This window comes from Camelus bactrianus, chromosome 5 (assembly GCF_048773025.1).
Source record: "Camelus bactrianus isolate YW-2024 breed Bactrian camel chromosome 5, ASM4877302v1, whole genome shotgun sequence".
NCBI classification, from domain to species: Eukaryota; Metazoa; Chordata; class Mammalia; order Artiodactyla; family Camelidae; genus Camelus; species Camelus bactrianus.
The window spans coordinates 47,452,874-47,597,052 of record NC_133543.1 but is presented as its reverse complement, the minus strand read 5'-3'; the positions used below and the strand labels follow the sequence as shown (position 1 = coordinate 47,597,052).

At 37.1% G+C, this 144,179-nt stretch overlaps 1 protein-coding gene across 4 annotated transcripts; it reads left to right on the top strand.

The window, feature by feature from the left end:
• The first annotated feature begins 29,727 nt into the window (after positions 1–29,727).
• GRB14 (growth factor receptor bound protein 14) lies at positions 29,728–134,599 on the top strand. 4 transcript variants are annotated; one of them, XM_010971391.3, is made up of 14 exons: positions 29,728–29,918; positions 31,172–31,304; positions 96,216–96,372; positions 110,615–110,736; positions 112,662–112,736; positions 115,497–115,634; positions 120,101–120,211; positions 120,403–120,498; positions 125,440–125,520; positions 130,242–130,358; positions 130,450–130,522; positions 130,666–130,753; positions 132,881–132,974; positions 134,217–134,599. In XM_010971391.3, the coding sequence occupies exons 1-14, from the start codon at positions 29,728–29,730 to the stop codon at positions 134,361–134,363; spliced, it is 1,623 nt and encodes a 540-aa protein (XP_010969693.1). In that variant the 3' UTR covers positions 134,364–134,599. The 4 variants fall into 4 exon arrangements, with proteins under 4 accessions (XP_010969693.1, XP_074219899.1, XP_074219900.1 ...); XM_074363798.1 differs by lacking the exon at positions 112,662–112,736; XM_074363799.1 differs by lacking the exon at positions 120,403–120,498.
• Positions 134,600–144,179: the final 9,580 nt, after the last annotated feature.

Here is a 144,179-nt window from a genome sequence, read left to right as displayed (position 1 = left end):
TGGGTTCTTGGTACAGAAATCTTCTCATTAAAAACTTGGTTCCAAGGTTCTCCAGGAGGAAATTTGGGGACTTTCCACTTAATTCACCTCATCTGAGTCATTCCTTCAGTGGCTGAGATGTCACCTCTGAGGATGATCCAACCTTTTCAAGACAACACAGAATCTTTTCTCCCTCCTTTGGGAAAGATCCCAAATAGGGTTTGGAGGAAAAGATGATGGCACTCCAGAGTATCTGGCTTCCTCTTTTCATGGTGACTCTATTAGGGAGTTTCTCAAGCTTACAGGGAATCCCCCAGGATCTATATTTTGGCAGCCAATACTGAAGCAAGACCAAATCTTCAGAAAAGATTTCACTCACGGTGGCTCCCACAGTCCTATGTGAATGAAGTGAACTTTTACAAGTGGGCAATGTTTTGTGAATTCAGAGAAGCATGTTGCCCTTTGAGCAAAAATATAATTAGCCAAAATTCTGCACATTTTGTTATAGGACAGGATGGATTCAAATTTCCAAACAGAGTTACAACAGCAAAATCAGACCATTGGAATAGGCATTCAGAAATGGCTGTTCATCTAGCAACCTGAAATTCCCATACTTTCGGTTTTATTTACTCGACCTGAGTCATGCCTGTGAAAGGGAAATTCCTAGTGAGGTCCTGGATGTGACCACTGGGTGTGCTCCTCAAGCCAACACCAGATCAAAACAGGACCTCATTCAGTGAAGCTTACAGTCAGACTGGCTCCCACAGTCTTGCTGTGGGACTGGCTCCATGGTTACAGGGAGGTTCACACAGCAAGAATATGCATTCAAAAGCTGCTTTCCAACCAGCTCCATTAAATCCCACATTATGGCCGACAACACTCAGTGTATTTTATCACATAGATGCAACTGAAGATTACTGGTTAGTTGAAGATTTAATAGGAACACATGAAGGATAAATTTCATAAGTGACATAGTGTTGTTTGGAACATGTCCATTTTCTCACCAACATTACAAAAAAAAAAAATCACAGCTGAAGAGACCAGTAATAATGGTCTACTTCATGAACTGACAGAATCAAGAAGATAGTAAGTGTTCACACTTGTATTAAAATTCTTCACACAGGGCTTGGCATAAAATGATCATAACAATGAACTAGCATTTATGTTAGTTAACTTTATGACATGGACATATTATTACATCTATTTCTAGGGAGAGACATTGAGGTGACAAAAAAAATTAGTAACATTGCCTAAGTACACCCTGCTAGTTAGAGACGGGCTGAGGTTTGAACTCAGGTCTTTTCCTACCACAGCCCATGGGTTTAGCCACACCACTGCCTATGGCAGATGCAGGGTGGAAAAAAATATAAATTTTTTAAGAAATAAATACATTAAACACATAAATTACAGAACACATAATTTTTTGTTGGATTATGAGTTTTTAAACGTCTTCTTCATTCCTATAGAATTTTATATATTTATTTTATTAGTGTCTCAAATTCATTTCAGCAAAAAGATATTCTTCCTAAACTAATAAAATGTGTTGGTTAATACAGACACAGCCTGCTTTGTGTTAACTTTTTATACATGAAGTTGTATTACGATGTATAGTTGTCTTAATTCCCAAGTTTTATTATATTTTAACAAAAGCAAAAGCTCTTGTATTTTTTGAAAGGTTAAATGAAGTTATTGAGTGCATTGATGACCTATGTAAATACAAAAGATTTGCTGAAGGGACTGTTTCGGTGGCCTTTATATACCGGGGTCAAGTTCTATCTAGCATGGTAAACTTGTTCCAAAAATACATGTCATTTTTTAGGGGTCACATTTATTGCTGAAAGGACATTCTTAGGTGCTGTAAAAATGACAGTTATTTTATATAGTCTCCTTTATTCACTTGCCACTTTTCTCTTCCTTTTCAGGATTTCTGAGGATTTTTATTTCCTACTGGATATCCAAACCAACCTCATTGTGTCTTTTTAAAAGGAATTTTCCAGAGAAGCATCCAGGAATCAATAAACAAGCAACAGAATAGTTTAGATAAGTTTTCTAGAGTGTCCAACTATCACATATGCCAAAAAAATAAAGCCACTGTTTTTCTATAGACTTGTAATTGACTTGCGATTGTACAGGAAATGAGCTGCTTTATTCACTTACAAATTATAATGGATATTTATAGGCATCCATTGCTTTAGGGAATAAATATTTACGAAATATGTTGGTTAAAAGGTCTTTGTCAAAAAAGATGAAACTTATTTTAGTCGTAAAATCAAGGGTTGTCAAACTTTTCCCGTAAAGCGTAGCTATTAAGTATTGCAGGCTTTCTTGGCCACATGGTCTCCACTGCAACTCCTCAACGCTGTTACACAGAAGCAGCCACAGAAAGTACATGAGCAAATACTGTGGCTGTGCTCCCATAAAACTTTGTGGACACTGAATTTCAAATTTCATTTAATTTTTATGTATCATGAAACGTTACTCTTCTTTTGATTTTTTTCAACCATTTATAAATGGGAAAAGCATTTTCAGCTGGCGGGTGCCGGCGGTCGTTTGCTGACTCTTGCAGTAAACTGTGAAATCAGATGCAGGTGAAAAACAACAACAAAAATCTGCCAATTAAATTATTTTTTAAATGTTAATGATAAAAATATAAAGACAGTGGCATTTTAATCAGTATACTTATACTTTTGCCTTTAATTTCTGCTGGGAATTTTCATCTTCTTTTGTTACTCCTTTTGAATTTATAATGTTTTCCAAATCCACTATTTTTTTTTTTTTACTGTCAACCAACCATTTTACCCTTGATCCTATATTCTTCAAAATTTGCACTGACTTGCTATATTCTTATTATTTATGATAAGATTATTGAGATAATTGATAATGATTATTGAGATAATTGATAACAAAGAATATATTAGCTTCTTCTTTATCCTTGCCCTGATGAAAGGTGTCATTTTATAAGTTTTAGATTTTCATAAATGCAATAAGTGTTCCTCAGTCTTCTTATTAATGTAACATTTTCTTCCCTCACCTTTCTCTTTCCTGATAGTTTATCTTTAAAATATGCCTATGTACTATGATAATTTTGGCTATTCTAATAATAATGTAATCTAAAATGGGGATTAATAACAATTTATAACATCGATCCTGAACTTTGGCCCTTGTGGAATTGGTCAGAATACAAAAAGCAGAACCAAAGTACAGGCAGGATTAAAAGTTGGGTGAAGACTTGAAATATAAACACACAAGGATAATTGTTTAAATGATAAGGAGGTGAAGATATGATATTGAAAGAGAGATCAAAGCTCGGCATACATCCAAGGAAAAAAGATAGGCACATCATTAGAATAAGTGACAAAAATTCTAAAAGTGCAAAGGCGTCTTTTCAGAGATGGACTGGGCCAATGAGCAAAACTAAATAATACTGATTAGTGGACGTTTTAATACAGATTATGAGTAAGATTCATAAACAACATAGTGCTTGAAAAATGTTAGTTTTTCTCATAACATTATTGAAGTTACAAAAAAAAAAAAAATCAGAGCAGAAGAGAAAAGAACACTAAGTGTGAACAAGTTGATGAGCTGATGGATTGGTTTGGCAGCTGACAGGTCCTGAGCTAGAGAGGCCAAGGTTCAAAGGTACGTGGAAGTCTGTAACCATTATATACCACGCATTTTAAAAATGTGCTGGAAAAAATACACTTAATGTTACAAATTATTGAACCAGACAGAAAAAATGGCAAGCATTGCAGGGGAAAAGCCCAAGTGTAGAAACTGGCGCTCAAGGTAGGATAACTAGAGACAAGGTAGAAAGAGGAATGGCATAAAGGAAGATATTCACAACCTGGAAGCTGAGTTATCTATCAAGGATAGACTGAAACTTGCAGGGAACCACCTGAATTTTGAGTTCCTGCCAGCATTGGGAGAATAGTCACAGATGAGGTTCTTCTGCTGGGGAATTAGAATAGGCAGCAAAAAAAAAAAAAAAAAAAAAAAAAGAGAGAGAGAGAGGGAGCTGTATTATGTACAACAGAAGATATGAATGAAGTAACCCCACAGTTTGATTACAAATTTTTTATAAAGTGAAACCCAGGTCTTTCGATTTATTCATTTAAATGACACCACTATTCAAATTAATGTGTCACCAATTAGAGATCAATTGATATTTATTTTACCCATTTTAATGAAAAATATGATCATTGAAAATGTGTATTCAATTGTATATGTCCTAAAATCTGGCACTCAGTCCTGTTTGGAGAGGTCCATCTGGTCACATGCTTGGCCTCACACCTTATCGACCCATCACTGAGTCCTGCCTACCCTAGCCCCAAACATCTCTCTGCTCATCTACTTCTTTCCTTCCCCATGGCCTCAACTTAGTTCAGGTCTTCAGCTTATTTCACTTGGATTACAGAAATGTCTTCTCAAATTCTCTCTTCATTCTCGAGCCAGAATGATCTTTACAAAACAAAAATTACATCATGCACCTTCCCATCACCTTTAAGAGCCAGCTCCATTAATGCCCAGCTGTGCAACTTTGATAAAGTACTTTTAGTCTCTCTGTCTCAGTTTCATTATCTATAAAATCAGCAGTAGTAACAGTATCTAGAGCATACACCAGCTATGAAGAGGAAATGAGCTAAGTTTAGAACAATGCAGAGCCCACAGTAAGTGCTAGAAATGCGTTACAAATTACTCTTATTATTTAGAATGACATCCAAATTCCTTTGTCAGGCACTCAGCACCCCTCATGATTGTGCCCTGGCTCTCCTGTCTGGCGTTAGCCCTTTTCACTCTCCATACCATTCCCCGCTTGCACCAGCAAAGTTCTTCTCTAGCTATACTGAACTACTTGCAGTTATTTTGAACCTTCCACTCTTCTTCTTGGATTAGGGTCTCTGCACATGCAGCTGTTCCCTCTGGAAAGTCTCACTTCACATAATTTGCCTAATTAAATTCTATTCTTCTTTAGGACATAGCTTCATAGTCTCCTCTGCAAAGGCTGTTTGGTCTCCCACTCCTGGACCAGCTGCTCTGTCTGCCTAGATGCCCTGTAGTACCTGTGTTTTCACCTGCCTTCATAAAACCTCATTGTAACTGCTTGCTTCTTTGGCTCTCTCCCTCATTAATCTATAAGATTCTTGGAAGCAAAATTTTCTGGGGGCAGAGCCTGTGACAGTGCCTGGCACATAGGGCACTTGTAATAAATATCTGCTGCCTTCATGAATGAATAGGATAGCATAATATGGTTGTTATTTCAAAAGTGAAAACAAAGCAAAGCATACTGGTGGCAATTACATAAATGTCCTATTTGTTTTTTTCCCAAAATAGTCAAGTACACTGGAAATACATAAGTAAATGTGGCATTTGGAATATAAATACACCTTAAATGAAAGTCTGTATCCATTATTACTCATTTTAAAAATGTACTGGAAAAAATACACTTAATGTTACAAATTATTGAACCAGATAGAAAAAATCAGATTGGCAAACTGATTATGTTTCTATTTATAATTATTTCTTACCTTTTTTGTCTGGTTTTTCAGTTAGGGCCTCTTCCTTTAACTTTGAGATAAGCATGTTCACTGAGCTTGGCTTACTGGACTGTAATGCAGGACCAAATGAATGGAAGCACACTGGGGAAATACAAATATATTTTTATTCATCACGGCAGATGCTCTTTGAAATTTGACTTGTGAGAACAGAAGTTCCATTAGTGTGTTTTTCATTTGTTTTTCTGACAGATAAGAGGCCAAATGACACAGTGGAAAGATCCTCAAGTAAGTGTCAAGAGAGAAACTTGTATCCTAGCATCCTCTTTGCCACTTAAAATAGCCTTGTGACTGTAAGCGTGTCATCCAACATCTCTGAGGCTTAGAAATGGGAAAGAAAGACACTTTGTAAGTGGCACAGCATGGATGGATGGTAGAAAGGCTCTGATATATAGGTGTCTGGGGAGTCCTGGTTTTGCCACTACTACTCGGGTGACCACTGCACAATCTTGTTTCCATTTTCTGTTTCACTCATTTACGTACTGTAAGTGCTCAATATATACTGACACTTTATTAGGGGTCTCAGAAATGAAACACGTGGCTCTCCTCTAGAGGAGCTCAGAGTTCAGTGTAAAAGACAGAAATCTAAATCTCTGATAATATTATCTCTAGTCACACATCCCAAACATTTATGTGCATAAGGATCACTGGGGGATTTTCTTAAAATGCAGATTGCACTTGAGTAGGTCTGGGTAGAGTCTGAGATTCTACTTTTTTCAGAAGCTCCCAGGCTGTGGAGCTCCAGAGGGAGATGGAGTTAAGGAATGAGTAATAGAAGGTGCAACGGGAGGTATTATATGCATTTGAGTAGAGGGGATATTTTATATAGGACACAGAAGTGTGAATGGCCATGGTGTGGGTATGGAAAAACAGCCAGCAGATTAGGGGACATGGCCCCACCTAACTGCAAGGAGTCTGGGAGTAGTCTTCCAAGTATCCAGGACAGGTAAAAGAGCCAGGTACTGGCGGGCACTAGTAAGGTCTGCCGAGACTAGGCATCGGCCAATGTACTTCTTCAGTTTTATCTAATCTTCACAAAAGCTTTACGGAGTAATATTATCCTCATTTTTGCAAATGAAAAAACCCAAAGTGGTGTGGTGAGGCAGAAAGATATGTGGGTCAGAGGTCCTGGGCTGGGATCTCAGCTCTGTTAAGTATTTAGTTGTAAGACAGATCAGCTGACTTGTCACTAGTTCTGGCCAACATGTCGAGGCACATAAGAGCCAGGGTGCAATTTGACTTGCTCTCTTCACCTGATGCTAGGACCAAGGAGACCATGAGTCCTAGATGGTAGAGCTTCAGATGGTGATGCTTCTGTCCGCTGGGATCTCTGAGTAACTGTTAGAAGAGGACCTCTGCCATCCTATCACGGGGATAAATCTTTGTTTTGTTAAACTCCTGGGATTTGAGAGTAAATTTTTTTTTTACAGCAATTTATCTTAGTCTATCCTAATACACTGGTCCATAATAAATCCTCCACAAATTTTCTTTTTTCTTTTGACAATAATTTAGGGCACAGGGTAATAGAAATAAGCTTTAAATTAAAAAAAAAATTAAAATTTAGGGCATGCATTACCCAGCTGCATATAATGTATTCTTATTCCAGGTCCTGAGACAAACCAAAAGCAGCTTATAATAGTTGAGAAAGTAACTGTGTCCTAAGACCAGCTGAAATGAAAAATCCATTCGCTGTCAGAAAAGTCACCTCTTATTAAAGATCATTTCTCTCATTCCTCCAAACCAAATTATTTAATGTTAAAAATAGCAAAAGAACCTTATGAAAAACATATAAATGCTAAAAATCTCAGCTTGAGGTTTCAGCAACTATTCTTAACATACCTTCAGAGGGTTTTGACTGTCATTACTACAAATAGAAGACTTCCAGGAAGGAATTATTCAACAAAAAGAAGTCTTTTATTTTCTCTACAAATTTGGGACATGAGGAGAAAGATGAGAGTAAATATAATTTCAAGTTTTCCGCTCAAACAAATCTAAATGCTTCTGCCTAGCATTCAACGTCTTGATGATACGTTCTCATTTGCTAACTAACCGCATTTCCCACTTTTTTCCCAACATAGACTCCATTTTAATCAAGTCTTCTCAAAGTCCACAAACAAGCCATATTCATGCTTTCTTTATGCCTTTATCCATTTGCCTGAAATGCCCTTCTCTCTTACTTAGAGAATGGTCTGCTTCCTGCAGTTGTATTTTGTCCTTTAAGATTCAGTGCCTTTTTCAAAACTGTAGAATAGATAAACAAGATTATACTGTATAGCACAGGGAAATATATACAAGATCTTATGGTAGGTCACAGGGAAATGAATGTGACAATGAATATATATATGTGCATGTATAATTGAAAAATTGTGCTCTACACTGGAATTTGACACAACACTGTAAAATGATTATAAATCAATAAAAAATGTTAGAAAAAATTTAAAAAAAGATTCAATGCCTTTTTAAAAATTTGTTGATTTGATTGGATTTTACCTTTTTAAAAAAACTGGGGATATAATTGAAATATAACATATTAGTTCCAGGTATATAACACAATATATGTATATATTGCAAAATGATCACCACAATAAGTGTAGGTAACACCTATCAATACTTTTTTTATGCCAAGCAATTTTGTCTCTTATCTGGACTGTAAGTTCTCAAGAACAGAAATGATTTTTTACAGTTCACCTCCATCTCCTCAAAGCTCTGGCATAGTACTGAGCACACCATCAGCAGTAAGTAAATACTTCTTGGTTGATTGGTTTGTGAGTGCACGTGGGGATGGTTGGGTAATGCAATTTGAGCAAGAATAATAGAAAACAAACTCTGGTTGCCAAAGGGGAAAGGAGAGGTGGGATAAATTAGGAGTTTGGGATTAATAGACATATGTTGCTATATATAAAATAGATAAACAACAAAGACCTACTATATAGCACAGGGAACTATATTCAGGTTCTCATAATAAGTTATAACGGAAAAGAATCTGAAAATATATGTATATATCTGTATATGTATAACTGAATCACTTTGCTGTACACCTGAAACTAACAATGTAAATCAACTACACGTCAATTAAAAAAAACTAAATAAATAAACAAATAAATACTTAAAAAAAAAGAAGAAGAATGGAAAATTGAAGAGGTTCCAGCAGAAGGACTCATGACTGAAGCCAGAATCAGTGTCTGGGGGTGTGTGTGGGGGGCTTGAATGTCATTCTCTGCAGTTTCTAAAGGCTGAATATTAACAATTACTGACCATTGGACAGTAGTCTTACCACAACTGCCTCACTGAGAATGAAAGCAGGCAGTGAAGCACTTCAAAAACTTTCCTGCTTGGGAATAGCTCTGGTGGCTAGAGAAAGAGGCCCTAAAAATGATACCGTTCACATTTTAACATTGGACATTGCATTCTGTGCTACTGTCTCCACTTTTGAGAAGCAGATATATGATCAGTGGGCATACTGTACGTGCTATGTCATTTTACCCAAGCTGTCATCTAAGTCATAGATGCAGCACAAAGATGTTTCATGTAGCAATGGAATGTCAGTTGGTTCATAATGTGATACATACTCATGTGAAGTGTTTTAGCATCAATAGATATAAATAAATATTTAAGATGTTTGGGCAGGTTTTTCTCAGCTGCCTCGTTGTACTGCACTCTCCTGTATCCTATTATGAAAATAGTGTTCAGATATATTATGTTAAACTAGGTGCTGAGCTAGATTTGACATTCCTAAAAAGGAAAGGTCACAGTAGACAGCCATGAACTGCAGGGCTTGAGCAAAAGCAGAGGAAGGAGGGATTGATGTAGCTGTTACACTGAGTTCAGTTGATTCATTTGATAAATATCTCTTGGATGCCAGGCATGGTTCCAGGCACTGAGGAGCAGCAGGTGAACAAGACAGATACCCTCTGCAACTATGGGGCTTAGGTTCCATACGGGGTGATAGACAATCAACAAATGAACGAATGCTCAAGACAGACTGAGACAGTGACCAGTGCTATGAAGAAAATAAAACAGGATGTTGCAACAGAGTAGTGAGAGAAGGAAAAGACTATCTGGGGAGGTGACATGTAAGCAGAGGCCTAAGTGACACAGGGGAGTAGCTTTGCCCTAATGTGGGGAAAGAGTATCCCAGGACAGGCCTTCAGGCAGCAGTGAGCTTGTGTCTGAGGAACAGCAGGGAGGCCAGTGCCACAGAAGCCTGGAGAAGGCGACAGGAGTGAAAGGGATGAGTCAGTCTTGCAGGCTGTAGGGAGCAGTTGGGTTTTAACTTAATTAAAGATTGGATCCCCCACCACCGTTTTACTGATCCTGGTATGACCTACAGGTATTCCACCTGCTCCTAGGGTGTAGCTCCAGGTCCAGGTTCTCTCTTTTCTCCTGTCCCAGGTGCCATTCTGAGGACTGCACCATCTTTCAAACAGGAAGATGTAGTGTCTTTGGGGGATTTTTTGGAGAAAACACATACCCTGTGGTGCATTAGCCCTTCTTTATAAAGTATACCTGGTCCTCATGTGTGGCTATTTTGCAACGAAGGTGTACTAGTTATGGCACTGAAATCTGAACATGAGAAGCTGTATTTCACGTCTTATGGTGTTGATGACAGGGCCAGCTTATCCATGTGGCACAGTGCCCATGGCCCACGATCCTTTATTTAAAACATACAAGTGTTTTAATTTATCTTAAAATTCAGAAGAAAAAGTGAACTTTCAGGTTAGAGAAAACAAGGAGTATCATTTTTAAGCCAATGCAGTCATAAACTATAATTTTAAATATTTTTACAGAAGAAGAGGCCCAGAAAAGCAAAGTGTGTAGGGCCCATGAAAGTCATAATGCAGCCCTTGTTGGTGCTTATGCGATAATAGATACTAAAGTACTGCTTACTCTTCAATGCAATTATTGTCCTCACAGAAAAATATTTTATCAGGTTCATTCTAGTTTATTACTTTAGTAGACTCCAAAGTATTTGAATAGTAAATCTCTTAACAGTGGAAATAATTCTGTGTATCCTATAGGTGTATTTTTACTTACAAAGTGTGTGTGTGTGTGTGTATATATATATACTACAGTTTGATTATATGATATGAAATATAATATATACATAGTTATAAGCATATAAATAGAAGATTTTAAAGTCTAGATTAAAGATGAAATGTTTAAATAATTTTTAAAGTTACTAATGATATATAAAATCTTTGCTTTTAAAGTTATTGATTATCTTCAGTGAAAAAAATATAATTGAATATGCTGAATTTCTATGAAAGTCTTATTTTAACATTTAGTGATCTGAAAGTCAAGTTAAAGATTTAACTTTTTAAACTGGTCTCAAAGGCTAACACAGTTGAAGAAGATACTTTATCAAACATGTTATATTCCAATGAAATGAGCACATCAAAATAGTTAGGAAATCATGATACTTGCTTTTCAATCTTGTCTACCAATTACATAAACATTTTTTGAAATTCAGTAACTTGGTGTCTTCTTGGGTAAAAATCACTTGTTTCTGACACCTAATCAGAAGTTGTAGCATTGTTATATTTTTAGCAATGAGTTCAAGATCCACTGAAATATTCATTAAGGAGATTTTTAAACAGATTATAAAATGTTAGTTATTTTAAAAAAATAAGATAAATTAGGATTTGGGGATTAACAGCTACACACTACTATATATAAAATAGATAAATAACAAAGACTTACTGTACAGCACAGGGAACTATATTCAGTATCTTGTAATAACCTATAATGGAAAAGAATCTGAAAAAGAATATATATAACATGCATAACTAAATCATTTTGCTGTACACCTGAAACTAACACAACATTGTAAATCAACTATTCTTCAATAAAACATTTTAAAAATAAGGAGTAGTTATGAGAGTATTTATAGATGTCATATTTACAACTGTTGTTGAAATGCAGCAAAATCACATGACAGAAACATCTCCGAAGATCCTTTTTCAAAATGCTTTCTCTGTATGAATGGTGAGTTTCTCTCAAGAACAGTTAGTGAGTCACTCATTGTTGAAGCATCCACTTCATCTTGATGGGCTGGATAAAAATATGTCTTTTTTCAAAAAAATATCTACAAGGTAGCATTCTACTGAGACTCACCTACCAGTGCAGCAAAGGACAGCAAATTTGAAGCACTCATCTAATTTGTAAAAGAAAAATGTATAACTCAATTTTTACTTCGACAACCACTTCAAATACTTCAATGAGATAACTAGAGAATATCTTTGTAGGACAAAATTTGTGGTCACTGTCTTTCTCGTTACAAAATATTTGAAAGTTATAATACTTACAACAATAAATTTTAAAATTTATTTTTAAAATAATTGTAAATAATTTAAAAATTTTTAAATTTATTGTTTTAAGTATTACAACTTTTAAAGGAAATTGCAATACCTGGCAAAATGCTGAAAGGGAACCCAAGAATGGTGGAGTGATGCTGGTTATCATAGTGTGCACCTCGCACTCATAGTATGACCCATGACCTCCCAATACTCAGGGGGGGAGGTACCAGTGTAAATATCTATATTAACAATTAATACAACTGAATTTCTTTTCTATTTTTCTAAGACAAGAAATAATTATAAATAGAAGGCTTGATATTTTCTTCTTGTACTATAATGGATTATTTGACTCTGATTAACACTCTGCCAACTTGCCATTGGGTGTTTCTCATCTTTAAAAAAATTTTTATTCTAGTTGTCTTCTCCTAACATATTCACAATGACATCAATTCTTCTTTTAATTTTTGCCAATCAAAATGTTCTTTAAAAATAGATTACCGACACTTTTTAACAGTCTGTGTATTTACAAGGATTCTTTTCAGGGCATCTCATATCAGTTGAAATTAATAATAGAGATTAATTGAAGAAAAAAATCCTTTCTGCAATTAAAAAGCGATTTTCCAAAGCCTCTATTCATTATTCAAAAAAAAAAACAAGCCTAGATTAGCAAAAAAAATTCAGAAAGCTATGAAATATGTATATTCTTATTAAGACTGAGCAAACACAGGGAATATAGCCAATACTTTATAATAACTTTGGTGTGTAATTTATAAAAATATAGAATTACTATGTTGTACACATGAAACTAGTATAATATTATAAATCAAGTATACTTCAAAAGAAAAAAAGATTGAGCAAATTTTGATCTTGAACAAGATATTTTTTCACTTTTTGTTTGCTTTCTGTAAAAGCATCATATACTGATACAATAGAAATATGCTATGTGTTTATCAATCAAAAATTTCTAATATAGAATAATTTTTCAAAACAAAAAAAATTACTTAACTTACTAAAGACTGGAAACCAGAGGGCAAAGAAGGATTAGTATTTCAGAGACAAAATATTAGAAATAGAAAAGGGAACATTAATAACTGAGATAAAGTAACTCCATTAGTTTACTACTTTCAATTCAAAGTCTACTATAGCATCAATTGCTAGCAATTCAACTCATATTTGAATTAAGTCTAACACTTGGCTTAGAAGAACATTCCTGAATGTTTTAAGAATTTACCAGGAGTCCTTTGTGCATTAGCATTGCCTATTACTTTTATTCAGAATGGGGTTGGGGGATGCCTGGGAAAATAAGCCAGTTATGAAGTAGCATTGTAAAAAAAAGTTTTAAAAGTAAATGGCCACAAAAAAATTCTATTCAGCTCATCAAATTTGCCTTGGCCTAATCCATATTTACCAACTTACTTCCTCCTAGCTATTTTCATCATTTTCTATCATTAAACTAAGACAGTAGTTCTCAGTCTTGAAACTAGCAGAAATAACCCCCTGAGGGAAGTAATAACTACCTACCTCTTTGACCGCGCCTTCTCTGTCTACTTTGAGGCTTCTTCTTCCTCCTTCTGTCCCCTAAATGTTCCTACTTCAGATTTGTTCAAGTCTTTACTTTTTACTTTTAATACCCTTGCCTCTGATAATCTCATTCATTCTATGATTTCAATCACTGCCTGTCTACAGAGGAATTCCAAATAAGTGACTCTAGCTGAGATTTTTCAAGCTATTGTCTCATCCCACCCAGGAAGCTGGTCACCAACATTTGACTACACTATGAGCAATACAAACTTAATGTCTACAAAACCAAAAGCATGATCCTTCTACATTGTCAATTTAATGTCTCCGTTTCTATACTGCTACATTCCCCTACCTATGTTGTCTTGAGATTTGGAGCTCTTTGAATTATCTGCCTCCTCCCTTACTGTCCCATCTTTACTATCATAACATGCACTATTTTCAATAACATGTTAACTAGTCTCCTTATTTCCAATTGAGGAACATGTCAATTTGTATCATCATTCTAAAGCATGGCTTTAATCATGTTTCATATTTTCTTTAAAAACGTTTGCTTGCTTCCTATTTACTTATAAAAGAATGTTCAGATTCCTCAGTCTCCCATTCAAGAATTTAATGAGATCATTAAATCATCGTAAGTCATACTTTTCTAGATTCATTGCCCATCATCCTATAACTTATAGCTTATACACTAAAGTTGAGCTTTATTACTTAATATTACCCCAATATAACATGGAATATCCTACCCCTTCATTTTTGCTGATATTGTGTTGCTGCACAACCTTCAAAACCTAGTTCAAATTAAACCTTTTCCGAGAAATTTTACCTGATGACTCTAGCTTAGCTGTGGTCTCTGTTGATATATTCCCATGGGCACCATGAGGCGATGGAAAGGTAATTTGGGATTCTCTACATCTAGGTTCCAAAGTCATTCTGTTAGCTTTGTTACAGAGGAAACATTTAACTAAGTCTTGGTTTTTTACATCTAGAAAATGAAATAACATAGCTTACCAAGAAGTTCAAAAGAAATCCTGTGTGGTGTGATTAATGTCACCAGGAGAGAGTCTAGTTGAGTAGCTACCAATAAGTCTGTGAAGGTAAAATTTTTATTTATTCAGATGTATCAAATACCAACTAAGGACCAGGCACTTTAAAATAAAGACTGATGAGCAAGATAAACACAGTCCCTGCCTCTTCTGAGTCTTAGAGTCTAAAGTCACCTCAGCCCAGAGTCTAGTTCTCCACTTTTCAGACTCAGAAATGACCTGGATTGATTGGATTAATGCATATGATACTTGCTAACAACACCCTTAACAATGATACATGAAACCAGAATAAACAATTGCATATTTATACTGAAAATGTAACTGTCAAACAAACAGACTCCTCAACATGGTCTAACCAGGTAGCTATATGGAATTAGAATCAGAAGGGAAAACGTTCAAATATCTGATGGACTTGGGTTCTGACAGCCAGATGGGCCAATCTCTAAAACAGGAAGACAGACTTTCTTTCTTAATACACGTGTATAAAGACAAGACATCTGGAATATCAAGTCCAGGAGAGACTACAGAATGATACGTCTCTCCTATTTTCTTCAATTTCCTAAAGATTCTGTAGAAGAGGTTCCCAAATATTCCTATGGATCTTAAAGGCAGAGATGGAAACGCTTGCCTTAAATCTCTGTACAAGGTGTTAGCTCATGGTGAGGCTGGGCGTTATGCTGAGAGAAGTGGATAGAACTCTGAACTAAATTCTGAGCAGATCTTATGAATCCTCACGAGGCAAAGAGAAATCACTGAATAAAAAAGGATGAACTCAACTAAGTATCTGCCATTAGGTAAAACAGCAGCCCAGGGTCAAAGATGAGATTTCATTAACAAGCCAAAAAAAGGTCATTATTTCCACACCTATTTTTAAGTTGTGGATTGAACTCCTATAAAATTATGTATTTGCTGATATAGTATCTAAACTTCTTGAAGGCTGAGATGAAGCTTGGCTTGGCTTTCTGTTAGAACACCATACCCACTAGACAATACTCTTGGCATCAATGCTTAAGAAAGGAAGGGATGGCCTATCTTATCCTTAAACAAAGAGAATACATATTATCTAGACATCATCTCCACATTGGTAAACCCGGTGATAAGAGAGATGTTTGAGGACCGGAAAAGGCTTTAGATGGAAGCCTGAGAAGTAGGCTTGAGATGGCATGAGACTTAAGTAGTTCTAGGTTGGCACCAGAAGGGAGGTTGAAATCTTATCTCTGGCTTCCTCCTATCCCTTTGATAATCTAGGGTCTCTTAAAAGAGAGATTCCTAAGAGACGTTGGCTGGGCAGGACTGAAGGGAAAAGATAGACTCAAAATAGCCTTGACAAAATAACATTTCTCTAGCTTTGTTCACATTCACTCTGTAGTCCTTTCAGCCCCTCACAAAATGTGTGAGTGCAGTGTAATCATAATAAGCTGTTAACTATTACTGTTATATATCCAGCTACCTATCACTAGGTTCATTCCAAAAATTATCTGAGGTGGCTAGCACACATACAGCAAGATAACAATAAAAATAAAAACAACCACCAAAATATAGAAAAGGAAGTCAAAGTCGACGCTAAGCATAAGGAAAGGAAAATAAGCTACAACCAGGAGTATCATTCATACACAGAATGCAGGCTTTTGGGATCTGTATACTTGCTATAATAGTGACACTGAGCTTTCTTATACAAGCATTTGAACTTTGCAGGTATATTCTGATTTCCTTGGAAAATCCAAGTTCCTTAGAACATGAGCAAAAAGAGGATCTTTAGGGAAAGAAGAGTATATTAGCATTTATTTAGAGTATACTGTCAGATTTCCTTAGGCCTAAACTTATGGTGTACGGCTGGTTTAAAACCTGTTACCCGAGATTTCAATTCCTGCAGAATGCTCCTTAAGAGAACTTTCGTTTCTATTTTATTTTGCCACTACCTCAACTTTTTGCCTTTTCTTCCTTCCCTCCCTCCCTTCTTTCCTTCCTTTCTTTAAAACTCTAATACTGATGCTTGCTTAAGACTTTCATTCAAAGGCTAGTCTTTGGCTTTGCTGCCATTGCTATTTAAATAGGAGATACCTGATTTGTTTATATATTTTTTCAAAGCAAATTAATGAGAAGGAAACTACATCGAGCCACTGAAAGTAATAAAAGTTGAAACATAAAATATTTTATACTTTCATGTAAGAAGTCGGTGGCAGAATCTCTAGAAGCCACCTGGAGCTCAGGAGTCTGAGAGAGTGAAGCTTTTTGGTCTAATAAAGGCAGGCCTGCACAGGTGTGCTGGTAGGCAGGTAGGCAGCAAACGTCACGCTCCAGGGCTGGAGAATAACGCATGCTCCCTGGAGTATTGTTGTGGTTTTCTTTTCCACTTAAAAAAATGATATTGTACTGAATGTAGCTCATAAAAGTGTCAGACTGATAGGTTCGCAGCCCCAAATTTCTTTCTGCAAAGCAAGAGCAACACAGGCAGGGATATTATAAATTTGCTGAAACATTTTTAGTAATGGGACTTAACTGGGGCAATATAGGAGCTTATAAGCATGCCAAAACTTTTAAATGAATCAGGTTGATCATCTGAAGGCTGTGATAGGAGATAAATGAATAAATTCATAAGAAGCGCAGGTAGCTTTACATGTCAACTCAATTGCTGCTCCTAGAAGTTTCATTTTTAATTAGGCACAAAGATTATGTAAAATGGCCATTCAGGGCAGAGGGCCACTTAACAGAAGATAATGGGGTCTCCAATCTTTTGCGCTCCTATAAAATAGGTCCTGCACTGACTGGCCATGGCACTACTCTCCTGTCTTGGAAGAACCTACATTGTTACTATTGTTATATCCTGTGCTTTATATTATTCAGGTGTGGACTTTATTTTCCAAAAGCCACTGAAAAAAATGTATGGCTCTTAGATCAGAAAGAAGATGCTTAAGCTTTCCCCACAATTACTAACTGCTTTGCTAGTACAGCTAGCTATAGGCAGGGGGGCTATAAAATTCCTGTTTTAGAGGAATAAAACATAGAATAGGTTAAAATTTGATGACAAAAATTCATCTGTCAATTCTAGAGGACAGCTGAAAGGCTGAGCAATTTTTTCTATACTCTTGTGAGGGCTATGACAATAGGGCACTATCAAGGTAGAGAAAGGAGTCCTGGTTAACACCGCTTGATTTGGGATGGGTCACCGAAAGGATGTACTCTAGCAGTAATGGTGGATCAGAAGTAGTAAGTCTTTCGAGGACTTAGAACTCACTTTTGAGTCATCACCAGATGAGATAATTCCAGGGTGCTAGTGCTTTCAGGAAGCAGTCAGAAGCAATTATAATCATTTTGAAAGGAAACTGGCATCATTCTAGGCCTCCAATTATTTCTAAAAGTTATTTTGCAAATCATTGTCAGATAAACAATAAAAATAAATAACCAGGAGCTTAAAGAGACAATACAACATGAATCAAATATAATGAGAACTGTAGTCAATAGACACATAGGGGGACCAAATGCTGGCATTATCAGACACATGTTCTAAGTAACACCTATTATTTTCAAGGAGATAAAAGACAAGATTAAGAATTTTAACAGGTATTTAGATACCAAAAATAAGATAACATAAAATTATATATGAATGAATGGATTAATTAATATCTTGGATTCAGGTGAAGAAAGATAGGTCGGAAAAAAAATACCTAGAATAAAGTATGGAAAAATAAAAATTTGGTAAATGCATGAGGAAGGTTAAAAGATAAGGAGGGCATAATAGTAAGGTCTGAGATATATATAATTAGAATCTCAGAAAATGAGAAAAGAGAGAAAGGGGAAGGAGCACTATTTGAAGAGATAATTGCTGAAAACATTTCCAAGTTGACAAAAAATATTATGTCACAGCTTCAAGAGCACTCACAAACTTTAAGAAGAATAAATAAAAAGTAATCTTTACCTAGGTACATCATAGTAAAATTGCTAAAAACCAGCAAAGGAAATCTTAAGAGTAAGGGGGGTGAACAGGACTCAGATTACTTTCAAAATAAATGACAATATGACTGAGTTGATTTCTCAATATAAACAATTAAGCCAGAGTTATAGAAGGATATATTCATAATGCTGAAAATAAGTAGTGTCAACCAAGAATTCTATAGCCCAGCAAAATATCCTTTAAACATGAAGCTGTACAGAAAAGAACATTTAACAAAATCCTATACTTCTTTATAATAAATACTCAAAACTAGGAACAGGAGTTAACTTTTTCAACTTGATAAAAGTCATCTATGAAAACACATGGCTAACACCATACTTAATACTGAAAGATTGAATTTCCCCCTCTATGATAAGAATCAAGACAAGGATATCTGTTCTCATTATTTCTGTTCAACTTTGTACAAGAGGTTTGAGTTAGGACAATTAGGAAAAAAGAAAAAAATAAATAAAAGGCATCCATATTGAAAATGAGGAACTAAAATTGTGTTTATTTGCAAATGACCTGATTTTGTACATGAAAAATTCTGAGAAACCCAAAAACCTCTGCCAAAACCCAAAAAACTATTAGAACTCATAAGTGAGTTTGGCATGATTGTAGGATACAAGATCAATATACAAAAATCAATTTGATTTATATAAATTAGAAATGAATAATCCAAAAATGAAATTAAGAAAACAATTCCATTTATATTAGCATCAAAATTTAAAGTACTTAGTAATAAATTTTTAAAAAGTAGTACAACATTTACAGTCTGAAAACTACAAAACATTGTTGAAGGAAACTAAAGAAGACCTAAATAAATAGAAAGATATTCCATGTTCATAGATTGGAAGACAATATTTTTAAGAAGACAATATTCTCCAAATTGAACCAAAGATTAAGTGCAATCCCTATCAAAATCTCAGCTGGTCCCTTTGCAGAAACTGACAAGCTGACCTTAAAATTCAAAAGGAAATTAAAGGGACCCAGATTAGCCTAAACAATCTTTTAAAAAAAAGAACAAAGTTAGAAATTCCCAATTTCAAAATGTACACTAAAAATCTACAATAATAAAAAGAGCTTCGTATGGCAAAAGAAACAGATCCATGGACTAGAATTGGAAATCCAGAAATAAATCCTTGTATTTGTGATCAATTGATTTTTGACAATGATACCAAAATAATTCAATGAGTCAAAAGGTCTTTTCAATAAATGATTCTGGGACAAGTGAATGTACACATGTAAAAGAATAAAGTTGGACTCCTTTTCCACATCATATATGAAAATGTATCATAGACTTTAAGGGCTAAAACTCTAAAACTGATCAAAGAAAATATAGGAGTATATATTTGTGACCTTGGCCTTCTTTGATATGGTACCAAAAGCAAACGTGTCCAAAAGTTGGACTTTATTAAAATTTAAAACATTGTGATTAAAAAAATCATCAAAAAATGAAAAAATTCACAAATGGAAGAAAATATTTGTAAATCAAATCTTATAACTGACTTGTATCTAGAATATGTAAAGAAATTTTGTAAGTCACTAATAAAAAGACAAATGACACAACTGATAAATGGGGAAAGGATCTGAATAGACATCTCCAAAGAAGATATACAAATGGCTGGTAGGCACATGGAAAGATGTTCAACATTGTTAGCCATTTGGGAAATGCAAATCAAAACCATAATGAGATACCACTTGGCACCCAATAGAAATGCTATACTCAAAAGACAGATAAAAGTATTAGTCAAAATGTGGAGAAATTGGAACACTTACACATTGCTGATTGGAAAGCAAAATAGTGCAGACACTTGGAAAAATACTCTGGCAATTCCTTAAATGATTAAACACTGAGCTACCGTATAGCTCCATAATTCCAAAGAGAAGTGAAAACACATGTCCATACAAAAACCTGTACTCAAAAGTTTGTTGTGGCACTATACACAATAGCCAGAAAGTGGAAAAAATCCAAATGTCCATCAAGCGATGAATGGATGAACAAAATGCACATTATTTCTCAGTAAAAAAAAGAATGAAGTACTTACACATGCTACAACATGTATGAACTTTGAAACTTATGCTAAGTGAATGAAACCAGTCATAAAAGACCATATAACTCCCAAACTTCAGACAATACTACAGAGCTACCGTAAACAAAAACATACATATGGATCAATGGAAGAGAATAGAGAGCCCAGAAATAAACATACACACCTATGGTCAATTAATCTTCGACAAAGGGGGCAAGAATATACAATCTAGAAAAGACAGTCTCTTCAGCAAGTGTTGTTGCAAAAGCTGGACAGCCTCATATAAATCAATGACATTAGAAGATACCCTCACGCCATACATTAAAAATAAACTCAAAATGGCTTAAAGACTTAAACTTAAGACAGGACACTATAAAATTCCTACAAGAAAGCATGGGCAAAACATTGTTTGACATAAATCTTAGCAATGTTCTCCTAGGGCAGTCTACCCAGGCAAGACAAACAAAAGCAAAAATAAATAAACGGGACCTAATTAAACTTACAAACTTTGGCACAGCATAGGAAACTATAACCAAAACAAAAAGACAACCTACAGAATGGGAGAAAATATTTGCAAATGATGAGACTGATAAGGGCTTAATTTCCAGAATATACAAACAGCTCATGCAACTTAATAACAGAAAAACAACAACCCAATCCAAAAATGGGCAGAAGACCTAAATAAGCAGTTCTCTAATGAAAACATACAAATGGCCAAGAGGCACATGAAAAAATGCTTAATATCTCTAATTATCAGAGAAATACAAATCAAAAGTACAATGAGGTATCACCTCACACCAGTCAGAATGGCCGTCATTAAAAAGTCCACAAACGACAAATGCTGGAGAGGGTGTGGAGAAAAGAAAACCCTCCTCCACTGTTGGTGGGAATGTAGTTTGGTGCAGCCACTATGGAAAACAGTATGGAGATTCCTCAAAAAACTAAAAATAGACTTACTATATGATCTAGCAATCCCACTCCTGGGCACATATCTTGAGAAAACTATAATTAGAAAAGACACATGCACCCCAATGTTCATAGCAGCACAATTTACAATAGTCAAGACATGGAAACAACCTAAATGTCCATCTACAGATGACTGGATAAGGAAGTTGTGGTATACATGTATACAATGGAATATTACTCAGCTATAAAAAAGAACAAAACAATGCTATTTACAACAACATAGATAGACCTGGAGATCATCATACTAAGTGAAGTAAGCCAGAAAGAGAAAGAAAAGTATCATATGATACCACTTATATGTGGAATGTTAAAAAATGACACAAATGAACTTATTTACAAAACAAACAGACTTACAGACATAGAAAACAAACTTATGGTTACCAAGGGTGGAGGTGGAAGGGGGTGGGAAGGGATAAATTGGAAGTTTGAGATGAGCTGATGCCAACAACTATATATAAAATAGATAAACAAGTTTCTACAGTATAGCACAGGGAACTATATTCAATATCTTGTAGTAACCTATAATGAAAAAGAATATGAAAAGGAATATATGTATGTACATGTATGACTGAAACATTATGCTGTACACCAGAAATTGACACAACATTGTGAACTGACTATACTTCAATAAAAAAGACCATATATAACAACTATGTTGAGATATAGTTCACATACCATACAATCCACCACTTAAAATGTACAATTCAATGGTTATTAATATATACACAGATTTGTGCAACTAACATTGCAATTAATTTTAGAACATTTTCATCACCCTCAAAAGAAACTCATATCCATTAGCAATCACTCTCCATTTCACCCCAATCTATGCAGCCCTAGGTAGCCACTAATCTTCTTTCTGTCTGTAAGATTTGCTTATCCTGCACATTCCATATAAGAATGTTCTAATATCCTTGCATTATCTGGAAAGATGGTGAAACAAAATAAATATAATTTGATACAAGAATATATGCTATAATCTCTGATACATTCATTAAAAGAAAAGTAAAAATGTACATTAGTCCCCAGTTAATAAAGCAGGAAATAGATGGCACACTCGAGCTGGGTAATTTGAAAAGAGGTTCATAAAGGAGCTCTTTATAAATATGTGACCAAGTTTAAATAAAACAACACAATACATAACAAAAGGAGATAGTGCAGAACTCCACTGTGTCAAGAATTGTGAAGGGTCAGAGATTTTACTTAACTTGCAAGTTGACAAATTATCCTGCTGTAGTTTTAAGGAGGCTGGCAGAAGACACAAAACTCCTGGGTCAGAGACAAAGGACAGTTTGTCACTCACAGCAACAGCAGTAGCCAGAGTATCAGCATTTGAGCAGTTCTCTGAGCCTGAAATTCCCATAGGGTTAAATAAAGAGGTCAGGTAACTCTTACACATGCAGTGGATTGCACTGTAGGAGAGGAGCCATGCCACATGACAGGGGAATAAGAGAATAAATATCCCAACTTCATATTCTTCCCACTGTTCAATCTCTTGCTGATGTCTTCCACTGAATGAAACCAACTAGAAGTCAGAAAGCAAGAAAGTTCTTTGATGTCATCCATAAAGTTGACCTTCCTGGGGCCCAAGGCAGGGTAGAAAAGGACCGAAAATGAACCAGATGGGACAAACAGATAAGCAGAGGGGAAAACATGGAGTAATACAAAGTAATCTAAGAGGAGATAAGAAAGAAGGGGAAAGGAACACAGAAATGGTTAGACAAGAAGAGAGCACTTAATAGGATAGAGATTTAACCCCAAATATTCTTCAGTAAAAGCAATGATCATCTAATTGGATAAAAACCAAATTAGCAAAGAGCCCTAATCATATGTCATTTACTAAAGACACTTCTAAAACATGGAGTTTAAAAAATGTTGACGCTGAAAGTATGGAAAAAAGATGCACCATAAAACATCAGCCAAACTGTATTAATATCCGACAGACTTGAAAGCTGAAAAGCTACTAGAGAAAGGAGGTCACTTCAAAATGTTTAATGCTTCAATTTACTGAGAAGACCTACTAATTCTAAATTTGTAAAATAATACACTAAAATTAACTTCTAAAAATGCAGCGTTAAAACATATGAAGCAAAATAGAAGATATAGAACAAAAAAAACTGGAATCACAGTGAAAGATTTCAATATGACATCTCTCAGGATATAGTAGAACAAACAAATAAAAAATCATTATGAATACAGAGAATTTAAACAACATGGTTGACACATTGATCTAATTAACATATTACGTATAGAACAATAAATCCAACAACTGCAGAAAACAACTATTATTATATTATTATTATAAGTGTTGACCATATGCTGAGCCAAAAAGTAAGCTTCTACAAATGTCAAAGGATTGAAATCATACAAAGTACATTCTGTGACAAGGTAATTAAACTATATATTTTTAAAAAAAGAACAAAACAAAAAGACAACTAGAAAAATCTCTATCACAATGGAAAATATAAAATATTTTGAACTGAATAGTGACAAAAATACGACTTATTAAAGCTTGAGAGATACAGTTATGGAAATAACTGAAAGGAAATACATGTTTTTAAATGTGAATATTAAGAAATATGAAAAGCTAAATATCAATGAGCTATAAGCCTCCATGTCAAACATTTAGGGGGCAAAAAAAAGAACAGCAAATAAACTCAAAGAACATAGAAGGGGGGAAATAGAAAAGAAAGAATAGAAATAAGCAAGATAGAGCATAAACAGACAACAGGTTATTCTTGAAAAACTTTACAATTCAAAGTCTGGTGAATATAATCAAGAAAAAAGAGAGAAGGCACAAATATCCAATGCTAGAAATAAGGAACAGGCTGACATGGTAAACCCTTTAGGTATTTAAAAGCTAAGAAGAAAATATGAATAATTTTCTGCTAAAATATTTGATAATTTAGATGAAAGAGATAAAGTCCTAGAAAACACAACTTATCAAAATCAACACTAGAAGAAATAAGAATTTAGAATAGTCCTAAAATTAAAAAATTAAAAAATATTAAAAAAAACTTTCCCCACAAAGAAAACCACAGGGTCAAATTACTTTGTAAGTAAACTGTATCAACTATTAAGGAACAAATAACACCACTGTTATAAACACTCTTTAAGGAAAGAAAAAAAGAGACACTTCTCACCTCTAGCAAGGCCAGCATAACCTTATATCAGCACCTCATAAGAATATTATGAGAGAAAAATTACAGCCTAATCTCATTCATGAACATATGTGAAAAAATTATATTTATCAGCAAACTTATCAAAAACATATTTTAAAATGTTGAAAAAATATTAAAAATGAATACAGTTTATTCTATGATTGCAGTCTAGTTTACCATTAAAAAATCAACATAACTCATTACTGCAATAGAATGAAGGAGGAAAACCATATCAATTCAATATATGCAGAAGTACTGTTTAATAATATTCAATATCCATTCATGATAAAAATTCTTAGCAGACAAGGTATATAAAGGAACCCTCCTTCCTTATCTGAAAAAGGATATTTATGGTAAGGGTATGACAATATTATATTTAATATCTATCCCTTTGAGATTGGGAATAAGACTGGAATCTGTGCTATCAATACTCACATTCAATATTGTACTCATTCCTAAGCAATGTAGTAAGATTAAAAAAGAGACATAAAAGACATAAAAATTAGAAAGACAGCAATAAAACTGTCATTATTCATAGATAATATGGTCATTTACATAGAAAACCTAAAATTCACTGCATTCAGTGAAATTTTTAGAATTAATGTGTGAAAGCAATGTGGATAAAAAGATCAATACATACAAATCAGTTGTTTTTCTCGTCAACAACAGATGATAGAAAATCAAAATTTAAAAAGGTATCCAAAATAGTATAAAAAATATCAAATATCTAAGAACATGTTTAAAAGTATATATGCAGGTATATATGCAGAAAGCCATAAAACATCATTGCGACAAATTAAAGATATAACCAAAAGGAAAGATAGAGCAATTTCATGGATTGGGCCATTATTTTTTAAAAATATTATTCCTCCTCTAACTGATTTATAGATTTAATACAATCCAATCAAAATCCTAGCAGGTCTTTGTAGAAATTGTGAATCTAATCCTAAAATGAATAGCTTGAAGAAGAATAAAATGAAAAGTCTTGTTCTATTGAATATTGACAACTTTTACAAATCATAGTAATTCAAGCAATGAGATATTGGTATAAATATTGATAAATAAATCAGTGGAATAGAAGAAAGAGCCCAGAAAAGACCCATGGAAAGATAAACAATTGAATTATGACAAAAGAGGGACTGCACAGTTGTGAGGAAAGAATAATCTTTCCAATGAATGAGCCCATGACAATTACCAACTTATGGGGAAAAAAATTAAACAACCTCTATACTCCACACCTTCACACATTCATACCATTAGAAAAAAAAAATCAGTCTTGGGTGGATCACAGATTTAAAAGTGAAAAGCAAAACAATTAATTTCTGGAATATATAGGGAAATTTTCTAAGCAGGATATAAAAATACAATCATAAAAAGATAAATTTGGCTATATTATACTTAAGGGCTTCCTTTTATAAAACGATACCATTTAGAGGTCTTGATGTAAGACACAAAAAGGGAGAATAGATTTACAAAACTTAACTAACAAAGAGCTGGTAATTAGAATATTAAAAGAATAAGAAAAAGACAGACAACCCATCATAAAATGGGAAGGAGATGTGAATTGGTACTTATCAAAAGAGAATGTCCAAATAGCAAATAATCAAGTGAAAGAAGTGCTCAATCTCTTTACTCATCAAGAAAAGTCAAATTCCACCATGAGATATCACTATATGTTCACCAGAATGCCCACTGCAAAAATTCTAATAATGTTCCAATTGTCAAGGATGTGAAGAACTAGGGAAACTTATGCATTGCTGGTGATGGTGAAAAATCGGTACAATTAATTAGAGACACGAGCAGTATCTACAGATGAGCATAGACACACCATGACCGCACAATGCCACTCCTGTACAAGCCAAGCAGAAATGCATGCATATGTGCACCAAGAGAATGGTGTTAAGTGTTCACTCCCACAGTGCTAATAACAGCCCAAAGCTGGAAGGAGCCCAGATGCTTATCAGTAGTAGATAGGGTAAATAAGTTGTGGTATTTACATACAATAGAAGAATTGGAAAAACCACAGCTGCTTCTAAAAGCATGCAAGAATCTCATAAATAATATGTTAAGGGAACCAAAGCAAGCACAAAAGGGTCACACTGCATGATTTCACTTATATTAAGGGTCCAAACCAGACAACCTACTCTATTGTGGGTAGGGATGGCTATTTACGGTTACACTGAGTTGATTACTATGAAAATCTGGAATGGAGGGCAAGGCTTTTGGAGGACTGACAGTAACGCATTACACGACCTAACTCAGCGTTTACCTTGTGATAAGTCATCATACATTTTTGTTTCTGAACTTCTTTTCTGTACATGGGTTATCTTTCCCAATATAAAGGGTTAAGAAGTTTCATTTGATGAGAAAGGGAGAGAGGAAAACAAAGGTGGACACGTTTTCCTTAGGGGCAGGAAGGCTGCGATCCCTGGAGAGAGACAAAGGGGGCAGAAAAGGCTTACAAATGTGGGAGGGGCCAAAGACAAACTGCTTCCTTAGCAATTTTACTGGCTCAAGTCAAAAGAGACAACAGCCACTAGGGGAGAACTCGCTCTCTGGTACCACATCTACCTTATTGTTTCAGATATCTTTGTTAGTTACGGGGAGGAAAATCTCTCTTTTTAACGTCCCTTTTGACAGAAAAATGCCTCCATATTCTCTTAGGCTGTACTAGGTCTGATAGTATTCTGCACCTTTTATATTGCAAACAGTTCTCTATTTAGAATCATTTTTTGGGGGTAAACCTCTTAGATACAAAAACTAGCTCTTTTGTTGGCTTCTTCAAAAGCGTGAATGAGGGAATTCTATCATTCTTGGTATAGATTCTCTAGGTGTCTGGAAGTAAATTCAATATTTAATGCCAGTCTACAAGACAAAACTATTGAGGTTCTCATTCCTTAGAGATTTGTTCTTTTCCTTTTTGCTCCTGATGACTGCAGGTATTACAATTTTTACCCATGGGGGTTAGAGGAGGAGCTTACAGCCTGCATACAGACAATCCCAGGATTTCCACTAAATGAGAAAACGCCCAGAGAGGGGAGACACAATTGGGATCTCATTCTAACCAATGAATACTCTTTCCTGAGGTTAAGAATTTATGCTGGGAAATAGAGCAGAGTACTCTACTGGGAATAGTATTTCCAGTGATTCCAAAGATACAGTTTTCACCTACCATTTTCTCTGACAAAAAAGACAGCCTGCTGTGTGTGTGTGTGTGGGGGGGGGTGTTGCTGAGAGTACAGAAGGGACAACAAACTTCAGCCATTGATTCACTCTCCTGCTAAAATGCTCAAATTGTATCATTTTTAGAAAGGAGCAATGGCTGCCTGCAAGACTTCTGGATGAAAATAGGAATGATTGACGATGATGATTATGATGAAAGTTTTCTTTATGTCTTTGGCTCAAATAATCTGCAAATACATGCCTCTTTTTTTTATTTTGCTGGAATGATCTCAACATATCTGTATGCTTTTACAATAAACTCTCTTAAAACCCACACACAGAATCTAGACCATACTTCAGGGATCTGGATGTGACTGAGGGCTTTGCCTGGCATCAATATATGTTGGCTATCATTATGATTAGTATTTACTAATTTTATCCCACAGGAGAACTACCATTTTGTCCTGGCTTAGCCATTGGATTGTATAAAGTGTCCTGGAGGCCATGCCCAATGTGTGACCCAAGGCAGTACTGCTCTATATTGGGTCTTAATTTTGACATCAAGAAAATGAAGAACTTGGATTCTGTAAGCTCTTTGACTCAAAGACTTTCTTCTTCCACGAAGTACTCTAGGTTTCCCACAGGCTGGGGGTTAGTGACCCCTGGGCGTCAGCAGTGGTTGATGAGAAGATGAGCGTGTGCGCACGCGCGCGCACGGATATGGAGGAGAGGGTTTTGCCAGTTTCTTTAGGAGGCAGTGTTTGCCTTTCCCTGGACAGAGGTTGTGAAGGTTAAGAAAACCTGGTGAAACAGATGCCAGGGACAGATGTTACCTAATTTGGTCAAAGAACAAAGGGTGTGTAAAACATTTGGAAATCCTGAACAGTGCGCTGGGATGGAGGTCCTTACTGGAAGAGCAGAAACAATTACCACCCAGAATTCAGAGTAGGGTTGCTGCATCTCAGAGGGTGAGCACAATGTAATTAGTGCTTCAAATAGTCTGGATTCTGGGCATGGAATCTAATGGGTTGGAAGCCTGACTGCACCAATTACTAGTGCTTTGTTGTACCAGGTACCCCGAGACTTTGAGCCCCAATTTTTTAATCTGTAAAATGGGGCAAACATTCTGTTGTGAGGGTGGACCAGGACAAGGCAGGGTGGGGTTCTCCCTGTTCAGCAGGAAAAGAATAGAGGCTTTAAAAGGTTTCCCAATCTCATTAAATGAGAGCTGCACTTATCAGAATAAAATTAATAATTTTTCTAATTCCTAAGACGCCGTCAGGTTTACTCATACCTCACTGAGAATTCTCAAACGTCTCAGTAGTTTTCTATAATGATTGTAATCCCTGCTGCCCTGGCCACTCCTTTCCCCTCGCCCTTGTCTTTAGCAGCGGAGTGGAAGGAAGAAGAGGCACGCGGGGCAAGGGCCGGGACAAACCTGGTCCCCTGGCCTCCTGGCACGGTGGCGCCTGTCATGGCGGCTCGGCGTCAGCTTAGGTGATCTCAGATGGCAGGTCAGGGAGAATGAAAGGGTCTGGGGGTCCGCGCTGCCCAGACCCTTGTCCCGCCTGCGGTCGGCTAAGCTGGCCCGTTGGGAGCGCCGGCTCACATGGGTCCCGCCTCCCGCGGCGCGGGCCCGCCCCGACCCTGAGCTCAGCCTCGCGCTCGGACGCCCACCTGGGGAGGCGGCTGCCCGAGCCTCGGGCGCCAGCAGCCAGGCCACGGCACGGGCGGCGCGAGCCCCACGCCGGCGACCCCAGCGCCCCGGGCCCCGCGCGGAGCACGCCCGGCTCCCGGCGCCCTCCCCGCCCCCTCCGCGCCTCGCCCCGCCGCCCGCGGCCCCCACCCACCGGCCGCTCCTCCCCTCTCCCCACCCTCCTCCTCCGCCCCCTCCCCTCCCCCGCCGCCTCGCCTACTGCTCCGCCGCGCGTCTGAGCCACCCGGGCCCGGAGCGCAGGCGGCGAGGCCACCGCACCTGCAGCGCGCTCGGGCTGCCGAGCCGGCACCTCGCCTCCCGACGCCCGACCTTCTTCTAATCCCGCGCGGGGTCTCTCATGACGCCCAAGCCCCCTGGCCGGCGACAATGACCACTTCCCTGCAAGATGGGCAGAGCGCCGCAGGTCGGGCGGCTGCTCGGGACTCGCCTCTGGCTACTCAGGTGTGCGGCGTTGCCCAGGGGAGGGGCGACGCCCGCGACCTGGCGCCGGCCCCCTGGCTGCACGCGCGGGCGCTCCTGCCCCCTCCGGACGGGACTCGCGGCTGTGCTGCAGACAGGTAGGCAGCCCTCGGAGGGCGCGGGGGAGTGTCCTGGGTTGGCAGCTGGCGAGGGGGTGAGGAGGCGGTCCTCGGGGGTGAGCCATGTGCCCAGAGCTGGGCCAAGTTTGTGAAAGTCTCTGAAGACAATTCCCTTTGAGCTGGCTCCTACCGGATCAGCAGGACATTGCGATCTCCCAGCGCCTTATAAATAGCATCACCGTTTCATTGAAGCTCGGGATCTCTCTCGCTTCTGCCCATCCGTGTGAACTAGGAGGCCAGGCTCCAGGCTGACCGCCCCCTTCCTTTTTTCTTCGTGGTCTTGCGTTTAAAAAAATTCTTTTTCTTTTATATATTTAAAAAATCATAGAATAAATGAGTTCACCTCCCACATAGAGTCTTACAGCGACCCTGGAGAGGCAAAGCGCGGATTGACATTTGAGCAGTCTTGCTGTTCAGCAGGAAAGAATAGAGGCTTTAAAAGGTTTCCCAATCTCCATAGCATTCAGCATTAAGTGCCTGTAGAGTTAACAATTTTGCACATACTTTAGAAAAGAAAAAGCCTGCAGCAATACAAAAATCTATAGTCCTTTATATTCATACATTTAAATGGCACTTTTTTCCCCCCAGATTTTCAAAGTGCTTCAACTTCACTGAAGTTAAAATTACTCTGCAGTGGACTCGAGTACATTTATACTAGCAAGTTCTATTCACTTACCTCCTCAAAAACACTGCCTTGCAGTTTAGTATCTATAAGCACTTGAAAAATCAACAGACTGTGTGTGGGCAACATTGTGAATGAAATTTGAAGTGAGATGAACCACAGCTATAATTAATAAACCATAACTTTCAAAAGTTATTAGTAAAATAGAATAGGGATGAATTCACTAAATGTTTATGGACTTTGTCAATTTAATGGATACAAAACAGTGCCTAACTCCTCGGGATGATTTTTGCCTCAGTAATTGTGTAGTCTGTATTTCAGCTTCAGGAAAATTATCAAAAGTGCTGGAAATGGGGTTTCCAGGCCCAGTGATTTTTTTTTTTTAGCCAAAAAAAAAAAAAAAAAGAATACTATGGAAGATTGATTTATATCAATTGACATGTTTTATTTTGACCCACAGAAAGTACATCACAGACCTTTGCTGTATACTTTATATAATATCAGTGTTGTCACAGAGTGGTACGTGCTGGCCTTAACTTTTTAATCGTGACAGAAATTATATTTTACATTCTGTTTTATGTAAATTACATCCTATGTTCTCTTGGTGTAGGAGAAAAAAGAAAGATCTTGATGTTCTGGAAATGCCATCTATTCCAAACCCTTTTCCTGAGCTATGCTGCTCTCCATTTACATCTGTGTTGTCAGCAGGCCTGTTTCCCAAAGCAAATTCAAGGAAAAAACAGGTATGCATTTTAAAATGTTCAAATTCAAAAATCTTAGGAGTTATATGTCCATTTAGTCTTTAAGATACTCAGTAACTTACATTAGTAACAAAGGATTAGCATGGCCTATTTTAAATAACTACTGACTGACATAGTTCTTTGCCATTAGTTTCCTTTAGGGTCTCAGTGTTCACATCTGTATAGTGGGAATGTTAAAACTTTCCTGTCAGGCTTTTGGGGTGGGTTAAACGAAAGAATATATGAAAGTACAGAGCCTGGGAACTATTATTATTCACATTGTAGGTGGGAGAGTTATATATGATAGTAGATGATGAATTGTAAGTCAACGTGAGATCAGTGGTATTGGGATGAGAAAGGCATTGATTGGTTCCTTTAATACCTTCCTTAACCTTTCACCTTTTCAACCCAAGTCAACCTGATTTATTAAAGGAAAGTGATAATGGTGAATCTGTGGTGAAAGGTGATTGGAGTTTAGGACTCTACAGGTCTTCTTTCATTTTAGTGAATTCCTCAGTTTGGAGGCTTCTGGCTGCAGAAAGCAGATGACTTGTAAGTGATGATTAGCTTATGGACTTAATTTTTATGATTTCCTTTCTTTTCAAGTTTCTAGTTTGGGACTGACTTAAGCAAATTAGACTTCAAGGACCAAGCAACTATGGGGAGATCCATCACAATTATATGTTTTTTTTGGGGAAAAAAATCTATGTATCCTAGGATAATCCCAGCTCTTCTGAATATACATCTGCCCAATTTTGAATCAGCAAAACAAAGAGAAGCTTCACTAGGCAAAATGTACCTTATTCTTGTAAGGGTAGTAGCAATAAATTTAAATGGTTAGGTGCTTGCAGTGAGGAGAGGCATAATGAATGGAGAGGAAAAGACAGTTGATTATTTCCCACATCTATTGTTCTCTTTCCTTTTTCCTGCACTTTTACTGCCTGTGATGGGTTCAGTAATGTGTGTTTATAGTTTTAGGAATGAAGGAACTACCCCCAGGAAATAGATGAATTCTTGATAACATACATCAATAGTAGAGACAGTAGAGGAGCATCCCATGGGATGTTGTATTTTGATGGACATCTGTTATAACAAGGCTTATATACTTGTTTTTTGGGGGAAGAGGGGTTGAAATTGAATTGGTACATGTGCTTTTCAGATAAGGATTGGAGAAAGTGGGAGTAAATATTCTCAGAGCAGAGGTATGTTCTGAATTAGAGTCTTTGGCGGAGGTGGCAAGTCCTTAAGTGAGTAGGACTGAGACTGTGGATGGGGAGATGATCAAGGAGGAGACTCTTTCTGGAGCTTTATTATCAGGGTGAAGTTTAAAGCCAGAGTGCTGCTTAAATGCCTGAGCCTTTTAAAAGTTTGGCTTTTGGGTTGAGATCTAAGATGGGAATATGAATGATAGATTTGTTTGTGCATCGTGGTGATGGAAAAAACTGATTCTGGATTGTCCATGTGATCCAGAATGGGAAAAGGAAATGCCTGATGATGGCATAATAGTCATTTGAGGAATTTAATAGATTGTTTCTCTATTTAGGAAGGGCCTGCTATGTTTCTTGAACCATCTTAGGCTCTGAGGCACTGAGCCAAGCAAAAATTCCATCCGAAGGATGTTTATCAAGGTGGGGCTTTGATTCGGGGTTGGGTTAGGAGTTAGGAGTTGAACAGAGGAAGGGGAGAAGAGGGAGAGAGGACTGGGTTTACTCTGACTTTAATTTCATGAATGAGCTCCGGGAGAATGCCTGTGTCTGTCAGATGTGCCCATAGGGTAGGGTTTGTTTTGAATAGAGAGAGAGTAAGTGTTTTATGCTCAAGTTAATAGAGGGAGTAAAAAGAGAGAGTGGATCCAAATGTCAGAGTTAAGTCAGAGCATCAGTAGTCATCATCCTAGGGGAAGACATTTTACCTTGGGGAATGATAACATTTCTTCAGACCAAGTTTAGCAAATTGGCAAAAACGGGAAACGGGTGCCATGCTACTCTTGACTCCAGCTGGTTTCCTGCTGGGGCCTTGCGTCCAGTTTCCACAGTGACCTTCTCAGAGAACACTGCACCCTCAAAGACAGCTGGACTCTTTCAGGAGCAAAGAGTTCTGGCTTGACTCCTGGAGTCCCAAAGGGGTGTTCCCACCTGAGAAGTGTCCTTACTGCTGATCTCGTCCTTGGCCCAAAAGTTCGGGTCTCCCCGAGGAGAAGGATGTTCCAGAGTTGGGGAAGAGGAAAGTTCCTTTTTGCATTCTTTTATGGTTCCTTTTCTCCACCTAGACTTTGCATTTAGAACTGATCCTTTGTTTTTATTACATTTAGAACCAATCCTTTGTTTTCATTCCTTTGTATATGCTCAGTTCTTTGCAATGAGGGAGGTTTTGGGAACAGATGACTCTATGTAAGTAATTTTTTTCAAGCTCAATGTCTTTGTGACACAGATTACCCTTTTATAAGATGGTATTTCAGGCCCAATTATCTCTGACCTTCAGAGGTGATGTAAATGACTATTTTCGATAGGTTTCTATTATTTATGGTTGAAACGTTATAGGAGATGATGTCTTATTCTTTTATAGTCTCTTTTCATTTGTTTTGTTTAACTATTCCAGTAATTCTTTTCTCCCCATAGAAAAAGTGAAGAATTGCACTTGTTATTTACAAATAAATGACCAGAAAATTTGAAAGAATCCAGACTAGAAATGCTAAGTTTCACGTGGTCTTTCAAAATCACAGTCAAAATTCATTTTACAGGTCATAAGTATTTTTTTACAATTTGAGATATCTACATGATGCATGAGTGGTAAAATGCATTGAAGCCATAAGTAGGATATGCTTTATCTACTTTTGAAAATAAGATATCTTTTTGCAATATAAAAAGCATATAATACTGTAGGCTTTCAGTATTTTTATTTTAAAATAGGAGCTAGAATGACATAGAATCTAGATTCTTTATCCCCCCCTCCTTTTAAATAATACTGACTAGATATATTTCTTAAGCATATTTCTTTGTGTTTACCAACAAAGCAGATATAAAATGTACCTTCCATATACATGGTCCAGAAAAGTTGCTTGTGATTTAAATTATGTATTAAAAGTGACTTAACTTATGAATTTAGGGATCTTTCTTTTTTTTCTATTACTGATTGAAATTTACTAGGAAATCATACCCTAGCACTTATTATTTGAAGAAAGGGAAAGAATAAGAGATCTTTAGCCCTTGCCCCTGTAAAATAATCCATTCTTTTCTCGAGTTTGTCTACCCCCAGGTAATTTTTGTGCTTGGATCAGCTTGTGTAGTAGCTCTGGGTAATTGCTTTCCAGAACTATGCAGTGTAACTAGTCCAAAATAAAGCCTCTGAAGATTTTAAAGATAAAAGAATCACCTATGAAAAATAGTGTGTTGTGGAATGTTCAAGCTGGAAGAGATCTCTGAGATCATCTAGTTAAGTGCTCTTCTTTTACAGATGAGTAAGTTGAGGCTAAGAAATGCTATGCAGCTGATGGTGTCACAGCCAGGACCTGAAAACTGGATTTCTTGAGGCTTTGACAGCCCTCTTTTAGGGAGGTACAATTTCCACAGAAATCAAGAACCATTAGAGTTCTACAGTAATAAACCTGTATCAGTGTTGCTAGTTACAACCCTGCCCATAATACAAGAGCAGGGACAACAAATGGCATTTGGTAATCTTCACCTACGGACCTAGATTCCCCCTTTTTCCTTTCCTCTAGTCCAGCTATTTCTTTGTGTTTTTCTCTAGCTTGCTTCTCTGTCTTCTTCTTAAGATTGATATGAAAAAAATCTATCAAATAATTGGTTTATCGTCAAAAAGTTTTATTAGTATTATTAATAACTAGATTTTCTATGAAGTTTATAGTCCACAGTCACAAGAATGCCAGGAAGTGGGCCTGTCATGCACATTTTAAGATTTTTTTTTTAAAGTACAAAAACCGGAAGTGATTTGTCCTTGTTTCCACAGTTTAGATGATGGGAAATCAAAAAGAATGTCATTGCTGATTGTGCTTTGCCCCTCACCAACCTGTTTCTGGTATATTCTGTATTGAATTAAACCTTTTTGTATATCTCTGGAAAATAAAAAATGTCTTCCAAATAATTAAGAAATTATTTTCCACGTGCTCTGCCTTTGATTTTGTTTTCCTCTCACATGTCAGGGACTATCAAATGATAAGTTCATCTCTGTCCCTAAATTAAAGGGCCTCTGATGTCATTTCTTTGTTTTGTCAGTAATGATCTTAATTTGTATGGTGCTGAACCTGTGGTTCTTGTGTGGCTGTTGCGTTAACCAAATTCACATACTCGTTTCTCCAATATGCACAGAAGTAGAGGGCAGTGAACTATATGCCCCCATGGTCTCGTTTTCCGCATTCAGTAATTACCAACATTTTGCCTCATTTACTTTATCTGTTCCTTTTTGAAATTTTTATTGTATTTGTTGAAGCATTTTAAAGATAATCCTGGACATCCTGTCATTGCATATTTACCTAGTTTTGTATGCATCACTGAAAAGTATATTTTCTTATTTAACCAAAATGCCACTATTCCCTAACAAAAATATTAATAATTCCTTGGTATCATTTAAAATCATCCATAATCAAATTTTCTCAGTTGGAATGATACATGAAATCCTCAAATTACAAACTGGTTATATCTCAGAGTCTTTAAATGAGCTCTTTGGCAATTTAAATTCATTTTTAGATGGAAACAGCATATAAGTTGTATTTAGCACCCCCAGGCCATTTTACAAAATCCTACTTAATGTGAAATGAGATGCAAATAATATATATATGCAGAAAATATAATAGAAACAATACTTGCTCCTATTAGGGTTTCAAACTAATATGTGTTTCCATTAGCAGTCTGCTACTTTTGAATGTTGGTGCTTGATGAGTATCATTTTTCTTGGGAGGAGTTTGAAAACAACACAGATCTTTGTAGCAACATTAAAGTAGGCTTTATAACAGTACTTCTCAAAGTGTAATCACTGGACCAACCTCCTCAGAATCAGCAGGGATGCTTGTTAAAAATATAGATACTTGGGCCTCTTGCAAAATCCAGTAAATAATAATGTCCTGGTGAAGGGCATAGGAATTTGACTTCTTTTTGTTCCTTTTTGACATATGTACAAAATCAGGGGTACTCTGATTCTCTGCTGCTCTCAGACTCTGGGGCAATCTGACACTTGAAAATTGCAGACAATTTCATTTAGTTGAGAAAAGGTAGGAATGTTACAAATGGACTTTAGTTGGTATTTTATCCAGGTATTGATTGTTTGGAGGAAACAGCTTCACATGAACTAGCCTGAAAGGTTATGTTATGGTACCTGGAGGCCAAAAGTTCATTGACCCCGTGAGAGATTGGAATTGGGAATCAGAAAGTCAGCAAAAATCAAGGCAGCCATTTCCTCCATTCTCTTTCTTTTGTTTTCCCACAAACACAGCACAAAGTCTTTGCTTCTCCTAAATCCATTTCATCCTCTGACATTTCTCTGCAGCCTTACTTATCTTGATTGTGTGTCAGTGCTTGAGGTCCCAAATGGCCACCCCATTGGAATAAGTATTTCCTCCTATAAGTGGCTCGGTACTTGATAAGGGACTGGAGTCTATATTTGGAGGGAGTCATTAGCCCCGTGTGTCTAGCTTTTATTCAGTCAGCTGTGGCCAAGAGGGCACAGGGATATGGACTGCTGCTCACTGAGGAAGGATTGTGGAACAAATTCTGTGAGTAGGAAGTGTGGGTTCAGTAGGTATGACATATGGAGGTGGGGAGGAAACAATGGGCATCTAGTGCCCTAGGGGGAAAAAGTCTCAAACAAAAATTGTGGACACACAAATTCTTATTACGTATGAATGATATATGATGACCTATCAATTAATCTGACTGACTCAGCCTGCACAGTTCACTGTGGCCAACTCCTTTGCCTCGAATCACTTAATTCACTTGAAGGGCATTTATTTGACAGTGGTTTCAATTGATGCCACCCTTCAGTGATGGTCATCATCCTTGATCCTTATCCTGACCTTGGCATCTGATGACAGGAGCTATCAACTTAGGATCGTCCCTACTTCATGGTAGTTACCTTCGTCTGAGGCAGAAGGCAGCTGTCTTTTCCTGTTTTAAAACTGAAACCCTGTAGCAGATCTTCTGCTTGTCAAGGTTTTATTTTCCAGTTTGAAGGTTGCCTCTAATTTTTAGTTAATTTGGAGGATACATTTGCAGTCCAGCTTTTATCTGCAATATGACTTTATTTTTCTTACTTCTTTGAAAGCTCAGCTTCTGGTTTGTTTTTCCCTAGGGGCATATATTATTTCTATCAAGAGAAGGAAAATTGAAGTCATTCATAGTTCAATATAAATGTGGGCCTTAATTAATGTAAGAAAGCTCTCTGCAGTCTTACGGATGTTGCTTTGAAATATTTCAGTGTCTATAGAATGGTACTAAACTCATATATATATATACACACACACACACACACACTGATGTGTATTTGAGCGAGGATAAGCAGACTTGGGAATTCTCTTTTTGGGACTCTAGGTAAAGGATAGCTCAATGGAGAACCTGGGAAATGGCCACCAGTCTTTGCCAAAGAATGGGAGCAGAAGGGAAGCTTTCAGAATCAATTTAGAAGAGAAACGGGTGAGCTGATAAAAGGCGAGCATCCTTTACTTCTTGTCCTTCCCTTTGGTTCCACTCATTTAGTATTTTTCAAAGTCATGGAGAAAATAAACACAAGTAGGGGGATTCACATTCTTAACTAGTTTACAAATGCTTCTGTCAGTTCCAAAAGATCATTTATAGGCTGGCTGTTTATTCACATATATTTTTCCATAGATGTAATATTACTTGTGGTGGTTAGGTTGTTAGGGCAGTCAGTGAAAATTCCAATATCCTGGGCATAATGTTTTAATATGGTGTCTATGGGAAGATGTGGGGCAGTATGATGGAACTGAAAGCTATTGGACTGGGAATCCACAAACCTAGTCCTGCTGCTGGTGAGTGATGTGATATGAGCCATTTCCTACACTTTCTGGGCCAGAGAGTACTACAATTTCATTTTATTCCTAGAACAAGTGACTCTAATAGCTCTTAAAATACGAATGATTCCTTAGTGTGCAGGTGTCTTAGGAGGCTTTTTTGGCCCCACTGGCCTCAGAAATTCCCTCTCAGCCTTTGTTCAGATCTTCTCACATAGTTACCACTCCTTCTGTGATAAAGAGAACATTTGGGTGCCATGGGGCAAGGTGCACAGGCACCACCTTTATGGAGATGATGGGGGCTATGTGGCGCTAGTTAAACTAGGAATTGTCCGTCAAAGTCTAGGTCCCAATAATAGAGAGTCAGAAAAGGTATCACATCTGGAAGAGGCCAGGTCAAGTGGTGAAATCGTGCTTGAACTTAGAAATAAGGATATAAGATTAGATATGAATATTTGAGAATGGCATAGGTTCAGAATGCACTTGGTTCTGCCTGGCTTAAAGGGTTTGCGGAGGTCGTAACTTCAAAGTCCTTCTCTAAAGTCTTCATGCTCCACTCTCAGGTCATCCGTTTGGTTGCCCAAGCCAAAAACCAAGGAGTCCTCTTTCTGGCCTTTTGTCAAGTAGTGCTAAATCTTTCATCACAGTATTCTTGAGTCCATAAACTTCTCTCCATCGCCACTGCTACCATCCCAACTTGAGCCACTGTCTTCTGATGTCTAGGAGCCTTGTCAGTGGCCTCCTTGCTTCTTCTTTAGCCCATTTGGGTCCATTTTGCATATACTTGTTAGAAATGAACTTTTAGAAATGTAGATCATGTTATGTCATTCCCTGGTTGAGAACTTTTTGATAGCTTAGAATAAAATTCAGAATTTTACTGTGGCCTATAGGATTCTATGTGGTTTGGCTTCTGTCTGGGTCATAACCCTCACCTCCATCCTACTCTTCATTCAGTGTACAAAGCCACAGTGGAGAAGCAGCTGTACCTGCCTGTGAACTTGGCAAGCTTTTCTCTACCTCAGAGCCTCAGGTTTGGCTGATTCCTCTGTCTGAAACCTTTTTTCCTGGTTCTTTACGAAGCTGACTCCTCTTTATTCTTTAGGTCTCAGCATCAGATTACCTTATCAAGGAGGCCTTTTTTTCACTAGTCTACCTAAAGTATTATCTACACTGGGTTTTTTTTTTTTTTTCTCCACCCTATCATGTATCCTAGTGTATTTCCTTAGTTGTACTTACCATAATCTGAATGGTCTCATTTATCTATTTGGTCTAATTACTGTCTTTCTCTCCAAATAAAATATTTTGGTTTCATTGTCTTTGGGTTCTTTGATTAAAAGAATTAATGAGTAAGTGGACTGTTAAAGATAAGTAGTTGAAACCAGTTTAACAAATTATATTTTGACGTATTTATTCTAATCATGATCAGTCATCATCCTCGTCTTCATCAAATTTTAAAACATATTTCTAATTTTATTAACAGATTCTATTAACAAAAATAAAATTATATCCTAGGATCTTGGACCAGTGAGATTTTAACAGTATGTATCTTTTGCTTTCATTACACATATAGGAAAGTTTGATTATGTGTAATGAAATGAATGGATGTATTTCTGATTTTAATCATTATTCTTATTTAATGGAATTATAAGTAAAAAGTACATGGTGAATTGTTAAAACCTTCAGCTTATTGTGTGTTAAAAAGCCACACATTTAGAAAAAATTAAGTGGAAGTATCAATTGGGTTTATAATACGAGTCTCTCAGAGCAAGGGTAAATGTTAGCAAATGTTTTAATTATTACCTATAAATGTCATTGGTGAATGATTTAGGCCAGTGCTCATGATGTAGACATGAGGAGACATATACCCCTTGGAAATACAAGAAGATTTTCCAAGAGATGTACAAACTCAAGAGATTTAAGATAACCAGTTTCCAGATCCTCATCTTCCATATGTACTTCTCCCTTAAACTTATCTTCCTGAGAACCCACTTATATTTATAGTAACCTTCTCATTTGGTGCATTACCCCGGGGCACGAAAACCTCCAAGGCATCACACACAGGGAAAGCTTCCTACATGATTAATCAAGTACCACAAATCAGAAGGAGTTCCTGTCTTTTTATGCCTTATATTTCTGTTAAGGGAAGACACGTTAGAAATGTGGATCTTGGGCTTGTGTTGAAATATTCTAAATTCAGATATATGATGGTGTAATGGGATAATAACAATTTTAATTTTTATTTTTCAATTTTCTTTTGTTGACCTCAGTTCTTCCTTCTCCTGACTGATGTCAAAGAATAGATAACCTCTGTGGGAGAGTTTCCTAAGAACAAAGCAAATGGCGCCTCCATGGGAAATACCGAACGCTGAAAATGGCCTTTTGTCGTGTATTTAAATGTATTTTCCACTATTCTCAATACTTGGGACACATCCAGAGCTGAAAGAAAACGTACCTACAAACACCTGACGTTATATAGGTTAGTGCTGCAGGTGAGGGAAGGTCCCCGGGAAACTGACTTGGAGCCTGCTGGGGCCCAGAGCTCTTGGGAGCAGTGCCTGTGGGAATGAACAGAGGGGCAAGCTGGGCTGCAGTGCAGCCACAGCAGAGGCACGAGCTGATTCCCTAGGACCTCGAGCTGGGATGGCCCTACAGGACCGTTCAGAGTTAGGGTAGAGAGGCTGGGCCTCCCAGCGAGGGCCTGACCTTGGGCTTGGTGGCTCTCTTCAGCTGAGTGCAATAGCAGGCAGGGAGGACTTAGCCAGGTCTTAGTGGCTGACACCCCGCCAGCTGGGGGAATTAATTGTGCTTCAGTCCTGAAGGGGACAGGTTTGGATGATGTGCTACAGCATCTGCAGTAGTTAGTAATTCTGATTATTTTAAGTGTAACAGAAATCCTTTTGTGAGACGACCAGATTTTTGAAGATAAATTGGATAAAACTCAAGGATATAATTTGTACATAATTTTCTTTCAGATTTTATATGTCTTATTTAATATTGTGGTTAAAACCTATTATATCAAATGATATGAAATATTTATTCCAGTCAGTTCCCATCCTATTTTATCATAAAATGCTTTAATATTTTCTACTTTCTATTAATAAAATATACTAGCTGCTAGAGTAATTTTTAAAAGTATATGCCATTTGCTTTCATTAAAACCATAAGAAAATTGTATCATGATGAATACTACAACCTATGAAGTGATTTCTAATTTTATACTTACTTAAAAAAAATTATATCCAAAAGCAGAAAATCAAGGTGGAAATGTACACTCACCAATTACCAGAGGAATTCCATCCCTTTCCTAGCATTTTGTCATACTCCTCAGAACTCTGAATTCTGGGTGATTTTAATTTTGACTGCTTTCAGCTATTTCTCCGAAAAGATATAATCCATAATTAATTTTTAGTGTTTCTATAATTTTCTTCTCAGAATGCATATTGATACCTCTCTTTGAATTGAAAAGCGAAGTTGAACTTTGATAGAACAGAAGTCTGATTTGGCTGATTGATTTGAGAGTGAGGGCTAACGTTCCAGTTACATGGTTGACATTTTTCTTAAATTGAATGAACTAAATTTACAGCTCTAAACTTTTGATGAAAATATGTTTAAACTGCATTATAAGACAAAAGCATTTTATGAAAAAAACTTGGAAAGAAATCATCCAAAACCTTCATCAATATGTTGGTTTGGCCAAGGTGTGATAAAATTAACATTTTCCCACATACATTTCCAAGTGTTTTACTTTGAACAAAGTGCACTTAAGTGAAAGGGTACCACATCATTAATGGTAAAGCCTTGTTGATAAACTGTCCAGAAGTTGAGAAAGTGAATGAATCTGAGTAACAAATCTTTTCCAGGTCAGACGGTTTACAATTCATTGTTTTCAGTTGTATTATAAAAGGCCCTAATTGATTTACTGGATGATGGATCATTAAAAAATGATTTTTAGTTCAGATAGAATTCGAAGGTTGACATTGCCTTCTACCACCTCTGCACTCTTTTCTCCTTCACCCAGCTTAACTTTTCTCTCTAGCACTTGGCATCATCTGGCATATTATATGTTCACACATGTATGTGTTAATTCTCTGCCTTTGCCCACTAGAACATAAGCTCTGTGAGGGCAGGGACTTTGTTTTATATGCTACTCAGTCTCCAGCTGATAGAGCAATTCCTGGCATTTCATAGTCCTCAGTAAATTTTGCTGAATAAAAGTATAAATGAATGAAAGAGTGCATGAGGAAGGAGTGGAGGAAGTAATTATAAATGGAAGCAATGAGGGAGTATTTGAGAATGTACTGATAGTTGAATATAAATGATAAAGAGTAGGGAAGGAAATTTAGGAAAGTGAAATGTAGTTTAGTTACTGGGAGGGGTCTGATGTTGTTGGATGTAAAAAGAGATCCTCGTCAGGATATTCCTAACGTTTGAGTATTAATTTACCACTCTGAGCACATTCTAAATTTGGATTACCCTTGCTCAGAATAAGTGCTGTTCTTTGTCTCTTTGGTCCCCTTGTAAGCATTTTCAGTCTTACTGGCCCATGTGTGCCAGTTAAAAAGCACGTATGCTTTATGGGACTGAGTCCAGTAAAAGCTTTTCAATCAACCCACATTCACAGTGGAAGATTACTTTCATTCTCGGGAAGGGTGACATATGTGTGTGAAGCCCAGTATTCAGATGAAAGGGGTACTTTGGTATTATTTAACTGTGTATTGGCAAGACTTGGGCCAGTATCTAGTTTCTCTTTAGAGACATTTTGCATTATATTACAGTACGCCTACTGTGCTGTGCCAGGGAAATTAAGATCAGCTGGAACACTGTAGGTCATTGGCTTAGAATCTTAGGGCACTGGGAACTTGATGTTTTGTTTTAATGACCTCATTTAGGCTGAACCTGTCTTTGTCCCAAAGGCATAAGGGCCCCTTTACCAAACCATGTCAGCACCCTGAGAAATACATGGGAAAGGTTTCAAGAGAAGTCATTTGAAAGCATTGGGACAAGCTCCATGTGAAGAGTGCTTGGTAAATTAGGATGCTTTAGTCAAGAAAGATGAAGAGGAGGCATAACTCAAAGTTCCCTGAACATGGATGTGGCCATCAAATTCCGTGAAATATGAAACATACTTTGAAGGCTGAAGAAGAGAGTTTTAAGAATAATGAAAGGAAGAAGTGTTTACAGGGCCTATAGCAGTTTACGAGTCTTAAGCCCTGGCAGATGCTTTCTGCAGAGATTTCCAGAGGACATCACTCTTGTGGAATGAAGCACCTCCTCCATGTTTCTCCAAGTGGGAGTATATACGATGTATACGTGCATATGGGCTGTGTGAAGACTGTGGGAGGGCCATATGGGAAGTTGCATGATAAACATGGAACACCTTTCTGGAACAATAATTTTAATTGAAAATGGGGAAAAACACTTTTCCATTAAAAAATAAACACTCCTGTTTTTGTTAGTCGAATGCACAATTACATGGATTTTTAGGAGCAAATTTAAACAAATACCTTAGAGTCATTGCCTACCCTGAGATGGCAAGGGCTGTGCAGTGATTTTCTTTTGCATTTTTGGTGGTTCTGGTGGAAAAATTTGAGAAACGCTCGTATGATTTTCAGATTTGTGGGAAGCGGCTTTGTGTAGTCCTTAGGAGGACGGGTTATCATCTCTCTTTTCCTTCTCAGTTCTTCTCTAGCCAAAGTTCTTTCTCTCTAAAGCTTCTCTGATTTTATTGGTACTTATATCATTAATATTGAGGTTACTGGGTTGTTAAACATTGAAAGTGTTTTTCCTCCTCTACTTTCCTGCAGCTTGGCAGGAAGCTGCTCTCACCAAGATCTCTAAAGACCACCATATTCCTAAAGACCTACTTCAGTGCTTATTTTGCTATGTCAGCAGTTTGGGGCATTTTGGACTACTCTTTCCTTATTGAAACATTTTCTTGGCTTCTACTTCTTATAGGTCTCTGTTGTAGGATGTTAGGGTTGGTGTTCCTTTGGGTTTTATACTAAAGCTTTTTATTTTCATTTTATTGCCGGGGTGATCTCATCTCCTCCCGTGCCTCAATTATAGTCTACATGTAAGTCTAGATTAGGTTATCATGGGCTGCTTGCTAGATATCTTAATTTGTACAGTCCATAGACATCTCACACTCAGCATCTTCCAAATCAAATTAATGCTTTTCTTCTTAAACTTGCTTCTTCTCCTGTGTTTCCCTTCATTGGGAATAGCATGCTCTCTACTTATACTAGAAAATCAGAGATCTTTGTTCTTTTTTTTGGCTCCTCACTATTCCTCTGTCTCCTCATTCCATTGGTTATAAAGCCCTCTTGGAAAAACAACTGTTGAATTTATCCATTTTTAATGACCTCTCTGCCATTATCATAGTTCAGGCCAAATCATCTCATAATTACTTTGAGAGTCTCCTCACCAATTGTCCTATTTTTAGTCTTGTTCTGTAATATGCTTAAAACATTTTTTTCATTTGAGGAGCTAAAATTCATAGAACATAAAGTTAGCCATTTTAAAGCGTGTAATGCAGTAGCATTTAGTACATTTGCAGTGTTGTGCAGCAGTCGCCTTTATTTAATTCCATCCCCCTAAATGGAAACCCTGTATCCATTAAGCAGTCCTCCCATCCTTGCCTCCCCCCAACCCCTGGCAACCATTAGTCTGCGTTCTGTCTCTATGCATTTAGCTAATTCTAGATACTTCACAGAAATGGAATTACATGACCTTTTGTATCTGGTTTCTTAAACTTAGCATGTTTTTGAAGTTCATCCATATTGTAGCATGTGCTCTTAATTATGAAATAATATGCTTTTAATTATGAAATCATTGCAAGCATATAGAGAAGTACATATTTTTTCTATTGAAGAAATAGGAGTTTGTTCATATATGGTAGCTCCCCTCTTCGTTTCTTTGTTCTCAATCCAGTTTCGTCTCTCCTTTCCCCCTACTATGAGGGAACCACTGTTCTGATGTTGGTGAGTATCCTCTCCTTCCATGTTTTTATGTTTTTGTGTTATACAGCACTGTAGTGTGTTTTAATGATTTATGTAAAGGTATATATTGTATGTGTATCTGCAACTTTCTTTAATTCAACATTTTTGGTTAATCCATGTTAGTAAATGTAGATCTAGTTTATTTTTAATTTATTTCATTATATGCATATATTACAATTTATCCTGTCCCCATTGAAGAAAATAGAGAATCTTCTTAATGTTTGTCATTAAACACACTGTAGTGTACATTTGTGTGCCCATGGGCAAAGGCTTCTCTGTTGTATGCATTTAAAAATGGGATTGTTTGAGGTACATGATCAGTTTTACTAGATATTACCAAATTGTTCTCAAGGGTGGTAAACCCACCAGCACTATATGTGTCTCCATTTCCACCCTTTCTCATCAACAGCTGGTATTTTCAGATTTTAAAGTTTTTGCCAATGTAGTGAGTGTATGAAATTTAATTATGATGTTAATTTGCTTTAGCTAGATAATATTTGTATGGTCAAGCATCTTCTCATTTGCTTTTGATCGTTCATATTTTTTCTGTGTGAATATCTCTTTTTTCTATTATGTTTGTCTTTTTTAATTGATTTGTAAGAGTCCTTTATGTAGTATGGATACTAATCTTTTTGTAATTGTAAACATTGCAGTTATCTTTTCTCAGTACTTGTGACTTGTCTTGACTTTGTTTACAGTGTCTCATAATACAGAATATTTTTGTTTTAATTTAGTTAAATCTAGTTTTGTACTTTTGTGCATCTTAAGAAATGTTTTCGTCCTTCTACATCATGAACATATCGTCATCTAATCGTTGTAACATTTTACTTCTCATACTTGGGTCTTTAACACAGCATGACTTATTTTTCGATATGATAATCACAGGATTCTAATTTTTTTCCAAATGAATATTTACTCATATAGGTACCACTTATTAGCCACTTCTTCCTTCCCAAAGCATTTTGCATCTCTTTGATCACATATCAAGTTCTCTTTTTTATAGTAAAGTGATAGTTTTAAAGAGCAAATCAGGTTATTTCATTCTTCTTTCAAACCATTCCTCAGATCCCCATCAGGCTGTGAATACTGATTTTACAGGGCTCTTGGGCTACTGCATCTCTGGACCAACCCTCTAATCCTGTCACCCACCTTTCCTTCCTTATACTCTGTGCTTTAGCCGCACTAAACTCCTTTTAGTTTTCTAGTACATCATTCTTTCTCTTATCTAACCCGATGAGGATCAGGTCTTTACATAAGATGTTCGATCTTTCTGCATCTCTTTTCTCCTTAATCTTTAAAAAGCTAGCTCCTATTATGTCGCTTTGAAGACTCAGCTGAGAGAGCCTTCCTTTCCCCTCCCAGATCGGTGGTAGGTGCCCTGCCACTAGGTCAGTTTCTTTGCATTATCTGTCTGTTTACGTATCAGTGTTCTACTCTCCAGGAAGCTCTGGGGGGCAGCAGGAACCAAGTTGGCCTTAGACATCTATGCATTTCCAGACCCCAGCATTGTGCCTGGGACATTGTAGGCACTCTATAAATACTTGCTGAATTGAACAGATGGTTCTGATAACATTTTTACCTAAAGTAGAATTTGTCTCTGAAATATGTGATAGATGTTCCATACAGTCTCCTTGAGCATTTTCAATGATGAGCTTAATTTGCTTGTGACTAATAAAATCCTGATATAAATTCTTTCTTATGAATTGCATATAAACCAAGGGTGTGTATAACTGTTAGAAATTAATTGCAAATTTTTGGTGAGATTTTACCTTTCCCTATTTAAATCTTCATTTTGATGCGTTATTCTAGCATGTCAGGATATTATGGAATTGTGTTCTTTCATTACAGCAGTTGTCCCTCTTAGTTTTACTTCATATGCGCAGAGATAGAGATGACATTAGTGTCTTCATTCAAGAGTGGAAAACAAAGCTTGCTACCCTAGCCTGCTTCAAAGGTGATGCTAATGGACTAGTCAACACTTCAAGTTTTCTCAACATGTTGCTAATCCATTCAACCAGTATTTACTGAGTGTCTGCTTTGTACTACCCTTTGTCTTTGGTGTAGGTATAATTGTGTCATCATTCTAGTCTTATTCCCATTTTGTCTGTCAGGAGTGTCATGAGATAGTTCTGTTATCCTGTAGAAATAGAGAGATCTTCAGTCCTGGATAGTCCTCTGACCTATCAATCCAGAGGCTTTTTTAATGATAATAGCTTAGCAATTATTACTGTTATCAGTAATATTTATTCAGTCCTTACCATGCACCAGGCATTGTGCTAAAAAGTAAGTAAGTTTTATAACATCCACTTTTCCTAAAAACCTCAGTGAAGTAGATACTTTCATCATATCCATCTTATGTAGGAGGATGTTTCCATTTAAGAAAGATTATTTGATCAAAATCACACAGCTGGGAAGTGACGGGGCAGGATCCAAACTCAGAATGTTCTGTATGAGTGAGATTTGCAGACTCCTGATGACCCTTCCTTTCTTCCTCCCTCCCTCCGTTCTTTTTTTTTTTTTTCGCTTAAAAAGTTTTTTGAAAACAAAAAAAGAATGTTTTTAATAGGGTAGAATTCTAGAGGTAGGCATTGCTGAGACCTCTCTCTTACGTGGTATAACCAGTGTGCCTTGATGGAGCCAGTTTTAGATTTACCCCGAAGTTCCTTTCACTCAACATAGCTTGAACTTGATTATTGTATATCTAGATATATAAAATTATAGTAATTTCACAAATTTAAATATGAAAATGCTTCTTACTTCTTTGAGAAAAATGATTTTTCAAAACTATTAAGCTAAACCCTGTATTGTAGAGGTCCACGGAGTTTAGAGCAGGTAACTTCTCTTCTGCTGGTTTCTAACGGTGCGTAGAGCCTCCTGACTGTTTTAGTGATGCTACAGTTTTCAAGGTACTTTCAAATATGTTATCATTTTTATCCTTTTAACATTTGAATGTTGTAAGTAGAAGAGTTAGTGTTATCTTAGTTTTACAGATGTTAAGAAATGGGGTCAAAGATCAAGGGTTAAATAAATCATGTATAGTCTTGCATAGTCGACTTGAACCCAGGCTTTTAGATTTCAATTCCAGCCCCGAGTGCCTAACACAAAATTGGTAAGTGGCATTCTACTTAAAGTCTGCAAAATACCTCCTTTGTGCTTTCAATATCACCAATTTTTATGTAGTGAGACAGATTGTGACAGTAATAAAAAAAGTTGTCCTTTAAACTGCACATAAAACCCAACCTTACTATATTCTGATCTCTCTTGACTTCCAGTGTTTTTCCTATGATACTGGTATATTGCCTTTAGGAAATATTTTAAAAAATCCTTTTTATTATGATTTCAGAAAGTATCAGAAATCCTTATTATTTTTTAACTTGTAGGATTTTGGATGATTTTTAGAAACTACCAGAGAAATTGGTTCATTGTCAAATCAGGATGTATTCTGATTGAAAGAGCTTAGCTGTGCTCTAGGGTATTAAATTAATTTTTATTGACAGACCCTTGCCTGGGATTTAATTGAGATTTAAGTTGTTAAAAATCCTGCCCTGTAATCTCGAGAACAATTGGACAAAGTAGATGAAGTGGAGAGGAGTGTCTTTTCTCAACCTTGTGTCACATTGGACAGAACCCAGGTCGCCTGCAGAGATAGTAGAGGGTTGGTAGTGCACCTGTCCTGCCACTGCATGGCCACCTTCAGCAAGCCAAATACCCATTATTAGAATAAATGTGAGGTTCTAAATATCATTGCAGAGAATTCTGTTCTTTAAAGCATGAGATCAAAAAATGGTTCAAGTGTTTAGAGATTGAATTAAATTCCATTTAAAAAAAGTTAGCGATCCTTCATCTATTAATATGATTACCCTCCAGTCTCAGAAAAATGTTTTATCTATAATTGCATGGCAATTCTCAAACCTCATGGCTCATGCCACATACATAGAATGTTTGCTGTAAGTATGGGCTCCTGGGTCTTATCCCCGGGGAGTCTTCCCATAGATCTGGAGTGGGCCTGAGGTATTAGAAATTTTAACAAGCACCTCTCAGGAGATCTTTATGACTCTGATGCATGTTGTCTGATGCATGTAGACCACTTTTGAGGAAACCTTGGTATCACCTGATTGAATTAGGGGTTGGAAGAACATTTCTCTTACAGAGGAGGAATTGGGCAATCCGCCATTATTATGGGTGGCAGTGTTACTCATACATCCACATACTTTATATAATTTGTGGTTCTGTAATATATTTTCTAAAGGATAACACTTGTCTAAATATTTTTACTTCATCTCAAAGCTGATTTGAAATTGCATTACCTTTAAAAATGAAGTGTATTTGTTGTTTAATAAAGAATCTCGATGGCAATGGGAACATGGCTTGGTGACTGCTGAAGTGGTTGCTGAAGTAGCTCACACAGGAGGGCGCTGTTGAGATACGTTTTTGTCTGTAGTTAGTTCCAAAAATAGACAGCAGAGGGGGTGTGCTTTAAGTGACCCAAAGAACCTGTGACCTGATTATTTCAATATGGGTTTTTCTGGATTGCATTGTGAATTCATTTTACTTCAACCATTGTAAACATCATTTGTTGAAACAAGTGGTCTGTTTAAGAAAGGACCATGTGATCAGAAGTTTTTATGAGTTAATTATTTGAGGCAAAATATTTTAATTATGTATTTCAATAATTCTGATTTCTTTTCACATTATGTTATGAACACTGGTTTCATCTAGCATCTTTTATAGGTAGGGGTTTTTTTTTCAGTTGTAAGAATTAAGAGTCTGATAAGCTAAATGGTTAGTTGATTATAAAATTAGAATTGACAGATACCTCCTACAAATTAGTTGTTGAATAAAGTTTTGCAGTGTTTTGCCTAGGAATTGAAGATATCTGTCATTTAAACTATATCATTAAAAAACTGGAAATGAATCCCATATCCTAAAACTTTTTTCTTTCCTTCCAGACTTAGTGCATATGTAGACACTTTGTTTATAACTTTTTTTTTAAGTGGCATTTCCCCACACATGCTTTTGTTAATTATCAATTAATATTCTGTTAGTAACAATAGAATAAATCAACTTGAGTTAGGTTACTAAGCAAAAAAGGAATGCTGCCTTTGCCATTCTTTTTGTCATATTGTGACCTTTTTTGAAGCCAGGAACTGTTCGTTCTTTTTTATCTTTTTAGTGTCTTCTGTGAAACATTGAGGAGAGTAATGAGTGTCACTGTCAGTGTCAATTCCTAGATACAGGCTGTGCTGGATTAAAAATGCCTTATGGATTCTTTCCTACCCACCCCCACACCCCCCCATTGAGAGGTGGAATCTATAACTTTTCTTTTAGAATCCTTGAGGGATCTGATTATTCGGCCAATATAATACCGTGGAAGTGACACTGTAAGAGTTTCTGATCCAAGACTTTAAGAGACTGGAACTTCCATTTCCTACTTCTTGGAATACTCTCTTTGGGAGCCCCTAACTTTCTTATCTGAGTCCAGTCCAACTATATTGAGACCACGATGTTGGAGAGGCCATGTTTAGGCTCTCTGATAGTCTCAGCTAAGCCCAGCTTTTCAGTCATCCCTGCCAAGGAGCTAGACCTGAGAGCAAAGCAATCTTGAATCTTCCAGATGAGCCCATCCTCCAGCTGAATACCTTGTGACCTTTACTGACATATAGAACTGAAGAATTGCTTAGCCAATTCCTGTCCTGATCCACAAAGTCATCAGATACGATAAAAGCATTCTTATTTTAAGTCACTGTATTTTGGGGCAGTTTGTTGTGCAGCAGTTGGATAATCAGCACACAGGCAAAGTATCTGAGAGAAGAATAGATACTGGTAACTGGAAGGTACTTTGAGGAACATCTTATTAACCACTCCCGTTGTAGGGAAAAGCTGCATTCCAGAGAAGACAAGTGACACGCTCATTTCAAGGTCATCTGGATAGTCATGGTCACAGTCAGAACTCTAATCTGGCTTTGTTGCATTTGCCACTGGAAGACCCTGGAAGATCGTTTATTTTGCACTTTACACCTGGCCAATAGACACATAAAGAATAGCAACATGACGGAAAGAACTTTTGCAACCTCAGAAAGGATCCTCAAACAGTGTTTGTTCCAGTAATACCCAGCCCAACCACTGTGTATGATTTAACGACTATTATAAAAAGTTACCTTTCAGTGTAAGTTGATGTTTCAGTTAATATTCAAATTTAGTAAATAATGCTAGAAAAATAAGCATGTGCACAAATAGTGAATGCTCATTTTCTATATAGGCAATCTCAACACTTACGCAATTTGTATTCTAAAAATTCCTTGGTAAATTTGGAAACTATTTTCCTATGGAAACAATGATAATCAAATTTCAATTTAACATGTAATACGCCTAATATACAGTACTTTAAATAATCACTGTTCTATGGGAAAATGCTTTCCAAATTCCAGCTTGGTATCTTTGAACCCATCCGTCTACCCTCTCCCTTTATTTGACTTTGGCAGAGGAACTAGGTTCTACTCCTCCCATGAGCAGTGGGAGTGAGCACCTTACCTTGTCCTTGGCATCAGTTGGTGGCAGGTGTCTTCTTATGCCTAAGGAGGAAGGAGAGAAAGTTCTGAGGGCTCTATGCAATTGGAGAGTGCGCTCTACTTGGTGATAAGGAGAGGAAAGGAGCCAGCAGCATGGTTCAGGACTTCTTGCTGGTTAAATTCTTAGTTCAGATCAGCTCCTGGTGCTTTCCCTCACCTCTTTCTTCTAAGCAATGTAGAGACTGGTTTACTTGCTTCCCTTTCCATCCTTCCCAATAACTTCCTCCTTCCAAGGTTATCAGTTTTTAAACTCACTAGAGAACAGGGTGAAGTCTTTGCATTTTTCTATACTTTCTATTTCTAAAGGTAGGACAGTGATTTTTTTTCTTTAATTTCCTTTTCTTTCTTTCCAACTCTTCCCTTAAGTTCTTCTCTCTTCTGTTCTCTCTCCCCTTTCCTTCCTTCCCTCTGTCCCACCCATTATCATATTTCTCTTAAAATCAACCTAATTTCTTTTTTGCCTTGGGAATTGTTATCTAGTATAGTTAATTAAGTCCTTCAGTTTATTTTTAGATTTAGGGAAGGTGAGTGGCATCTTTACTGCTAATATAACTGAGACAAATTATATGTTTCTACTAGATTATAAGCCCTTGCTAGGAGGGACTACATCTGATTTTTCTCTGTAATCCCTTTTCACATAATTTAAAAATACTTAGTAGTATTTATTGTATAAATGAATAAAGATTAAAGATCACAGTTATGACCTCTCTATAATTATGTATCTGTGCAATGAAAGAGGGTGAAATGCCCCGAAAAGTATTTTAAAATCCCGTGAATACTTGCATATTGCCCATATTTCTAGCCTGTGTGTTTAATTCAAGTGTATGGAAGATTTAAAGTTAAATTTTTCCTTTGGTTTTCTCTTTTACCTTTAATACTGCTTGACTTTCTTGTTGCAATATTGTCAGAGTGGAACTGTGTAAAGCCATAGATGAGGTGTGGTTAATTCACTAATAATAAGGGCAATACCTGACGTTAAATACTTCTGTTCCTTAGAGTGAGATGAAACAAATGAAGGTTTGTCAGGTTACTGCAGGGATTAAAGACTACAACCGGGAATCATTTTTTTTTTCCAGCTGATTTTTTGATGACAAGTGAACTATGTAGTTCTTTACTAAAAAGAAAAATTTGCACTGTGGCAGTTCTAGCTTTTCTCAAGGATAAGACGAAAGTTGTGCTGAAAAGTTCAAGGTAATTTTTGTGTTTTATGTTTCCTTGAGCCTGATTTGAAGTGTAAAAATAAGATGCCAAGAAGTCCCAAATTGAAGAACATATTATTCTACGAAATGTTATCTTTGTGTATTTATCAGTTTTTTGCCCTAGCCATTCTGAACTATTTGCTATTTTTATCTTCTTAGACCAACTGTACTTTAAATAATTCTTCAAGTAATCAAAAACACAACTACAAGAGAATCGCAAATAGTAATTTTAAGAGAAACTTAGAATAGTATGTAAGGAAACTTTTTATTAAGGACCTTCACTAATTCTTAGTCCTTTTTTTAAAAAAAAAAAAACAAGCTGGCATTTTAATGATGAGCAGTATTAATTACCTACTTCTTACGTTAGGATTCAGGATTTTTCCAACATCCATGGGGACACAAATTCTTGACACTCGGTATTTCAAAAGATAAAACTTAGCTCTATTTGCTTTGCTAAAACTTGACTTATTATTGTTCCAGATTTGATAAAAATTATTATGTCCCTTCTATCACTGCTGAATCACTTAGGTTTGGGAAAAATTCATTTGTAATTGTGCATGGAGTGGAATACCTCCAGTACTAGTTCCCAAGTGCTGGTTTCCCGGTAGTAATTCCCAAGTACGAGTGCCCAAGTTGGAAGTTCATATGTAGGTACCAGATATAAAATGCAGTGTTTGCCTACATTTTCCCTGAGCATATTTTAATTAGACTCATAACCTTATTCTGCGCTATTGCAATAGTCTCTAAATGCCATTAAGTGGTCTCCCAGACCATACCTTTCTCTTCTTTTTGTGTTAATACTGAAGTACTCTTTCTAAAAACCTATATCGGAACATGACATTTTTCTGTGCTAATCACTGAATGGCTCTTCACTGCCTGTAGAGTAGAGCCCAAGCTCCTCACAAGGTCTTCCAAGATCTGACTTCTGACAGCCTCCCCCTTGCCAACCATCTCATCTCACACCAAATCTTACTTTCCTCTTCAGGCATAGCTTGCCTTCCCAGAATGAATGATCACCTTTTTTAGGACATGTCCTGTTATCCTCAGGAAACACGGATCACATTCTCTGTAGGCCCCACTGTATCCTATGCATTGTTTCATAGTGTTTATAACATCTCTGCCTGCATAGTTTTAATGTTTGCTTCTTTCAACCACTAGACCATCAGACTCTTAAGAACAAGATAATGTCTTACTCATCCATGGATCCTTAGTACATAGCCCTTGACACAGTAGGGTTTACAGAATGCCTGTTGAATGAAAGAATGAGTAGGCTTCCCAAATTAAAAATGTCCAATTGATTACCAAAACATTGATTTATTATAAAATCTTTTGCATACTCTCAAGTTATTTGATCATGTGGGCTTGTCCTGTCTTTTCATTGATTTATTTCATAAATATGTGTTTTGTTCCCTGGTGAATGAAGCAGACATGGACATATATTAATGAGTCAGATATTGATTTAGCATATGAGGGTTAAGGCCATTTTCGTGAAGAACCTTTGTCTGACCCTGACAGAAACCAATGTTGATGTTTAGTGTGAAGTCTGACCTTGAAGACGTTGCAAGTACTTTCCTCCTTTTCCTCCTCTAAACCCTGTTTTTACTTTTGTCAATATCCTCTTGTTACAAAAGTTAACAGGGAAATATCTAGTAGGTAGGTTAAAATGTGTCCAAAATATTTATGGTAGAAAACGTAGTTGTAGAGTCACTTAAAAAAGAAATATAAGAAAAAACTAGTTGCTTCTTTTTCTGTCCTTAGCCATGACTGTCTCAACTAACACCTTGGAGGTTGTCAAATTATGAGTTAGTCCAAAGTCCCCTGTGTACCTGTGGCAGATGATGATCATTATTTGAAAGAAAGAATACAGTGGACAGCATCCTGGAGTAAGAAGCAAGAAGTTGATTCTGCCCCTGATTCTGATTAGCTAGATATTTTTTGAGTAAGTCAGCAGACATACTGCATGTTTCTTCATCATTAATATAAAGAGGATGATATCTTCATGGTGCCATGAAGATTAAATATGAAAATAGTCATGTGGACACATGAACTTCTTTTGTTTCAAAATAATACATGCAAGAAGCTTAAAAAGTCAAGAAGTAAGTCTTATGAAAAAGAAAAGAAGGTCTTTTTTGTCTTCCTACCCCAGGGGCAAATACTGCCAAAAGAATTAGTCTTGTTTCCTCTGTTATTTAACATAGTACTTTTCGTCTCTCTCTCTATATATAAACTGTTGTCTTGTGAATTAGCACAAGATAGGTTTTTTCATTAGATAGACATTAGATAGATAGACAAGATATTTTAGATGTCATCTACTGACTTCCTTTTATGGTAGCTGGAAATTTTTAGTTTTTTGGCAACCTCTCCTCCCCACCTCCCCTACTGACAGCATGGTCACATCACAAGTTTTTGGTAGTTTCCTTAATATGACTGTGTATATATCATTTACTGCTACATAGTATTATGGTTACATTTATTTTATTTTGAGAACTTTTTGTGTTTTGCTCTGAAATTATTAATTGCCTCGCTTTTTGTTTGCTTCATTTTCTTTGGTCTTATGACTAAATCTATTCATCCCTTCCAACAAACTGGTAAAATATTCCTAACACAGCCTTCCATGTGGTTAACTGTATAGATCATTTATTAGTCTTTTCCCCTAACCCAGGTGTCCCTCTTGGAATTTCCTGGGTCTTATGATTTTCCCTGTTTTTTTGGTAATGGTGTACATAGCTGGGAGAGGGAGGAGTAATTATTTTTTGAATCTGCTGACCTGAAAATGGCTTCATAATTAGACTTAAAATTCAGCATTAGTTTTATTAATATAGAATGCTAGTCATTTTTACTCTTTTAAAGACTTATTTATTGTCTTGTATTGTTAGATTGTTGTTGAGAGTTCCGGTTCATTCAAAATTTCAGCCCTTTGTGACCTGTTTGTTCTTCTCTGGGGCTTTTAAGATAGTCTGTCACTGATGTTCTAGAATTTAGTGATGGAATGTTATGATCTGAGGTTAAAGAAATTTTATTGTGTAGGGCACTTTGTAATATGGAGATTAATCTGTCTGTTTGCATTTTTCTGTAATGTTACTGTGGTATATTTGTACTTCATGTTTTCTCTTCTCTGTTTCAGAATTATGTTAAGTCAGATGTTGAACCTGTTGATCTAACTTAAAAAATTTCTCCCCTTTCATCCTTTTTTTGAGACTTTTTGTTCTACTTTCTGGGTAATTTTCTCAATTTATGTTTCCATTTTGATATAAACATTTTGTTTCAATAATTGTATCTTTAATTTCTAAGAACCCTTGTTTTATTCTAAATATTTCTTTTTAATTTTTATAGTATCTTAATGCAATTTCTGCCATCTCTCTCTGGGTATCATTTATAGCTTTTCTGATGTTATCTTCTGTCTCAAGCACTGTGTCTGTTTTTTTCCTCTATTTATTTGTTGTGCTCCTTTCTTCTGTGATGGAGATACTCATCAAATGTCTGTTGACTTTTGGCTGCCCACTCATATTTAAAAATGAGCTCATAAAATGATTATTGAGAACTGGATTTGTCGGCTAGTAGTTTTCATGGTAGAGCAGTTATTAATCAAGCTTATTTGGAAACCCACATGACTGTAAAGGTCTTATCTGAGGCCATTTAGTTCATTCAGACAGGGATCCTCTAGTATTTTGCTTGAGGATATAAGTCTGACCGTCAGTGTGTGGGAGCTAGGTGAGGACAGAGTGCTTGGAGAGTGGGTGTCTTATTATTTGGGATATAGGTTTTCACTGCCAGCCTCCTCTGGCCCTGGGGCCTCTCCAACTCCATTTCTTGTAGAACTCTCTCTCCACTAGGGCATGGCAGAAGTAGCACCCTGACTCTTCTTCATGGGGAAGGAGAATGTGGGAATATAAAGATGCTTTGTACAAAATTTCAGACCATAACCTTTTTTTTTAATACTTAGTAACAGCACCTCTTCTGTACATACCTTATATTTCTAGTATCTGAACATATCAGGAGTTTGCAGGACATAATGGATTGCTTCTCATTGCTTCTGCCCTTAGGCTTGACCTCCCTCCATTCTCCTAAGTCATCTACTATTCTTCTAGCCATTTTATGTTTTCATATATTAAAGTTTGTGGTTCAATCTGCTCCTTGATCTCTTTGTAGATGGAAAGATTATTGTTCTTGTTTGGGGGAATTTGAAAAGGAGGAGAAAATGAATTACACTACAGTCTTGAAACTTTAAATTCATTGAAAGTGCATTCATTCATTTAGCCATTTAATTTTTAATTTTATTCTCTTGAGTACATATACGTATAATTCACAATATAAAACTATATTAAAATTATTCATCAAGAAAGTTTGCTCTTAGTCTTGAATCCATTGGTTTAGCACTTTTGTTAATGTCTTTCATACATCCCCCATATTTACTTATGAAAATATTAATAACTATAAATGTGTATTTATTTATAGGTATACCCTACTTACCTTGTCTTTTGGCTTGACAGTCTCTCTGGATATCTTTACATGGAAACACTTTAAAAGGTACAGACCACTGTATATCGTAAAGTGATTTGTGTTAATTTATAATTTAGGATTCATTCTTGTATACTTGCAGTCACAGTTTTATGAAACTCAAGGATTATCATGGGGATTACGCAGAAGATTGGGGAGGAACAGAGCACAGAGGAAGGGGCATGGAGGCAGAGCTGAGGTGCAATGAGAGAAGTAGCACAATGTGGAAATGTAATAAGAAAAATGGAGGTGGGTTATTTAGGCTGACTTCTGTAAACCAGGAGTATTTCCACATCTGGAAAAAACAGTCTGTAAGTACAGTGCTCAACTACATGCAGAACACATACAAAGTAAGCAGAGAAGAGGGTGAGTTTTATTGTATGTGTCCTAAAATATCTGTGGTGAATAGTCAGGTTTGCACTAGGAAGTCTTGCCGCTTTCTAAAAGAGAACACACATCAGTATACATCTTGAAAAGTTTTGATGGACTTGAGACTTTTAAAGGATTTCTGTAACTTTTGTCTTGTACGTGTATGTTCAGCAATAAATGTGCATTCAGTGATTCAAAATAAGGATGATGCCCTCAAGGAATTTATTCTCCCTGCATATACTTCAACATTATACAAAAATAATTACTCAGAGACTTTGCTAGTTGCAGTTCAGTTAGTGATGCTGACTAAATAGCTCCATCGTGCTTTGTGTATGTGTGCATGAGGAGGCTCTGCTAAAACAGCTTCCTGGTCTGCACAACACAAAACACAGCATGAGGAACATTTGGTGATTTGGAAAAATTCTTCCTGCCTGATCTTAAACATCAGTTTTTAGTTGGGAAGTAATATAATTTTATTTTACATTTTCAATTTAAAGTAAATATTTCATCTTTATTTAAATTATTAAATATTGTGGAAAGCTATAAACTCTATACAAATAAAAGCCACTGAACCAGGCCACTGAACAAAAATGAAAAGTGTAGTCCCATTGCTTAGAAATAACTCCTGCTGAAATCTTGGGTACCTTATCTTTTTCCACCTTTTTAATGCATCTAAACAGAATTTAAAGGTTTTAAATCAAATACTGTATATTGATCTAGAGTCATAAGCTTTTAGCAGAAGGGGTCCTATTAATGATTTTTTTTTTCTTGTTTTACACATGTAGAGACTGAGACCCAAGTGAATTGAATTACTTGCCAGTAGTTGGCCATGATCCTTTATCAACTGTCATGGAGGCAAGAGTAGATCCTAGATTTTCCGATGATCTCTCTATAGTGTCACACTCTATCTTTAATTTTTCAGACTGTTAGCAAGTTGCCATCACACTAGTGCCAGACTGTGAAGACGAAGGCTGCTTGAACGCAGTGTGCCTAGTGCCTGATGCCAGCCACCTGCTTGGATCCCAGCCTGGTGGTGCCCAAGACGCAGGGCCTCCAAGTCAGAGCTGCCTGTTCAGGGTTGGGTCCCAGAGACCTCACTGGGATCAGTGGCCTGTGAAGCAGAGGCTCTGAGCCAAGCTTACCAAGCACATCCACTCAGCCACCCAGAACAATAGATGCTGCTTTGGAGGAGGCAGTGGGATCAGGAAATGGTTTCTGAGGATCAGTAGGGAGTGGTAGCAAAGTGAACTGCCCCAAGGCCAGAGGACTGGAGGAAACCAGGCCTTCCTACATCTGTCCCCTAATTCTCTGAAAATTAGCAAAATAGGTGTAGGATGGTGTTTCAGGACTCAGTTGGACTTGGGCAGAATAGCCCTTTCCTTTTCCCTCTTTTATTAGAGAATGTATGTTAAAATTAAGGCACTAAGGTCGTATTAGGGACCCAAGGCCCTACTGGAGGTGTTAATTGATGTAGGGGGCGGGGGGAAGGAAGAGAAGACTTTTTTTTTCTTGACTCATGAAACATTCTAAGAGTTTTGTCATCCAGTAGACACTTTCAGTGCCATGTTTTGGTCAAAACTGCTTACTTAATGGTGTGGGGTGGAAGGCATCTTAGTGAGACACTGACAGAAGAAGCAAATGTTGGCATAATCTCCCTCTGTACTCCTTTTCCACTCTTAGTCTTGGAGAGTCTACATTCTACACAGAAGACTGATGTAGAAGAAGAAGAAGAAGAGGAAGAACTGATTTTTAAGTGCCAGCAAGTGAGCAACTGCTGGGTTTTAGAGGAACTCTCAATTAAATACACAAAAATTTCTATGTATTAATTCTAATCAGTTTAATATTAGAACTGAAAGCGATTTCTAAGGGCTGATAGTCATTCATTAGGGCCAAATAATTTTACTGGGTCAACAGACTGCATAACTGATACAGGATTACAACCAAGTATTGTTGTGTTATTACACATGATGTAGATGTTTGCAAAATAAATCAAGTGGCAGTTTTACAAATATGGATTAGAACAGAACCAGTGCAGTGTTTATTTAGAGCCAAAATAATGGAGTTAACATTTTCTTTTCACAAAATGAAGAATATGATTGTATCTTGTTTGTGAAAATTAAAAAAAAAGTGAAACCACCTTTACAAAGCACTGTGAAAACAGTTTCAGCCATAGGTGCGGATGAAGTAATACACTAGAAAGACATATGTTAAGTCTTGCAGGATTCATCCAGTGCCAGGGTGCTATGTACTGTATATGGGATAGAAATTAAATGTCAGTGAGCACTAGTAGAATCTAAATAATGGTTTTGTTGTTTCTTTCCGCTCCAAACTATTGGATTTATCTTCATTTGGGTGTGGCTTAAGGCTATACAATTTAGTTATTTATTTTATCCTGGAATTGATAGATCTGAATGAGTGTAGTCTCATTGAGGGTAATCACTGGGAAGTGACATTGATTCCGGTGATGGTGTTACTGCTCTAAAGTTTGTAACTACTGGCTTGTTTTTAGAGATTGATCACAATCTTTTAACCATTCCCACTGGTGACTGATCTTAATTCCTGAAGACCATTTGATTTTGACAAATAGCAAAAACTTGTTTAGAGCAAATTCTGGAAAATGATGTGAACACTCAAGCTAGGAAATTTTAGGCTCTGAGTTTCTTGCTTGACCTGAACACCTTGGTATTCCTTAGGAAGAATAAAAAAATTGCTTGCGGAGAGTAACATTGTTAGTTAGGATATACGATGTCTAAAACTTTTTCTGTAACTTTTTTTTTTTGAAACTTCAAAGTTGAATAGTATAATGAGGATAGTATTTTTTCCCAAGAGTAAGGTATTATTGTAGTTGTAATTTGAATTAAATACATCTTAGTAGGACAGTATTGTGAAAGCAAAAACACAGCAATCATAAATCACTACAGATAAAAGCGGAATACAGTCTTATATTTCAGTGACTATAAAATGCCTGTAATGTACACACTGACTCCAGAAAAGACCTCTATGTGCTGTGATGGGTACATTCAGCACACCAAATGTGTGATCCTGCCTCAGATTTGTCGTGCAACTAATATCTACCATTTAATGAATGCTCTTCAGGAGAAATTTGGGGAATGATTTATCTGAATTGGGAATTTTAATCAACGTGTCTGGGAGAAACCATCTTCTCAAAATAGCTTTCCCTGCGGCAAGCTGAACATTTAAAACTACTGCAGTGACTTTAGAACCATGTCACTTAAAATAGCTTGCGACTCCTCCCCATGGAGGCCAGAAAATAATGGTCTCTCCATTCTTAATAAACTGTCAAGTGGATAAAGGTGGCTGAAAATAAAAATACAGGTTTATTTTAAACAGTTTGGATGGAAGCTCCGCATGATGAGATCTACCTGAATAACTTCCGAGACAGTCACTTCTGGAGGATTTCACTCCTTTGCTGCATCCGTATGTTCTGGTATAGTTGTTAAATCAGGATCATTATCTCATAGTCACACCTCATAAATATTTGAACTTGTGGTCAAAAAAAAATGCATATTCTCCCACAATTGCAGTTAAGAATATTTTTCTCTCTCCACCTACATACAGCTCTATAATGATGTCCACATTTGCTTTCTGGAAGTTTCTGCTGTGACCGCTGGCAGAAACAGCATAGCAGACCAGATGGTCTGTTGATTTGAGTGGAGAAATTCTTTGGCCCTTTTTTAACTCAGCATTTCTCATCAGTCTGCTCAGGAGAGTCTAATGAGAGAACATAAGGCTGCTGCTGTTAAGATGAGGTACATTGGCAACATTTCTGCCTTACTTGCCCACCCTTGGCTGGGCGTTGTCATTACTTGTCTTGTCTTTATAAAACCCTTAAATGAATCATTTAAATAATAGAATCATTTTCCCACATGGCATAATATTTTTAAAAGGTGGCTTTACGTTTAAATCCTGTTACCTGCAGAAGGTTTGTGAGGCCTAGAACAGATTTATCTGTTAACAGTTGATGAAAAGTTGACCGTCTTACTTAGCTTTGGACATATTTTGGTGAGTAATGTGGTTTTAATGAGGAAGGATTGGAATGAGTAGGAGTGAGGTCCTAAGCACATACCAGGACTCCCTTTGGAACTGGATGTTTATACCAGAAGTTGCTGTGACAAGCACCGTCGCTGAGAAGATCCTTTGTGTGCTCACCTCCTTCTGGCATTGTCTGCAGTGATTCCATGGTACCCCTGTCCGACGTGATAGTAGTCCTTTTTATGAGAACATTTTTATGTCAGGTGCAGTTTTCTTCATAGTTGGTCCTGATCTCTCAAATAAAAATTTGCTTTGGAAGATAATCCTAAATATCAGTTTCTGATCAGTAAGATTAGCAGACTCTGAATTGGGGAAAATAAAGATGAGTAAAAATATTTGGCTTGAATTATTTATTGGAATTTCAACTTATTCACTGCCTGACCGACTCCCTCCTTCCTTCCTTCTGTTTACCACCAGTAGTTATTTGTTATTTGTCAGTCTGTGGTGTGAGAGTTGGTCAATATAAACAATATTACATTATTGTGTCAGTTCCAGTATTAAAAAAAAATACCTCATTTATAGAAATACTGGAGTTGAGCATGTTTGGGGGATACAGTGTTCCACTAAACTGAAATTAGTTTGTTCACTTTAAGAAACTGTAAGTTTTTTATGCAGAAAAACTGTCTTGGGCAGAGTCGTTCTCCTGAGATAATGAGTACCCAGCACCATGCCTGAAACAGAAAGGGTATTTTCATCTATCATTGATAAAGGGCTCTAGTTTTAAGGATGTCTTCACTTCACCCTCACTCTTGTTTACTAATTTGGCTAGGTATACAATTCTAGGTTCAAAATAGTTTTACCCACAGAACTTTTACTATATTAATCCATTGTCACTCAGCATCCAGTTTTGAAGGGAAAAAGTATGTTGCCAATTTGAGTCCTGTATATTCGTAAGGCTTTTTGTTTTGATTTGTTTATTGGTTTTTAATCTCCTCTCTGGAAGCTTTGCAGTTTTTCTCTTATTGTTGGGAAGCTAAAATATGTTTAAAAATTGTCTTTAAAAACCCTCACTATTCCTGCCTTGTACTTGGTTGGCTCATTTAATATCAAGTTCACAGTCTTTCATTCAGCTAAGAGAACATTATGTGTTTCATTATTTTCTCTCTTCTGTTTTCCCCTTCTGGGCCCACATTTTGCCAAGCATTATGTCAGCCTTGTGGTTTTGAGCTAGTTAACCTCTAGCATCTTTGATCATCAATTGCATTATTATAAAGTGGGAATTATAATCCCCAGGAGGCCAGTACCCAATATGGTAATTATACTTTCTCCTTTAGATGCCTTGCTTCTCTAAGCTTATCGTTTTGATCAAGGCACTTAAATCTAAATATAGACTTCTGGCTCTTAAAGTGATGTCTGGGCTGTTTTTAGCATGAAGGTTATTGGACATGACTCTGGTCTTCCTCAAGGTAGCTCATTTCTAAAGGCTTCTTTGGGTACTGTAGTCTGTGTTATATGGCAAATACAGAGATCAGCACAGAGAAAAGGTAAAAGTATATGTAGAAAAGGGGGATAGAATGTTAAATAACAAGGTGACAGTTTGTTATACAGTAGAAGTCTGTACAAGAAAACTGTGGTATCCACAATATTTCCACGTGGATTCATCTGATGAATGGCTGCCAGATTAATCTTCCCAAAGAAGAACTCTGGTCATGTCACCACTCCTTAAAAATCTTCATTGGGTCTCCATTGCCTACAAAGTTAACATCAGGTTCTTAAACTTAATTTTCAAGTTGTCTAAAAGTCTGGCTGCTGTAAAACTTTCCAATCTTTTATCCTACTATTCTCTACATATTCATTCATTCTAATTAAAATATATTACTCTGTTTCCCAAATCTGTCCCATGCTATTCCCTTTGCCTGGAATTCTCCCTGACTCCCGTTTCTCCTAGTGAAATCCTTCTCTTGTAAGGTCCAACTCCAGAGTGTCTTCCTTTACTAAGCCTTTGGCAACCTCTGTAACTCTCAGTGTGGCCCAGAGCACAGGATTTCTACATCTCTTAGAGCTCCTAGCATACTGCAGAAGTGACTTTAGAAACTATTGTCATACTCATCTGTAATTTACTGAGATTCAACAATGTCTCTTGTGTAACCTGTGCTTGGTAAATATGGTTGAATGAATAAGTGAATGGAGGCATTGCAGTCATGCTGCATTGCAATGTTTCACCTGGAGCAAAACAGATTTGGAGGGTTTCGGGGTTTTGTTTTTTTTTTTCCTTTGTTTTTTGTGTTTTTGTTGTTGTTGCTGGAGCTGGCTGGTGACCATAATTGTGCTTTGTACTATTTTGATTAGAGGTTTTTAATAACAGTTATGTGATCACTTATTGATTTTTATGAATAGCTGTAAGTACTTGCTAGTGACACAGGAATACTGTCAAGTATTTGGGATATAGTTACTTAGCTTTTAGTCCTTTTCCTTTAAGAGTGTATGCATGACATGAAAATCAGATATAATAATGCTTGTAAGTGAAAATATTGTGCATTTTAATGAAATTTCTTATACTATCTAACTTATTTCACAGTGTACGTAGTTTGGAAATGAACCGACTTATTACTTGGGATTGACCATAATAAATCTACTGAGAGTTGAGATCTATTTCAAAATGCATTCTCTTTTCTAACTGCTTTTCCACTGATGAAATTGAAGATATAAAATATCTTATTCTTTAAATTGCAACATTCCCTGTAACTAAGTAAGTAACTTTTATAAATGCAACCCTAGTTTCTTGATGGATATGAAGAAGAGGAGTAGGGCAAGGCATTACATGTCAATTTTTTATGTGTGATTTATAATATTTGGGAAAAGAGCTGCTATAATTTTGTGTCTTCAGTCAGCAGAGTGGCATTGATTTGTGGCAAGTCGACATATTCCTTTGTATGTTTGCAATGATGACGATGCTTAAGAGAAAAACACTTAAGGCTTCTGAAAAGAACTTTTAAATTGTAGGGACTGACTTCTAATCAGAGCTCTGATAAGTATGCATGTTTTAGTTTCTTTCAGGAAATGAGTGTGTGTTTTCAAGTTTATATTTATTTTTTTCCTTATAAATGAAAAAAATTCTTAAAGACCGTTTTGTACAAATACTTCATTTTGCAGAGGATAGATACTGTGAGAGCTGGTAGAGGACCTGGGACCAAAACTCAAGTCTTCCAACTTAATAATAACTAACAACAGTGACAACACCAGCAACAACTATAATAGCAGCTCATATGAATAATGCCTATTATTTTCATATAGTCTTACTATAAGGAAACTGAGGCACTGAGCAGTTAAGTAACTTGCTCAAGATCACACTATCAAAGTGGTAGAGTTGGGGTTCAAATACAGATCGTCTTCTTTTGAGTCGATCTGTATTTGAACCCCATTTGAACTGTATTTGAGATGTGTAATCTGCAGTTTCACTTCTTAAATAAAGCTTTTGATTGCATTTAAATGCTCTAGAAAATAAGGATTCACTTTAAACCTAACATCATAGCATTAGTATTAGTAATAGTTTCCTAAATGTCATTTCATCTCATTGCAGAGCATACTTAAGTCACAATTCGTAAAAGACAGAATAAAAAAAAACTATTATTAGGCTAAATAAAAATTTCTTACTTAGAATAAAAATATGATGGAAGTTGAAATTGGGTTAAACCTTTTGTAGTTTATAAGTTGAATTCAGTGTAATCATTTTAAACTCTGGGTGTTAATATACAGTTTGATTATAATGCATAAATGCATATGAGGTCACCTAACCATGTTAGAGTCCCAAGAAGACAAAACAAGTGTGATTTTCAGCACCAGTAAAGAAGAAATCTCCCTCAAATAAGAAAAGTTCCACTTTGTTGAACTTCTCTGGAATGTTTACAGTCAGAAAATCTATTAAGAAATTATTTCAATTTCAAATTTGTAAAAATGAGTACAATGTTTTACAACTTCAGGTTGTTTATTGTTTACACTTTTACTAATTTGTGCCAAATATTTTGTTCCTTATTTTTTGCTTCCTGACTTCTTTTGGACTAATCAAGTATATTAAAATTATTTAACTATTTCACTCTATTAGTGTGTAGTTTTATGCTGTTTTACTGTTTCCTTTGTGATTATCCTAGACTTTGTAACATGTATCCTTGACTCTATTGTATCCAGTTAACTCTATTGCCCTCCCACCCTTTGTGTTGATGTATTTTAATCCTATACATATTTTAAACTTCTTCAGGCATTAATATGTTTATTCAAAGTTCATTTTGAATTGCCAACATATTCACTTTTTCTATTGCTCTTCCTTGTACTCTGCATTAAAAAAAATCTGGAATCAGTTTCCTTTTGCCTGAAGAATTCCCTTTTATATGTATTTTAATGCTGTTCTGCTAATGACAAATTGTCTCTGGTTTTCTTTGACTGGAAATGTCTCTGTTTTGAAGGGTATTTTCACTGGGTTTAACGTTCTAGATTGGCTTTATCTTCTATTCACATTTTATAGATGTCTTTTCCTAGCATTCTGACTTCTGTCATCTCTGTTAAGAAATTAGCTGTCCATCTTATTACTGATTTTTCAAAGACATTTCCCCCCTCAGGCTGCTTCAAAGATTTTTCCTTTGTCTTTAGGTGAGCCTAGTTATTGTTATTATTTTAAATTATGTATCTGCTTGACATACGTAATGCTCGTTAATTCTTTGGCTTGATGGGTTTCTTCAGTTTTGGAGTATATTGATCATATAAAGAAAGTTCTTTAAATGTTTTTTTTTCAGTTCTTTCTCTGCTGCCCTCATGATCTTTTTTCTTTGCTTCATACATACTGATGCTCTTTTTTTCCCTCTTTGCTCTTCTATATCAGTCTGAATGTTTTTACTGAGATATTCCAGTTCACTAATCTTCTCTTTGGATATATTCAAACTGCTATTAGGGGCATATTTTGAGCTTTTGATTGTATTTATTTTTATAGCTTTGAGTTCTTTTGTGGATTCTCCATTTTGTCATTTATTTTCTTGAATACACTAGTTACAATTATTTTGAAGTCCATTTCTGATAACTCCAATATCTAGATCCTTTTCTATGGTCTTCTCCCCTTCCCACCAAGCCTTTTTTTTAAATACGATTTTTTAAAAGCAAATGTTGGACATTGTGTATAAAAAGTTGAAGAAGTTTTCAAAATCATCTTCTTCCTGAGGATATTCATCTGTTTATTCTGATTGGATGGATAACCTCAATCTCTTCATGACAGTATCTGAGATGACCAAAGATAACTCCTACAAGGAGGAGTAGTGGGTGGTGTAGTTTAATGATAAAAGATTTAAAGCTAGGTAAATTTAGAAAAGAGGGAGGCAAATCTGTCTAAAAATGGCACTGAGGAGCAAGAAGAAGCTCTGCCCACCTCTGGGCCATGAGAAGTGTGGGACAGTGATCTTCAGTGGTAATCAAGATTCAGTCAGAATGAAGGGGGAGTTGAGAGGAGAGGTTAAATTTTGTGAGAGTTTGTTCATGATTAACTGTGAGATCCAGAGGCATAGTGGAAGGATTTCAGCATTTGGGGAAGTGTGCGTGATGAGGTGAGAGGAGGGGATGTACTGTCCCAGGCGGAGAGTAGAGGGCCTGCGCATAGATGACCTGGGAGCGCTGGGCTCGGAGTAACTGACGTAAACAGGGAAAAGGGCATAAAGAGATTTGTCTTGAGGGACTCAGGCAGATAATCATGGTAAAACTGTAAGGAGGGAGAATCTATCAGGACACAACTATTGGCTATTGCAGTGACAGTGTGGAAGCAGAGGTGTGTGGTCATGAAGATTGGAGGCTTTCATTTAATTTCTAGGGTGAACTATAAGAGATGAAATTAAATGAATTGATTCTGGAGATAGTTATGAAATAAAATTAACAAGACTTGGTATAGAGTTGATATGAAGTGTGAACAATGAGACATGTCAAAAATTACTCCCAAATTTCTGGCTTTTCGCAACTGAGTAGATGGATGGTGGTGCCATTCACTGAGCTAGAAACACTGGAAGAAGACCAGGTTTGGGTGTCAGATAGTGACATTGTGAGTTGATTTGGACTTTTTGAGTTTGGGATGCATTTGAGTCATCCAAATGGGGATATCAAATAGCCAATTAAATATATGAATCTATTGCTTCACAGAGATATCTGAGCAGAAGATGAAAGTTTATGAGCATCTGCTTATATGTTGGTAATTGAAATCTTTGGACTGAATGAGCTGGCCAAATGAGAGTCAACAGAGAGAAGCTAGCCAAGAATGTTCACATATGCTGAAGGACAAATAGAAAGGAGGATGAAAAATGTTCATTTTGCTTAGCTGCAAGATCATTGGTAAAATGGTTGGATTACAACCTTCAGAGTAGAAGCCTTAGATAATATTTGGAGAAGTTTGTTGGTAAAAGAAAGAAAAGATAGATATTTTAGCTGGAGAGAAATTTTAATGTCTTTTGTTCTTAAATCTAGGGGCTTTGCTCTGTCTAAAGGCCAGTGAGAGGAATCTGGGTAAGAAAAGAAAAGAGCATAAGAAGCTTGGAGGAAAAGGGGGAAATATTATTTTCCTATTGTTGCTGTAACAAATTACAACAAATGTAGTAGCTTCAAACAACACACCTTTATTATCTTATAATTTTAGAAGTCTGAAACTAGTTCGTTGGGTTAAAATCAAAGTGTCAGCAGGGCCTTATTCCTTCTGGAGACTCCATTTACTTGCCTTTTCTAGAGTCTAAAGGCTGTTTGCATTCCTTGGCTCTTGGTCCCACATCACTCTGACTGTTGCTTCTGTTTCTACATCTCTATTTCTCTGCTTCCATTGGCACATCACCGTCTTTGACTCTGACCCTCTCTGCCTTCATCTTATAAGGATGCTTGTATATACCTTGGGACCACCTGTATAATTCAGGATGATCTTCACTTATCAAGATCCTTAATTTAATCACATCTGCAAAGCCCTTTTTACCATGTAAGCTAATATATACACAGCTACAGCTTCCAGAGATTAGGACTTCATGGTTTGAGACAGTTGGATAATAGTTTGTTAATATTGGGTTTCTGTCTGATTTTCCTTATACCTCCTATAAGGTATGCTTTACAAATGTGTATTATACAACACCTAGGTATTCATAATCAATATATTTTTTATTGTGAATCATATCTTTTAGCATTAAAGTTTTCTTCATTGCTTGTTTAGTGCTTTTCAGGCCTGAGTTCAATCTCGCTTGATGCTGACCACTGCATTCTTTCCTTCCCTCCTTCCCTCTGGTCTTTCTCCATTTCTCCCTTCCTCCTTCTTTTATTCCTTTGTCAGCTTCCATCCCCATTCTTTGTTGTTAAACCTTCTCAGTCACTTGGTTATGGGGGGGTCTCTTTCCCACAGAATAGAGTGGAATCTGCTTTGCCATTCAGATGGAAAGATGAGTTTGACTCTCTAACGTCTATTGACATAACAGAAATTTGGTGTTAATGTTGTTATACTATTCTGTATTATGTTTTAAATTTATAGGTTTTGAAAAAAATGTATGATGTATTCTGCCTTCTTAGCATTGTGTCCTTTTAATTGGAAAGGCTTATTTTTCTGTTACTATGACTATAGCTGTATGGAAACCCATAGGCCTCTTATTTCTTTAAGCATTATCTATTAATCCCCTTTAAGGAGCAATAATAAAATTAGTATTTTTCCCCTTCTGCCTCCCTTTTCTACCAGCTGATTTTAATATAATAAAATAATTGAGTTAAATTCTCATGTGATTTATCAGTTTTAAATAGTATCTTTTGATCTCAGTAACATTCCATTTTTTCCCTCCTTCAACTTTTTCTTTGTTTGTTTTATCATTTCTGCATTTTTAAGGTTTATATTATTTATATTTTATTATAGCAACATAATCAAATAGGGATTTAGTCCCACAGTTAATCTTGGTATTTAATATAGTCCTTTTACTCTAATTGTTCCATTTATCCCTTAGATGATTGCTGTTTATCTTCTGTTAAGTTTCTCAAGAATGTCCCATGAGAACAAGATTTTATGTGCCTTCATACGTTCAAAACTTTTGAACATTGTTACCTTTATAATCAATGAGTTTGGCTAGATATAAAAATTTCATTTCTATTTTCTTTCCCCAAGGATGTTGTGGGCATTATTCCATCCAGAGGAATTACTAGAAGGACAGTGGGGTCCACTGAAACTTGAATGTTCTTTGGAGAAATCCTGCAAGAGACTAATTTCCCTCTTATAAGCTGATAAGAGCGTTTTTTGCTTTGATGTCCAAAGGATTCTTTAAATTTCAAGTCCAGTAACTTTACTAGGGTGTCTTATTGTTGACCATTAAAATGAGTTTCTCTGGAGGAGTGTGCCCTTCAATAGGTATTTTATTGTAAAAAAGGTTCCTTGTATTTTATTTTCATGTATTTGTTCTTTTCCATTATTTTAATTTTCTTCTGTGGAGATTCCAGTTCCATGTGTATCAGTCTCCTTTACTTGTCTTTAGTTCTCTATTTCTAATACTTCTTAAATTTAAAACAGTTTTTCTTCTCTCTTTGGTTGCATTTCTTGTATCTCTCATCTGTTTACCTTGACTTTGATTTCACTATAGATTTCAATACCTAGCAGTTAAATCTCTTAAACTCTACCTGCTGATGTTTCTTCTCCTTTTATTGTCTTTATATTTCTTCCTGTGCTTTTAATTTTCTGCTTTGTGTGTGAAAGATAAGATTTTGCTTCATTAATGATTTTATAATCTTGATTTAATGTATGATCTTAAATTTTATCTGTTCTTTGGCCATACTTTTCTTGCAAGTAATTCTCATCTGCCATTTGTTTTTCCTATGCCTTTTCTTCCCATTCATAGTATGTTTGTACAGATTCGATGGTTGCTCTGTTTTATTATTCGTCTTCAAAGCAGTAGTTTTTCTTGGAACATATTTATGGAAGGTTCGTGAAGAAGACAGTCATAGTTCAAGTAGTAAGTTAAAAAGACTCGTCCTTTTTTGTGTTCAAATTTTTTTCAGTCTTTAATTCTTCTAAGCTAAGGGAAATGGGAAGTTGTGAAATTTTTCTTAATATAATGACTTCCCACTGCTGCAGAGGTAGGGTGTTCCTGCAAAGATGGATTTCTGACAGCCTTTGGCTTCTGTTAGTTTTTAAGGGTTTTCATGCTATGTTCATGAGAGTATTGATAAGAAATTGGATCATATTCTGATGCCAGTCTAATTCTCAATCCTTGCAGGTCAACAGTAATTTCTCTCTCAGAAAGTGTTAGGAATTTTATCTTTTCTCTTTGAAGTTGCCACATTTCCCAATAAATGTCTAGCATGACTCCTTTTTCATTCAATTACTTAGCCACCTGTGGGCACTTTTAGTTTATAATTTGGAACTTAGCTCAGAGGACTTCTGCCTTTTCTTTCTTATTTCTCGTACTTCTTTTTCTTACTCTTTCTGTAACTCAGAGTCTATGTGTGTTGATCTCTCTAGACTTCCTCCATGTTTTTTTCTTTTTAATTTCTTTGACTTTTCCCTTCACGTTATGGGAGACACTTTCTCAATCTTATCTTCTATACCATTTATTAGTTTTTAGCTTTGTTTATAATAATGTTTGGAAGTTCTGGGTTTCCTCAGCCTCTGCATTCCTCTTCTCTTAAGTGTTTACATGGTATTTAAAGTGAGTCTATATTTTGTCTAGATATACTCTAAACCTAAGTTCTCTGGATCTGCCTTCACCATCATTTCTCTTATACACAAATTCTGGCCGTAATTTCTTGTACTCTTATCAATCTAATCCCAGTGACTTTCCAGCTTCTAGAAATTCTTTTAATTTATGGTCTACTGAAGGTACCTTTCTTATATCCAAGCACAGTTTAAAAAAAAAAAGAAAGATTTCTTCTTTCTTAGCAAAGAAATTATCTGTTCATTTCCTTCTCTGATTCATTCTTCTTGTCATTTTAAGGTTTGGGGGACATGAAGAAAGTTAGCTGCTTGTTTTCTGTCTACTTTCTCCATCTAAACTATTTTTCTTCAGAGAATCTTGAAGTATATGAAACTTGAAGAGTATAGATAAGACATTTATCTTTTTATAGCCTCTACTTTTGTTAATTATAATTTATGTTGCAGGCTCATATACAGGGATAAATATAATTTAATTTAATTAAATTTATATTTCTTAATGAATTTGGCCACTTGATCCTGTATTTCTACCTCCTTGTCATGTTTGAAATCTTGACTTCGTTCTAGTCTGGTAATTTCCATTTCTCTCTAGGACTCATTTAGGACTCATTTCCCTCTTTCTGTTTTTGTTCCTTCTAGTCATCATTCCACAGTTTGTCTTCTGTGAGGTGAAATTCACATCTTATCAGAAATCATTGCCCTTGAGCACTCGAGTCAGACTCCTCAGTGTGGCACAGAATGACCATCCTTGTCTGGCCCATGTTTTTCCAGATCCATCTTTGTATATGTTTCCAATACCTGGAATTACCCTCATTCTTGAATCTTTTGTCCACTTGGGGAACTTGTCTGCTGTCTCATGGTGAAATTAAGCTCTTTCTGTTTCATGGTTCGAGCACTTTATTTATACCCAGTTAAAGAACTTAACACATTGTTATAATTATTTTTAAGTGTCCATCTGCTCTCCTGTCAACAGTACAATACATTATGTCTCCCTGGTAGGCAGACGTAATGCTCCTAGAAAGCTATGTCAGCTGGAGAATTCATAGGCACTTTTTAAATACCTAAATGAACTGTGGATTGGTAATATTTATCACTAAAGCTTATGTCATTACTTTCTTTCAAAGAAGCAGCTCACTCGGTAATATTTTTAAAAGAAGAAACTTTCAGAGTTGAAATCACTAAGAAATCCTAGGCCTTCTTGATGGAAGAAGAGAGCTGTCAGAGTGGAGGGGGAAGGAGGATGGGGCAGGATCAGACCAGGCCCATCAAGTGTCACAACCAAGGCCACGTCATACACCTGGGGGAGCAAAGGGTCTGAGAGTAAGATGAGCTGACAGAACTTGAGGGACTGGGTTTTTGCCTAAAGATCTAGACTGTTTATTGCTATTAAGTGCTATAACCCACTATTTTAAGATTTTTCTGAGACCAGTGTTCTTAGGACAACACTTATATTTAGTGTCAATACTCCTGACCGCTAGCAGAACTATGCCAGATAGATAAAGAATATCCAAGTGATCCTGTGAAGACTGTGTGCTTTTGTTCAGAATAAATCATAAGGCTTGCAACAATTGTTAAGACGAGAAAGGAGGCTTGTCCGCTATGTAACCAGAGTGATTAGTCTTTCCACATTGACTGTAAGTGAACATAAGGCCTACTGTGTACAGAGAGCACCCTGCTAGGTATTCTAGGAGCCACAGAGCAAAAGAGCAAAAGGTAAGAGCAAAAACCTAAGGATTATATTTTTGTTAGGCAATAAACTGGGCCTCTGAAAGGATTTATTAGTTATCAAAGCAATGTATTAGTATGGACAGAGAAAGACATGAGAAATGGAAAAATTTAAGTCCTAAGAAAAGTACAAAATAAGGAATGATATAATTTAAATGGAGGAATGACTTCTTGGAGGGATGAAGTTTAATCCTGAGTCTTTGAGGGAGAGAATGAGTCTGGAAGAGCAATAAGCTACCCCAAATGGGTATCCATTAGCACAGTATGCAGGGGGAAGACCGAGGGGCGAAGCAGCTGTATTTTGTGTAAGGGAGGAGACTGGTCAATGGGTTGGCTAAAGAAGTATTTGTAGGACTTAGTATCAGGAAACATTCTTTTTTTTTTAATGATAAGAACCAATGATTTTATTGAGGGAGATAAGTTACTTGAATGTTAACCGGCCGAAGGCAAAGGGAAGAAACATTAGAAGTCAGGTGCGTTGGTAGAGGAGAGAGCACGCTAACAGCTCTGCCCGACAAGCATTCGGGATCCAGGGTTTCAGGAAGCATCCTTAAGCATTTTTCCCCAGGTGTAAAGCCACTTCTGTAGACAGAGGGATAGTTAAAGAGCAGTTAGACATGTCCCTACTTTCAAGAAACCTACATTCTAAATGATAAAAGTTGCTTGCCCATAGGAAACGGTAGCGGAAGCTTGACTAAACTGGTACATGACAAAGGGTAAAGGGGCAGTCTGGAAAAGATGGATGTGGTTTGAAACTGTAAAATGGGAACAAATAACGCCTACTTTACAGGGTTGTTAGAAAATGAAATACCATATGTACAGTGCCTAACACTTAAGATGTATTCTTTGTTTGTTGTCTCTTCCTCTTTCTCTACCTCTCAATTCTAAGGTGACTTGTGCGAAAAAAAAAAAGAAAAAAAAAAAAGAAGAGAGATGCTTGAAGGATGTATGATCAATGAAACTTTCAGAGGAGATGTGATTGGTCTTGGGCATTGAAACATTTGTGGATTTTAGTGAGTGAACATTATGAGCAAAGAGGTGGAAACTGAACGTGCTTTGGGGAGCTCCAAGAAGCTTTGGTTGATGTTGAGTGGGAGAAGAGTCTGAAGGGCAGGCTTGGAACCCAGAGGTTGGCTGGCGCTCGTGTGGCCCGGATCCCTCCTTGTGCACCCCTCCTTGTGCACCGCTTCGACTTAGTGTTGACATATGCCACGTGTTAGCTGCTCTGGCACACAGGGATCAGGAGTTTTCAACTTTGAAGTCCCCTAGTGAATAGCAGAGAAGTTAACACATATTAAGGCCCCCAATACATAATTATTACGTGAGTTAGTAAAACAAATACTTCAGTACATCAGAAACAAGGGCAGTGTGAAGATGACACTGCATGCTAATACTTCATCAAATTTTACAGTACAGTGTGGGAGAGACTACTGTGGAGTAGAATAAGGGAGTGTCTGGGAGAGGACCAGATGTGGCTTTCACCTTGGCTGATCGACTTATATACTTTGTGAACTGGGGTGAGTTTTTGCAACATGCACTTATATCTGAGACCATTGTTAACTGTCTGCTCTTGTGGCCTTAGTTTCCTTATCTGTTGAATACCTGTTGTTTACCTTATAGGAGTCATGAGGATTTAGTGAGAACTAGCTCAGTGCCTGGCTAATTATTATTAATTATCATCTTAATATTTATTATTATATAGTATTTTTTTGTTATTCTTTTTTGTTGTTGTTACTCTTAATTCACATCGAAATCTTGATAGGCATATTTTGAGTGACAAAATCTGCTCTTGTTCTATCAAACTATAAAGCAAAAACTCAAAATCATATACAGTGCTATTCCATAATAGTTCATTGTTGACCCTGCTGTATTAAGTTTGAAACCCTGCTATATCAAAATTTAATTTGGAAACAATGATCTGTGACTCACTGTAAGAGGATTGCAGCTTAGGCCCAGTCCTCTGCAGGAGCAGTTCAAGGAGTCTTTTTCGGCACCTGCTTTGGGCTGTTTCAGGCCCTGCACAAAATTGATATCCTTGACCATCATAGCAATCCCAGAATTGTTGGCCATAGCTTTTTAACCCCATGCAACGGCAGCTGAAGAAATTAAGGCTCAGGTGACAGGGTTAGTGAGTATGCAAGTCATTTATAATAATGATTAAAGAAAGTGTGTCTACAGTAACTAGGAAGAAAGATAAAGCACAGTCACCAGGAACATTTGTAAAGGGTGGCTGAAAAATGAGACTCTGCCTGTGTTATTAAGTGCAAATGTCATCTCATTAGTCTTTCAGCCTGTTGACTATGGAAAGTGTATGTGAGGTTTTCTTCAAAGACCTTTTTAGCAAAATAGAGTCACAAAATGGCACACTTTGCTTTTCACGGTTTTCACTGAAAATTTATAAACATTAATTTTCAAGAGTTCGAAAGAGATGGCCCATCAGACTCTAGCAGATTGTTGTCTGTCAGATGTTTTTCACCGGCAGGTGTGTTGCACTGTAATGAATATAGAGCCTGGACATTGTTTTGACGTGAATGATTCATTTTAGTGTCTAAAAAGCTCCTATAGAATGATGTAAAACAGCATCTCTGCCTCCCCACTCGCCTGGACTTCAAAACTTGCAGTCAGCTTTGAGAACCTCACAATGTATTTCCATTAGTTACCAAGTTCTGTGTATTCTTTTCTCCTAATCACTTGCAAAGCAAATGTTGTTTCCTCCTTGAAGCCTGCCGTGATCTCACCTCTGATGTGGAATTTCTTCTACCCTGGTGCACCTCTGGTACTTGGAATTTAATCACGATTAGATTAAGCCCACTACTGAGTGAGATTTTTTTAATTTAAAAATGAATATCTCTGTTCTGCTATGAGGTAGTGACTGTATCTAATTCAATAGCATGTTCCTATACTTAACATACTGCCTGGCACATAGTGGGTACTTTGCCTCATGATTTAGTGAATGAATTTCTTTGATTATGGTGGAACCCTTTTGGGGACAAGAGATAACGCTTCTTTGTAATATTCAAAGACTAAATTGAGAAAAGAAGAAAGAAAAAGCCAAAAATTGTAGATAGTAATCTTGAAATTTTGTAGTTACTGTGGGCTTTGTTAATGTGTGCCTGCCAAAACAGTGACTCAAGGTTAAACCGGAATCTTCCACTTCACAAATGTTAACTCTTCTCCCAGTATAAGTAGACTTTTGTTGCTAGTTTTATTTCAAAAGACCATGAGAAACCTGATAGGATAAGGACCAAATGCATGCCCTCAAACTAGGTCAGTCTGTGACTTTTTTATGAACTGAATCTCCACCATCCCCCAGCTACCATCGTGAGGGACCTATGTAGGTTTTGAAATTCGGAGTAGGGAATCCTAGAGTTTGTAGTGTCTCTTTTTCTTTTGAGGAATATGAGATCACCGTGCATATAAAGCACACCCGAGTGAACCCTGCCTCGTAGCTGTCTAGATAGTGAAATGGAAAGTTTGTGTCTGAGTTGCTGAGAATCTTCCATTTTGCTTTGTTACTACAATCACCACGTTGTGATCGAGAAGTGCCAGACGCACTGGGTCACGCCTTGTGTCCTGACTGAAGAGCACTGAGAGGGTGTCAGTCAGGAGGGGTTTTATAATTATAAAAACTCGAATCAGTTTTGATATTACAATACTTTTTGTCATTTTGAGTGTTTCTTTTACTCTTTATTTAGACCTTTTTGAAAATTTTCTCGTTAACTAGAAATGTTTTTATTTTATTTTGTTTTGTTTTTTATTTTTTTTTAGTGGTGGAACTGGAGGATGAATCCAGAGCTCTACTGCTAAGCTATATCCCTCTCCCTCCCCAGAAACGTTTTTAGTTGTGACCCTTCTCCAACCCTCAAAAATATGAGAATACAATTTTTTAGTTATTGTAAGAAAAAAGGCAAAATGGCTGTTAAATTTTTGAGAATGCTTTGAGCATGATTATTCTTTAAATGCCTTGAATTGAATGAAATATGCTCAATTACACAGATGAGTGCTTTTTAAAAACATAAGCATTTGCAATTCACATATTGTAGTTTAATGCCATCTTTATATTTAACATTATTATTTAGATTGATTGTTAAGGTAATATTTAGCAGGAATACTTAAGTGTGTAACTTCAAGGGTAGCTGAAAGGTCCATGATACAAAAATTTTAACTGTTTAGGAGATGAAATGCATAAATGTCTATTCAAAGCCTTTTATTATAACTTGTAAATTAACATTTTTGGACCAATTCTAACTTTAGGATTATATTTTTGGGGCCTCATATAATATGTTTCAATCGACCCATTTATCAATTTTATGAGTAGCATAAGTAAATTTAGTGCATCTGCATATTTATACACTTTAAATAGACCAATGTAAACAGTTTCTTATCTGCCATATGTTGAAATGTTTTAGTAAAGACATAACTGCCTAGTCAACAAAGAATGGCATTGAATTGCACTGTTTTGGAAAGAAAAGTTAAGTGAACTAGGTGCCTGTTAATCTGGTTCTTTAAATATCATAAACAAAAGTATCAGAATGTGTTTCCAAGGGCAAAGGCGGAGTTTTCTGGTCTTTGATTGGTCGCTGCCTTGTCCTGTCCCACAGCCATCCTTAATTGGCTTTGAGTAGATTGGAATCACATAAGCAGAGTGACATTTATTACTTTCCTAGTTGTTTCTTTGCACTGAGCCCCGAGATTCCCAAGGAGTAACTGTAAAAGATCTCTTTCATTTCGTTCATGATCTACAAGAGGGGATCATTCTGAGAAGAGCAGGCATGAGTTTGAGTGCAAGAAGGGTCACTCTGCCTGCGATAACGCCAATAGTTCTACAGAAAAGGGTATGTGGCTTCTTTTACTTTTTTCCTTTTCTTTTTCTTGCTTTCTTTTTTTCCTGTTACTGTGTTTATTAATGTGTTGGAAACTTTCATTACATACCCTGAGAGAGACAATAATTCATTAAAGCTCTAGGTGATTGCAAGATAGATTATGGAAATTAGACTGAGGGGAAAAAAGCTGGGCAAGAACATCTCTGTAGTAAAAAAGCTCCATGTGAGAGCAGTTTGGTCTCGATTTCAGGGCATGTGATTTAGAGTCTGTATTGAGGCTTTTTCTTTTCTTTTTTTTCCTTTTTACTGTAACTTCAGGCCCCTTTGCCTTCAGTTCAGTAGGCAATCTGCTAGCTGTTATGTTTTATATTTGTTTACTAAAGAGCAGTTTCTTTGTTTCACTGTAATTCATAATACCTCCATCTTCATTGTTGAACGGACAATATAATTGTTTTACTGTGAAAACATATGGCACCAGTTTATTATCCTCTGGTTTTCTACCCATTTCTACTGAGTTTCTGCCAGCTTGCTTATGAGAAACTTTCCATTAAATTCCCTTGCGAGAAGGCTTTTCTGTTAATTATTAATGCAGTCAGTCCTGTGTGTGAAAATATTTTGTTTTTTGTAAAGTTTATTTCTGTGTCTTACTTGCAGCAGCCTATTTTATACAGTAACAAATACACCATGTAATGTAGCATTTCAGTAAAACTGAATATACTAAACTTCTCTTGAAAATACACCAAATAAGAGCAGGGTATTGAAATCCTTAAAGAATCAAACCTGTTGTGTAGAAAGAGAAAGCACCAAAGCACATTTTGGCACAGTGCTTTTCCAGTGGTTTTGGTGACACTAGAAACGGTAATATTTATTTCCACGCCCAACTTTTAATCGTTAACTACTAGTGTATTTCATTAAGTCAAAGGTCATGGTTTAATTTATTTGAAAATAACAAATCTTACAGTTAGACTGTTTTTGTTTAAGAAGTGTCTCTTTTTGTTGTTTCTGATTTTTAGGTTTTTAGTATATTTTCCTATCCAATTGACTGTTTATTCACCAGGAACATTTTACTTGGCAGTGAAATAGTATATGATAATTTTGCCAACATTTGTTCTTTATCGCTCTTGATGCCTTTCTCTCATCTTTAGCAAATTTATTTAAAAATATTTTGCTTTGAGCTTGAATCTTTATTTTGATTTAGACTTAGCAGTGCATTAATAATGACCATATAGAGTCCCTGACTCTTTGGGAATGTGAAAAGATACATTAGCATATATCAAATCTATGTTCTTAGGTTTGAACCCTTCTTTACCCATTATGTTGTAGTTCGGATTAATGAAAATGCTTTCAGCATTTTTTGTTTCTTTTGCACGACATGTTGGTGTGGTGGAAAGCATACCATCAGCGGATTCTCCATTTCCTAGCTGTGTGACCTTGGCCAAGTCACTTAAACTCTTAGAGTCATTACTTCCTCGCCTGCAATGTAATAGTTAAGAGATTTTCACTAAATACTCTTTTTCAATCTTATTTGTGTCTACAGTTCTGTGAATCAGATAGTGTATTTCATATTTTCATAATGACAGTAAAATATTTAAATAGTTTCTTATTTTCTTAGAGTATAAAACATTTGAAAAAGATGCTATCATTTTCAAGGACTTGGAGCCATTATTAGTCTAGGGGAAGTTGGTCTGAGTAAAACTTGGCTAGAAAATAACATGCAGCACTGATTGGTAAGAAGCAAAACAAAATTACTCTGGAAGGCTGTGATTATAATTGATGTTAGGCTGAGCTGCCAATGGACACATCATTGTGATTTCTCTTGGTCTTTTATATTAAACTTCTAGTCAGGTTTCTATTACAATAATTCCATAAGTCAAAATTCCGTAAGCCCAAGTCCATGTTATTCCTTTCCAGTGAGTACACATATTAAATGTTCATATAATTTAGCACATCATTTGCTGAAAGTACTCATGCTATTTCTTTCTCCCGACATTTTAACCCCCAAAGGAGCCACTGTGTATAAGATTGTTCTGAAAATCTTAGCATCTCTTATTTAAGGAACTGAGTATTTTTCTGGCTAAAAAATACCCCTCTGCTCACACCATGCCTTTTTTTTCCAAGATAGGAAATTATTCCACACTTGTAATTAACTTGTCATTTTCTATATGCACCATAATTTAAGATGATACAAATTATTACAAGCATTTCTCAGAGTAATTTGGGGGCAGCTTTTCGTTTTCCCAGGAAGGCAGGTGCTTTTTCCATAGGTTTGGCATAAAGTTTGCTCATCCTGAATGAGTGGCTCTTGCAAAATAGTTTGCCAGCTGGAATCCTAATTGTTTAAAAGGCGGAGGGCATTTCTGAAAACGCCTAATAGCGCTGGGAGTAATTTTCTTATCAGCTGGTGTATCTTATCTAAGTGAGCATAAGATTCTCCTGAAATTGGTTTGGAACTTGAACTCTAAACATGGCCTTTAACATAGTATGAGTCTTCTTTGTAGCAGATCAAATATACTTTGATCTTTGAGGACCAGGGTATTTTGGCAGACTATCAAGTAAATTTGAAAGAAATTTTTGACTTTCTCTAATTCTTTTAGGGTCTGATTTCCTTGAACTAGTTAATCAAGGTTCTAGTGAAAAAAGTTTCATCATACCTCTCAGAAATGATCACATCCTCAGCAAATGTTCTGAATGAATCCTTTACCTCATAGCATTTTTCTCAGATAACTACTAGGTTATACCTTTTTTTTTTTCCAAATGAGAAGACTGAGTCTCTTGGGTATTGAGTGACTTATGCAAGGTCACCCAGAAGGTCAATGGCAAGCTAGAAATAGAATCTAGGTCTTGTGACTTCCAGGGTGTTTCTCATATTAGATATGTGTTACCTCCTGAAATTAATATGTTAATGAAATTGCCTTATGGTATATAATTGCCATTCATCTTCTAGTCTGGAATTATCTTAGGCAAATCCTTTCATCTTCCTCTGTACCTCCACCAAGCCCCATATACTCTAGTGTCAAAAACGTTTTATTCAGAAAGCAGTTGTAAGCAGCAAAGTGAGTGAGTATGTGTGTGTGTGTGTGTGTGTGTGTGTGTGTGTGTGTGAGAGAGAGAGAGAGAGGGAAAGCGAGAGAGAAAGAGAGAGAGAGAGAGAGAGAGGGAGAGATGGAAAGACTGTTCTACCCAGTGCTCTAATTGGGTTCATTACATCAAGAGACTATTTTAAGGTCTTAGAGAGTTAACAAAAGGCTCAAGCATTGTAAGGTTCACACTAAGTGCAGTATAAAATTCACATTCTTTTAATAGAAGGGCTGCAAGGTCAGCAGACCAGATGTCCATATTCTGATTCTATGGGTAGGAAAATTTCTATCTCTATTGGATTAAAATTGTTTTGCAAATTATGTTTACAAGCATTTCTACATTCTTTATCCATACTACAATTAAGAGAGATTTTCATAAGCACACAAAATCCTGAATTGTCTTCCTCAATCAGAGAAAAAAGGGATAATTTTTAGAATATGTTTTTCTTAAGATTCAAAGCCTTTTGAAAATCCAAAATTCTTGAGTATAATGTGGAGCAATGCCATTTTTGAAAAGATCCCATGCCCTCATTTATACGAGAGAGAGTTCAGGTTATATTCATTTCCTTCCTCGTACAATTAGAATTATTGCTGTGAATTTCTAAAAACAATCTTGTAAAGAATGAAAGAATACAGATCATCACATCATTATTTTTACCTGGAAACTGTTAAATACACACAAGATTAGTGCAAGCTCACGTAGAGGTCACTGTGCTTCAGGGCCCGGATGCAGGGCGGCGTCCCAGCTTTGTATGAAGTCTCCGTTTTTCTCCCGGTGCTCTGAACAGGGTTTTATATTTGTCCCTCTGCACTTCTGCCCCCAGTCTTGTGCTCCGTGGCCTGCAGACGACCCCAGGATCCTGCCTGCTTTCCCAAAGGCTAATGTCTGTGTCCCAGCTCAGACTGTGGTACCATCCTGGAGCCTTCTAAGACTCTCATCTCGTCCATTTTAATGGTGTCTTGATTCAGGTATCAGTGGATGCACCCTTGTTACTCATTTCTCAGTTCAGTCACTGCTGCCGTGTGACATAATTTTCTCATTACGTTTTATGGCATTTAAGTCTTATTAGCTACCCTTAGGTGTGTATCTTTTGCTTTCTGGCTTTTCAAATTTGACTTTTAGTTTCCCCTGTGTATCCTTGTGTATTTTTTATGTGTCCTGAACTGTTTGGTTTTCCAAATTTGCTGTTTTTTTGTCCTAAAACTAGATTTTACATTTTGAAGGGAACAGCTCTTTAAATAAAGTGCTTTGTCAGTTACAGGCTGAATTTAATCTCCTGTACCCAGAAAACTCAAATGACAGCATATTAAACAGGGGAGAGATTTATTTTTCTTTCACTTTACGAGAAGAATCAGTCCAAAGCTAACGTAGCCGTCCGGCAATGTCCTTGGGCAACCAAGCCCCTTGCTTTCTATTATATCTTCCTTAGTGTGGGTCCCTTTTCCTTTTATGGAAAGATAATGCAAATCTCCAGTCATCCTACTCACGTTCCTGGCACACAGAATGGGAAGAAGCAAGGACATCCCAGCTGATTCTGTCAGATGTTAACGTGCCACAGGGGAGTCACCAGGAGCTTCTACTCACATCTTACTGGCCAGGGTGTGTCACGTGGTCAGCTCTGGGTATAGGGAAGCCAGGAAATAGATGTAGGCCTTGAGCTTCACACTTACCAGAATCAGGACTCATTAGGGATGGAGATGGGGAGGATGGATCTTGGTGAGCAAGTAGCCATCTCCACCACAAGTGCCTCCAACATACCAGGCATTCAGAAAATGCTTGTCCCTTGGATTTTTATTATTGTCATGCCAGATACAAAATATGGTTATGCTTTTTGAACAGCTGTATTCTATTATGTGATTGGAGATAGTAGAACATGTAGTAAGAGCAGGTTTCCCGAGTAGGGGAGGACAGTGGAGATCGCAGATGGTGACCTGAGTTTAGACGGCTGGCTTGCTTGGAAGGTGGTTGTGAGATGGTAGTGAGTATCGTCATTGCTGTTTACCTGGAGCTCTCATTCTTGCTAAACCTTGATCTTTTTTCTGTCCTTTTATTTTTCAGGCAGGGTAACCAAGTTGCATATTCATCCAGGAAGAGTGCTACACAGATGAATTTTGCTGGAAGTGAGATTTTAGGAAGTGTGTTGGAGTGGAGATTGTGTGTGTTTTAGAGCCAGGAAGCCCTGAATTTGAGCTCAGCTCTGTCACTGATCTGTGGTGTGACTTTAGGTGTCTTCTTTTAAACCTTTCTGAGAATCAGTTTCTCAGTCTTGGGGATAGTGACGCTTCCTCACAGAATAGTTGTGAAGATTAAATAGCACAAACATTTAGAAGTACTTGACACATAGTAGAAACTCAACAAATGTGAATTCCTTTTTTCCCCCTCATCTGTGGAATGGCTTGTTTTGCTAGTTTCATAAACAGTTTAAAATCTCCCTATGACTATGATTTCAAATTTTGCAGGGGGCCCTATCTTATTAAGGTAGTTACCCAAAAATTTTCTTGTAGCAAATGAATCAAACAAAAAGTAGTTATCCTTGATACAGTGCAGTTAGGGGAAGAAAGACTATGCCTTTCAAATTCTGTTTCCCTCTGCTAACTTTCAGTTTTGAATTTAAAAAAATAATCGAAGTATTATATGCTGGTAAATATCTTTTACAAATCTGGGAGTGTAGATTTAAATATAGTAAGAGAGGTGGTTAGAGGACTTCTTTCACTGTCCTAGGGAGTATCAGGCAGGGACTTCTGGCTTATGTATTTGAAAGAGGTGCAGTTGTGCTTAGTGTTAATACATTGTTTTGATAGACAAAGATGACATCACTGGAGTGTGAGCTATATGATGGTAGGGGCTGTGTCATTTTTGGTTGCCACTGGACTCAAGTGTCCAGCATAGGGGAGGTACAGAGTTGGTATATAATTACTATTTGTTGAATAAACACAATTTTGGAAAAAGCAAAATTGGGTGCTTTTTTTTTTTTATATTGACCTGTCAGTGGCGTTTGCTTCTCTGCATTTGTCTCTCTGTGGCATTCATTTCCTTTTTCCCGGGTTCCAGACCCTGTGGTGAGAAGCTGTGCACTCAGGGCCCACCTCAGTTGGTCCACGCTGCCATTGCATGACCTCTGTCACCCCCAGCTTGCTGCTATGGGCAGTTTGGAGCACTCCCTGCCTGGTGCACACAGCAGTAAAAATAAAAACAGCCGTACTGCACTCAGCACTGATTGTACATTCTCTTTAATCCTCATAAGAACACTGCAAGGTTGGTGGACAACACAGCTTGGAGAAGTTAAATATCTTACCCAGAGCATAGTGCTAATGAGTGACAAGGCAGGACTGAGCTCCAGGTGGGCCCTTAGCATGGGGGGCTGCCTGTCAGAATTGGTGGGCACCCGCATGCTGCAGAGCTGGGCTCCACTGCGCAGCTGCCACGCCCTGGCCTCACCTCTGTGTAGTCTGCTCCTCGGACAAATCCCACCTTTACTACCCGTCCATCTTTTGCCCTCCTGGTAATTTTTCCTTTGTTGTGCACCAAATCTTGCCTCAAAGATACAGTGATTAAGCCACATGTCAAAGTTCCTTAGAGCTCAGTAGGAATCTCTTGGGACTTACTCATTCTGCTTTCAAAAATTTATAGTAGTCATGAACATGAATTGAGTGCTGTCAGTTTGCCAGCATTTTGCCCATTTTACAGGGTGAGGAATCCAAGACTCATCGTTGATAAGCTGGTGGTCTAGGGTCTGATCACAGAGCAGATTCTGGAGTCCACCATCGCCACAAGCACCTGGACTGGAACACATTTCCGTGAGAATGAGGGCCATGCCTCATGTTAGTTTGCAAACCACAATGTCTGGTCCACGTTTGGCAATGAAGGCAGATTAAAAATAGCTGGGCTGATTAACAGTCTAAGACTCTTGCTCGGGGGCGGTCTTAGGGCAGGCTCTCCTGGCCGTGCCCCAGCACCCTAAGCCAAATCCAGAAAATAGAATCTCTTTTAGGCAGAAAAAAAGAAGTAAGACTTTTGGTAATTTCTGATATTAAACCCTCTGAAAGGATAAAGATTTTCTACCCCTGTAGGATATTAAAAATGCTTCCTCTTAAGACAGTTCCAAAAGAGGAATTCAAAAACCATTTTGGCAAGAACAGCATTGTCCTAAATTGCCTATAGCCTCCTAATAGGAAGGACCTGCATATTTGGACATAGACATTCAGTTGGGTTTGTGAAAATATCAGGAATATTATTTTATAGTTTCACAAGTCTAAAATTAGCTTGGGTAGTTCTACCAAGATTTGAAGAAAAATTTTGACATCATTCTAAATGCCAGGGAGGACCTCCAGCTTGAGTTCCAGGAAAGGTTCTTGCTGAAGTGACTTTATATACTACTGCCTCCCCTCCATCTTTTTTATTAAAGATATAAACATGATTTATCTTAAAAATTCAAATAGTAAAGAATATTTAAAGATAGATTTAAACTTACCAGAATCTTAACAACTATATGAGGAAGGACCTCCACAGGGTTAACAATGTTAAAGTTGAAATTTTCAAAGCATCTTATTTTCTTTCTCTATTTGCGCTGAGAAATAAAGACTCCCTCTGCTGGCTGTTTCCGCGCATATACAATTTTTTCTGGCAGGTTGTGCTGAAAAAAGTGAAACACAAAGAACGACCTTTGTTAACATTCAAATAGCTAGGTGCTTTGGGACATATATGCAAACTTATGTTCTGGTTTTTAGTTATCTAATACTTTTGTCCAAGATATCGTGTCGAAGCAGCAGCTTAAAGCAGTGGGAAAGTCAGAGAAGCAGAGTGGAAAGAACAGGATCAGGTGGGAGCCCAGAGATGAGGCTCCCTGGCGGGTTCTGCCAGTGACCCGCTGGAGGTCCCCGGGTCTCAGATCCTCTGAGTCACAGCTTCTTCTCTTGTAAAATGCGAAGATGTCAGTGGACGTTTTCTAAGCGTCCTTCTACTTCAGTGTTTTACGATTCTCACAGAATTGATTCCATTTCTTTTATAGGAATGAACATGTTTCACACTGATATACATGCTTTGCACTGATATAAAATAAATATTTAGAGAAAGGAAGGAAAGGTAAAATGACAGAAATAGATGTAAGTCAGTTTTTCCTAGTGCTGTCGCAGCATGGGAATGTTAGGTCTAGAAAGTGACATTTTGCATGCTATTATAAGTTCATAAAATAATACCCCCCAGATGTCCCAGAAAGACTGAATATAGCATATTTCTTTGATTCTTTGGCATCTTCAATTACAAGAAGTATCATTATTTGATATGCTTCCAATTAAACTATGACATACAACGGTTGGTAAGTTTCATCTAAGTTTCAGAGGAGTTAAATGTGAGATGTGCTTTTAAAAATCAGTGAGATAATGTGGTTCCTAAATGTGCTTCAGTTGATGCCAGGCAGCTCAAGAATCGCGGTAAAAAGTCTGGTGTGTCCTGGGACCTAACAAATATTCTCTTTCCTCCCCTCATGTTTCCCCTTCTCGTTTAAACCTCTTCTTTCCCCCCACCCCTCCCCACCTTGTCCTTTCTCACTGTGTGAAACAGTTATTAACTTTTTCGCTTAGACAGGTCTTATGGTTATTCTGGGAACAAACGACTGCTGAAAAACTGAAATGAGATACTGGAATAACATTGTGTCCAACATAAGCATGACCGGTGGTTTTCTGCTTTAAATATGAATAAGCATTAGCACTTGTGAAGGTTTTTTTTTTTTTTAACTTCAAAGATGAATTAGTCAGCACTGGCATCTTCACAGGAATTACATGAGTTTCAAAAACACTCAGGCTTCAGAGAATGCTCCTTTGATGAAGTCACTGGAAACACTAGGGTGGGATTTGTGATTTGATCCTCTTTATTATTCGTGTTGGATTTAGGTCCTAAAATAACATGAATATATACATATGTATATGTGTGTATCCATGGTCTGGGATATTTTTAGACTTAGTTTTTAATGTTCGCCTTCTTTTATAATGAAATTGGAGCTGTTTCTTTTGCCTTTTTTCCCTACCACTTAACAGAGCATGCTGAAAGGGCTTCCGATTTCTTGCTTTATAAAATTGAAGCCCTGCTTGAGCTAGGGTCCTGCTCTCCTGTAGGGAGAAAGGGAGCTCAAGGAAGGAGCAGTCTGCAGGGCTCTTGGCCTGAGCAGGAGAGCGGGAAGGAGGCAGAACAGAGTAGGGAGAAAGGAGAGTAGAAGGGCTTTGGGGAGACCGAGGCCTCCCTGTGCCTGCAGCCCGGCTCTCTTCTGTTGTTTGGAGGCCTAGACGTGGCATGATTTTGCAGTGTCACTGACCCTGGCTGTCGGGTGTGGTGGCGTGAAGCCCCCCATGCCAGGTGGGGGCATTTCCAGGTGGGGGGCCACACTGGGCCTCTTTGGGGAATGAACCAATACAGCGTAAAACTTCATCCTTGCATTTTCAGTTCATATCTGGAACTCCTGGAAGATCTGTATGGCTCCCCAATAACACAGCTCCTTTAACTCTGAAAAAGTTCATCTCCTTACCCAGGCATGCCCTATAATTCTCCCATTGAGATGTAATGACCTGCAAATGTGTACAAGTTCAGAGTTTTTGCAGAGGTGGTGTGGGGATCATCCAGCTTGTGACCTTGAGAATCGTGGACAGACAGAAAGAGCCTGGAACAGTGGTGACCTGATGGAACCGCCTCACCGAACTCTGAGCTGCCTGCCTCTGGTTTCACATGTGAGGGGGAAAAACCCCTTTCATTTAGTTAACAAGTCATTGTAGCGTGGATTTTTCTGTTACTTGTAGCACAACTTGTTCCTAAATGATTAGGTCACCATGTGGTTATTTATCATTATTCTCTTACCACTTTATAATCTTGTTCTGGAAAAACTGTCATTTTAAAACTTAATTCTCTATTTCCAGTCATTGAAAAAAGACACTTTGTCATTTTTTTTGTGTCTTACAAATGCTCCCCTCTTGTGGTCACCGCCACGCTAGTTTGCGCTGATGGAAACCTGTGCCAGCAGTGCTGGGCGAAGATATTCCTGCCACAGGCCTCCCAGCACCTTGCTGCCTCACCTCTTCCTCCTTACTCAGTCCCTCTGACTCAGAGAAGTGGTCTGCCTACTGTTCCATGCATAGCTTTTGCTTTTTCAGCCCTCAGTATATTTGCCTATGATATTTGTTCCACCCAGATGTTCTTACCTTCTTTTTTTCTAATTCGCACAGCATCCCAAACTTAAAAGGGGCCAGAGAACTCACCTTATCCACCTTCACTCAGTCCACAGCTTCCTTGAACACTTGCCTATGTTTTCTTTTTCATCTCCTGTGTGTCTTTTCTCCCCTAGAAGTTTTCAAACCCTGTAAGGGTTCCAAGATCCTGTTTTGGCACCCTAATATTGTCTCCTATAGGGCCTTTCATGATGGTTTCAGTCATCACTAAAGGAATATCTGTGATTGTCCACTGTGTGCCAGGCACTGTACTGACTGCTGGGGACACAGTGGGAAGCACATACTACATCACCCCTGGTGTCACACAGCATTCTGAGTAGCAGAAGCTGATAAATAGTAATTACATAGTTGCACATATGCATACATGAAACTAAAGGGCATGGATTGAAAACTTCCCCACAGAAAGAATGGTTTATCTGAGGGATGAGAAGTAGAAGTTAGGCGGACAATGTTCTAGGCAGCGGCAGTAGAAGGTGCCAAGGTCCTGTGTCAGGAAGGGGCATATCTGTTTCAAGAAACTGAGAAAAAAATATAGTTGCAGTTAGAAAATAAGGAAAGGACTATAAGGAATAAAGTTGAAAGGGGCCACAGGGATATGAAATGGACCTGTTTATGTCAGTTAATTCCTATGATTCTGATATTGGTGACTGTCTATTTTGAGTTAATATGTAATGACTAATTGAACATGGACTGCTCATGCTCAAATGAAATATGTTGTTGAATATGTCTTTAAATGGAGAAAATTTAAGACTCCCTACTACCTGATTCCTCTAAATTATGTACTATTTTGCTCTTAATAAATGTTTGACAACGAACGAAATAATAAAGGATGGCAAGAAGGAAGCAACAGCTTTTCTTGAGCTGTTAGGATCTTTTGGAACAGTCTTTGTTTTTAAATATAACATTTTGTTAGAGGTTTGTAATAAGTAATAATGAATATATTATTTTCCTTTCCCTTCAAGGGAACACACTGAGTTGCTTAATTCAAAATATCTAAGACTGTCTCCTCTTATCTTAGGACACTGCATTCCTTATTTAGAAGAATGTAAAAATCCAGGGCTACTCTGACCTCTCTATAAAAATATCTCACTGATTTAGGTACATTGCCTATCTATTAAAAATAATGGATAAAAAATCTGAAACATTAAAAGATAGCTTTATAATCCTACTGTACTAGGATATAACCTTTTAAAGAGCTGTAGAAATAAGCTTTACATTGGGACCTAGTTGAAATCAAATTCCTATGGATATTATTCCCTATTTTTCTATTAATTATATATAAACAACATAGATAATTAATAGATATAATAAATGCATTTATTTTTCTGTTGAAAAGTTATGTACTTATCATGGCAAGATCTTGATACTCAAATAATGGTGTTTAAATTATTTTAAATTAAATAATTAATGAGAATTAATATTTAATTAAATGCTAAACGTGTTATTTAAATATAGTTAATCTAAAAGTTAAATTTAAATTTTCCCAAAATAGAAACTTTGACATAGAAGATAACCATGCCCGATGATCATTTTCCTTTTCTTTTGCTCTTTCTTTCTTCTTTAAAAAAAAAAAAATCTCACTTCTTCCTGGGGATTCTTGCATATGTAGTTATGCTTAATCCACACCAATTTTTTAACCTGCTGAATAATTATCCCTTTTTCCTCCTCTCTTCTCTGAAGAACCAAAGGATAAGTGAGAGTAAGCTTTCAAGTAGCTAATTACTTACCAAGAGGTCCAGCTCCCCTTTCTGCAATGCATTGCCAAGTGACAAGATGACAGCCCTGAGTTTGTTTTTTTTTTTTTTTTCCCACATTTTCTAGGGTGAATCCAGTTTGGGAAGGACTAGCTATCCCATTCTATCACCTTCTTGGGTCTAGGGAGGAGAAGGAAGGCTGACTGCTTAGCCCCCACTCAGTGCTTTCCTGGGACTTTTCCACCTAATCTGTTCTGAGAATCAGAATTTCCAGTGATTATAACAGATGAATACTATGTGTGCTTTGGGGACAAGGCAATGCATATTGAATTGATTTTGAAATTCAACTTCTGTTTTTTTCAAAGATGGCCTTGGTCTATGTTTTAAATATTTCGTCTCTTTTAGTCCCTAGGCTTTAGGGACCTCAAACTTCTTTTCTGAAGAGTTAACCATTTCTTGCTCTCTGTATATTTGAACATTGTTGTGTCTACTGCTTTCAAAATGGGTTAATTTTTAACCTCTTGCCTCCACTTTTTACAGAGGGCAGTCTAAGGGAGTTGAGGTATAAAATATATAAACTGCCTTGATAAGACGTCAGCCAAAACAGAGATCCGCTGCACCCACATTCCAGCATATTCTCTGCAGGGGCTACTGTGTCTTTATATTACATTTTCATTACTAGATGCCATATGCTGCCAGAGTGGTTTTGGAAGCTGCAAACTACTCTAAAGGCCAAGGTTACTCCGATTGCCAGGATTATGGTGGCACTTAGGGCTTCCTTAACACAGCCTGTGTGTACACTGATGGTTGTCCTTGGGAGCTCTTTCTGTTCATGCTGGTGGGACGTTATAAACAGATCTTATCAATGCGTGTCTCTTTTGCTAGTCAGGTGTCTGCTCATTGATGAAACAAAGTTCCTGTTCTTCTTTAGGGTTCAGGTAGGTTTTCTTCCTGCTGGTGTACAATTTCAAATGATCTTGTAGATCAATTGATATGAATAATATCCTTCTCAGTCTATTTTTTTACTTTATCCAGCAAGCTGGGAATTTGGGCCACTGACCTGGAAATGTATAATATCCCTTTATTAAATAGCATGATTATATGCTCTTCAAATCTCTTCTTTACCTCTCAGTGTGTAGAGGAAATAGGATCCCACTATTTTGCTCTAATGATTCTTAAGAACAGCCCTGCTGTTTGGTTTTTACATGATCACAAAAGTTTGTTATCTTAGTTTTAATCTGTACTAGTCATATAGCTTTTCTTATGACTTGAATTTTTTTCTTAAATAGGAAGGTTTACTGTAGTAGTATTTTTGGCAAGGGGCGTATTCAACTCTAGTGGAGAGTTAAGGCTTAGATTATCTTTCCCTTTTTCACATATTTCAAGGAGAAATAAATAGAAATAAAAAGAGACTCTTTAATAAAGTCTTCCCATTGGTTATGTAAAGATTTTTTCATAATTACTGAATAGATCGGGGAGATGGCAGGGACTTAACTGCTGTGGAACATCAACTAAAATATAATTTTATCATTCATAGATGAATGTGTAATTGGATAAATGCCAGCATTAAATAGAATTTTTTTTTTCTTAAAGAGGGGTTTCAAATGGAGTTCAAACAAGTGATGTTTTTCTCTTAACAGGTATTATTTATTTAAAAAATGAGTACATGCACCTATTTCAGAAATTTAAATTAGCCTTGTCCTTCTAAATTTATGTGTCTCAATTCTTGGCAATTTATTTTTTTCAAATTTGCAGCAACACCAACTGAAGAAATTAATGGCATTTCCTAATTGGTTAGATATTTTTTTCATTTTCCCTAACTTTTCCTCTTCTCTCTTCTTGCCGTCTTCTTGAATTTGGCTTAGGTTTCAGAATGTCTCCAGATTTTCATTTCTTAATTCCTCTGATAGAATAAGATAGAGTATGAAAAATGAGAGACACACTTCTGTTACCCCAAGTGATAAGAGTTTTCTGTGAGAAAACATGGGGTAGTCAGCAAGTCCAGGGAACCTGTCCAGCGGCCACCAGGTCCTTCCCAATCCCCGCCCCCCCATTTCCTGGCGTGGAATGTGCAGTGGCTCTGAAAACGGCAGCTCATCACTGCTCCACAGGAAGGAGCATCTCCAAGGTTGGATCTTCTTGTCCTCTCAGGACTGGTCATCTTCACATTACTCTTAGCAGGAGTGGCCACCAGTCAGTGTTAACCGACCCAGTCAGTGTTAACCGCAGCAGCACGGATATATAGTGGACAGCATCCCTTGGCATCCCACCAATAGTCTGGCACTGAGACAGATCCTGAACGTATGAACTTGAGAACAGTAGCCAACCTAGAACAATCATGGGAAACACTCAGATTCCAAAGAGATCTTGGGCCCTTAGTGAACCATATGTTTTAATAACAACAACAACGAAAGAGAATTGAATTGAAAGCTCAGACAGTTGCATCTGATTTTGGCAGTGTATTTTCATAGCCTTTTTCATATGACTTTATAGCCTTTTATAGATGCCTCAATGATTTCAAAACTCAGAACTGCCTGCTAAAAGCAATATTGAGTCAATTCTTACGTAGGATTGTCTGTAAGAAAAATTGTATGTTTCTTGCTCGTTGAGAAGAATTTTAATTTCCTGAGTATTAAAATTTAACTAATCACACACTTCATGACAGAAAAGATTTTTAAATTAAAATTTACGAATATGTATTGAATACCTACTATGTGCAAAACATTTTAATAGACTTTGCAGGGATGCAAAGTGGATTTGTTCCAAAGATTTTTATTAAGCCATACACTGGCTTGCGGTAGGTCCCTGGGATATGATGTCAAATGGTGAACAAACAGAAATTTTCCTTAAAGGAGCTTACTAATACAGTTGAGGCAAAAGATATTCAAATAGAAAATCACACAATAAGAGCACCTAAAAGAGACACATTTCCAAGCCATGGGCAGTCAAGGAAGACGTTTTGGAGGAAGTGCCGTGGAAACTGGGGCCAAATGGTAAGTAGCAGATTGCCAAAAAAGCATGTGGTTGGTGGTTGACACAGTGATTTCAAGTAGAGGATAACTCACATGCAACTAGGAAGAACAGACTGTACACATTTGTCATATTTGTTTTATAGGCTGGTTTGCTGGGGAGTGTGCATACTGTGTGTTAGGCTGTATTCCATGGGGCCCCACTTCCTTGAGTCTCTTTCTGTCTCTATCTTTCAGACTTTCTTACCTCTAACCCACCCGTAAATATTGGAATTTTTCAAGGTTCAGTCCTAGGTTCTTTTTTTTCTCATGCTTCTTCCTTTTCTCCCTTGGCAGATGTGTCCATGTCCAGGTGTTTGTTTTGTCAATGATTCTTAAGTCATTTCTGAACTTAGGATCTTACAATCCTGTTGCCACCGTCATGCTTACAGCTTCAGTTTCCTTAGGACGATTCTCCCTGTTTGCTGCTCCTGCCATCCCTGACTTCTCTTAAACCTTAGAACCTGCCAAGTTTCTTCTTGCCCCAGGGACTTTGCATGGCTTCTGTTCCCTTAGCCTGAAATGTTCTTACTCTCTCTTTGCCTAGCTACTGCCCACTCCCCCTTCAGGTCTTGGCTTGAATATCACTTTTTCCTGGGTATCTTTCAGGCCTCTCCTAACCCCCCATTTTATGATTTAGTAGCATACTGCTATTTTATGCCGTACTTTGTAATTATTGTTTTTTAATACTGCTTTCCCCACTAGACTTTAGCTCTCTGAGGGCAACAACCATCTCTGTCGACAACAGCCTTATATTAAAACACTTAGAAAATGTCGTGCACTTTGCATGGGGTCTTAATAAGCACAATGAGTTGCTTGAGTTAGAACAACAAAGAGCCATTGAAGAATTTTAGTAGAACAACAACCTGATCTGACCTGCTATTAGAAAGTTTGTTCTGCTAGCAGTATGGAGAATGAACTGGGAAAGGTCCACGGCTAGAACAAAGCAGATAGGTAGGTGGGTATTACCATTAGAAGCTTACAGCCTCATGGCACACATGTGGTAAGAACACAAAGAATTCAGATGTTTCTTGATTCAGGGACTCAGGACTCTTTTCATCTCTTGGCATGGTTCACTCCATGTGTGCCCCATTTTCCCACAGTCTTTCTGTTTGTGAACAGTAACAGCTTCACCCTACATCTGTCCAGAAGAAAAGAAGTCTCACTTTATGGTTATGTGAATAGATGTTCAGTGGCCTCTGAGTGGCTCTGATTAGGTCATGTGCCATGTCTGATAATAATCGCTCCTGCTTGAGGGATTCTGGGTGCTGATTGATCAGTCTGAAGAACATCTTCTTTGTGGAGCTGAGGCAGTCATGCACTAGTAAACTGGCTGTAAAAAAAAAATTTTAAAGGCCTTTTTTTGTAGCATTTGTCAACTTCTTTGGTATATGTACTCCCACCATGGCTGATTTCAAGATGCCTGGCTTGCAAAGTTCCTGAATGTTTAACCATCAGCTCTGAACAGGCCAGTTCCAGCAGCTCCACACAGCATGGAAGAGCTGAAGGTAGAGCTGCTGGAATCACAAAGACTGATAGTGAGGGAGGGAGTGGTTCTCTGAAAGACAACCAGGATGCTGTTAGAAGAGGAGTAGCTTCCTGGTAGCAGGAAGTCTGCACTGTACTGCATAAGTCTGCACTGTACTGCATAACATCTACTTCAGTGTCAAATTCTTACTTAAGAATTTTTTTTTAAGTTCTTATATCATTTCCTTGAATAACATTTTAAGCAGCATATAATATTCCACTTTGTGAAAGTACTGTAGTTTGCTATTCTTTTGGTGTTGAATATTTAGATTGATAGAATGATACATGATACTTTGCTGGACGTGTCTGTACCTAAAGCTATTTTCCACATTTAGGACAGATTTGTTGAGATAGTTTGTCTAAGTGAAATGACTGAGTCAAAGGAATAGACCTTTCGATGCTTTTGATTAATACTTTCCAGTAAGTGTACAAAATGGTTCACTTATATCATTTCTGTTATTGTAAGAGAGCAACTATTGTATTCCACTGTCATTACATGTAATTAGAAAAATAATCAATAGGAAGGAATTGATACATCATTTTAATTTTTATTGTTTGAATTACTAAAAATATCTCAATGTCTATATTTTGATAACAGTTGCATTTTTCATACTGAATTTTCTTATGATTTCTCACTTTTGTGTGTGTATGTTGATCTTACTGTACTATTTTCATAGATAATTAGCTTACTATAATTAATCTGTTTAATGTATGACATAGCATAGTTCATAGTGGAAATTCTAGCACATAGCACAACTTGGTAAATGTTGAGGGGAGTGTTGTGTAATAGGTAAGTACAAATTCATGGTGAGGTGACCCAGTAAAAGTTTATTTCTTGCTCATGTCAAAGTTTCATATGGGCGTTCCTAGTTGGGCACCTTCCTTGTGGTCATCCAGAGACAGAGGCTCCTTCTGTCTTGTGGTTTTCCTCTCCTCTAGGTCCTTGTCCTTACTTCCATTCAGTGGGAGGTGATGTAAAGAGAATGGATGACAGTATATGGGAGATTTTTATGGACTGAGCCTGGAAGTGCAACACTGCATGTGCCTACATCCCATTGACTAAAACTCAATCCCATAGATACAACTAATTGCAAGGGAGGAAAGAAAGAGGATTTGGTGAACATCTAGCCAGTCTTTGCCAACATTTCTATAACCTGAAATAGAGTAATTTTCATATTCTATTTACTGCTGTTACTACTTGTATGTCTGAGAATAAATTACCTATGTTACTTGGATTATTTACAGATTTAAATAGGGAATGCAAAGTTTAAAATATTGATAAGAGATACGTAGCTTTTTACTAAAAGGGAAATGACACTGACGGGTCATTGAATGGCCTCAAGTTTAGACACTGAAGAGGAGTGGAAGTTGTTGGACAAAGTGACTTTGACACATGTTAACAAGTCCTGGATGGGCACCATTCACTCAATGTGTAAGAAACTTAGATATACAAGAAACTGTGTAAGGAATTCATATAATTAGCTCAACCAATAAGTTTGATGACTTACTAGAATGATATTTTTAATAGACTATTTTAGCTCATTTTCTTATTTCTACCTACACAGGTAATTAAAGTATACAGTGAAGATGAAACCAGCAGGGCTTTAGAGGTACCCAGTGACATAACTGCCCGAGATGTTTGCCAGCTGTTGATCCTGAAGAATCATTACATTGATGACCACAGCTGGACCCTTTTTGAGCACCTGCCTCACATAGGTCTAGGTAAGGATATAAAATCATAGCATAGTACTGCTTCTCTGTCCCTGATAGTTTTGATCATATGGCAAAGATTTCCTTTACTTGTAGAAAAACAAACAGAGCACAATGATGAATAGTCCTTTTTTTTATTCTTTATTTTTGGTGTTGGTGATTGAGAGAAAAATAAAGTAGCACAAAATGGAAATGAGGATAGAAGTATTATAAATTTACACCTCTCATCATTTATGACCTATGGAAATTTGGGAGCTAAACCATAGGGTCTAAAGTTTCATAATAATCTTTCATAATAATCTTTGGTAGCACATAATAATCTTTAGTAATACTAATTCATATTAATCTTTCAGAATAATCTTTAGTAGCACAATGAACATTTATTGAGAGGTTAATAAAATAAGCTCTTATTTGAACTACTTTTTGTGTTGATTGTAGTGCAGACATGGGAAATATCCTCAGTGGTGGTTCTCCTTATGAGAGTGTACACCCCCAATTTTTCTTGAAGAAATAAGTAATTTCACATTTTTAAAGTCATAAACATAAAAAGCAATCTTATTTTTTGCCAACTGGAAATGCATCTTTGTACTGTGAACTGTAGAGGTTTTTTTCCTCAAATCTTTTAATAGGTTATAAAGAATTTTTATTCTTCTGTTTGAGTGAGACAGAGTTTGGCATTGGTTTTGTCTCCCCTTTCTTACTTTTTGCAGATACTACTGTTCCCAGTAAGTAGATGAGAAAGGAAGGAGTTTGTTGTGGCAACTCCATTCTGTTCTTTGGATTCTGTATTAGCTTCTCTTGGCTGCTATAACAAATTATCACGGACTTGATGACTTGAAACAATCTAAGTTTATTTTCTCACAGTTCTGGAGGCCAGAAGTCTGAATTCAGTGACACTGGGTTAAAATCAAGGCGTCTGCAGGGAAGCACTCCCTCTGGAGGCTCTCGGAGAGAATCCATTCCTTGCCTCTTGTAGCGTCTTGTGGCTGCAGGCAGTCCTTGGCTTACGGCTGCCTCTCTCTCCTCTTTTCCTCCATGTCTGTGCTGTTCTCTTCTGTCTGTGTGTGGTCTCCCTCTACCTGTCTAAGAAGAGTAGCATTTAGGGTTTACCCCGAATAATTCAGGATGATCTCCTCCTTTCAAGATCCTTAAATCAATCATATCCGCAAAGTTTTGTTTTGTTGTTTTTACCATGTGAGGCAACAGTCACAGGTTCCAGGAATTAAGATGTGGACATCTTTCGGGAGTTATTATTTATCCTGCCACCAACTCCTTTGCTTTCTGTGTCAAACAACTGTTAGTAATAAATCATCAAAGTTACTTTAAATGATTGATCAGTGACAGTGCAATTTGTTCCTTCAATTTGCTTAAATAATTGAGAATTTTATACCTAGTCATGAGAGACATTCACTTTCTTGCATAGCTAGCTACCAATATATAACATTTTTCCTTTGTTTGGTACATAGAGAGTTTACACCCCAGAGCAGTGTGCCAAAGTAAGGTTCAGTTACGATGAGAAGTTTGCCTTTGTCTTATGAAATGGAATAAAGACGATGTTGGCAGAAAAGGTATTTCTTTGGAGGATCCTTTTTTGAATGATTCTGGAAAGTGGTTCGTTTAAAGGTCCTTGCATTCTCTGAACCATTCAGAAAGTGTTTGTAGCACTTCCAGTTTGAAGACTGCTGTCATGGGATATGTCAGAACCTCAGGGAGAGAACAAAGTGAAGCCTGTGGAAAAGAAGCCTGGATAGTTCGACAGTCTTCACAAGAATTCAGGACCCCAACCCATCCCCCACCCCCTTGTTTGATAGTTGATGAGCTACAACATGTCAGCTGATCTCGACAGCTGAGATATACCTGCCAAGAAAACCTGAATTCTGAAGGTACGCTACACTGGTCCATGCGACTGGCTGTCTCACCTTCGTAGGGCAGAAAAACTTCAACATATATTTCCTTCATTGCCATTTGTGACTAATTTAAGTTCTATTCATGATCATTAATCTCTTAGAAGTGTGGTGTTAACTCTCAATAGATATCTGCCATAATTCCAAACTATTGTGTTCGCATATGCTTCTAGAAATACAGCTTTTAATTAGCATAATGTATAATTACAGTATTTTATACTCTTAAATTTTTCTTTTGGAGAGGCTTTAAAAATCATTAAACATTTTTGGAGTTATAGTAACTACGATTTATCCCTAACAAATGGCTTGAAGTTCAGTAATAAAATCTACTCCGTAAATCAAGCAGCAGTTTTCATGGAGACTACCACAATTTATAGTAAGGAATAAAAAGACTTGTGCAAGTCTTTTAATGTGGAGGCTTAAAATGGAACATTGAGAATTAATTTGAGCTACATACTGAGTTTAAACTTTTAGCCATTGAATGGAAATATATTTCTCCATTATTGTATTTTCTGGAAACTGCTGAAATAAAATCAAAGATGTGAGAATATTGTACCATGGCTTCATTAACCATGCATTAGACCAAAGCTTATGAGAAAGAAATTTAGTTCCAGAGCTTTTTCTATGTGGTGTTTTTGGTTTTTTTTTGGCTTTTGGTTTTTACTCAGATAATATCTTTAAACAGTAAAAAAAAAATGCAGACATTAATATTACCAAAATACTAGTGTGTATTAGATTTACCACCTTCTATTTCTTTTTTTTTTAATCTGCTACTTCATTTCTGTAAGGATGCACTGAAATGTTACATGATAATAATTGATGGATATCCATCTAAACTCTTGAGGAACAGTTTTTTTTTCTTTTTCTTTCTTTCACCTCTTTATCTAACAATATAACAAGAAAATAACCACTATTAAAGCACTGTGATCTTCCTCAGTATCAAATATAAAACGGATGTGTTTTTGAATTTTATTTGTGAGTTAATGTATCTTATAAATACTCCTCCAATATCTATTCAACCTAATAGTGATATTAGGTAACTTTTTTTGCCATTTGCATATTAACATGAATGAAAAGAACTAAAGTGGGGGTGTTTCTGCCCCTTAAGTATGATGTACAGCAGCAGATCCTTTTGTCAATAGAAGGAAGCATCACCACATTCACCTGTAATCTTCAAGTGCTATTGACATAAAGAGCCAAAGGACAAACTATTTGCCAAAGCTTTGGTGACCAGCTAGTAAGCACTGTATATTGTTCAGGAGACATTCTTGACCTCTCTTTGATCAAAATAATGAGTTTTCAATGAATAAAATTCTAAAAGTGAAGAGGTGGTCTATTACTTAAAAAATATTTTTAATACAAAAATAATTCAGCTCATTGTAGATAACTTAGAAATAAAGGTGTAAGAAGTAAACAGTGTTATCCATAATTTCACAACACTAAGATAACTATTTTTAGTTTCTTTACTTTAACATAATCTCTATCCTGTGTATTCACTTTTGTAGGTTACCTTCTTTTGTATGTGTGTGCTCTTAAAAAAAATCCTGAGTATTTTTCGTTGTTTTTTTTCTTTTCTTTTCACTTTACAGATTCCTCCCAAACTAGGAACTCTCTCTGCCTCTCCCTATTCCTTTCCTCAGTTTAGCAAATATTTATTGACTGTTTTGCACCAAACATTTTGTGTGTGTGTGTGGCTCGGGGTGTGCAGTATGAACACAATAGACAAAAACACTGCCCTCGTGAGTTTGCATTTTAGTGGGAGGAAAAAGACGAGAGATACATGACTGAAATGTGTCATACTCCCTTAGGTGATGATTAGCAGCAGGGAGAAAAGGAGGGCAGGAAAGAGGGATGGGAAGTGTGGGGCATGAGTGGAAGGTGCGCTTTAAGTAGGGAGGGAGGGAGTCCCTGGAGGCATGATGCCCAAGTAGAGCCCTGGAGCAGACAGGAGCAGCTCTTGCACTGCAGTGGACGAAGATCGTTCTAGACAGAGGAAACATCAACTGGAAAGGCCCAGGTGTGGCAGCATGCTTGGTGTTCTGGAAGCAACCACGAGGCCAGCACTTCGAGAGTGGAGTCATAAGTGGAAAGTGATGGGGGACAACTGCGTGGAGCCACCGCAGAGCCAGCTCGTGCAGGGCCTCCCAGGCTGTGGAGGGGTCTTGTCTTTTACACTGAGTGAGGGGAAATGTAACCGGAGGTCTTTGCGTCGGAGAGCAGTGTGATCTGATCTGACTTAAAGGCTACTACTAAGAAGACTCAAATACAAATTTTGACCATTTGGAGGCTAAGCAACGATGTTTTGCTTTTACATCAAACTACCTGTGACTTCCTGGCTTTATCCCTGCCCATCTCTCATCCCTGCTAACTGTGCATGCCCTGTTGTAGTGTCTTCACGCCCTGGTCTGCACACTTACGGGGCTGAGTCTTGGTGGGATCCTGAAGCCTTGTAGGCAACAACATTTGACTTAGGGGAGAGATGAGAGTTGGGGGTTTTCTGCACTGTAGTTCACTTCAGTATCCCAGATAAGCTTAGGAAAGTTTCAGAGACATTCTATGTTTTTAACAGATGGCTACTCTTGTTGCTTTTGATCCATTAAAGCACAACACAAATTACTAAACTCAGAAGGAAGAGCACATGACATACAAAATATGATAGGGTTATGGAGTCTAAAGTCTGTTTTCAGAGTGACACTTTCTGTGGCAAAGAAAACTTGAATCTTTGGTATTTTTAATATGAATGCATACGTGTGATAGCTGCTAACGTGCATCTTATACGTGCAGGGTACCTCGTGAGAGGTTTCACGTTCATCTAGATAGATGCTCTCACAGCAGTCCTGAAGGCATGTTTTTTAATCTCCATTTTACATATAAGAATACAGAGAATTGGTGCTAAAATTCCTGGTCCAGAGTCAAACCTAGTACATATCTAGGTCTTGTCAGATTCTCAAGTATATGCATTTTCTGTGGAAGCAAGTTTGTTTTTTCCTCACCCCAGTAGGTCAGGCAGCTGTTTTCAGGATCATGTGGTTGGTTTGTCTGTCTCACTCTCCGTCTCTCTCTCTCTTGCATGCTATAAACATAAATTTAAATTTCGAACCCTCAAGAACACTTTCGGATAAACCTTCCTTACCGAGGTAGTACTGAAATTATTGGGATCAAACTGATCCAACCTGGTCCACTTTGTAACAGAGGAAGTGCTTTGTAAATGACTTATTCTTGAATTTATATGCAATGTGAATGGCAATATGACATTTAGAACTTTGAGTACAGTATCACTATTTCATATCCTCTGTCCATAATTATTAATATATGCTGCTGAGAATTTTCGTAGGTGGAGTAAATCATCGAAGGCAGCTATACATCCTGGTTTTGTTATGAATCGGTTATGTGCCTGATTTTGGGTCGTGTTATGATGAGCTTCAGTTGTACACACGGTTTTATAGACACGGGGTTTAAAGTATCAGCATGTCAGTAAATCCCCTTCTCTCATGATACAGCAAGCCGTTTTGTAACAGGTGTGTTTCACTTCACAGCCACTGGATGTCACTGTAGCTCCCCAGATGCAGTCCTCCGCTTTTATAATCATTGTTAAGAGGATGGCTGGGGGAAAAACTTCAGTTTTAAGTCTTCTGGAACTTAGTGGGATCCATGTTTGCCTTGCTCCCATTTTGATTCCTCATTGAAGCCACCGTATGAAGCAGTGGCAATTAATACGATACCTCAAGCGCATACCTAGCGACTCCTCGGGAAGTGGAATTAATTGTATTTTAGTGTCATTGCTAGGGACAGCTAAGATTTCCATTGTGAATATCATTGTGGAGTGGCTTTAATAGGCAAAATGAATGACTGGAGGCTTTTAATGAAACCATTTTTATGTGTGCAGCTAAGCCCACGTGGTCTCCTTAAGACTGATGCAATGCACAGCGGTGGGGAAACGCTTCACAGCCGCCTGCCTTGAAGCTGCTCCTTCACTTTTTTCCTTTTTTCCTGAAGAAGCACAAGTGTTTTTCCCTGCTGTCTGGACCTGATACTGATATGTGGTTGTACTTTCTGTGCTGTTTGGAACCTCCCAGCCATCGGAGTTGTGACCACCCTCGTAACCAGCAGAAATAATTGTGAAGCCCTTAGGATACGTGTGCTTCCTTCTTGTACTGAGAATTATGTAGCCCTGACCTGAGCTTTGATGTGACATGTGTTCTGGGAGCACATTAAGGCTGGAGACAGAAAATGTGAAACCAGCAAAGAGTGCTCATAACTAAATCTGCGTCCTGCTCCAGCTGATTTTTCCTTCTCTGTATTCTCATAGCCTGAGTTCAGGTCTCATAATCTCTCTCTTTGGGACTTCCATTAGCCTTACAGTTGGTCCTTCCTCTTAATTCCGGTCATAGCAAAGTTATCCATCTGAGCGCAGCCCTGGTTCACCTTGCGTTAGGGCCCAAGGTCCTTTGAAGGGCTTGTAGAACCTCTGACCTGACTACCCTTCCTGTTTCCAGCCTTGTGTCTCGCCCCTCCCTCCTCTAAGTTGATGCATTAGAGGACTGCCTATAGCACATTTCTACTCTGGTTACCTTGCTCATGCTGTTGAGACTCTCAGGAAGTCCTTTCATCCATCTTTACCTGGCTAACTGCTATGCATTTTCCAAGGCTTACTTGGAATGTTAGTTAGAAATGGCAATAAAGTATAACTGTGTAATAACTGCTAGCACCTTCCTAAAAATACCTATAAAAATAAAGTAAGATGAAAACCCTCAGCTGTCCAAGCTGACTGACAGCTAACCCAGTGCCCCAGTCTGGAGATAGAGGAGAGCAGGTGGAGGCATCCCACGCTCAGCTTTATGAAGCAGTCAGCCTTTTCATTTGAGAGCAGGTAGGGAGACACATCTGCCTCTTCCATATGCCTGGGCGCAGACTCTTGCTGCTCAGAAGCTAGATGTTCCTTGAGACAATCGGCATACTTGCTGGCAACACCTCTTCTCATACATCCATTAGGAAGTTGCAGTGCCCTCCTCCCCCCACAAACAGTGGTACAGGAAGCACTAGGAGTGATAGAGATGAATTGTGTCCTGGGAGGCGATGCTCCCACAATACACACTGTAGGTGGGTGGGGGAAACAAGCAAATTTGGATAAAAAATACATTTAAGGCTGTCCAAGCAGGATTATGTACAGTATCAATTAATGAGAAAAGTAAAACCTAATGCTGTCATAATAGGAGAATGTTATAAATTATAGTACATTCACGAGATGTTAAGTTATACAACTTTCGATCATAGTTTTGGAGGTTTTCCTTTGAAGACTGATGTGGACAAATACAAGGTTGTAATGATGATTGAATAAAAGTATATATTTTTCACAACATATAGGAAACATTGTTCGTATGGTTATATGTATACAGTTTCCTAAATGTGAAAAATACACACACATAAACTCATATAGGCCCAAAGGAAAAGACCAGAAGGGAATATACTGAAATGTTAAGTGCTTATTCCTGATTGGCAGGTTTAAAGATGGATTGTGATTGTCAGCTGTTTGTGTTTCTCAGATTTTCTGTAATGGAAATGTATTATTTTAGTAATTAGAAAAGAAAGGGATAAACAAAATTTTAAAAACTTTTAAAGAGATTTTTAAAGACTTAGCTCAAATTCCTGAGGCCCCAAGGTAGATCCAGTGCCCATCTTCTGCGCTGCTGTAACATTTCCTGCAACTGTCTTATTAGTGATCATGTTATCAAAGCTAGTCCCTAGTTCCATGAGAGAAGGAACACTCTGTATACATACATCTTTGTAACCTAGGGTCTAGGACAAATAAATGGTTTTCGAACTAAGCTGTACTAAACTGTAAGTATTTATATCTAGCTGTTCAAAGGATGGATTACAAAGTACATAGAAGGAGGAGACTTGGAAAGGAAGCCAAAGAAATCACATATTATGCCCAGATGGAAATTTACTCCGAGTCCTTCAAGGATGTATTGGATAACTTAGAATTTGTAGAAGCTATTTCTAAGCTCTTCAAGTATTTACCATCAACTTAAGATAATATATATGCAGACATTTTGTGGAAAAATAAAGCTTTCTATGAATACAGGTTGTGATCATTGAGTCTGAATTAATATAAGGACTGTGTTGATTTGGGGAAGAATGACCCGCTAGGCCTTTATACCCATCAAGTTTAAGACACGATTTCCCTATTATTGCCCTTGGGGAGCTGAATCTAGTGGCGGCAATTTTCTGGAGGATCTTAATGGTATTAAGCAGTTCTCTTAGGTTAGGGATCCTTTTAGAAATTGAGCCTGGCTTTATTCTTTGCTTCCCTAGTTTTTGTTTTGCTTGGTCAGAGGCTGTTCATTTTTTCTGAAAATAAGATTGACAAAATGTATGTAGTTTCCACCCAGCACAGAGAAGTACAAGGACCATTTGTCTCCTGGAGTTTCCTGTAACAAAGGTATACAAAGAATTGTTTTCTGGGTGAATTAGAGCTAAAAGCCACTTTTGTTTCTTCTCTTATCAAGTGATGAGAAGAGTAGGGACTCCGGTTTCTATTTGAGCCCCACACTGTACTTTCAGTAGATTCAGCGAAGAAATCCAGGCAGAAGGTCACAGGTGAACACTTTCCATTCTGGGAGGATTGAGGTTTTTAAAAAGACTTTGAAGTTAAAGCAACAGTTTCAGAAGAAACTTCTTTCTTCTCTTCTCCTCTTTTTTAAAGGAAAAGTTTTTCAAAATTAAATAGGAAACAGAATTATGTGTGGTTATCACAATTTGGTAATATTTTATTCTATAACCTAAAGACTTCACTGATCTATAAGAAACAAAAGTAAAACATAGAGTGATATGAAGCTTTTGTTTTTAAGAAAGCTTTTTTTCACTCTTTTTGAAGGGTTTTTCCTTTTTTCCTCCTTTTTGGTTGCAATTTTGAATTTAAAATGGCTTCTCTCCTATTTTTCTACCTACATAAGAGTGCTATTTGATTATTGTAATAATTCACTTTCCAATGTCTGAAAAATACTTTACTTTAGAAAGTTTTTTTTAAAATAAAGACTTGTATCTGTGAAGTTTTACTCATGTGTCTTATTATAGTATTTTAGATGAATTTATGAAGTAAAAGTAAGGTTTTTTAAAAAAAGCTTGTGGAATTTATGCAACCGTTACCTGGGGTCATTTCTCAAATGGTAACTCCAAAACTATCTGAGTTCACTCTGAGTGGCAGCTTTTGTTTTTGAACATTGCAGCAAAGAGCATCTAATTATGGAATTAATCATTTCTTTTGATATTTAGAAAGTATATTATAAGTTACTTAGTAGGATTACTCGGTTAAAACCTGCTTGGTTTTAGGATGGGACTGTAGAGGAAGAGTCAAGAGAAAGTTTATTGGAAGCCGCTAGACAAGCATTTTGTTTTGTTCTGTTTTTCCTTTCTCAGGTTTTGGTGACGATGTCTTACCTTGTGCTTAGGCCTTGGCAAAACAAGGCTGGTCTTCAGCCACTTTCCACCCCTCCTTGAACATTTTTCTTTGCCTTTCAAAGTCACGCATCTAGGCATCTTGTATCTTCATGTTGAACTGTGTTCCTATTAAGATCTGTGTTTAGTTTGATATCTGTGTTTTTTAAAAAACCACACATTTTCTGTATGTGATTAGCTGATAATCAGTTAGGCCCCTTTGGTTAGGTTCTTTGGATTATAGTAGCATTAATTCTTTAACATACTGAGACTTGTTTGGGGGATGGTATTTGCGACGGCACATCTCAGTGGGGATGGTGATGTATGCCTGTAGAAAGATTATTTAATATAATTTTTAAACGCCAGATTCTATAAGTAAGTTGTACCAGTTATAAGAGGTTAAAAACCTATAGCTGCATTTGATCCTCTGGACTTGGTTGCTTTTTATATGTTTTCTGAATTTTCAATAGACTAGTACCAGAAATCTTTGAAGGCATGTAAAGTGTGTCTTTCACTTTCTCGCGTACTCTAGTTTTTGCCAGCTTTATTTGAAGACATTTTTCTGCTTAAGATTACCAGACTATTTTTCTGATGCTAGTAATTGCATTCTTTAAATATTAGGTTTTATGAACTATAAAAATTTTCTGCAAATACTGTATCCCTTAATTTTCCATTCTAGATTGGTATGCTGGGCTTTATTTGTGTGTAGTCAACAAAACCCAACTGAACTGCTGCTTTTTTGGTGACTACACATTTTACACTAGGTATTTTGTGACACATTTGTCATAGCTGTTCAAATGTGGCTTTTTCCATTTTTCTGTCTTCTTTTTTGATGTAATCCAAATTCAGTATACTTAATGTTACTTTCATGTGAGGTTACGGCTGATAAGAATTTGAAATACTGCCCATTAAATTCTTTCCTCTTATATGTAAAATGTGGTTGGTTGTTTTCAGTTAATTAGCAAATAGTTATCAAACACATTTCAAACTAAAAGAATTTGAGGCAGTCGAATCTTGAGAATTCCAGGAATGTGAGAGAGGAGCCAGTATAGAACGAAGGCATAAGATCTAAGTAGACCCAGCAGAGGCGGCAGGGGGAACTGCCGTGAAGGCAGAGGTGAAGGCAGAGGCCATGCCTTGCAGAGGAAGGAGCGGAGACGTGGGGTCAGACATGTGGTTGCCAATCAAATCCTGAGACATTTGCTGTTCTGGACTTGAGATTCATTCTATGTAAAATGGAGATAGAGTGTGCTCATTAGACTATCCTCTTGGTTTCCTAAGGCTGCTCTAACAAATCACTGGTGGCTTAAAAAAATAGAAATGTAATCTTTAACAGTTCTGGAGGTGAGAAGTCCAAAGTTAATTTGACTGGGCAGAAATCACGGTGTTGGCAGGGCCACGCTCCTTCCAGGGGCCTTATGGGGAGTCCATTCCTTGACTCTTCCAGCTTCTGGTGGCTGCCACCATTCCTTGGCTTGCGGTCACATCATTTGAGTGTCTGCCTCTGTGGTCACATTGCCCCTTCCTCTTCTATCTCTGTCAGATCTCCTGTCTCTCTCCTAAAAGGATACTTGTGTTTGGATTTAGGGCCCACCAATGTAATCCTGGGCAATCTCCTTATCTCAATACCTTTAAGTTAATGACATCTGCAAAGGCTTTGCTCATGTTATTCCTCTGTTCAGAATGACTTGTCATCTAACTCAGAGGAAAAGCCAGATCCTTATTCTGAACTGCAGGGCTTTATCCAGGTGCCCCAGCTCATCACCTTCACTTCCGTAACTTCCCGTCCTGGTACTCTCCTCCCCTTTGCTCACTCAGCTTCAGCCACGTTGGCCCCCGTGCCCTTCTTCAGACATACCAGACTTGCTCTTGCCTCAAGGGCTCTCTTGTTCTTCCTCTAGTTATCTGCCTATCTCATGCCTTCTTCTCCTTCGGGTTTTTGTTCAAACATTACAATCTCAACAAGGCCTTCCCTGGCAAGCTATAGAAAATGGATTCCTTTACCCTGTGCCCCCCTCTCCCCCTTTTCCCTGCTCCATTTTTCCCTGTAATGTTTAGTGCCACCTTTTAAGATGTGCATTTTATTTATTGTCCATGTCTTCCCATTAGAAAGGAAGCTACATGAGGCAATGGTTTCTGATTGTCTGTTACTAAATTCCAAGCCCCAAGATGAATGTCTGACATATAGTAGGCCTTCGATAAATGTTTGTTGAGCAAATAGGTGAACGAATAAGTTACAACTGCTGGACAATATGGATTTATCTTATAACAAGTAGGAAGTGAACAAGTGTTTGAGCAGGGGTCACAGTGATACAAATGTTTTAAGAGGTTTCCTGTGGTATCAGTGTCCAGATTGGATGGGAAGAATGAGAACACAGAGGTTTGGAGATTAGTTAAGAAAAAGCAACGGTCCAGATTGGAATGGTGATAGCAGGAATGAGTCAGGGGCTGTTGGTTGTGTGAGAGACGCTCGGAGGAAGCGTCTTAAATACCTGGGGTAAGAGCAGTGGAGGTATTGGAATGGACATAGAGAAAGATGTAATGGGCATAGGAGGATTCAGGAAAAAGCAGTTTCAGGAGGAAAAGGGAAGATACTTTGTTTCATTTTTACATCTTTTGAAAAAATTTTGGTAAAATGCACAAAACATAAAATTGATCATTTTACCCATTTATAAGGGTACATTCACTGGCGTTATGCATATTTATATTGTTGTGCATCCATCACTCCCATCCATCTCTGGAACATTTTTATCCTCCCATACTGAAACTCTGAACCCGTTAAACAATTAACTCTTCATTCTCACCTCCCACCCTGGTCCTTGGCAACCACCATTCTACTTAATGTCTCTATGAATTTGTCTATTCTAGGTACCTCATGAAATTGGAATCATATCGTATCTGTTCTTTTGTGCCTGTCTTACAGCATAAGACAGTATAATATCTTTAAGGTTCATCCATGTTGTAACATGTGTCAGAATTTCATTCCTTTTTAAGGCTAAATATTCCATTGTATATCTCTTCTACATTTTGTTTCCTAATTAACTTTTCAATGGACATTAGGATGTTTTTACTTTTTGGTTATTGTGAATGATGCTACTATGAACATTTGTGTGCAAATATCTGTTCCAGTCCCTGCTTTCACTTCTTTTGGTTATATACTCAGAAGTGGAATTGCTGGAATTTAATATTTTCAGGAACTACCATACTGACTGGTTTTAGATAGACTGTTTGAAGGGGTGGAAAGTCTAGCAGTTAGGACTGGAGCGTGAGTGAAAGCAACTGTAGCTGGGGATTTCACTTCAGTGAAATGAAGACAGACATGATAGCCGAAGATGGGAGAGTGAATTAGTTGAGAGAAAAGGAAAGAAAAGAGCTGAGCCAAGGACTGCATCTTAGGAGGGAGAGGGGCTATGGGAGCTAGTCAGACAGAAAAAGAGCAGTCGGAGTTGGGAACAGAACCCTGAGTGTTGATGCACACTTAGCTCAAACTCATCCATATTCATTGAGCACTCTTTCAAGAACTTCCTTTCAGATGAATAGGCTTCTATTTAAGTATGACATTACTTTCAAGGGTTTGGGTGTTGTAGGTCACAGATTACTCCTGAGTGTTGAATTTCTGAGACACAGATACTTTTCAAAAAGGTCCTAGAAGCACCTAAAAAAGGAAGAGGATTTCTATATTTCTTATTTGGCTTTTCTCCATTTCCTATTTTGTATCAGTAATTTCACAGTTACTTTTCCTTAACCATCTATTGAAGAATGACATACCTTAACATAAATGAACAAAGCAAATGTGGACAAGTTGATGAATTCTCAGATACTGTATATACCTGAGGGTCCAACACCCAAATTGAGAAACAGAATATTTCCCATACCCGGTGGTTCCCTCATGCCCCTGCTCACTCATCCACTATCCTCATTATTTTGATTTCTAACACCATAGATTTATTGTATCTGTGTTGAACTTACATAAGTGGAATCACATAGTATATACTCTTTGTGTCTGACTTCTTTCATTTAATATTATGTTTGTGGAATTCATCTATGCAGTTGTGTATTGTAGTATATATTCCATTGTGTCCTTTACAAAGTATATTTATTCATTTTCATGTTGATAGGCATTTGGGTAATTTCCAGTTTGGGGCTATTATGAAGAGTACTGCTGTGGACATCACAGTTTCTTGTTAAAATAGGAATTTTGCATGCTATGTTTACCTCTTTAAAGTTGTCGTTGCTTTTTTCATTTAAGTGCCTTCCTCCTAAGTGCCTTCCCACCCTACCTAATTATCTTCATTGTTAATACAAACTATATTTGCCTGAACATTAGTTTTGAAAGTATAAGGTGCCACAAGAAATTAGGTTTCTTAAAAAAATTGTATGTACTTGCATTAAAATTTTCTTTTTAAAGTATTTAATTTTCCTCAACTGTCGAGGCTGCGTCTTAAATAATTATTGAACCTGTCAAAATTCTTCGTCTCTTAATGGGGTGAACTGTCCAACCTTGAGGCAAATATTTTAATTTTGGCACCATGATGAGTTGGAGAAAAATAGCTCCCATATTCTTAATGCAGATTTGATATCAAACTTATAATTTACTTAGCAATAAAAGGAGATTGAGAATTAGTAAAAAGGACACTGTGATATTTTATGTCGTTTTTCTCTTCAGGTTACAGCCTGCTTTGGTATAAAAATCAACATTACTAATTGAAAATTGATGAAAATTTCATCAATCTGGCTATTTCAGAATTGAGTTGAAATTTCACTATATTTAATAAAGATATATACATATTTTGTATATTTGTATGGATATATATGTCCATATATATATTTGTCTACCTATCTTTCTATTTTTCTATGCATCCATCCATCCATCCATCTACCTGATGACACGCTCACTGAAACATTCTTTACAGAAAGAACAATAGAAGACCACGAGCTGGTGATTGAAGTGCTATCTAACTGGGGGATGGAAGAAGAAAATAAGCTATACTTTAGAAAAAATTACGCCAAATATGAATTCTTTAAAAACCCAATGGTAAGTTAAATCCCCATTAATAGTTTTGTAAAATAAATGAGTTAAATTTTATTTTACTTTATGTGAAGACAAAGGTCACTATAAATAAGATACAATTCCCTGTTTGGTAAATTAGTAGGTAAGAATTCTGGTCTTTTAAATTATGATCACATTTCTTCTTACTCTAACAATGATTAGTTGACATCACCACAGAAGTTCAGATATGTGTTTTGGGGGAACTATTGCTTCTTTTTCTTGCTTTTTAAGAAAAATAAAAAAACCTGCTCTGCATTTGATTTGGTGAGTAAGTTATTAGATATCGCCATGCAAGTTCCAAATATTATGGCTTAACTCTTTTCACAGAATTTAGAAAATTAAATAAGAAAATTTCTAAAGGAAAAACAGATTGATGTTTGTTGGGAGTATTAAAACTTAGCCAGGAATTAAAGATTGACATGCATCTTGCTGTTTCAAGTTATTTTGTTTTCAGTGCAATAATTACTGAGCTAAGCAGAAATGAGATAAAGACCAGTGCATTATCTAGTAAATACTACTTTCATTATAGCTCTTTTTAAAAGAAAATAAATGTATGTCACATTCTAATGGAGACTAGCGATCTAGAGGAGTCAAAATAGCCTCTGGGCTCATTATTTTAAATTGTTTTTGTCTCTGCAGCTGTAGCGTATTTTTACACTAAGTTTTGGATAATTAGGTTGAAATGGTACTTTATGAAAAATATATGATACACACTATAATAAAATATTTTCAAACCCTGAAAGACCTCTAATATTCTCTTTTATTTGAACCTATTATTAATAGAAACATAATGGAATGATCTTTGACAAAGAAATTAAGAGTCCTAATAAAAGTTAAATAGAATTTTTTTGAAAGGAAACTGTTTAACTGTTTTCTTGTTGTGAATCTTTACTAAAAGCAGGAATTTAAAAGTCATAGTTAAAGATGTATGGTTTAGTGCTCATTTTTGGTTGTATCTTTTTTTTTTTTTTTTTTAATTTAAACAAGGCTGTAGATTCATTTTGTTGACCAAGAGCAGTGGGTCTCAACTGGGGGGCTGATTTGATGATGTCTGGAGACATTTTTGGTTGTCATACTGTGGGGCTGGGGAGGGCTGCTAGTGGGTAGAGGCCTGGAATGCCCTAAACATCCTATGGTGTACGGGACAGCCCCCCACAACACGGTGTTATTAGACCAAATGTTAATAGAACTACTATTCAAAAACCCTGTCCTAGAGGAAGTAAAGAGGAATCTATTTTCCCAAACTTGTCCGATCATAAAAATTCCCTGAGGAGAGGGAATAGTGCTTGTTATAAACACAGGATCCAGGTCCTACCCAGACCTACTGAATCAGACACTCCAGGAATGAGGTCTGAGAATTCCTAATTTAAACAGCTTTCTTGGGTGAATTTTATGATTAAACAGGTTTGGAGAAAGATTAGGTGGAAAAAACTGTCCTTTTAGCTCCCTAGCCCTCTAAGTCCTGGCTCCTGTACACTGTGGGCTGTGACCTTGTATATATCCTTTACTTCTGTGAGCCTTAACTTTATAAAATGGAGCTGAGAGTCCTTCAGCACCTGCTGGAGTGGTTGCAGGACTCAGCGAAGAGATACAGGAGCTAGCACGTGGTCAGCCTGAGGGCAGTGTTGTGACTGCGGTCAGCCTGAGGGCAGTGTTGTGACTGGAGGTACGTGGATCTCTGTGTCTCAACACCATCTGAGGGTGTTTGGCTAACCTTTGGGCCCTGCTCCTACCTTTTTATTAAGATATCTGTGGGTAGAATCAGGGACTGGCATTTTTTTAAGTGCTTCAGGTGAATTTTCATCACACTGATTTAAAGAGCTTTGCTTCAGTTTACTGTGTTGGTCATACAGAGTTCAATCTTTTCTGGCATGGCTTTTGGGATAATGTAACATGTATCTTTTCGTCAGTATTTTTTTCCAGAGCATATGGTGTCTTTTGCAACTGAATTCAATGGTGAAATATCCCCCACACAGATTTTGCAGGTAAAATATATTTTCATTAAAATATGAGTAATAAATAATAAAGGGAAACTTTAAGGTCCATATTTAATTCATGTCCAGATTTTGGAATGTTATGCCTTGAATGATTAATTTTTGCTGGAGGTAAAATTAAAAAGAAAAGAGTAAGAAAGAAAAGGAAAGAACAAAATCTGGATGAAGAATTCCCTAAATCCATAAAGACCCCTAACTATATTATTCTTCTCAGTTTTGGCCAATTATCAAAGGATTTTAAGCATGTAAAAAATGTGTATCATGAAAGGAAAATTGCAGAGTTTTGCTCTGTGATGTCTTTAAAGTTTATATTAGTCTTTGAAAATCAAAATTTCCAGTAAATTGTAGATGTTTTACTGGCAGATATTAATTATTAATTTTTATAATAAATGCCCTCAATCCTATTTGTGGTAAAATATTTAGCAATTAAATGAAATATTATCTATGACAGAAATACTTGATTGAAATATGAAATATCTTAGCTGAATTAAAAATACTAGTTATAAAAAATAGTAATTTTATTAAAAGTTTCCTTAGTTTTGTATCATTTTTTCCAAACTGACAGTGGCTGTAGGTGATCATTTTCCAAGACATTTTTATTACAATGAAAGAATGATTTCAGTTACTTTATTTTTGATAGATTAGTAGCTTTCACATCAGAAGCTCTACAGTTAACAGGTTAATGGTGAGCAATGTCTATACAATAGTTGCTCTTTGATCTAAGCCCTAGGCACCCCCCAACCCACTCAGTATTCTCTGATCTTTAATGAAGACAACTTTTAATTGTTCCAATATAGATATTACTTTAAATATATTGGCATTTAAATGTATTGGGTGTCACAGATTTGTTTTCTATGGGCTTTTAATTTTTAACAGATTATATTTCATTTTTGTGTTTCAAAATTTTTAGAAATATGATTAGTCTTGAGATTTTTCTGAAAGCTGCTTGTATGCTCCTGGGTTTTCACCGACACCCTGTGGGGGTGATGGGGTGAATGGCAGCAGCAGCAGTGCCCCAGGATCCCCCGCTCTCAGGTCTCTTGATACTTTGCATTGGAGTGTGACAGGGCAGTAGATTGCAGTTTTTCTCCTGCCTCCTTTCCCAAATTCTCCTGTGATATAGTTATATTACTTTAATGTTAAATTATAAAAGCAAGAAAAATCATAGCTTTGGAATCAGATAGTCCTGCATGTGCCCCTGACCTCTTCTCTCCACTGAGGCAATGTTTCTACTTTTTAAAATGTTTCTTCGTTTCCTAGTTGACCTCTATGACTCCCTTTTTAAAATTTAATTGGTTTGGTTTAATAACTTGGAAAGCACTCAAACTAAAAAACCTACTTGCCTGTTTTACATGTCAATTAATTAATATCTGTGGCTCATTAAATTAAAAATTTTTATTAATTTACTTAAAAAACATAGTTATCTACTATCAGCATTTCCCCGAGTAGCTTTTAAAATACGTTACGTTGTTTTAGCTAATGCTTTCACTTAGTTTCCATTTTTTCCATTTTGCATTTGTTTATTCATAGGGATTTCTGTTTACTTCTTTTAATGAGACACTAATGCATTTCCACCATCTTATTAAGGATGCTGATCACGATCATTCAGAGAGAGCTATTCTTTTTCATTCTTGATTTCCCGACTAACAAATGCCCATGGTCTCAGTTAATTATCACTGAGTAACAACCTATTCCAAACCTTGCTGGCTTAAGTACCCACTCACGTTTTGTCAACAGTGTTGTTGGTTAGGATTTGGGAAGGGTTTAACTGGGTGGGACTCGGAGGCAGATTGACTCCCAAAGAGGTTGTCCATCCCCTTTTTCTAAGATGGCTTTTCACTCCGTGTACCTGGTAACTCCTTGGTGTCTCTCTCCGTCTCTCTCTCTCTCTTCCTCTCCCCCTCTCCCTCTCTTCCTCTCTCCTCCCCAGCTCAGTCTCCCCATCTCTCTTCCCACATGGTGTCTCCCCTCCAGGGCTTTTCCAGTTGCATTGTGCTTCTCACCACATAGGCATCCTGGAGTAGTCGAGTTCCTTGTATGACAGGTAGCTTCCAAGAATTAAGGAGCAGAAGCCATCAGATTAGTTAAGGGACTGCAGGGAGAACGGGCAGCATGTCCCTCCCGCCAGTCACAAGCCTTGCCCAGCTTCAGGGGGGTGGAGAAGCTTCACCTCTTGGTTCAGTGGCAGCATCACATTTGTAGAAGAACGTGTGTAGTGAAAGATATTGTTGCAGTTCTCTTTGTAAAACACAGCCCACTCTACCCACCCACACCTGAGAACCACAGAGGATAGAGAGGAGATGGTTTACTTTACCTTCATCAAGGAGGTGAACTTGGCTCAGTTTCTTTAATAACTGAATAATGGAAGTCAGGATCCTGGTCTTCTACCTTTATGAAGTTGAAACTGATAGGTCAATCTGTAATCTCAAAGAAAATCATAGAAAGGGATGAAAAGTATCAGGACTTAACTTAGAGGAAGTTCAGCGTTTCAAATGGACATTCAAGTGGCTTATAGTTTTGGTGTTTGACTAAGTACTGATCACTTAGAATGTGCGTCTTGTGAGCATATCTTCATTTGGAACTTGCCTCAGGTTCTCACAAGACTGGTTTATTTTGGATACGCATTGTCATTTCTGTAACGGTATATAAGTGGTATCAGTGCCGTTTGATTTTGCACATTTCTATTTGAAATATCAGGCTACAGTATCATTGATTCAGAAACTGCATGAGAGTGTCTAATTTTTCTTCCAGATGTTTCTGAGTTCAAGCACATATCCTGAAATCCATGGCTTCTTACATGCAAAAGAACAGGGAAAGAAGTCCTGGAAAAGGATTTACTTCCTTTTAAGAAGATCTGGTTTATATTTTTCTACTAAAGGGACATCAAAGGTAAATTAGAGTATCCATGATATGTTATAAATTACGTAGAAGTTGTATGTTAAAATGGGTTTTACTTTGTTTATTACTGTATTACATGAGGTCAGTACTTGGTACTTTTTTTTTTGATTCCAAACATTTGCCACCATCTGCTTGAAAAGTAATTATTCAGCTTTGTTTCCCACTAATTTCAATATACATCCTTTCATGGAATCCAGATGCTCTGGTTTCAGTACCACATTCCTTGCCCATTTCTTCCCTACTCTGAATTCACCCTCTTTGTCCTCATCCGGGCTGAGATTTTGAGGCCCAGCATATACACACCTTTTCTTTTTCCCCCAGGTCGTACTACTGATCTTGCCCACTTCTGAGCTTCTGTTGATGCCGATGCAGTTAGTAACGCTCAGCTGCAATTGTTTATTGCTTTGCATGTGTTAGTTTTGTCTCCTTACCTAGAGTGTAAATTCCTAGAGGAAGTTAGCGTGTTATGATCAGGGGTGGATGTGTCTGTGTGCATATCTGTGTATACAGGTACATAGACATACACGTGCAGATGTTCACACACACATACACAGTCACTTATGCATGTAACCCCATGGTGCTCAGCACTGTACAGTCTGATTCTATTTTGGCAATTGTTGCTGACTATACCATATGCCTGTGTTTTATAAGTGTTGACATTTTATGCAATGCATCTGTATCTTTCAAGTAAAACTATTTGGGAGCTTTCATGAGAGTTTAATTCTATTTTCATGCATCTGTTTTGTCAGTGACAACACTGTTGCTTCTTTATGGATAATCTATCATTTTTCTGAGGCTATTTTTCAAATTTTATTATCATCATTGATATTTAGTAACTTTCCTGACATATTTCTAGGTATGTTCAAATGTATTCTGCTAAACCTTGCTTGATTCTCAACATACACATTCAGTCCACAAATTCATATTTTTCTTTTATGCTGAAAATGTTCATTATTTATTTCTCATTCTCCATATTTGATCCTTTAAACTTTTGGTAGGATTTTCCATCTTGGCTAATCATGGCTCCAGGTGTCCCTTTGTTGGTGGCTGCCTCACTCTACTCTCTGCCTCCGTCTTTTCACCCCCTTCTCCTTTCTCTGTTTGTCTCTGGTAAGGACACTTGTCAGGATTTAGAGCCCAGCTGGATAATCTAAGATGATCTCATTTCTGGATCCTTAACTTAATTCCATCTGCAAAGACCCCCTTTCCAGAAAAGGTCACATTCACAGGCTCTTCGGGTTAGGACATGGACACATCTTTTAACTTTGAGCAAGAGAGTGGAGTGATCAAGCTGTAAGATTAGGAAGGCCATAGAAAGCTTAAAAAATCCAGTAGAGAAACAGAAAGAAATGGAGAGTGGAAGGGAGCAAGGGAAGCAGGGAGGGAGAAGGGGAGTGGGGAGAGAGAGACACACAGAGAGACACAGAAAAATTGATTTGAAGCATAGATGCTAATTAGCGTTAATTAGATGATCATTTCAGTAATCAAGGGTGGAGGCGATAGGATCTAACCTAAGATTGAAGTAGCAAATTACCAGATTTCGTTGACTGAGAGGAAGCACTTCATAATGTTCTTAGAGAAAGAAGTAAGGAAAATAAAACAAAATTATAGAAAAAATATAACTAGGAGATTTGTTAGAAGGTCACCATCTTAGAGGAAAGATAATGATCTTATTTCTAGATACATTGTGTTGATGGTGAAACACCCAAATGGAAATGCCCAGAGCACAGCTAGTGAGGAGACTAGACATTTGGGCAGTAGTCTAACAGGAGACGTGGAATTCCAAAGACGTGCTTCTTTCCATATTTTCCCCAGTTGTTCTTGTATAGTTTCTTCCTTTCCCTCATTTACAGTTTTCCTTTGTTGCTGTTCACACAAGTGTGTGCACACATGTGTACAGGTGTGTATGTGTGTGTTTCTTTGAGGTTTTAGTGGTGGAATACTTCATGGACTAGGGCTCTGTTTATTTAGTAACCATTCCTTTACAGAAATCTTTAATTTCTAAGTTTGCATACGTTAATAATTAATATTCTATCATACAGATGCATTTAACTAATTTTTCTTGAGGATTTAAAACTAGTTTTCTAAATGTTATAGATAATATTAAGATGAATAATTACCCATTTTTGTAATTAAGGTTTTAGACTTTCTTAACTATTGTAATGAAGTTTCTCTTTTCCCAGTGTTCCTTATCTATGAAATAACATTTGAAGGCATTGTTTAAACAAACATGTGCTGGATCATCTTTTTACTTTTAACAACAGAGAAAAGTAGATTCTAAATCTAATAATCATGTTTCTTTTACTGTCTTCCCAGTGATTCTGCACTGGAAGATATGATAATATCTCCTAAATTCTTAACTGTTTTAACACATTTCTCATGAAAAATCCACAGCCCATTGTCTTTTTACTTCACTCTTCACCTGCTTTCCTTTCCCACCTATTACATAACAAGATAGCTCTTATTCCGTCCGTGGAGCCATGCTCTTTTCCCTGCAATGGTCCCCACCTTGGCAAGGTAACATTATAAGCATCAAACCTCTATACTCAGGCTGCACCTTAGCTCTCCTTACCGTGTATCTGACTTTGCTGTGCATCATGCATAGTGTTCTTCTCTCCAGCCTGTGCCTAAGGAGCTTGTGTCCTGTAGTCTATACATGGAAATGATTTGAAGTTCCCCCTCAAAAAAGAAATTCACAGTATTAGGTAACCTCAGGGATTATGACCTTGATACAAATTATATAGGTTATATAATGTCTAATATGACATTTCTACCTGACAAAGTGACCATTTCCTGCCCTTTTTGTATGAGAAGGGACTTGATTTATTTCACTTTCTAAAGATTTACGCTGCATAGGAGTTAAACACTTGCATGCCTTGGAGATGTGGCTATGACTTACATTTACAGAGAAACGTCTAAGTACTCTGCTCTCCCACCTTATATAGACATGTGCATACTTAGCTTTTGCTGATCATGCCAACTCAGCCTGTAGTCTTATAGTGTCATAAGCCTTGATGTGTCTGCAGTAATGGAACAAAAATCAGTCGAGAGAGGAAACTCATCACGCCTCTTACGGCCTCCAGTATTTCTTGAGCTGCCTTCTTCTCACGTCCAAATGACTCAACTACCTTGATTTTTACAGTATCAGTAACTTCTTCATAGAAGTCAGACATTTTTACTAGCAAATTAGTTTCTATCAAGGAATAAAGTTTTAAAGGCCATGCCAACAAGAGTACCTTTCTCCTTCCTTCTCCCTTGTTCCAAGGGCCTTGGTCTGGATCTCTTTTAACAATTTTCTTTTCTGCCTTATTCTCCCATGGAGTTGAGAACCAGAGTCATTCACTAGATCAAAATGCCTAAAGAACAGTGTCACACAAAGAAACAGTTACATACACAGAAACTCTTGTTCTACTGATCTTCACTGGTGAAATAGCCAGCCTCCTGGCCAATGACTGAATTTTTTGGATTTGGATTTGAATGGGTAGCTCAAACTGCTGAGTGTTCTGCTTTTTTTTTTTTTTTAAGAGCACTGCTTCTCAAATTTCAGTGCATATGAATCACCCGGGTTCTTGTTAAAACGCAGATTTTGATTTTGAATCGGCAAGTCTTGGGTGGGGCCTGAGATTTTGCATTTCTGATGAGCTCCCAGATGATGTTGATACTGCTGGCCTGGGACCACATTGCCAGTAGCGAGGTTTTAAAGAACAAATGCATTTTGGTCAGTTTTGATTATACATTCAGCTCCAGAATTAAGCATTTCTCCAAGTTATTAACCTGTCATAGAACGGTATGACCCAGTCATTTCCCATGACCGGCTCTAAATCTCATGGATTTCCCGGAGAAGAAATAGCTCCTCATGATTCCCCTTTGCTTGAAAATCAGACACATCCACTGCCCAGTAATTTCTCTGAACTCTTCTGCTCAGGCTTCCTTCTTTGTACAGGAAGGTAGTCACGCAGCCTGTTTCGTCGCTTGCTGTGATGTGTGAGGCAGCACACAAACACGAGGGGTGATGGTTCCTGAATGAAGCAGGAATCGTCTTTTTTTTTTTTTTCTTTGCTGCAGAAGCTCAATCTAACCTTCTTCCCTTTGTTGAACCATTATTTGAGACTCAGACAAGGAAAACATTTTCAAAAGCCATCCTTCACACTCTTTTCTCCTTCAGATTCCTTGAAATGGTAGTTAAAGAGAATAATTTTAAAATAGGAAGATGTATTTTTTGTATATTGCAAGTTAAATTATAAATGAATCACTGCTTCTCAAATTCAATAATCTTGTGTCCAGCTCCTGGTTATTTAAGGATATAGTGACTTAGTTGTCCTTTCCTTTTGTTTCTGTGACATATATTTGGAATAACTGTTGCCAAGGTATAAATTATGTAATATAATAGAAATATAAAAGATAGTGTAAAAATACGTATCCATTTCAACACACACATATATGTATTTTTTTTAAAGGAACCACGGCATTTGCAGTTTTTCAGCGAATTTGGCAATAGTGATATTTATGTGTCACTGGCAGGCAAAAAAAAACATGGAGCACCGACTAACTATGGATTCTGCTTTAAGGTACAGGCTTAATATTTTGATAGATGAATAAAGCAAGCCTCAGCCTTTTAGGTAAGCTTGAGTTTCTTTTAATTTCTTTTAAAAAGAGACAGCTTTCTCTTATATATAGGAGAATTTTAGTGGCTTTTATTTCAACAGGTGTTACCTTCAAGATATGCATTAACGATAAACAATGTGCTGTGGCCTTCTAGCCTAACAAAGCGGGAGGGCCCCGAGACCTGAAAATGCTCTGTGCAGAAGAAGAGCAGAGTAGGACGTGCTGGGTGACCGCGATTAGATTGCTTAAGGTAATCTCGCCGCAGGTGTGACTTTCAATTAAATGCTGGGAGTACCATCAAAGTTTGAAAATAGCTTTATTTCAAAACTCAGAAGATTCACTGTGAATCCATGTAGGTATGTGAGAAAGAAGAAAAATCACCCCTATCATAAGTGTGTATTTTATTTTTTTATCTAAAAGATAAACATTTGCAGAGTAGAGTGGAATAATCTAATACATTTATCTTGTGTGTGTGGAGTATTCCATTTTTAGAAATGTTCTGATTTTTATTTTTTTGTAAGAGTATTATACATATAGCCAGTATATAGCTGATTAAAATTTCTCCTGTCCATGACTTAGTCTACATTTTAAAAACAGTGCCGTGAATCCAATGTGAAGTGTATTTTAAAACATGCCCACCTGGATATATTTGGTGCAGTTGTTTTATGTTTTATTTAAGTGTTGTGTAAATTGCTTTCTAGGTTAACTCAAATTATTTTATAAATTTTACTGGAGATATAATTATTAAAGCATCTACCTTTGTGCTAAGTAAAAACTGCAGCTTCCATAAGCAAAATTTGTTGTTAAGCATTTTGAAAGGAGTAAGAATGTTCTACAGGTAGGTAGAGAAGAGAGGCACAGAGTTGATTTCTTCCAGAATGTCTGTAAAACACATTTATTTTCAAAACTTGTATGCTGGCAAATTTAGAACAACTTTAAATTTGTAATTATAAAACTTACCAACCATTTCCTTTTAAGAAGGGCAGAATAATCTGATCAGAATTATTAGCTGTCATACCAGGTTTGGAAGAAAGTTTTATCTTTTATTCTTTTATTTTTTTTTTAATTGAGGTGAAATTCACATAACATAAAATTAACCAAATTAACTATTTTTAGTGTGAAAAATTCAGAGACATTGAGTACATTGTTGTGCAAAAAAAGCTGTGCAACCACCACCTCTATCTGGCTCCAAAACATTTTCTTCACCTCAAAAGGAAACTGTACCCAGTAAGCAGTTGCACCCAGCCTCTAAACCATGTTCTGGCTCCGTGGATTGACCAATTTGGATATTTCATAGCAATGGAATCATACAATATGTGACCTTTCCGGTCTGGCTTCTTTGACCTAGCATAATGTGTTGTGGTTCACCCACATTGTATCATATATCAATATTTCATTCCTTTTTGTGGCTGCATAATATCCCATTGTCTATATATGTATGATAAACAATTTGTTTATCCATTTATCCATTGATGGATATTTGGATTGTTTGTACCTTTTTGCAGTTGTGAATAGTGCTGCTGTGAGCATGTCTATGCATGTATTTATTTAACAGTTTTCAATTATTTTGATACATACCTAGAAATGGAATTGCTGGTCATATAGTAATTCTGTGTTTAACTTTTCAGTGAATTGCAAAAATGTTTTCTAGAGATAGTGAACCATTTTACATTCCCACCAGCAATGTGTAAGAATTCCAATTTTGGGGTAGGGGATGGTATAGCTCAGTGGTAGAGTGTGTGCTTAGCATGAATGAGGTCCTGGGTTCATTCCCCAGCGCCTCCATTAAATAAATAAATAGCTAGCTAGCTAGCTAGATAGCTAGATAGATAAGACAGACAGACAGACTTAATTACCCCCCCAGAGCAAAACAAAATTTAAAAAAAAATTCCAATTTCTCCATATCCTCACCAACATTTATTTTCCATCCTAATGGGTGTGAAAGTGATTTAAAGGAAGCTTTTGGATTAAGTGTGACATGTTCTTCCTTTTGCTGTTAATGGCAAAAAGCCACTACGGTTACGTTTTTGTTAGAGGTTTGTTTCTCAAATAGTCTACTGTTAAAATGACTGTTATGATTTTGATTTCAGCAAATCTTAGAAGTCCTGATTCTTTGAAACCCTCATGATAAGTAGTTGCTTCTGCATTGCTCTAATTATCATAAAATGGAAATCAAACAAACAAAATGAAGAAAATCCCTTTAGAGGGTCTTGGAAACCAACCAGTCAAGGGACTAGTAACCAGGTAACTAGGGATATGCTTCAGAATAACCTGAGGCGCTTTCTGAAGTTCCATGTGCCCAGCCCCATCTTAGGGGATCCTGATTTCGTGGATGAATTCCAGGTGTCTGCTGATGAAGCACCACTGACTTCATTCAGTCTTCTCTTACAGATAAAGAAGCTGGCATTCTTTGGAAGACTTTATTCCATCACAGTTATGGTAGAGAAAATAATTTGAGGGTTTTTTCTCCCCTTCCATCAGAACTCTAGAAATCAGGCTAGGCTGATTCAAGGTGTCAACACGGCTTCATTCTCTTTTGGAAGCTGTAGGGGGTACCCATTTTCTTGCCCTTTCCAGCCTTGAAGGCTGCTCATGGCCCCTTCCTCCACCCTTAAAGCCAGCAATATCTGGTTGAGTCCTTTCCATGCTGCCATTTGTCTGGTTCTCCCTTCTGGCTTCTCTTAAGGACCCTTGTGATTACATTGGATCTAGCAGGATAACCTAAGCTAATTACCTAATTTCAAAGTCAGCTGATTAGCACCCTGAAGTTGTATCTGCAACCTTATTCCCCTTTGCCAGGCAGCCTAATATATTCACAGGTTCTGGGGATTAGGATGTGTACATACATGAGGACTATTATTCTGCTCCCACATCTGTCTTCCCTGTTTGCTTCAATTATGGCAAAGCTTTTCCAGATGAGGTTGGAGAGGGAGGTGAGGTCCTTTATCCTGGAGCCAATGAGAAACCACCAAACAGTTTCAAACAGGAAAGTGATGTGATCTGTTTTACACTTTAACATAATCAGCTACAGGAAGCCTGGGCCTGCCAGCACGAACACTGAGGCTGGCAGGTTGTCAGTGGGGTACCTGTTTGGTCCCCCTGGGTGGTGCAGCTGGGCTCACCTGGTGTTAGAGGCATCTTGATCGTCTCCTTTGGTTGTCTTATCTTAGTACTTTGTGGCAAGGAGCAGGGAAAGACTAGTCTATGTTATGTTGGCTGGACCAGAAGCGCCCCTCATGTTTTCATTATATACTATTTATTAGATATAACCTCCCCTAAGAATTTGGCCTCTTGTTTTATTTTCCTTTCTTTTTCATATACGCTTGTAAACACTTCATGCAACATCAGCTAGAGATACTCCCATTCTCTTTGGAGAAATTCCAGTTACATACAGAATCATAGAAAATCAGAGGCTTAGGAAAGGGGAGATTTGCTCACGTACAGTGTCCTAGTTACATGTTGTCTTTTCCCCTTCCCTTCAATTAGACCTCTGCTAGCTTCTCTCTTAACAGTTTTTAGTCCCTTATCTGCCCCTCCATAGGACAGGGAAATGTTAAGGTGACCCATGCCCTACCCCTTGGCCAGAGTTAACTGCCTACTAAAGACTTCCAACAGCACAGAAGCAAGTACCTAACACCACGGGTACCAGGGACAATACATCTTTGAAGAAAACAGTCTTATTAGTAGGTAGCAGGCTTTTCACTGCAGGTAAATAAAAGGTGGCCAAGCAGCATGTACCTTGTGAAAATGTTGGTTGGAGTCTATTGTATATTCTCCAAAATGAACTTGACTAGGAATTAAGCGCCTCTGTCTTCTTTTTAAAGTTATTCTAGGCTTAGAGTTGATTTAAAATAAATTTCATTAGGTCCTATTAATGTCAATCAAACCTTAACTTAAAAAATAATTTTTAGAAGTTGGGAAATAATTGGATAAAGAAGTCAACACAGAGAATTTTAAATGACTGTGGGTTTGTATTCATGTTAAAAGCAAAATCTTGAAAACAGTGACTCCCCTCGCCCCCCTCTGATTTTCTGCCTAATTACCAAATATATCCACTTTGCTGGAATTGCTTTTAAGAAGAATAGTTTTTAGAAGAGAAGCAGCTCTGTTGGAATGTTTAAATGGAATTCATCCTAAGGGTAAGATTGGTTTCCATGGTGTCTCTTTTATATAGGACCTATTTTCAAGTTCATTATGGTTCCATGAAATGGAAAAAATTATAGAGGGCAGCAGGGAGAAAAAGAAGCCTATCTGTTCCATTGGTTTCTTTTTTTTTTTTTTTTTTTTAACAAAGTGACTTAAGTCTAAGGGGCTTGTCTTCTTATTTCAGATGGGGTCCCCTGCAAGATAACTCTGGCCAGGGCAGTTGGCATTCTTAATGTTTTTCAAACTCATAATCCAGTTATAATCTAGGCCCATTTACCATCTGTAGCCCGAAGTTCTTATGATGCTATTTCCTGAAAGTAAAGATACTGCAGTTCTTACCTACTGCTCTTTACATTGCGTTCCGTGACCCTTTGTCTGAAATCAGCCTGATTCCCTACCGTCTTGATTTCTCTGAATTTAAAGCCAAAAATTAAACAATGCCATAAGAGTACTGTTACCAGAGAATGATACAGTGCGAGGGTCTTCAAAATAGTGTCAAATTTATGGATTACAAAAGACAATGTAATATATATATATGTGTGTGTGTGTGTATATATATATATACCAAAAGAAAAAAAAAGACAATGTAATCCATCAGTCAAGTCATTGAGTTATAGTAAATTTTATCCAAGCTTGCTTAGGATATGTGTAAGAATCTCAGATTCTTTGTACCATAAAGCCAGGCACCCTTTCCAAGTGAGCTTTTTTATCGCGAGGTGATATACCACTCCAAAAGGCTTTGGTGCTATTGATGCTAAGAATAATGAGTAGGCATGTCAGTTCCAGATCTTTATACTGTGACCTAGACCTTAAATGTGGGTCCAGAGAAAAAAAAAGAAAGCAAGCCAGTCTTTTAAACTGTACTATTCAGGGCACTAAAAGTTTATCTTTCAAAATTTTATATGTTTCATTTATTTGTTTTAAGGAAAGCTTATAATTCTGATTTTTTATATTGATGATATATAATTAATGAAAATGTTGATTTTCCTAAGTCCTCTGTGTAGTAAAAGTGCTGGGCATGTGTTTTTATTTATTTACTCTGCAGTATGGCATGCAGCTGTACCAGAATTACATGCATCCATATCAAGGTAGAAGTGGCTGCAGTTCTCAGAGTGTATCACCCATGGTAAGGACCACGTTTTTGAACCTACATTTTCTTTTATATTTACATTACAGTAATCTACAATTACATTCCATTATAAATGTACATTACAGTACATTTCCATTCTTTCCTTTTGGTCAAGTAAAGTAACTTTTTGGTATCATCCTGTCATCATGTTTATTAAACTATTTATTTTGTGATTTCTTTTTTTTAAATGATTGCAGCCTGTGTGATAAAATCACAGTAGTAGAGTATACATGAACTATTCAATCAAAATAGATCATGCTGTATGTTAGAAACAAATTTTAAATATTTGAAAGTGTTATGAGGGTCATTCTGTGTGATTAAAACATTTGAGGATTAGATTTTAATGAGATAATTTATAGAACATTTTCCTTGAGGTTGTAGACGTTTCTTAATGATTGATTTGATTGTAGGTTTATTTATTTCTTTAAATATTAATTCTGGGACTATCACAGCCTAGCATAAAGACGCCATTGTTTTAGAATTTTAAAAGCTACAGTATACACATGTGAGCTCTTTTGCATTCTGGCTTTCTAACAATAAAATTTTTAAAGTTCCAGGTCCTTGAAAAGCATACTGCTCTCTAGGAAACCTAAAAGCCGCAAGCCAAATATAGGTCATGCATTGCAATAAGACTAGTACTGCTTCTCAGATTTATACTAAGTGCCACTTGGATATTTACACACGGATGCATCTTTTCCCTTCTTTGGGACCTAATTTTAATTTCCTGTGCATGAACACAAGAAGTTTATTTCTGAACTTAAAGTTTATGTTCTGCTATTTTTGCTTACGCTTCTTAATATTGAGTACATTAGGGATTCAGATGTGCGTGCCTGTGTTACAAATCAGCTAATGTGCTGCATTTCCCCTTAGGTTAAAAATACGCGTTTCATGTCTGTGACCAAGGAAGGTACATTTCCCGACATGTAACGTAGCAGATATGCTCAGTTCTAGGAATGAGGCATGAAATAATGCTGATTATGAAGCCTGATAGACTCACATGGAAAAAGAACTCCAATTCTGTAGTTAGGTTGCTTTAAGTTATGGAAGAGTAATTTTTCATCTTTGTGTCATATTATTTTTAGCCCTAAAATAAGAAACTAAGGAATGTAATGAATTTTCATAAAAGCAATAGCTTTAAGGTGAGAATTTTTACAGTTTGTCAGCTTACCCTAATCTTTTAATTCATATATATATATATGAATATGAATTTTATTATCTTAATCCTTTCCTAAATCCTTCTAAATTTCTTTTAAAAGAGTCTGAAGTTATTAGGATGAGCATGTTAATAGCAGCCGTGATTTGGAGGCAATTATTGTTTAGGGCCCTCTTAATCATAGGGAAAAAATGTTATAAACTAAGTACTTTCTGGTCTCATCGCTGCCATTAATGGTAAAATTCTTGCCTTTTTCCGTTGAAAGTGATCCTATTGTTGTGTCCATGACAGTTTGGTTAATGTAGCTTTACTTGTTCAAGAGCTTATTTAGGAGAAGACACTCCTTGAGTGAATTTGGCTGTAATCAGGGATTGGAGGGCCTTGGTTTAAGTGTCCGTATGGGGAGGACCTGCCTTGTGTGGCAGTTGACGTGATCGGAGAGAACAGCGTAGAGAATTTTCTCTCTACTCTTCTTAATTTTCACGAAGGAAACTAAGGTTGGGGAGGTATTTGTGTTTACTTTGGTATCTGTGCAGAATCCCATGATAATTTCTTGATGATCATGAAAGAATCAGTGACCTGTATCCTGGATTCCAGTGCCCTTCACTGACCTCTGCTGGTTTTCATCAAGTCACCATGTTTAGGGAGCAACGTGGAAAACTTAATATACTTTGGTTATAGTTTCAAAGGAACAGCATTATCATCTTCTCCAGGGATTCATTTCGAGAAAGGAAATGAGAAAAAGTACCATAGCATAATGAATATCGTTAACTATATATAGCACATAATAGCTACCCCTGATGGGCCTTTGAAATGAGAAACATCAGCAGACATTTCAAGAAGCCAAATATGTTTGGTCCTTTTTAGGGCAAACAAAGGATTCACTTAAAGGAGCATCTGTTAATATGGCCCTGGCTGGAGTAAGAGGATGGGAAAAACCAGTCAACTCAAGTTGTTATTATTTCACACGTTTGACCCTGAGCTAGACATTCCAAACTGCATTTTCTTCCTTGTATTTCCCATCCTGTGTTACATAAAAGACCCCTAGATAGGGCCTGTTCTTTTTTTTACCGTAAGCTTTTTGTGGGACCTTGGCTGAGTCACTGGCATCCTGCAGTATAAAATAAGGGGGACTGTTTATAGTCCCAAGAATCAATTACATCTCTGATGTCCAGTGGTTTCATGTGAAGCTGATAAGAGAACAATATCTGAGGAAATTCTGTGCCCTCTTGTTAAGGACTGGATTGCACATTTATGTAGATCTTTCAAATGGGGTGATGGGGAGTGTGTGGCTACTAGTAGCCACTTAGCTAAGCTGCCTGAAAAGCGTTTCATGTCCCCACCTCACAGAAAGTGTTTGGATCTGATCCCAAGGTGTGGTCTGCATAGTGCAGGGTGTACCCAGGCCTCTTCTCTCTTAAAAAGCGGGGAATACCATTTAGATTGTGAACCCTTTTCTAGGGCTTGCTCTGTTTTTTCCCACCAGAAGAAAGAGCTAGAAAAAGGGACAAATATTTGAGAAATACACTGATTCTGAATGTTATCAACATCACTTTCCTGTGTGAAAGAAATTGAGCTGAAAATGACCTTTTAGTTCGAGTCAGATTTTGTTTCACTTCCATTTCTTTGTCCACCAAAGGTAAACTATTAATTTTTCATCCACCACCTGCCATTCAGTAGAAAACATTTGCTATTTTTTCCTGTGTTTTCCTCTAATGTAGTTAATGAAAATACTTATTTGCATTGTAGACTCCCTACTTATGTCAAGTAATTATGGAACATGGGATCTTGTTTTACATTTTAGTCTGTCATTTCATAGGGGAAAAAAAAGAGTAAGAACACCTGGTTATGTTTATTTTTCTTTCCTGACGATTTTTTTTTATGTGATCAGGACCTCGTGATTACAGAGCCTATCTTGGCATGTGAAGGCAGAGATATTATAAGGATAAAGCTATCATTATGATTGAGATTAGTTACTCTGTGGTGTGGGCAGGTGGAAGCTTTTCATTAATGTCAGCAAAGCAAAAGTGTATCCGACTGGTCCACAGCCCGGCACAGAAGATCACGGGGTGAGAAGGGCAAAGTAAGGTGTGACAGCAAATAGAGATTACAGAGACAGCATCTGGCTGGAAAGAGCAGCTGTCAGTTATAAAGGCTACTGTAACAAATGAAAGATTGCACGCCGGATCTCCAGAAATAAAGATGAACCGTAATAAGACTGTGGACCACTACATACAGTAAGGTTTCAAGAGGAAATAGCAAATGCTAATAAAGTGGGATGTGTAATGCAGTGATAAATGATCCCTCACCCGCCAGCTTTTTTGTGTGGACCAGATTTTATTTCAAACGGACATTTGACTAGAAGCTGTTAGACCAAGCTGGGTACGGCTGAATCCACGTAAAGGGAGAGAAAATGGTCTTAAGTCACAAGTCTCCAGGTCTACATTGGCTCATCCTTTACCATGGGAACTGTGTTTTTTGTGTTGCTCTTCTATTAATGATGAGTGGGGAATAACTATGAAACATTGTCCATGCTGTTTTTGGATGGTTTTTCTTTGGGAGTGTTTTAATTCTTATAAGCTGAGTGACACTCTTGACTGGAGATTTTGACAACTGGTTGGGTTTTGTTTATTTGTTTGTTTTTTAGGATGCATGACTTGGGGTGGTACACTTTTTAAAAAGGTGGTTGCAAAGTAGAGCCCTAAACAAAGAAAATACAAAAATAAGGTTCAGGTTTCGGAGGCTTTCTTTTTACCTTCAGAGAATATGAATACAGAAAGTAATTGGCAAAAAGATGACTTTATTTCTTGTTTAAAATTATATTTGTTTTAAAATGTCTTCCTTTTATATCAGTTCTTCTTTTGTCATTCACACTTGTTTTTGCAGCTCTTATTTTTACCACATTCATACTCACAAGGTGGAAAAATATTCACATATTAAGTCATAGAAATTGTAATATTATGGAGGTATCTGAATTATTTCACTAAATTTCATTTTTTAAGAGGAAAGTTGATGTGATAAACTCAAAATACACATTGTGTTTCATTCCTTTATAAAATATGAGTACTATTTCTTTTTAAAGAAGTACTGAGTCAGTCTGTTACAGCTTTAGTGTGTTGAGTTTAAATAAATAGCTGTTTTATAGGTAGATAGATTTGACATTTAAATGATAATTGATGAACCTCAAAGCATAATAGAGAGATGAACTTGGAAGTAATGGATCTTAGGCAGAAAAAGAGTTATTCCTTTCTAAACTGGTGTTTTTCTGTTTAAATAGAGAATGTGAAGAGATAGGGTTGTTTCAGGGGAAAGACATGCTTACCTTAAAAGCTTTTAATCTCTTTATTCAACACTTAATTCAGTGACCTGAACAAATAACTGTGTAACTTTAACCAAAATATTTTAAAGCACCATTTTCTCTTGAAAATGTTTTGTTAACTTTTTAATTTCCTGCTAGCCACCTTTGGAACCACATCCTAAAATGGAAATGTATTGTCAGCAAAGCACTGAAAGGTAACTTCAAAGATATTTTCATGGTAAAAAAGTGTGTGTGTTTTTTTTCCAGAGAAGTATATCAGAAAATTCCCTGGTAGCAATGGATTTCTCAGGCCAGAAAAGCAGAGTCATAGAAAATCCCACTGAAGCCCTTTCAGTTGCAGTTGAAGAAGGACTAGCATGGAGGGTACGCTTCAGATTCATGTTCTTCAAAACATGTATGATTTGGATTTGTTTCATCCCAGAAGCTGAAATTTGTTTCTTGCTTCCTTGCACAGAAAAAAGGATGTTTACGCCTGGGCACTCACGGTAGCCCCACTGCCTCTTCACAGAGCTCTGCCACGAACATGGGTATGTGTGTGGACGCTTGCTGAGGCTGAACGGGTGGAGGTGTGCATTTCGATGTACTCGCTGAGGGGTTGTGGTGGAAGGTGCGTGATGAAAGCATGGTCGTTCCAAACAAATCTTTGTATTCCTCCACTTTATTTCTTCAGCGATCCACCGGTCCCAACCGTGGTTTCACCACAAAATTTCTAGAGAAGAGGCTCAGCGACTGATTATTCAGCAAGGTCTAGTGGATGGGTGAGTTTGATTCTGAATAGCAGTGATTTTGATTTCTTCTATAATCAGCAATTATTTATTCAAGACAGAGTTATGACTTTGGCTTAATAAAACAGAAGTGACTTTGTTCTGTCGGACGGTTGCCACTGAATCCTAGCAATACCTATGTAATCCCTGCTACATAGTGTGTGCTTGGTATTTGTGCAAAAGGAACAGATAGCTGAGTAGGATGCTCTCTTTTAACCAGTAATTGCTAATATTGGCCATTTGTGCATCTCAGATATTAACTGATGGGGGAAATTGAACTTGTTTTTGGGTGTCAGCATTTTGATTTGAACATATAATTTAATGCGATTGCAAAGTATGGCTTATGCCATGACCATGACATCATCTTATGTGTTATGTATTTTTTAAGTTTGATACAGGGTATGTTAAAGTAAAAAACTGTTTCTTATATATTTAGACTTTTATTTTTTTCTTTCTGTTTACATCGCTATTTTCTTTTCTCTAAATTTTAACAGTTTAAAGTAATAAAACCTATGAAAATAGTACTTTTTTACTCTCATGTTATCTTTTAGTGGGATACCAGGGGAGTTACAGGAGAAATAGGAAATATATAAGATTTATGATCTAATGAATTTTCCTTTTCTCAAATTACTAAGTACTTCAGATACTCTCTATAATACCAGATAAATTCTCTTTCCAAATGGAATTCAAATTAAGGAGGTTGTAATAAAACCAGCAACAATTTAAACAAGTGGTGATGGGATCTTATATCTTCAAGAGTTGGCTTAAGATGATGACAAGATTTCAAGGTGATTTAATACTGACATTTGGATAAAAATGCATCTTCCCCAGGAAGATTATTAATAGCAAGTCAGCATTTCAATAGACTCTAAATAAGAAAAGATTTCCATATACTTCTCTGTGTGGAACATGATCTTTTTAGATGTAAATTTGAATAATCAGCAGAATTACAATTTGGTAAAACCAAGAAAAGAAACAAACCACAAAGAATTTTCAAAATGTTTTGGAGGACTAAAATTTCCCTTATTCCTGGGCCAAGTTTTTATAAATTGAATGAAATAATTGCATAAAGAATGACAGTATCTTTATTTTTTAAATTTTTAATTAAAAAAATTATTTTGGTATTTTTTTGGAAAGATGCGATGATGCCAGGCAGTCCACTAGGTGGCACTAGTGATCTACTTGGGAATGGGGAGAGACTTAGCTTGATTTACCAGTGAAACTCTCTTTTGTCACATCTCCCAGTGATGTAATGTCAGAATCTCACACCACAAATGAAATGGATGATCTCATCAGACATCTGTGATGGCTCAAATTTGGCTGTGTCTTTGCCCAGGCACAGTGAGGTTTCATATTGGAGTCACCAGAGGGGACTCTTTGCACAGTCTGTTTGCCAACAATTAATACAAAGCTGGTTTTGCACTGAATTGCCAGTAAGTAAGAATCCACGCCTGGCAGCATTTTCCTCTTAGGCTGTTAGGCCATGTCTCGTTTTTCCAGCCTACTTCAGAGGCTCTTCTGCTGCGTTCTTCAAGGTTAAAGTACGTGTTGTTTGAGTGTTTCTTTTACTTAAAATATTTTGCTCAAACATTTAATGAATGATTTCAGGATTGATTTTTTAGAATATATTCATTTCTCACTTTCTGTTGTGTATGTAATAGTAGGAACCAGAATCAAAAGAAAGGATCCAGTGTAGAAGGGGGGGTTAAAATGATTTCATTCTAAATAATTTCCTCTTTTCAGACTCTTAACATGACCCAGAAGTTAAAGTAACGATATGCTAATGCCCCATGCTCTGTACCACAGAGTTACATGTGAATACCCAGGTTCCCGGTGGAAGAAGGACCAGCACTAATCACTGATGCCAGCATAGTGGTTATCATGAGCAAATGATCTGACAAATAGCTGTATATTTCTCCTGTTAAAATTAAATTAGCTCTGATGACAATTTTATAGTATAAGATTATGTTATACTATATTTTTACCATATTGGATAATCCTATCATTAAATTCACGGTAAAGGGAAACTGGCTACATTTATGAATATACTTCCTAGACTTGGTACATGCTGTATTTCTATGAGTAAATGTAGAGACATTGAAATTCCTTCTCTCTCTTTAGAGTTTTCTTGGTACGGGATAGTCAGAGTAATCCCAAAACTTTCGTACTGTCAATGAGTCATGGACAAAAAATAAAGCACTTTCAAATTATACCAGTAAGTAATTTGTGATTTCATATTTGTATGTTAGAGATGGTCTTAATGCATAAGCTTTTTGAAAGTTTAGTTTTCTTTGGTTCTTTTATTAAATATAATTTGGGAACTTGTACTTTGACTAGAGTTAAGTTTGACAGAAATGGCTTTATGAGTCTGGATTAATATAATAAATACAGGAATTGTAAAAATTAAATTTCTCTTTTCCCATGAAATATAATTTGGTAGTATTGTATAGACCCCATGCCACCTATTGTTAAAAGGCCACAGAACATTCTTTCTCCTGGATTCTACTAGTGGTTCTTTAAAAACCATTATTTTAGAGCCCTTTCTCCTCTCCTGCCCCCAAAATGTTTGCGGTTTTTTTTTGGTAGTTTTGTTTTTAATCATTATGGATCGGTACACAGGTGCTGCAGAACTGGAGATAATTTAAACTATTCTGAGCACACTTTAAAAATTTCTGTAATTCTACTTCTGATTGGCACAACTTGTTTTGGGTTTTTTTTTTGCTGCTTCTGCTACTTTTGTGTGTGTGTGTATATTGGAACCAGATAGTGTAGAACCGAGATCCAGTCTCCTTTCAGGAAAGTATTACATGAGATTGCTAAATTGCTAGTGTTTTTTTTTGTTGTTTTTTTTTTTGAATGGCCTCTTTTTAGAATTATTCCAAGTCCACATGAAGTATCTTCCCTACTTCACTGATTTTGTGAGTGATATCCCTGGGAAATAAGAATTGTTAATAACAGAAAATCTCATTGCAAAAAAAAAGCCCTGTCATCCTGTTAACCTAATGTTTGGTTGCTCCAGAATCAATTTACTGATTTCAATTATGGTGAATATTCACTTTTAATATACTAAGTGAGGCTTTAGTTAGACAACAATTAGAAATGAAAATCAATTTCTGTAGGTGGGAGCATTAACGTCTTTGGTTTACTTTTATGCTGAATAGTGCAGATTTCTCACTGTAGACTGTATTGATTGAGAATCGTCATACTGTTCTGATTCCAGAACATTAGGAGAAGTAGAAAGTAGAGCCACACTGCTTACCTTAGGATCTGATGATATTTCTTTTAGATGCAAGTGAAGTTATAAAAAGAAGTGAACATGCCATAACATTCTTTTCACTGTCCTTTAGTATGATAAACGTGCCAATTTTGGCAATTATAGATGCAGTTTGCAATAGAGTATGATTGACTTTCTGGGTATTTTGCCATTCTTACTGGTTTGTCATTTTTCCTGTTGCAGGTGGAAGACGATGGTGAAATGTTCCACACCCTGGATGATGGCCACACAAGATTTACAGATCTAATCCAGCTCGTGGAGTTCTATCAACTCAATAAGGGTGTTCTTCCTTGCAAGTTGAAACATTATTGTGCTAGGATCGCACTTTAGCCAAACCAGAAGTGACTTGTTAAACTATTGAAGAAAAAAGACTCAAGGAAAAAAAAAAAAGAAAGAAAAAGAAAGACCATAAATAAGGGTGAAAGCATTGCCATGGTGAAAAGAATCTGTTTCACCTACAAGTTACAAAAAATAGTTTGTGCATTACAAATAAGTAAAGATTTGGATTGGTATTACCTTCATCATTTATAAATTCATTAGTTAAAATTAAACCTCAGAAAAAATGATCTGGTGTGTTCTTGTGTGATTTTACATTACTATAATCTTTTCTTGAAGTATGCATATTTTAAACATCTTTTTAGCCTTATTTAGTATAGCAGTGTTAGAATTCTCAATCACAAAATATGAAAAAAATTTGGGGTTCAGAATGATTTGTGGACTGAATTTCAATTACAATACTGTTTTTGTAACTGAAGTATGATAAAAACGAGTTATCAATTACAGGAAGCTACACACAACCTGTTAATAAAACTAAAAACTATTTTGAATTATACATTTTCTGAGATTACAACCTTAAAATCAAATCATATTTTAAGGTAACAGCTTAAAATTATTTTGAACTATATTGATTTTTTTTCAGGATGACTTTTATTACATATTAAATTATTAATATTTACACTGGTATTGTACCTTTTGGGGCACATTATTCATTACTTTTTTTCATTCAAGGATTAACTGGAACTGCCTGTTCTTAAGAAAATATCAAAATATAGAGGGGATTTATATAATTTGCACATGCTTTCTTGTGGCATGTATTCTGTGACAGTGTAACATTTTCACCATAATATTTCACATTTACCCCATGCTGGTACTTTTAGAAGGCTATTTAGAACTTTATGCAACCTGATCAAATTGTTAAAATCAAAGAAGCAAAATCTGTTAAGATCCGAATAGGTAAATCCATGCTATTCTCTTTGCGTACCCCCTTTTCAGTTTCTTACTTTGGTGACATCAGTATGGAAGCCAAAGGTTTTGGAAACTTTAGGAACCAACCTTTCTTATCACCTCTCTGAGACCATCTAGAAAGTTTTTATTGGGATTCTGTGACTCAGTTTTTCCTCCTTTTTGACAAGGATATTCATTGCTCTAAAAAAAGGTTAGACAAACAAAGCATCAAATCATTAAAACATTAAAATCATGCAAAATATTGCCTATCTCCTTTGATTCTTGTAACAACGTGGGAAATTTAAGATATTTTTTAGAAAAATATTTCAAAAATGCATATTTCAGTTTTAAATAAAAGCTATACATTTTTGGTAATAGAGCATCTGAAAACATTCATAAAATGCTAATAAAATCAATTATTACTGAAAAAGAATTATTGGCAGAATTTTAAAAATACTCAATTTACTTTTAGCCACTGTTAACCTAATTCTTAAAATGCTGAAACTCAGAACATAAATCTGATGTTATAAAATATCAGTCTGGTGTCTACAGAGGCTTGGAAGACACCTGGGACCTTTAAATGGAGGAGCAAGAGGTCAACACGCTTGGCCCTTTCAACCTTTTAGGGTATCCCTGAGTATTCCTGATTTATTTCCAATTTATAAGAATACTTTGTGTTTTGAATTGAAATGCATTTTCTTATTTTGCATCAGGGTCAAATTGACAGTATCAGAAAATGTAGTATTTTAAATACTACTCTCATGAAATTTAACAATTTGTACTTGCCTTTGTTATTTGTGTCTCTAACTTCATTCATAATCTAAATTTATTATTCTGGAGCCGATTTTGTATATAATTGCTTACTTTGATCTTAAAGCATGAGCCAAGAGAAATGATTAAGGAAAGCTGACCATTTTCCTTCCTTCCTTCTGATAAAGGGTTTTGAGGGTGTGTGTCTGTGTGTGTGTGTAAATCTAATATGAAATTAAATTTAAGAATGTCAGACACATTCAGAGTTAGTACAGTATTAAAATGGATTTCCAAGAAAAATGTGAATTACCTAAGGATGAATTTTTATTTTGATTTAGCCAAGTTCTGCTATCTTGCACCGTTTTGGATTGGGACTAGGACAGATTAGCTCTGTTTTCTTCTTTTCTCTTTTTACATGTTGGTGTCAGTATACTTTACTCTCCTGGAAAGAATCAGAAAGAATCAAACCCAGCAGACCTGGTCCACATTGTTCTTTTCTATTTTTTTTTTACATGGAAGAATTGAGTAATTATTTTGAAACATTCAGGAAACCTAGTCAAACAAGATAAAAATTATCAGGAGTGTTTTGATTCTGAGTAATTGTTTCATATATGTAATGTTGTAAGACCTGACTGATCTGAGCATATTCATTAGAGATTTTTGTTTTAGCTCTGTTTTAGGGTGGTCAACATCAGTTAATCAGAGCCCCATGTGGTCCCTGGCTTCTGATCACCACCAGTGGCAGCTCTACATATGGTAGTTGTGTTACGGCAGTGATACTGGACTATTACCTGGATTATGATTTATCTGAAGAGGCAAGATTATCATTGGTAATGGTTACACCTTGGTGTTTCAGGTTGGCTCCACTATTTAGAAAGCTCTTCTCTTAATTGCCAGGCATTCTAAAGCTTTCTGGACCTTGGATCCATCTAGCAGCCAGGTGAAATATATAGACACCCTTCTCAGGAAGGCGTCTTTAAATGGATAAAATAAAATAAATAAAACTTCAAAACAAAGTAATTACAGAAATATAATTCTGTGTAATTGTATATGTACATAGACCTCAGGTGGAAACCCTGCTGTGTGTGACCTGCTGTGTCTCCTGACTGTTGACTGTTGCCCATATAAAGCCTCCAGTGTTCTGTCTCATGTTCTCTGGGAATGCAGTGGGTGATTCTCAGTGTTAGCCACACCAGTGGGGCATGGAGTTGTGTGCTTGAGATGCAAGGTTCTTGTAACACTTACTGAAAACTCACCAAACATTTCTACCTGCCTCTTGTGGATGTATCACCTCCCGCTAGCCCTGGCTCCCACACTTTCGCCATCTGTGACATTTAGGCATGCTCAACTGGGGCACCAGGTCTCTAACTGCACATACCTCAGGCCACAAATTACAGATACGAACAAGAGAAAGGCCAGCCTTTTGGCTGAGTACATGGCTATACTTACCCAAAAGTTCATAGCAGAGATTGCCCCAACTGGAGAAAGGTATCTGAGTCAATGTTTAGCCAGCATAAATACTTGTTTCTGCAGTTGGGGTACCAGGTGATAAGTCCTTTGCCATGCCAGTTTGCTTTAGAATTATAAAAAAGACACCACTTCCTAATTCATCCCCACTTGATACAAAAGGCATCAGAAACTAGCTAAGCTTATAGCTCTGAAGGCAGGAACTCCAACCCATGACACAGTAGCTATGTAGCCTTGGTCAAATCACACTTCCCTCATTTCTGTGGAGGGAATTACCATCATCATCATTACCACTGCTTCTTATGTTGGGGTGGTTAAATGAAATTGTTCATGTAATTAACACACAGTCTAGAATCTTAATTGATACATTGTATGTGACATTAGTGACTGTACATTTAGGTATCCTCTTCCCTGGGGCATTGCCCTTTCTACAACTGAGTGTCTTTGCGATGCCACCACTTGTTTGCCCTTCCTGCCAAGAATAACACAATGTTTGTCGTATATTGCGCCTCTGCCCTGGTTTCAGTCCTTCCTGTAAGACTGCTTTTTATGAAAGTGCCCACGGTTACAGCACAGTGGGGGGGGGGTGCCCATCTGTGGGGACTCTGTGGACAGACAAGCCCTACCTGCACCAGGTCCTACAGACTCCCGTGCCTTCTTTCACTTGCTGATTGATAAATACAAAGTGAGAGGAGTTGGGGTTTCTAGTATTTTCCATCTACCTTTCTGAAAATAGCAGTGATTGATATTGATATAGAGTGGGGGATATAAAAGATCAAAAATCTGCTCAAGAGACCCCCACCTAGGTCTAATGGGCTAACGCATGGCTGAGTGGAAATGGGCTAACGCATGGCTGAGTGGAGGAAGAAAAGGGACGACTAGGGACTCCCAGGGCTACTAAGCATCTCCAGCAAATTGACAAACTTTCACTGAGCAGACGTGTCCCTGGCTGTGCTCTCAGAGTGGACTCTGCTCCCCTCAGAGGCTCTTGTAACATCAGCAGTCTGATTAGGAGCTGAACACAATGTTGTCGCCTTGTGTGCTTGTTAAGTTGACTTCAGCATGTGTTGAGTGCCTGTTATGTGAAAGGCACTTTTAGAGTAATGCAAAACTGAATATTAGAGTACAGATATACAAGTATCTGTCCTAGAAGCCAAGCTGGGTAATTGCTATATTATAAATACAGTGGGAGAGAGACACTGCTTACGTTCACTGAAGGACGGGAAGAGTGAGGTGGGTCCTGGAAGGCAAGTAGGAGTTACATTTACAAAACCTTGGAGAAGGAGCCAGCATTGTCATCAAAGGGCAAGTGGCAATGCCAGTCAGCATTGAAAGGGCACAGACTGAATTTAAGAGTTTTCTGGCAAATAACAGCTTCACTGTAACTGAAGTACACAAGGCATGTGACAGAGAGAGAGGCCATGGCTAATAGGACTGGAAAGGCAAGTTCAGCTCCACTTGGCAAAGTAATTTACATTTGAGTTAAGGAATGCCACAGCCAGGGACCTCAATGTGTCACCCCACTTCTTTTTCACCAGGTTGAAATCAGGAATGGGCTTTGTCTTTTTACCTCAGCTCTGCTTATTGGAAAAATCTCAGAAATGTCTGTTGAGTAAATGAGTGTAATAATTAGAGGACAGAAGTAACTCCAATGATGTCTGGATTACAGGGGCAACTCTGTACAAGATGACTAAGGAGAGGGAGGGGAATCAAAGGAGAACAACTCATCAAGGAGTCATTGAAGTACTCCTGGCAATAACCTGGAGAACCTGCTCTAGAGCCATGGGCATGAAAAAACGATTTTATGGAGGAGTCATCAGCGTTGTCATCAGACATTTGATGAGGGGGGTAAGAGAAGAAAAGGAAGGAGTTGAAAATGATTAGCAGGTTTAGGGCCAGAGAAACTAGGAAGAAGGTGATAATTATGATGATGAAAAAGTTATGATTGTAATAGATATCATTACAACTCTTAGAGAAAGAATTATCTTTACTTAGAACCTCTTTATATAGGAAGGTGAGCCTGAAGGCTTGATGCTAAAAAAAAGGTTAAGTATAGAAAACTTCATTTTGCATAGTAAAATAAAAATTTGGGCAGGGAAGTAGGGAGAGGAGGCAGTGAGAGAATGAATCAAGGGGCCTAATGAGATGGTGGGAGGCTGGAAGCCAAGGAGAAAGATGGCCATTGGGAAAGGCTGGAGACCAGGTGGTAAAAAAGACTCAAGAACATGGAAACCGAGGACATATTTTTTAGGATGTTTGCTGTGTGGCTCTACAGTTCAACAAACTTTCATGTTCCTAAACCTGACATAACGTCTCCACGCATACAAATGACTTGGAAGAGTGCTGTGGTAGAAAATACAGAGAAAGGGCCATGCTCCTTATCAAGGTTTAAGTGGGACACAAGCTTCCAAAATGTCAGCAGATACGGGGAGTTCAAACTACAGGACCAACTGTCAGAAATTTTGAGTTGAGCATTGGCCTTCCAAATAGATGTAGTTTGTTTTACAAAAACCAAAACACATTCTGCCCTCAGCTAAGATATAATTTCTACTTTTTATAATCATTAAAAAAAAAATCACCCTTTGGTTGCCTTAGCAACAACCCCTGATTCACTCCCTGCCATCTTCCTTTAGAATGTACCTTCTTGCACATCACCATTTCTTCACTTGCTATTACTCAAAATCACTAACATGCCCTCCACCTCACTGAAACTGTGAGGCCACGTGAAAGGAAACTTTTCAGACCTTCCTAATGCACTCTTTCAGCAAGTTTGGTGCTGTTGACCACTCTCTCCTTCTTAAACCATTCTCTTCCTTCAGTTTCCATGTCACCAAAGTCCTTGTATTCTTCCTAGCCTAATGAGTGCCTCTTCCTGGTCTTCTTTACAAACTCATTTCCCTTCTTGCTCATCTCTTAAACCTTGCGATGCTTAGCTAGGTCCCAGGATTAATTTCCTTCCCTCCTTATGGTTTCACATACTGTCTATGTGGCTTTAAAATTTGTGCCTCCATTCTGAACCATTTATTCAGCTACTTATTCATTTGTATACCTTATAGTTATATCAAACTCCACATTTCCATGGATTTCTTTATGTTCTCTCAAGACCTGATCTCCTTCAGAGCTTCATAGCTCAGTAAACGTGCTACCACCAACTTCCCAAACAGTAACCTAGGAAGTATCAAGGGCTGTAAATGTGGGTTATATCTCTCCATTTCCATTGCCATTACACAAATGTGGGCCACTTGTTACAGCAGACTCTTGGATGTCCTTTCCTTTCTAATCTTTCTCTATACCTACACTCCTTTCTCAAGCTCATTCTGCATTCTACAGTCAGAGTGATCTCTCAAAAATACTTCAGCATACCACTCCCCTCCTTAAAAGCTTCAATGGCTTCCTACTGCCTTTGGATAAAGCCGTTTTAACAGGCTATGATGATTCGGCCTTTGTATTTCTAGCATCATCTTTAGCCACTCTTCCTTGCATTCTATTTTCCGGGTTAACCTACCTAGTCCCTGAAATAGTCTATTCTTTGGAACAGACTCTATTCTGACATGTCCTCTTTAGCTCTGGCCCTTGAACGTACTATTCCCTTTGAACACATTCCTTTACTCTTCTTTCCAATCCAGGTAACCTTTTTCTCCTCTTAGGGCTTGTATAACACTACTTCTTGCAGGACACTTTCCTTGACTGTAGATTAGGTTAAGCTACCCAACAGTATGTTCCTTCAAACTTTCTGTTATAATGCTTATCACACTCTATTGAATTACTCAGTAATACTTGTTTTCCCTGTTTTCTAAGTTCCTGGCAAGAAAGGACTTTGCTCATGGTTGTAGCCTCAGAACTCAGCAAAATGTCTAATGCTAATATTAAGTGACCAATAGAGATTTGTTGAATGAATCAATACAGTGATGAGGAGAAACAGAATATGAGGCCAGTTTTGAAACTCCCAAATCTGGAGTTCCTGTGGGACATCGAGGAAATGGTTTTAGACATTACAAGATAAAAATCAGAATTCAGATATACCTGTGATCACTCATCTAATTATGATAATGATGATATTTCAGTTTCCCTCTGTCCTTATTTTCCTTCTTTGAAAATTTATAACCATTAAAAAAAAAAAACTGCTTTCACGCTGAATTCAGTTGAAAACATCCAAGAATTCCCATCATGTTTTTCTGGTCTGGTGGCATGGTGTCTCTTCTATCCTGCTTTTAAATACTGCTGGAGTCTCAATACTCAACAAACCTACAAATTCAATACAACTCTCATCAAGATCCTATTGGATTTTTTCCCATAATGTAATGATTCTAACTTTGTCCAGAAAAATAAACACATAAGAATAGCCAAGAATACTTAGAGAATGGTGGGGTGTTACTGTAACATATTAAAACATGCATAAAATAAGAGTGATTAAAATAATTTGTAAATACACTGATGTGATTGTTATGTAATTGAGCTAACCCGTTTTGGATTGTTGCTGCTGACTCACCAGAGAAGAAAGCTACTCTTTTTCCTATCCTGATGTCAGAAAGCACAGACCAACACTGTGATTATAAACAACTGAGTTACCCTCACACCTGAAAAGAGGTGATAAAACTTTTCTTTTAGAATTATTGAAGGGTAGTAAAAGCTAGATTATCCAAAGAGGAGAAAAGGGATTTTATGTTGCAAGAAGTGGAAATGGGCTAACCAAAGGAGAGATAAAATATAGATTAGCTGAAATTTAAGAAGCAGACGGTTGTTTGCGGTTTTCCTTAAAGAGCAGAAATCTGTGTCCCTCTCATCAACAGCTCTGTGGATGGGTGGATGATTGAGAATGCCTGGGAAACTAGACTTATCTTTGAGAGCAGAGACATGGGCTTCTGTGGCAGAACCTGTAGTCAAAAGTAGACTGCTCAGAGCACCAAGGGTAACTGATGGCAGAAGATCCATATGACAGCAACATTTTTTAGCAAAAGGATCAAATGGTGCTGATTGCCAAAGAGAAAGATCGAGACACAGCTTGGGACCTGGGACCATGCCTTGGATTTCTATAAAGGTAAAGTTTGTTGCACTCAAGTGTCATTGAACAAATGTGTATTTCTTTATTGGAAAATAAAAGAAGCCAGAAAAAGAATACAAAATATGCATGGAATTAGAAATCAACGAGGAAATAGTTGATTTTTTAGACATCAGGGGACAACTAGTATTTCATAACTTCCTACTTTACTCTTTATGCCATAATAAATTTCAGATAGTTCAAAAACCTAAATATAAAATATGAACCCATAGAGAACTGGAAAAATTATGGGGGAATATTTCTGTAAAATTGTGGTTGTATTTAATCATGATATTTAAGCCAGAAATAAAAGAAGCACTGAAACATTCAAAGTTAAAATCTATTAAAAAATGGGAGTACCACCATAAATAAGGCTTAATAACAAAAGAAAAATTTGATAAATATTCATAACATTATTAACAAAAAATAAGATTAATATTTCTATTGTGCAAAATATCTTTATACATCAATAAGCAAGATATGCATTCCAAGAGAAAAAAGGCAAGGAAATGAACTGGCAATTAAAAAACTAGATAGCTAATATACATATAAAAGGAAGTTCAGCCTTATTATCATTCAGCAACTAAAATTTAAATTTGATCAGTTATTTATTTTCCTAATAGATTGATATCAAGTATTGTCAAGGATGTGTGTGAGGAGGGTGGGGTGGGGGGGAATTAAACATCCCCACCATGTCATTGGTGGGAATTTTAATTGCTCCATACTTTTGGTAGAATAGTTAGACAATATTTTGATTTGCAATTAAAAAAATTTAGATTTTTTTTTAGGTGTACCCAGATACACAATATGATATATACAATATAAAATGATTACCAAATAAGCTCAGTTAACATCCATCATCATACATAGTTATGATTTTTCCTTTGTGAAAAGAACTTACAAGAGCTACTGTCTTATCAACTTTTCAGTGTGTAATACAATATTGTTAACTATAGTAACTAAGCTATACATTACATCCCCAGCTCTTATTTATCTTGTAACTGAAAGTTTGTACCTTTAGATCACCTTCATCCATTTCACCCACCTCACCACATCCCACCTCTGACAGCCACTGATCAGTTCTCTGTATCATGAGTTCAGGTTTGTTTTTGTTTGTTTGTTTGTTTGTTTTTTAGATTCCACATAGAAGTGAGATCATTCAATAATTGTCTTTCTCTGTCTGACTAATTTTGCTTTGCATAATGCCCTCAAGGACCATCCGTGATGTCAAAAATGGCAGAATTTCCTTATTTTTTTTAATGGCTAAGTAATATTTGGCAATATTTATTTAAGACAGAAAATGTGAATTCCACTTTATCTAGAAACTCTCTTTCTAGAAATTTAGTCTAAGGGGAAAATTAGTCAAATAGTTCATCAGGATGTACTCATCAATTCATTTGTGTACCTAGTCATTCACACAACAGACATTTTGTCAGTGCCCACAATATGCTTGACTATGAACAACTGATGTACACAAAAGATGCAACCACTGATCTTATCAGCTTATGTTCTGGTTAAGAATACAGACAAAACACAGAAAACAAAAATCAATTCAAATTACTTGTAAAGAACTACTAACAAGGACAAAAGAACAATGGATAATGCACCTTAGATAAGATGGCCAGAGCATGCCTCTCTAGGGAAGTGTCTAAAGGGAGACAAACAAT

Coding starts and splice junctions, on each gene's coding strand:
- GRB14 (XM_010971391.3), top strand. CDS start 29,728: ATGACCACTTCCCTGCAAGATGGGCAGAGCGCCGCAGGTCGGGCGGCT. Junction 120,212..120,402: donor ACTATGGATTCTGCTTTAAG/GTACAGGCTTAA, acceptor GTGGCCTTCTAG/CCTAACAAAGCGGGAGGGCC. Junction 132,975..134,216: donor AGCACTTTCAAATTATACCA/GTAAGTAATTTG, acceptor TTCCTGTTGCAG/GTGGAAGACGATGGTGAAAT.